This window comes from Diadema setosum, chromosome 16, assembly GCF_964275005.1.
Source record: "Diadema setosum chromosome 16, eeDiaSeto1, whole genome shotgun sequence".
Taxonomy (NCBI): Eukaryota; Metazoa; Echinodermata; class Echinoidea; order Diadematoida; family Diadematidae; genus Diadema; species Diadema setosum.
The window spans coordinates 19,732,794-19,876,972 of NC_092700.1; the positions used below are offsets into that span (position 1 = coordinate 19,732,794).

General features: G+C 38.2%; 4 protein-coding genes across 4 annotated transcripts; 2 read left to right on the forward strand and 2 right to left on the reverse strand.

The window, feature by feature from the left end:
• The first annotated feature begins 7,895 nt into the window (after window positions 1-7,895).
• On the forward strand, window positions 7,896-35,890 carry LOC140239667 (short transient receptor potential channel 7-like). The gene is made up of 12 exons (XM_072319497.1): window positions 7,896-8,216; window positions 10,125-10,302; window positions 11,697-11,917; window positions 20,741-20,956; window positions 21,871-22,035; window positions 23,674-23,935; window positions 24,848-25,087; window positions 25,399-25,654; window positions 26,789-26,999; window positions 27,757-27,945; window positions 28,670-28,790; window positions 35,601-35,890. The coding sequence occupies exons 1-12, from the start codon at window positions 7,896-7,898 to the stop codon at window positions 35,888-35,890; spliced, it is 2,670 nt and encodes an 889-aa protein (XP_072175598.1).
• An 11,376-nt stretch (window positions 35,891-47,266) lies between these two features.
• Window positions 47,267-86,669, forward strand: LOC140239668 (short transient receptor potential channel 7-like). The gene is made up of 13 exons (XM_072319498.1): window positions 47,267-47,633; window positions 48,636-48,833; window positions 49,408-49,565; window positions 57,348-57,596; window positions 60,624-60,791; window positions 62,302-62,548; window positions 63,440-63,679; window positions 80,657-80,912; window positions 82,042-82,255; window positions 82,998-83,169; window positions 84,480-84,550; window positions 85,688-85,763; window positions 86,332-86,669. Exons 1-13 carry the CDS (start codon window positions 47,267-47,269, stop codon window positions 86,667-86,669), a joined length of 2,754 nt encoding a protein of 917 aa, XP_072175599.1.
• Window positions 86,670-88,872: 2,203 nt separating this feature from the next.
• LOC140239669 (putative inorganic phosphate cotransporter) lies at window positions 88,873-116,802 on the reverse strand. The gene is made up of 8 exons (XM_072319499.1): window positions 116,770-116,802; window positions 115,692-115,928; window positions 114,228-114,315; window positions 113,008-113,096; window positions 108,779-108,934; window positions 95,445-95,577; window positions 94,188-94,429; window positions 88,873-91,354 (listed from the first exon to the last, which is right to left on the reverse strand). Exons 1-8 carry the CDS (start codon window positions 116,800-116,802, stop codon window positions 91,208-91,210), a joined length of 1,125 nt encoding a protein of 374 aa, XP_072175600.1. The 3' UTR covers window positions 88,873-91,207.
• Window positions 116,803-126,338: 9,536 nt separating this feature from the next.
• On the reverse strand, window positions 126,339-132,378 carry LOC140239670 (uncharacterized). The gene is made up of 3 exons (XM_072319500.1): window positions 132,345-132,378; window positions 127,514-129,966; window positions 126,339-126,776 (listed from the first exon to the last, which is right to left on the reverse strand). The coding sequence occupies exons 1-3, from the start codon at window positions 132,376-132,378 to the stop codon at window positions 126,339-126,341; spliced, it is 2,925 nt and encodes a 974-aa protein (XP_072175601.1).
• Between the last annotated feature and the right edge of the window lie 11,801 nt (window positions 132,379-144,179).

Here is a 144,179-nt window from a genome sequence, read left to right on the forward strand (position 1 = left end):
ATGACAATAGTTCCGGTCACTACAGTACAGGCATGCTCTGTCTGCATACGCTGAATGTCTACACTCACACACACACACACGTACACACACACACGCACCATGGAGCTACATGGCCCATGCCAAAACCAAAACAATCTCCTCCTCTCGCGGTGCCCCCCCCCCCCCCTCCTGTGGCGCTGTGGCGATGACTGATGCTTAGATTAGGCCAGGGTCAAGAAACAGGTGTTTTATATCTTTGACTTTAAGTCATTGATTGCCAAGATATGCACTGGCATTATTTACTGGGGTGTAGCCTCTTCAAACGAGAGATTTGCGTCATGCAACAGATGAAGAATGTGAGTATGGTAGTTGCGGTATCTAGGTACTGTTTCGATCAAACAAACATTATACAAAATTACAAAATGGTAGCAAATAAACTGTTTCATCTCTTCATATATTATACTGCGATGGTCTGATGTATGTATAGAGAGATTCCATTAGTTGTTACTTTAATTCATTCTGAAACCAGTATAAGGTTACACATACACACATACCTTTAAATACACGTATGTATACATTACATTGTACGTGAGTGTTGGACCCAATACCAGCAAAAAGTAGGCCAAAATGTATTTCTTTCCTTTTTTACATAGTTAAAGAGAGCAGGTTCTAAGTTTTAAAATGATACACTAAAACATTTTTATTTTAAGATTATAAATAGTGGCCTGAACGAGTTACAAGAGAAAAAAAGTTAATGTCGAGCCCATTATGATTATGTATTCAGGATATACTGTTTGTCCGTCTGTCTCTTAGTGGGCTGCCAAACTTTTTGTGCCAAACTTTTTGTGCTGCTTTGTTGCTGTTTTCATTTCATATTTTTTTTGCATCGAGCTTTTGATACAAGAGTGGCCCACACTCTACAAGCATTGTCTTTTTAGTGGGTACCTCCGTTTTTTTTCACACAGTACATATACTGCTATTGACAATTATTTCACTTTCGTTACCTCAGCAACTATTGCAATGTATCGCTACTGTTAGTTTTTTTTTTTCTCTCTCTCTGTACAAATTTACATGCATTGATTCAGTCACTCAAGAAAGTGAGATTTATGTTTACATATTGTGGAAAAACGAATAAATTTGAACTTGAATTTGAACTTGAGAAAGATAGACAGCATAATCAATATAAATGTCAAATTTGTAATTGCTTTAAATTTATACATAATGTGGATATTGCAAAACCTGATGAATTAGTTTTCCTCTTGTTATCTCTCTTACAAGTGCATTCCTGCAAAATACCCCAATAACATCGCTTAGTACGCAGTTTATAGTGTGCATATTAATACATAGATATGAATAAAAAGAAATCTAAAAAAAAAAACATACATCTACGTATGCAGAATGTGTTTGTGTGTATAAAGGTGGAAAAGTAATAAAGTCGTTTGTCTCAAAGAAGGAGGTACTTTGTATAAGTGCAAACCAATGGTTCCTGTTCTTGTGTCCATTAAAATTCTGGAAGTATTCCATGTCAGAATTCCTACACACATTCAGTCCGGGTTGCCCTCTTTATAGGTTCCTGGCATGAGACAACCGTCACGTCACGCAATTAACCATCAAAAGCGTAATCATATACGGAGTTGCTGGCAGTTTTACGTACTGTATTCCACCAATTACCTTGAAACATCATTTGGTATTTCTGTGACATACCTAGGCCAATACATTTTGTGTAACTGACAACCTCGGTGCTACACGGTATACGTATAGATTAATAGGAAGAGCAGACGCCATTATTCCCGAAATGTAAATATACGTCATACTACACGTATTGAGATCTCACGCAACATCAAAGGAGTGAATCGCTGCTGTTTTCGAAAGAAGATTTCATAGAAGATTTCATAACGTAGTTTTGTACCGTACAGAAGAACAGCTTATTACCAAGTCTCGGTGAGTTGATTTTGTGACACAATTTAACGTTAACCTTGGTGATATAGTTCACGAGTGATTTCTTCACTGGTACATGAATGGTTTGGTAACAAATTGTTATGTTAGCCTCGATTATGATAGTCTCAAATGACTTCTCCATCACTATTCATACCTTAGATTGGTTACGAGTTGTCGAAGCTTTGATATGTTTGCTATATTTTGCATTGAAACCAAATTTTAAAGATGTGTCCTAGCTGACATACATGAAAAAATAGAGAAGAAGTTGTCCCCTTGTTATTGCTTGATATCATGGTGTCAAAAAGGCCTGCTGAATATCAAATGCAGTCTCCCTCTTCGAGAGTACATTCATATTTGGTCGCAAGTATCATGTATGCATGTAGACCAGATTTTTATTCGGGTTCTCGCTGAGATGTCGTGAGATTCAGACAAACCGATCATATAAGCTCGGGAAGATAATTACCTGGGGATGAAGTTCATTATTCCGAAGGTTCGTTGATCCGAAATTAGAATATTCTGAAACATACAAGCTTTCTGTACTTAGATTTCAACTTAAATTGTAGCAGGGTTCGTCATTTATTTATTGATTTATTTATATATTTATATATATATATGAAGAGTTTGTTTGCAAAAACCGATAAGTCCATTTTTGAAGATTTTGAAGTATGGGCTCTGTCATAAAGTACAAAATAATACCTTTTAAATGATATATTGGTCACTACATATAAAGGTACATTTTTAAAGTTATGGTCAAAAGAAGCAAAAATTTTCTTTTTATTCTCTTTATTTTTCTCGACCTTTAATCGCAAATATCTCCATTTGGCAAATATGGACTTATCGGTTTTTGCAAACAAACTCTTCATATATTTATCTATTTATCTATTTATATATTTATATATCTATATACTTATATGTTTATATATATATATATATATATATATATATATATATATATATATATCTATACTTTTATTCATATATTTATATATATTTATATATTTATATATTTATATATTTATGGCTTTACACGAATTTCCTTCAATCCGAAATTTAATTGTTAATCCGTAGATGAAAAGAAAGTGCGTACAATCGAAACTTTGAGTAGCGAAACTCATTCCTTCGGAATAACAAACCTCATTATGTTTAGGGGTTAACGAACCTTCCAACGAACTGAATTTATTTTCTTTTTAAGGGACATTGGGACACTTGTAGGTTTTAAACAAACTCTGATAATCAATCAAGGGCTGGAAAATGAAATTCATTAATGCCCCAAATGTGTCTGTGTTTTTATGTGTCTATCATTTTTTGTTTACTTATTCATTTGAACATATTGACACACAATTAAAACAGTGAGCTAACAAAAACCTGTTCAACGCTCGGTAAGATTGCTTAAGTTATGTATTTTAGTAGTCGACCATACACACACACACACACACACACATATATATATATATATATATATATATATATATACATATATATCTTTATAACAAAATAAAAGGCGTGTAAAAAATAGCTAAGCCAATCTAATTCTAAACAGTAAGATGTCAGACTGAGACACAATAACACAGTTCCTTAAGAATTGCCATATTTAGGATGCTTCACTCTGATATACTCTGGTACATAGAAAAGTAAAAAAGTGTACTCATGGTCATGTGTCTGTAATTATATATATATATATATATATATATATATATATATATATATATTATGTAAATAATCATGTGATTCTATCCTGCACTGGAAGCAGATTTTTTTTTAATAGCTTTTATTTCTCATAATCGAAAAAACATAATCCCCGTTAGTTTTGGTCATATTTGAGAAATGTTGTTTTTATTTGTGTTGCTACAATGAAAGTAAAATGTCAAACTTTCTTGAATACTGGAATATCACGTGTCTGAAATTGCATTTATTTTTCATAAAGTTTGGTTGAAACAATATGTAGAAGGCTGAAAGGTGCACCAGGTATTCTTTCTTGGGTATGCATGTGGCTCGGTGCTTGCCAAAACGTCAAAGGGAGTGGGCAGGCTCTTTTTAGGGTCACATACCCAAGAAAGAATCCTAGCATGTTGCGCACCTTTAAGCCTTGTATACCACCCAACCTTCCCTTATGGAACAAACACAGTGTTACTACAGTGTGTTCACATAGTTGACTATGTGTAAACAATGTGTTAACCATGTGGTCACAGTGTTGTCACAGTGTGGTATTTGAGATCACATAGTGTACCACATAGTTGGCATACCGAACACAGAGTGGCACACATATACCACAGTGTGGTATAGTGTTACGACAGTGTGTTCACATAGTTGACTATGTGTAAACAATGTGCTAACCATGTGGTCACAGCGTTGTCACGGTGTGAGATTTGAGACCACATAGTGTACCACATTATTGGCATACTGAACATAGAGTGACACACACATATACCACAGTGTGGTATATATCGAACTATGTGTAAACCCTGTGTTCATAATGCTACCACAGTGTGGTATTTCAGTTTAAGTGTTTTACCACATAATCCCCACATAGATCACATACTGAACACACTGTGAATCATGTTTGACACAGTGTGGTATATTTTGAACTATGTGTAAACTCTATGTTGATAGTATTGTCACACTGTGGGATTTCAGATCATTCATTTACCACATAATCCACACAGACTTGGCATACCGGACACTGTGACTTGTGCTTACCACAGTGTGGTATGTATTGAACTATGTGTAAACCCTGTGCTCGGTGTTGTTACTTTGTGGGTTTCAGATTATTCACCTGCATCATCTCCACATACCTGGCATACTGAACACACAGTGTGATTTATTTATGTGTACTCCTGTGTCCATAATGTTGTTACACAGTGGGATTTTATATCATTGATTTAATACTATACTATAATATCCACATACTAGATGTTAAGGAAGAAACACTACATTTTTTATTTTGAATAACTAAAAAATAATGAAAATTAACTTTCCTCAAATTTACACAGAAGGTAGCCGCTAAATAACGCACAATTTTGTTGTGTACTGTTTCAAAATAGTGCAGGGAACAGCATACAACAAAATTGTATGCCTGTATTAGCTACCTAATGTGTAAATTTGTGGAAAGTTATATTTTCTTGGGTTTTCAGTTATTCACAATCAAAAGCTCAAACTATTTTTTCAAACATCTAGTACTTTGACACACAATGACTCATGTTTACCGCATTGTGGTGTACATTGAACTTTGCTTTAGTATTGTCAGTAGGGGATTTCAGATCTTGTACTACCACATGGCATGTTAATCCTTGTAAAACCAGGCTATTTCTAGTTTTGTTGGGGGGGGGGGGGAAGCATTTTACCAGTTTGGTGAAAGGATTCAAATATTGTAGTTTATTAATAGATGTACATGTATGTATCAAATTAAAAGAATATACCTTATCACTACATGTACTCCCCAGAGATTTTTATCAAGTTTGTAAAGCCACTTTTAACTAGTCTGATTATCCAATAAAGTAATAAACTAATAACTTAAAGCTGGACAATATACAACACCCTTTAAGTACACGGTAGTTTGCAAATGCTATATACTTCAGTTGAAACCTTTCAAATTTCAAATACTGGCATGGAACAACAGATTCATTTAATGTGAGAATATGACCTATACATATCATTTATCCAACCTTCAGATGAATAAATCATGCACTTAGTGTTGTGTTAATACTGTTTACGGATGCATAACATCAAACACTAGAAATGATATAACACTAGGAGTATCTGTAGTTGTGGAAAGAGAACAAAAAGTGACATGTTATAACTTCCCTGTTTCTCTCATAAATCACATGCTTTCCTAAGATTTCACCAGGAGCTATAGCATACAATCTATTGGTCACACGTTTCACTACTCTGATGTGTACAGCATCAGCATGGCTCTTCCTGTCTCTATTCTTTACAAATGGGCCATCATGCTCTACATACTTAATGAGAGCAAAGGCATCGCTATCATCTTCCGAAACCACAAAATCATGTACAAATGTCACTTCATTGCCTGTTACTTGTACATAATAATTTATTCTGGTAGTGTGCCGAGAATATTCAGTAGTATGGATACAAACTGTATTTACAACTGCTTTCTTGTACACTTTAATTACAGAAAAATGTCACAGGATATTCTTGTGTGTTTTTTTTTTTTTTTTTTTGTGACATGCTATACCACATGACTATCACAGGACAATACCACACAGCAGTGCCACACAGTAGTACCAACTGGAATATAAAAAAGCAAAAAACAAAACAAATGCATATTCCAGAATCTCATTAATAGGTGAGTTATGCCGCGAATCATGACAATTGATTTAAGCAGTACTTAACCTGTCCTACAGTATTACCTATCAAGTGGGAGTGCTGAGGTACAAAATGTGATACTTCATGCGGTATTTCTGTGGTATTCCTGTGGTGACACTGTGGTATTCCTGTGGTAACACTGTGGTATTCCTGTGGTATTCCTGTGGTACAGACTTTGCATAGCTCATGAATATTTATAGAAAGCAACCTGAATTCTAAATTCGAAGTATTTGTGATGGGATTTCCTTTGAACTATTGTCTAATAATGTTATGTTATACCAATGTCATAAATTTTGTTATGAAAAGGTAATTTCATATTCAATAACAGTGTTATCTACTCAGTAACCGTGCCTTCATGCTTTACAAATATTGATACACCTGATGACTACATGGTATTTGATATATTTGATGACTATGTGGTGACTACCACATTGTACTGTGGTGGACTATGTGGTGACTGCCACAGTGTGGTAGCCTATGTGGTGAATACCATAGTGTGGAGGACTATGTGGTGATTACCACAGTGTGGTAGCCTATGTGGTGAATACCATAGTGTGGTGGATTATGTGGTGACTACCACAGTGTAATGGACTATGTGGTTATAACCCTGTGGTCATAGTGTGTGACACTGTGGTTTAATTCACAGTGTTTTTAATATGTGTTTTGGACCATGTGGTAATGCTATGTTTCACACTGTGGTAAATACACAGTGTTACCACACGTCCCAAAATCACATATTAAACACATATTAAACACATGTGTTCGACACTGTGTTCCACACTGTGTCGACACTGTGTGCCACACTGTATTGCACACTGTGTTACATAGTGTGGTAAAACTGTGTTCTTTCCATAAGGGTTCTACCGCCACGAAACCTTCCAATATTACATCAATTTTCATCAATAATTATTTTATGTTCATTCTTCAAGACTTCTTTGTTGTAAGATGGCGACAATGACTGTCTGTATATTTCTAAATTCTTCGAAGAACCTAAGAAGCAAAAGTTAAAATATATAGCATGAAACCACTAGCCAAAACAAGACAGACATTTGTCAATTTGATTAATACTTCAATACGGCTAACTAGATTCCTCGACAGCCATTCTGCGAAAATGGTTTGATTTAAAAAACAACAATAATTGTGCCAACGAAACAATCCAGATACATCCTTCAAGAGTGTGACTTGACCTGTTTATGAATTAAAAACAAATAGAAATACAAATACATCTCAATGTTAGAGGAAAGAAAATGTGCATTTGTTAACCTATAAAAGTATAATGTTGTGTTGTCTTAATGTGTATGGGAAAGATGTGTGTGAGGGTGATGTGTGTTTGTGTAAAGCTGTTTGAGATGATGATGATGATGATGATGATGATGATGATGATGTGTGTGTGTGTTTGTTTGTGTATGCGTGTGTGGTTGCTTGTCACCGAAGTGGGAGAAAGTCTGTATCATTGATAAAAACTAGAATAATTTGAAGATACCTATTTCACTAATTGACCATGATACAGATCGACCACATTAGGATATCATGACAATAAAGTGTTAATATTCGTGATTTCCTTCACTTGCCTATTTATCATCCAGAGAGAAGGGGGAAAATACGAGATTCCAAGAAATCTGCCCGGAAGTGGTCTCAAATACTCAGTACTCACAATGCCGATTAAGAAGAGCCTTCTCCGCAACCGGTCCGTGGCTGGCAACGTCACTGACGCGGAGGCCGAGTTTCTTAACGGCGTCAGCATGGGCAACCTCGCCTACACCAGGTCGGCACTCGAAGTCGAGGAAGCGAAGGCCGAGAAATTGCTCCGGGTCACCGACACCAAAGACCGCACGGCCCTTGAGATCGCCACCGAAAACGAGCATCTTGACATCGTTCGCTTCTTCATCGAGGAGCACGATCACATTCTCGAGAAGCACTCCATCAACGAGAGTCTCATGCTAGCAATCACCAAGGGCTACCTCAATATCACGGAGGTAACAAAATATTATGTTAAGCTGACATTTATCACACCCTCAAATTTTAATTGACCATTTAAACTGCATCGCTAGGGGGGGGGGGGAAATCGTCAATAAACTTGTAATCACAAAATTACCATTAATTTACAATTGAAACAATTGATGCAGCATGTTGCCAGGCACTATCAAATAATCTTGAGGAGTATAAACTCAAAGAGTGTTATATAGATTACAAATTCAAAAACTGAAATGTGAACTTTTGAAAGTGCTGAAATGGCTAATGTGAATGTAATGGCCTGAGGGAATAGACGAGGTTCGCAACTACACAAGGCTTCGTGGAAGCATGTAAATTGAAGTCCCGACCTATCTAGTGTTAAAACATAAACAATCGAGCATTCAAGTAAACATGTGCTTCCATCTAGAGCTGTAGCAGTGCAAAATGTGTTGCATATAGTTACTTTAACATCATGTAATCTGTTCTTGGTGAATTGGCAACAAATTTAAGAAGATTCAACAGCTGAAGAGATTAGGGAGCTTAAGATTTGCTGTGCGGACGTTTGAGACGACGCTTGAGCTGGACGTTCTCCTCTCCCCTGCGTCGCGCTGAAAAATAGCTTTCGATTCAATACGCTGGGACGCAACGTATAAAAAATACAATCTCGCCCCCATATGATCGGTGCATGAATTAGCTCTGTACGTCGTGAACTGAGCGGACGTAAAAATAGCCCAGAAAGCGTAGTGAAAAACTCAGACAACGCAAGCTAAAAAAAAAAAAAAAAAAAAAAAAAAATCGACTTGACGCGCGCTTTTGCGCATGCTCAGAATATTTCTTTTTTTTTTCCTCTGAACGTCCCCGTCGCGAAAATCTACAGCTCCCTATTAGCAAACTATGCAAAAGTTTGATCATTTCATCCAAAAGAGTTTATGAATTAAACCACTTCCCTTTGATTTTTTCACATTATTTGTATATGCTATACAATATGCAGTACTGTACAATACCGACGTGCCTTCTGATGAGGTTAGGATAATAACTTCAGAAGCAATCTTTAAACCATGGGTTTCAAATAACGACGGGTCACTGCAGTGAATTACTCTGCCACTGTAATAGAAGAGAAAATATCAAAATCCATAATTAGCTGGACGGATTGCTCTTTTTGTTGTTATAAATGTAAAAATGTGGGGAAAAGTCTAGGTTTGTTTTGAAATTATTTGCGCGTGTTGGTGTCGCGAAGATTCTACAGTATTATTCATACTAAAAAAAAAAAAATCAAAGCTCAGTCGGTAGCGCGTCTGCCTCCGACCCAAGCGGCCCTAGAACCCGAGTCTGGACTGAGCAATGTTGTGTGTAACCATACCGTCCCCTCTAGCAAGAGGCAAAAACACTCTGTCCCTCGGATAGGACATAAAATGGAGGTCCCGCGTGTGAGAGAGTCACAACTCATGCACGTAAAAAGATAACGCTTCTTTCATTTATCGCAAAGAGCAGGGTGTTTAACCCGGTGAAGTGGTACCGCCTCACGTCCAACTGGACCCCTTGGAAGACCAGCTTAGCGTAGATGAATATGGGCTGTCCAGCCATCTTCTCAGATGGAAATAAACAAACAAAAAACGAGACAAAAAAAATGAGGAGTTTCATCGCAAAACGGGAAAAGCGCTAGTCATCTGTAAATATTTTAAGTATGTCCACTATCAAATGAAACCTTTCCACTGATACCCCTACCACCAATTGCATAGAGAGGAATTTTCTGTGAATTATTGACAAAGAACACTCCCATATGTTTTTGTTTTTTTTTTTTTTTGATTTTAGCAGGTTTAATCGCACCAATCTCAAATTGGCAAGAATGGAGTTACAATGTAACTCCTTTAGCCATCAAACTCTTCATAATAATACAAATTACAAAAATCTTGAATATGCATTTAACACAGATCCTCCTTCAGCATTCCGGCTTCGACCATGAGAAAGACCACGTGGCGCAGATGCTCGGCCAACACACCAGCTTCTACGACCGGAATTTCCGGTCGAAGTTTGAGCGTGACGTCACCCCTATCATGATGGCGGCAAGGTGCAACGAGGTGGAGATACTGCGGCTGTTCTTGGATAGAGGTATCGGACCCACGTAGGCCTACTTCTACCGGAAGTATCAAGACATGTAACAGGCCGATCGCTTTGAATCCATCGCGCCGCTGTCTGACCAGTCAAAAGGCCCATTCATTTATATGAAGAGCTCACGATATCACGTATTCTTGGTCACAGTCTCTGCTGGAAAATGTACATGTAGAAATGCATGTTGATTTGTGTTGACTCATGATACCCTCAACATCATTTTTGTGGTGAAATACATCTAGAAAGATGCCACAATTATATTTTCAAATAATTTCTCTTCTATTTTTCTTCAGATTTCTTGGATACGCCCACAAAAAGAAAAACCTTCCAAACCAAGTTCTAGTTGTAACCTCATTTGTTAATCATTGCTATAAAGTACTGATATGATTAACAAAAGACATTGGAATGCATTTTCCCCTCGACTCAGCATAACTTGCATGATTCTTGTGATATCGATGTGACTAACAAAAGATATGGTGACAGAACATGCAAGTTTAAGGTCCTGTTTACCATTGGAGTAGTGATTAAAAGAAATGTTCAAGATATCACATTTGATGTATAATGTGTAGGTCTGTTCTATCACAAAGCATCCTACCATATATAAAATGTTTGCAATAAAGCCTAAAATATAAGGAGATATTAGTATTTTTCTCATTAAACCGTAACTGTAGACGGTTTAATCTGGAAACGTTCTTATCTAGTGTTAACATTTTGTAAATTTAACAATACTTAACATGGATTATACGGATTCAATTTTTCACAGTGGTTGTTTCTATCCCTAACTCACATTTTATAACTATTTTAGAGCGCTAATGCTCTTTGTTTTTCTTCTGCAAATGGTAAATTATGCCTTTAAGCTCCTATGCATTCCAATGTCTTTTGTTTATCACATTAGCACTTTAGAAATGATTGGCAGATGAGGTCACAACCAGAATCTCGGTTTGGAAGGATTTTTGGGCGTATCCAAGTAATCTGAAGAAAAGTAGAAAAAAAAATATCTGAAAATATATGGATTTGTTTCTAAATATTATTTTAACCGTAGAAGTGATGTTCAGGGTATTATGAATCAACACGAACCAACATGCATTTTTATGTAATAAAACCTTTATGGCCCCACAGAATGTGCTTGGTAACATGGCGGCGCGGGGGCTTTGCTTTTGTGTAAGCGTGTATGTGTCAATGAGATATCTTGATAGATCTTGCGGAGATCCATGTATCGCACCCTACTAACTTAACTGCTATCGCGTAAACAGACAGATTGATATGGGCCGCCAAAAGCATTTTCGGAGTGATATTGTGAAGGCTACAGCGTTAGCTAGAGTACAAGGTAGTTCAAGTATAACTTTAGCGTAATCGAATATTGTCTTACATTTTTGTTTCGCTTTATTCGACAGGAGAGGTGATCGTGAAACCGCATCACCCGTATTGCGAGTGCACCTCTTGCCTGAACCGGAAGGAATTCGATCCGCTCATGCACTCACTGACCATCATAAATGCCTACAGGGCGCTGTCCAGTGAGGCCTATATCTGCTTGACCAGCCAGGATCCCATCCTCACGGCATTCCTACTCAGCAAAGAGCTCAATACCCTCTCGCTCACGGAAAAGGAATTTAAGGTCAGTTGTTATTCCTGAAGACGTGCATGTACATGAGTGAAAGCGAGAGTACCAGGTGGACAAACTCACAATGAAACCTGGCTTTGATTGTCTGTTCCTTTACATCCGATACAAAATAACTAACTTAGACCAAGAAGGTTCAAGAGATAGAGCAACAAGGGTTTTATTCCCTTGGATCCCTTCTTTGATGCCGCTATTATATTTGAAGCATGTGTTAAGCTAAAGCTGCCCCACAGATAGGAAGACAATGAATTCATGTTTGGGGGCATAATGACCAGTCACTTCTAAGGAGGTACAGTATATCTTTATAATACAACTGTAGTAGTTACTTTTTGCTGCCCCGCTAAAAGATTAGCGGTACTTACTGCATGGTGCAGATATTTGGATGCGCGATGAAAATTGCGCAATGATAGATGAAAAAGAAACCAAATTTTCCCGGCCTTACATGACTTCTATCTAAACTGGCACATGTATGAATAGATTAAGAACCTACTTGAATACATTATAATTTTGTTGGAAATGTTCGGAGAAACAATAACATCTGCTTTCCAGTAAGGGTATTTTCAGAGCATACATTTTACATTTTACCCATATTTCTGGACGGGATTTATTTTCGTTTCATATACTTTATCAGCAGTTAAGATTTAATTTCATTTAGTAAATAAAAGGGAAGATATATCCGACATTACGATAAATCTCCAAATTGCTCAGAAAGACGCTGATGAAGACGTAACCTCATCCATTGCCGGAGGCTAAAAACAACAACAAGAACAACAACAACAATACACAAACAAACAAACAAACGAACAAACAAACAAACGCCCATGAAAACATAAAATCCTCCCTTGGCGGAGGTAATAACTGTAAAACAACCACGTGATGTAAATGGAATATTATTGCAGTCATATCAAGTGTTTATGGCAATACGGGTTATCTGATCCACGTTGATGTGCACTTAGTTCAAATACTTATTACGAGGTAGTTAAAGGAGACCTCCGGATGGTTTTCATTTTTTTACATTCGAACAACGATAAATTACTTTCACTGAGTAGAGGGTTTCAGATTTTTTAGTGATTTGGATGAGGAATATGAATGTTTTCACTATTATAACAAATTGCAATGAACATGGATGATGACATGGCAGGCTCACCATAAGAATGCATGAGTTAGGGCTCAAGGAAACAGAACAAAAGAAGAAGGTATGCATACATTCTACACAGGTGAACCTGTTAATCAAGCGGTATTGTAATGGAATTACACTGCTACATCGCTTAGATAAGTGAGGCTCCTATGTCATCAACACTGTTCAGTGTAATTTGTTTAAGATTTTTCAGATTATTGGTTTCTCTGTTCAAAGACCACAATGAATTTCACAAATCTGTACATGGAGCTGTCAATAAGCCAGTTCGGAGTTCCACTTTGCGCATGAGCAGAAACAAGGTCATTCGGACCAACAGGCATGTTGGTTTTTAATTTCACTGGGATAAGCATCTGCAATGTAATGATTATTCATGAAATACTTATAAATGCTGCTTGCCAGCGCATCCACCTGGCAGCATCAATAGAAAGAGGTTGTTAATACATTCAGTGCAAAATAATGAAAGATGCTTTCCCAAGTGTTATCTGACGGATCATTCTGGTCATCTGGTCTACGCAACTTCATTCTTTGTTTGAACAGGATCAACGAATTCCATAAATTGTTATGTAAAGCTTACGCATTATGTTGCTCTAAAACGAGTGAAATGCCCCTAATCGACTGAGAAAAAAGAAAGGTCATTCGGACCAATGTGCCCATGAGCTAACTCCGAAGTGGCTTATTTATGTACTACATGATGTGAAATTATGAAAATCGCCTGAAATGCCCCTTTAAGCACAGCGTTCATTTCTTGGACCCCGTTTACAGTGCGAGGCTCGGCCGTCTTCATTTCAGTGTAAACGCGCAAAAGGCCAAATGCGAGGCTAAAATTGGCCACGCTCTGGAGGTGGTCTCGTCGCGGCCGAGCCCGGCCTCTTCTTGGTGAAAACGCAAACTGGGCCAAATGCGCGGCCAATTTTAGTCTGGCTTCCAGACCCTCTGCCCGTACAATTTCGCTATTCACGATATTAACCCCCTCAACGTCGAAAACTAATATAGTTTAAGGTGGTTTTGTCCTGCAAAGGATTTTTCCTTCGGCAAAGGCCTTTCCTTCGGCAAAAGGCCTGGCTCGGCCGAGCCGCGGCCGAGCCAGGCCTTTTCTCAGTGTAAACGCAAACTGGGCCAAATGCGCGGCCAATTTTAGTCTGGCTTCCAAACCCTCTGCCGGTACTATTTCGCTATTCACGATATTAACCCCCCTCAACGTCGAAAGCTTGTATAGTTTAAAGTGGTTTTGTCCTGCAAAGGATTTTTCCTTCGGCAAAGGCCCGTTGCCCGAACGGCGAGTTCGTCGCCACGGAATCCAGTTGGCAAAGGGTCTGAAAACCAGACTATACCAAATTACGTTTATGTTGTCGTGGTGGCGCTCTGCTTGTAAACAAATGCAATTCGGCGGGGCTGGGCCGAGCCGCGGCCGAGCCTCGCACTGTAAACCCAAAACGAGGTCTTAGAGTCGATCTCTTAAGATGTATACCAGAATAGTTTTTAAAAAGAAAAAAAAAAAAAGCTGCATCATATAGCAAGCGCGATACCTGGGTTTAGTCATGGGTGAGAATTTTTTTTAAAGAAATATACACACACACACACACACACACACAAAACATTTTAATGTTCCCTAATAAACAGCTAAGTAAGTGATGAGAAATCCATAAATAGGAAATGCTCCTTTTGAGCAACGGCTTTCATATTAATGCGTTTACGTAATATTGTACACACTGTCACATTCTTCGGCTTTAAAGACACCACAACCCAAATATAAATAATTATAGAGAGCAAAAGAAGCAATTAAAGTAGAACACATCACTAAAAGTATGAGCAAAATCAGAAAATGTAGATTAAACAGTTGTTTAATTCTTCGGTGCTTTCATGGCCATCGCTGGATAAAGATACCACTACACTTCATGACGTCATTACGAATACAACACATACAAAATATAAAGAAAATTCAAAATATTTTCATTCATCTAGAATAATGAAAGAACTCTTGACTTTCTTCCTTTAGAAAACAGAGGATATATCAATGTTAGTAGCTAGCCAATAAAATTTGTACTTTTCATTAAGACATACAATCTTGAGAGAGTTTACTTAATACATTTTCTTTATAATGATGTTGCAGTTGTCTTCTTATACAGCGATGACGCCACCAAAACTTTAAAAAATCACAACTTTTTGATCGATAGTCCTATTCTCCTCAAGCTTTAATTCATGTGTTTGGGTAACATTGCTGCTTTCGCTTTATCAACAATATAATGTTTGGGTTTGGGTTTACTTTAAAATCCCATATAGCAATTGATGTTATTTTGCACTTATTTTCAAAGGTACCTATTCAAATGATTCAGAGAATGTTCATAAAAATAACAATAGGTCTATATCAAAGACAGAATGAAGATCCCGGAAGTTCATATTGTATGCACATACTTTTTAGATCTTGGTTATATCTTCAAGTCTCCCATGCAATTGCAACAACATGATTGATTTTGAAAACATGACAAATATCTTAAAAAGATAGCGTTATTTTAGGCAAATAAACGTGGTTTTGTGTAGAATATCAGCAGAGGGAGAAGAGCTCATGTGTAGTACACGGAGAGGTCAATAGACTTGAAGGAATAGAGTTGTAATGATGAGCACTTTCTGTTTCTTTGTGTCCTCCAAAGTATCACCATAGTACACGTTTGATGATAGCATTGGCACGTTCTCTGTAAGTACAGGAGTGCAGGTACACTCTGACAGATAGTTCAAGTACAAAATTCCTCATTTTGCATTTATTGCCGATGTGATAATTGATATATGGGTAAAAGTGCATTGCACTGTTGATTATATTGCCATGGACAGGTCAGTATACCAGCAACTAAAAGAGAATTAGTTCAGAGGGCTTTCTTATACCCTATTTACCCATTGTGTGCCAGGGTTTATAGGTAGTGTGTATAACGCGAAGGAGTTCTCTGTGTCAGTTGCACTCAAAGCATACAAAGGATTAAACATGTTGGGAATGTAGCTAGGATCCCTACGTAATAGCAAGCAGTTAACTGTTGATGGGAATGCTTACTGGTTATTTGGATAAGGATAGTATATTCTTCGGCATAATGTCATGAAATGTGTCAAAGGGAATTATATCGACTATTCCTATGTGCAGGCCGCATGTCAGGGAAAACTCGAAGTGGCCCTGAAACCCTGCTAGGGATAGCTGGTTTTCTGCTTTTTTTTTTTTTTTTTTTTTTTTTTTTTTTGCTTTGTTTTGTTGTGTGCTGTCAACCAATTATTGTTAAATTCAAAATAATGCATCAGTTGAGAGATGAAACCAAAATTATTGAGAGGCATCGTGTTTCGTGACTTTATGTATCTTTTTCTGCATGTAATAAGGCTGAAACGTATCCTGAAGTGTGTTTTCCCCCTTTTAATAGTGATTCACTTTATCTTTTATTCAGTTTCTGAAAAAGAGTCGAGAGTTTATAATTCGTTTAAGTTTTGCAAGACAACGCTAAAATGCTAGTTGACAAACTTCTTTTGAGGGTATAGGCCTCACATTAGGGAGCTTAGCCCGGTCAGAGGGATTTGGCGTTCTTCTGAGCAAGGGACAAACGTGTGTGAGGGGGGAGGGGGAGGCTGCAGTCCTCCCACCCCTGCACACACACACACACACACACACACACACACACACACACTCTCTCTCTCTCTCTCTCTCTCACTCACTTAACACGCACACACATTCACATCAAAATTCAAGACTTTGGTATGGTTCCGCCTTGACATTCCGCGGGAAGTGAGAAATTGACCCTTAACCTAAACATGAACATGCGCATGAATTTGAATGTTATGGTTGGTCTTTGATAAAGAGATGACATTGACGTTTTAAAGCCTCACAATCGTGGCGAGTGGTTAGTGCGGCACGGAGACGAACGCAACACGCTGCCTCCCCCCATTCTGTATCAAATGTAGTGACACCGAATGAGAATAGCGTCTTCTGGCCTCTCTCCTCCAATCACCGCAGCTCGCGGTCACAATGTTTGTGTATGATGCGTACACACACACACACACACACACGTGTCTCAGTGGCAGCATTGTCCCACACGTTTATGGATAGCACTGCAGTCTGGCATTGCGCAATTGAGTACCTGACTATAAGAACGACCCAAGTCCAAATTTGGCTATCGCGTTTGAAAGCCATTTACGTAGTCATGCAAATACAGATAATCATTCAAGTGACTGTTTTATATTCAAATTTGAATTAATAACACCCCAATAACCGAAAACACTTAAGGGAGTAGGGCATTTTTTTATTAATTTCCATTTTTCCTAAATTTTCTCTAATGGACTTGGGTCGTTCTTATATTCATATATTCAATTGCATGCACAAATTTCGTTCGTTCGGAGGAGTTACGCAGTAACGTACCATTAGGGGGGACGATCGTCCGACTTTAATAGCGACGAGTATACCCAAAACCTTATTTACCACAGATATCATTTTGAAGATAATTTCAGCAGCACAGGTACCCTACCGACATCCCTTAGTTAGCCGTATCATTCATTACTGTACGATCATTTTTTATCTTTCCTTGAATTCCCTGTTTTGCATATTTTAATTGACATCTCAATCAAGATGCTGGTCTTCATTCAGTCAACGCAAAGTTGTCATTCTTCATACATGTAGTACCATCACATTTACTCTTTGTCACGTTTATTTATGAAACATTATCAGGTATTGCCCTTTCATCAACAGACATCTGGGTTCTTTAAAAAAGATCTCAGGTTAAAGAACATGTGTGTAAACAAAGAAATAACAACATGTTAGGATGTGTCATAGAGATTATGATTCAATAAGGTAAATGTTATTATATGAAAAACACAGAGAAAGAAAAGATCAGAATGACAAAAAAAAAGGTGTCCTCACTGTCAAGTAATCGTTTAGTTTGTCGTGTTTGTGATCGGGGGCAACTAGCAATGTAATTATTCGATGTTTGATAGAGAACAGATATTCGACATGACATCATGGTTATACACGATCATGAGTATTGCACAAAATTTTCGTAGAAATCAAGCCTGAGTTTCAAATTTAACCACATTAGGCCAATTAGAAATGACTGTAACATTCAATTAACAAATAGTGAATACAGTGCCCTAGTGTGAAAACACCATGTGAAACGCAGTGTAAACATGCTGTGAACACAGTGCGAAATGTCTTCACACTGTTCATTTTTAGCGTTTTAAACATTGTGAACACAATGTGACTCATTAATATCCAGTGTGAAACAGAACATCTCCGCGGAAGAGCGTTCATGCGGGCTCAGCTCATCCTTTGCCATTGCGCAGCGCACTGCGCAGTTTTACCTTGTCTCTGCAACTCGAGCCGGACCTCCTGTTAAATCCTTCTACCAACTGATCAGTCAGTTTATTGTAGGCCTTTACGCTTTTATTTCGGTGAATACCTTCCAATAAGCTGTGGCATTCAGGCTCTGTCCAGAGATCGAGGAATAATCTTAATTCTTCGTCTCTCCAATTGTTTCCCTTGGTAGACACAGCTGCAGCCATTATATTATCAACTCAATCGGAGAGTAATTACATGTATCATTGTAATAAATAGCTAGATACTACCATAGAATCGGTGTATGGCGTTGATGTAAACAAACTAGTGCAGGTATGGTACCGAAACACACGATTCATAAGACGTACACAAGCGCGCGAACAGAACCTGAAGTAGTCTAGCTTCTGGACTCTTTTTACTCGTAGCGGTGATCGTGTACGCGTCAAGCCGTATGAGGGCGTGACACCCGAGGATTGCGATACGCCGAGAACTGCGATTGGGCGCGCAGTCTCTCAATTATCGCAATCAGAAAGTTTGCGCCCTCTCTTGGTTTATCGCACCAAGGAAAAGGGGACGGAGCCCAGACTAAACCTGAAGCGATTGTGATTCTGCCAGAATCACAATCGCCGAAACCACATGAACACAACCGTGATTTCAATCATGATTCTATGACGTCTTTGTGCGCTGTGCGCATGCGTGTCTCATGGGGTATCCCACAGCTTCTTGTTCTGTTCGCGTGCTTGTGTACGTCTTATGAATCGTGTGTTTCGGTACCATACTTACACTTGTTTGTTTACATCAACGCCATACACCGATTCTAGCTGTTTAATATAATAATACATGTAATTACTCTCCGATTGAGTTGATAATAGTAATGGCTGCAGCGCTGTGTCTATACCAAGGGAAAACAATTAGAGAGACGAAGAATTAAGATTATTCCTCGATCTGTGGGCAGAGCCTGAATGCCACAGTTTATTGGAAAGTACTCTCTAAAAAAAAATCGAGTGAAAATTTTCACTCTAAAAAGAGTGAATACAAAAAAGAGTGAATTTCGAGTGAAATTGGAGTGAATTTTGAGTGAAAATGCTCATTTTCACTCATTTTGGAGTGACGTCAGGGATCACTCGAAGATTTTTTTAGAGAGTATTCACCGAAATAAAAACGTAAAGGCCTTTAATAAACTGACTGATCAGTTGGCATAACGAGGTCTAGTGGCTCGAGTTCCAGAGACATGGTCAAGCTGCGCAGTGCGCTGCGCAATGGCAAAGGATGAGCAGAGCCAGAATCAGCGTTGCGAAAGCCCGCATGAACGCTCTTCCGCTGAGACCGTGATTTGAAACGCCGTTTTGAATCATGATTCATGTTTGTGATTCTTGCTACGAAATTCGCATGAACGCGGCCTATATCAACACTGTATGAAGAGCAACATCGCAATTCGTCCCCTCCCTATTTAATTCGAGCCATGTCATTGCATGTCACATAGCCGACTATGTAAACACATTATGAACACACCGTGAGATATTGTATTCTCTACAGCAGAGAAGTACGTCGTCCCCACTCACATAATAGGGTGCTTTCGATTTTCGCGACGGGGACGTTTAGAGGGAAAAAAGTGTTCTGAGCATGCGCAGAAGCGCGCGTCAAGTCGATCTATTTTTAGCTTGCGTCGTCTGAGTTTTTCACTACGCGTTCTGGGCTATTTTTACGTCCGCACAATTTGGGACGTAGGGAGCTACTTCCTGCACCGATCATTATTATGGGGGCGCCATTTCGTTTGTTTTTAATACGTTGCGTTCCAGCGGGACAAACGGAAGGTTATACAGTTGCGACGTCGCAATCTTATTGGTTACGGCAGGCGACCCACACAAGAAAAATGGGCGAATGATGCCGTTCCCTCATGGTTATCCCCAAGTGACTAGCGAGTCACTAAACTGTATAGGTCAACCAGGAGCATTGTGTCATACTCTTGTTCGTTTGTTTGTTTGTTTGTTTGTTTGTTTGTTTGTTTTTATTTCCGAAACAATAAAATCATATCCAAAATAAACAGTGTTGAACATGACATAACTGAAACATGAATCAAGGTTGAAGTATCAAAACACAATGAAAACAAATTGACATGTGACAATATTGAGAACATGTAACGGTGGATAGCCAATTTCAGATATATCAACATGATAGATCTGAAATGGGCTATGGGATCCAAGATTTACAAACCTGTATAATAACTAACATGTCTTTAATTCATAGCAATCATAATATCTACAATCATATCTCAAAACCATCCCTACAACAACCCCTCCTTCTCCCCCGCCCCCGTACTCATCTTGGATGAACGACCCCTCTATTCAGATAATGATAACATCATGAGAATTGATTCTGCCCATCCCAGAACCAATACCGAGATCTGGAGGAGAAGTGCAAGGAGTTCGCCTCCAACCTGATTGATATGTGTCAGAACACGAGCGAGGTCAAGACAATCCTCCAGCAGGAGGCGACGACGGAGGAAGAGATTGCGAAAGCAAAGCCGAACCCCAGGCTGGACACACGAGGTGACGACAACCAACTCCCAAGGCTTGAGCTGGCCATCAAATATCGACAGAAGCAGGTGCGGCCGTAGGTGGCAGAATTTCATTGAAATGGAACACTTCATCTCATTCTATTTCATTTCCGACAAAATTATGAAAATATATGAGAAACCAATACTAAGAAAAATCTTAAACAAATTACACTGAACAGTGTTGATGACATACAGCCTCACATATTTCAGAAATGTAGCAGTGTAATTCTATTACAATACCGCTTGATTGACAGGTTCACCTGTGTTGAATGTACGCCTACCTTCTTCTTTTGTTATGTTTCTTTGAGCCCCAACTCTTTTTCTCTAATCTTTTATGACATTTGCATATACTCCCCCAAAAAAACAAAACAAAATAAACCAAAACAAAACAAAAACAGTACAATGTAACTTTTGCATATACAAGCGACATTAATGCAGATCATTTTTCTTTTCTTTTTTACAATAGAGCCAAACTTGAAGTTCAAGGACATGCATGCTGTATGAAGGAAAAGATGTCGGAAATATTGTTATTGTGTCTTTGTGTCTTTGCGCAAGTATTCAGTCAGGTTCCAAGATAAAAATATGTAAAACGTATAACACCTGACCAAGGGTGATGCGATATATAAAAAAAGAATGAATTCAAGAGAATAAAATGAAGACAACAATGAATAAAGACTATTTGTCTATATATATTTTTGTCTTCATCTACACTCCGTGATCACATGAAGTAAATGCAAAGAGCTGTTGTTTGTAGTTTTGAAAAAAAAAAATCCATTTCGTATATTAGGGATGAATACTCTTGAAAACTTCCGTGACTTCAACCAATGACACTTTTGCCACTTTCTCTCCGCCTCTCTCCCTCTCTCTATGAGTGTGCCTGTTTGTATATCATATATTCTTTTTTCGATGCCTATACAAAGCCAGCTTGATTTTTGTTCTATAACATTTCTTGTTCCGCACAGTTTGTGGCCCACCCTAACTGCCAGCACCACCTGTCGACCCTGTGGTATAACGGATTCCCCGGGTGGCGCCAAACCAGTAAATTGCGAAGATTTCTCCTCGCTCCACTGATATTGCTGATGCTTCCTTTCTCCGTTATTGGCTACCTCGTCTACCCTTACGGAAGGGTAAGGCCTATCTCGTTGTTCGTTTTGTATCATGCGTAATGTCTTATAAATGCTGTGCATGTACAGTGCATTCCCGTTATGACGAACACGCCTGTAACAAAAAAATCTCGTTACAGGGAATTAAAAATTCAGGTCAAAAGAAATGTATTTATACAATGTATAAGAAAATTATCCCAAGGACTTGTAACAACAAAATTTATATCTTCTCCATGTAGATATGTAGATATATAATAACACATTGTTAATAGAGAAAGAAAGAGACTTATGGTATAAAATGATTATGACATCTTTGCAACTGTTTTATTGTAACCTGGCCTACTCTTTGTGCGTTCATAACATATTTTTCTTTCATAATATTTTCATGAATGTTTAACATCTGACAAAAGGTTAACATGCCACGCACAGGTCGTTTGAATATAACTTTGTGTTTGAAGGTACATTTTGTATTTTTCTGATTATTCTGATAACTGTATTTATGCGATGTGTGTGTCTGCGTGTGTGTGTGTGTGTGTGTGTGTGTGCGCGCGCGCGCGGGTGGCCGTGTGTGTGACTATTATTTGAACATTAATGTATACAAAAAATATATATGGTTTAGCTCCCACTCGTATGGTTAATGAAATAGAAATGGTTTGTGACAGGCATTCTCATAATACTCGTTTAGCTGACTCACTCAATGTGGCCCTACCAAAACCATGCAAATCTTGCATGTTTTAGTTTCTCAGGAGCACACGTATGGAATTCATTACCAGACACCTTACAAAATGCCCGGACTGTTCAGAATTTTAAGCGTATATATAAGCAGTTATATTTTCTGTGATATTTCCTTCTCGTTGTGACCATCTCAGCTGCTGCAGATAATCTTTCCTGTTAATTCTGTTTCAGTACTGAAAATTGTTGATCAGCTTGTTGAAGTTCTTTTGTCTTTTTTGTCACCTCTTTCTGCGAGAGATTGCGAGGGAATATTATCGTGTTTTTATGCTCGTGAATCTTATGATAATTATTCTGTGTGTGTGTGTGTGTGTGTGTGTGTGTGTGAGTGAGTGTGAGTGTGCTAGGTTCAGATTTTTTTTTTTGTCTTTCTCTGCAGTCTTCTTGCTAAACGATTTGCAAAAACCAAATCTGAAAATATGAATTTTATTTTGTTGATTATCAACTATTTATCTGATTTGTTGTTTCAAATACTGCAGCTGATTTGGATTTTTATACTGATGACAATTCATTATACTGTTTTAATTTTTGTTTGTATTTTTATGTTTTATCTCAAGACCTTGATAGAAAACAGCTCATGCTGATCATGCAATCCTGAATAAATATGTTTTAATAAAGTAAAATGACTAAAAATCTTACATACCGCGTCTCACCTAATGCAATATAATTACGCGAAACCAGGCCATTGAAATGGAGAGAAATAACAAACAAACAAAAGGTGTAATTTCAAAATGCGGAAATATACTAGCAGGTACGCCATCAAAGCAAACTTACGCACATTTTGAAAATTTATTACAGCTGACTGCCGGGCATCATAACGAAAACTAATGACTGCACCTTTGACTAATGAGAATCGAGGATTTTTTCAATCGAGATAATTATATACATCACCCACTAAAGTTCATTTTACCTTGTCTTATACCATTTCAGTTCGGCGACTTCATGCGGAGTCCGATCGTGAAGTTCTTCACCCAGTCGTCGATGTACATGTGCTTTCTAGTCCTCATGTTCCTCGAGTCCGTCACCGCTGAAACCTTCAAGGTCGACAAACAGTCCTTGAATGAATTCGTGGAGACCCACTCGAGGTGCGAACCTCTAATGGAGGCTCTCACCGTCGAGGACACAAAGACATCCGTCATCAGGCCGTCAAGTTTGAGCATTATCGAAATATTGCTCTTGATATTTGTCATCGGTAAAGAGTTTGAGGCAACTATGTAGTTTGAATACGGTCATTGCGTGTACATTATTTAAAATTGAAATATTTGGGAAATTCATCTTCTTCGGTTTTTTTGTTGTTGTTGTTGCAATAGTGATAACAAATATAATCTTTTCTAACCGTTTCTCACTGTAAATCTCATAATTTCCATGGAAACCGAAAATTGGTATCAGAGCGAAATACTGATCGAGAGATTTTATCTTTGTACTTGAAAATATCATAATAATGGTTAAAAAGAATAAGAAATTGCTCATTTTTTTGAATTTGCATCTAAACTGCTTTCTGTCATCTTAATGGTGTTTTGGTCAAGATTTCTCATGCTATTGTCTAATTACAGTAAATAAGAAAAATGTTTTAATATATAAAGATATATGATATTATAAGAATATATACGAAGTTTTATGTTGGGTAAAATCGATAATGGATTGATGGCCAGGACGAGTTACCTTAGTCATCAATGAATATCACTGAATCCAGTAGCTGTATATCAACAAAAACACAAGTTAATTATGTTGATCTTTTTAAATCATAATTCATAACCCATACAGAGATCCATGTGTTTGGAATATCTTGTGTATTGAATGTATTATCCGAGCTGAGGCAGGATTAAGTGGACGAAACTCTTCATTTAAATACTTCAATGTTTGATCGGTGTAAAGGTTTTGCACGTTTTAAACTGATAATGAGAAGGTTGCTATCAAATGTTACATTAAAACAAAAGCACACAGTGGTCTGTGTAGATGAAAGCTGTAAGTTTCATTTATTAGTAAATGGATCTTTTCTCGTATGGTTTGAATGCCTGAAATTCTTTTCCCAATCACTTTCCCCTCTCCTTTTCTTTATTCAATTGTCTGTTTTCGGCTTTCTTTGTATGTTTTTGACATGCAGGCATGGCATGGCAAGAGATCAAGCAGATTTGGAGCGAAGGGGGAAAAGACTACCTCAGGTCAATCTGGAACTGGATCGACCTGGCCATGTTGAATCTCCTCATCGGTGCACTCTTACTCATTACCATCTGTTCCATGTACGTCGTGAGAGCCAAAAGCTACTTCAAAAGCAAGGAACAGTGCAATCTCTTGAAAGCGGGAAACCCAATTGCATTAACACACTTGTACTACCTCTCGGGCGGTGAGTATTCATGATTGATAGATTCAAGTCAAGTACCAGTTTATACTGCTGATAGGACAATATAATGGAAAAATTAGGGCAGCCAGCTAGTTTACAGTATTAAAGTATTCTTCTTTCCATGAGGGCATTATTGCATAGTATAGGCGTCGATACGACGTATGTATGGTGGATAAAACATTGTGCCCCTCGATGAAAACACTGGATAGAATTTCAGCACACGGCTTGCCGTTCAAGAGGGCTGCCCTCGATCCATCCACTCAGTACACGTTTTGATCTTTAATTGTCACCTGATCTTTTTTGGCCCCAACCAGATCGGAAAAATTGGCGTAACGACGATCCAATTCTTGTGGCGGAGGCGCTCTTCGCCATGGCGAATGTCCTGAGTTTCTCCCGTCTCTCTTTCATCCTGCCCGTTAGCGAGTTCTTGGGCCCCCTCCAGATCTCCCTAGGCCGGATGATGACAGATATATCGCGGTTCGCTGCCGTGTTCGGCGTCGTGTTCTTAGCCTTCTTCTGCGCCATGTGTAACTTGTACTGGTACTACCCGGACAACAGCAGTTTTGGCACGTGAGTGACTTGACAACATTATCATATACCTCACACTGCTCTGACCCTAAATTTACAACTTCCTTGATTTTTCCAGTACCAGGGGACAGAGCGGGCGGGCGGTGAGGTAACTCAGCCTGTAGCGTACGTGTCTGCCTTGCAAGCGAATGGCTAAGGTTGTGAATTACCATGCCGCTCTAGTATTTAAAGAATAAAAACTTTTTGTTCCTCGTATCGCACAATAGCGAGCTTTACGTCTGCGACGCGAACGCTAAGACAACGCTAATGAGGCAAGAAAAAAATATGGAGATTCGACCAAAGTCTTGAAAGGACAAGACGGTGATGGTCACCACGTTTGGTGAAGGTTTGGACATGCAATGATAAACATGACGTCAATATTGGCAAGACATTGAAGGGAGGTTCGTCAAGGAAATCAAAGTGCATGTATTTGCCAAGAAGCATGTATACTCTTTACAAACTGCCTACAGAGTAATATTGTGGAATAGATTAAACCCTTGGTATGCTTTGAGTTCCAACTGGCACTGAAAATCCTCAAGCGTTGTACACCTTGTCCAAAGTTCCGGACACAGAAGGGTGAATGAAAATCTCATATTTGTATAGGTGTACGCATTCCTGGAAGCTTAACATCTTACCATAAGGAGTTGCATTATTCCTACCAGACATGGGTCTGGATGGTTTATCGTCTGACCTTTACATACCTGGTCACGATGTAGACTTTAGACTTGTTTAGGCAGCTCTAGAAGAAGAAGAAGAAAAAGAAGAAGACGAAGAAAGAGAAGAAGAAGGTACTATAATTTCAAAGGCCACATTCTTCTTGATTACCCACTTACAATTCCCTTCTTTTTTTTTAATAAACGAAAACTTTCAAGCAGTTCTTTCACTCGTTCTCATTGCTAGATAGTGACCTCAATGCATCATCCATCCAATTTTCGTATATCATGATAACAACTAGTTACCTTTTAGCACTTTCATCTTGTTTTCGATGTTATTTCTTCGTAAATAAATTTCATTTCATTACAATTTCATTTTCAATTATATATATATATTTATATAATACATATTTTTTTTTTTTAACGGGAGGGTAGAATGAAAGCATTTTCGACCTTCGTAAATTCTTCCGTGCTTACAATCAAGGTTGGGGAATTCGTTCCGCACGCTGGTGTGGGCACTGTTTGGAATGGGGGACACCTCGGATACGGAGTGCCCGGAAGACCAGCCTAATTGCGGACACGTGTTGACTCAGGTCTTTGGCAACATCCTCTACGCCATCTACCAGGCCGTCATGGTCATCGTCATGCTCAACATGCTCATTGCCATGATGTCGACGTCTTTTGACGAGATAAACGTAAAGTCCGAAGCTTTGTCGATACCATTGCCGATACTGTGAAGGGACAGTGAAGACGTTTTCGGTCCACAATTATGATATACAAATCGTATCCTAGATGTAGTTTGAAGTAGTTGTGACGGTTGCGAGGAAGTACTATTAGTTTCACTAAAATTAGAGGAATTAAAATGAACGCTACCAACTGAAGCAATGAATGTATATAGACGCAACTTGTAGCAGTGATAATTCTTCTTGCTGACATAACTGGGACTCCCAGGTCATGGGTAAAAGTAGTAAAGACAATGTTTGTGTTACAAATAGCAGGATCCAAGTTGAAAGAGAAGAAGCTATAGGGATACAACCGACAGTAACACTAAGTGGTTAACACTGGGGTTATCTAATAATAATGATTTTAGCTAGTATTCCGTCCGCCTTCATACAGATAAACTTTCTGAGTTGAATTGCAAAGCTGGTTAAGCGTCATTTTCAACATTTTAATGTAAGTCCATATATAAGACAGAGCAAGATTACAACCCTTCCAAGACACTTATACATCACTTGTTTCATAACAGGAATATTTCTTAAAGAGTATGGAACATTTTTGAACGTTTATCATCAAAAGTATCTCATACTTTCTTCTATTTTCTTTGTGTTTTAGCGGGGCTAATTGCAAATAATCTCGAATTGACCAGAATGGAGTTAATTCGTTTTGCGTTTTGCGATCAAACTCTTCAAATTGTTAGCATGTTGTTTCTAACTTACGTTTTCCTTAAAACAGAATGACGAAGACGTCGAGTGGAAATTTGCAAGAGCCAAGCTGTGGCTGTCATATTTCGGCAAGGGCGCCACCTTGCCCGCACCGTTCAACATAGTACCGTCATTGAAAACCATCATATACGCCTGCCGCTGGCTGAAAGCGAAGCTGTTCAGAAGGTCCAGCGCACGTCTCATGCACAGGCCTGGCCAAGTTCATGATGATCAGGTAACTGCCCCACTAGGGGAGTTTCTCGCTCGTGTTTCGTAAATATGCTACCATTCATCTAGTTCCCAGAAGGGAATTTTGATGCAGAAATTATATTCCTTTCAGAATTAAAATCGAGACCATTGTAGTTCACTGCCTATATCAGAATAACCATTCAGTCTTCGAAGCGTGAACTAAGCTTAGATTTTAAAATCCAGAAGTCTCCCAGAACGGAAGGAAAAGAAGGATTGAAACAGAAGTGTCGGATTGGAATGCAAATCCTTGTCTTTAAGTAGGTCGTCTTATTCAAAATTCCATTCGTACCGAGTGTTTGACATTGAAATACATGAGTACAAGAAAAAACAAAAACAAAAACCAATGCCAAACTGTCAATAAGCCAGTTCACAGTTAGTCTTTCAACAAACATTGCTAAATACCCCAGGCTTGCTGTCAGGTGGAGGTGCTAGTAAGCACCATTTACAAGGGTTACATGAATAATCATTACATCAAGGATGCTTATCTCAGTGAATTGAAAGACAAACATGCCTGATTGTACAAATAACCTTTTTTCTACTCATGTGCAAAGTGGAACTGTAAACTGGCTTAAATACATCATACCATTCGAAAAGCTCCCTTGACCGATAGCGGGTTTTTATACCTACGATTTGTTATGTAAGTGTCGAGTGTTGTATATTGTATGTTGATTTTTTTTTTTTTCAATTCTTGCCAGCACACTGCACTGAATGCAGCTTTGCGACGAGTGACCAGTCATGAGGATCTCATGAAGGTGGTAGTCAAGAGGTTCCTCTTCCAGCTCCAGAGAACCAAAGATTCCGATGAGGTCGATGAAGGTAAACCTTGTCTTTGCAAGCCCTTTTTGTTCCCTTTGAACGAGATACCACGACACTATTTGGGCCCAAACAACTTCCCATGTAGGTACGACAAATTAGCTATAAGATTGGGCCATTAGTTGCAATGTTCGACATTGTATTACGTGTTTGCATAGTGTTCCACATTGCGTGAACACCGCAGCCGTCTTCCTTTGGCCTTAAGGGACAAGTTCACCTTCATAAACATAAGGATTGAGAGAATGTAGCAATATTAGTAGAACACATCATTGAAAGTTTAAGGAAAATCGGACAATCCGTTCAAAAGTTATGAATTTTTGAAGTTTTTGTGCAGTAACCGCTGGATGAGAAGACTACTGCAGTGTATGAATGACTTAGATGTCACATGCGTACAACAATATAAGGAAAATATAAAGAGAATTTCACAAAATTTCATCTAGTGAAAAAAGTACACATTCCCCTGACTCGCTACCAACATATGTTATGGGTAATACTATTCCCCCTGCCTTTAGAAAGAGGCAAGTCAAGTGCTCTTTTATTATGCGAGAAGAGTGAAAATATGTTGAATTTTCTTTACATTTTCTTTATACCGTTGTACGCATATGACTCACAAGCTGTAGTAGTCTCCTCATCCAGCGGTTCCAACACAAAAATTTTTAAAATTCATAACTTTTGCATCGATTGTCCAATTTTCCTCAAACTTTCACTGATGTGTTCTACTAATATTGTTGCATTCTCTGAATCCTTATGTTTATAAAGGTGAACTTGTCCTGTAAGTGTTACGGTGGCGTCACATTGTCCTGAAATTGACACAGGAGATGGCGTTACGAATATTAGATTGTCAAATTCGTGCGTTTTTCAAGTTCGTCCCGAAGATGGTCAAAAGCCAATCAACAGCCGAAGCAAGTACAATGCCTACAGAATGTCACATGATACCCCCCCCCCCCCGAACTTTACACGAAGTCAACGAAGGTATGAATCTTTATTTACAACGTAAGAAGTTTAAGTGAAGGACACACCATAAAGCCGGCTACTCGATTATTTTGCTATTGGTCACGAAGTTGCTGTCGCTGGAACCTTAGAAACTCCACCGGAGGCCACACTCAAGAAGCCCCCACCAGCTGCCCACGAAAATGACCCAATGTTTATAGGATCAGAGCCGAATTAAACATTTCCTTTATCGTGTGCCCATCTTTGTTCAATCTCGCGACAGTTAAGCGTCTACAGTGAGGTTAGGTGATTGTGGTGTGGAGACCGTTGCACGGAAATCTTAAAAACGCCTCAATAAATGCTGTCCCCACCCCCTTCCCATCCCCAAAGAAAAGAAAAAAAAAAGAAAAAAAAACTTAATTTACCTGCATTTCTGTCATGCACGCTTTTTGAATACTGATCATGCAGGTGTACCTGTAGGACCACCAATGGCAAGTACGTTTGGGTAAAAGTGTTTATTAATAGGAAAACACACGTATGTAGTGCACGTGTTACAAAACAATGGAGGTCTGATCTTTAAGTTTCAAACTTATTTATGGATCTGAGCAAGGCATTCGATACTCTTGATCACAAAATATTATTATATAAGCTACGACATTACGGGGTTCGGGGTATTGCACTTACATGGTTTGAAAACTATTTGTCATGTAGAAAACAATTTGTTTTCTACATATTCAGTATCCTCCAATACATTACCTGTAACATGTGGAGTTCCCCAGGGTTCAATCTTAGGGCCGTTATTGTTTTTAATCTACATTAATGATATTTCAAACGCATCATCTATATTGCAGTATATATTATTTGCTGATGATATAAATGTGTTTTACTCACATACTGACCTAAACCAGGTAGTTGCTACTTTGAACAATGAATTACCGAAATTATCTACATGGTTTAAAAGTAATATACTGGCACTTAATTTAAGCAAAACTAATTTCATTCATTTTAAATGTAATAAAGCTGATCTCCCACAATATGAATTGTTTATTGATGGTGTATCTCTTGAAAGGAAAATATCTAATAAATTTCTCGGTGTGTATATAAATGAAAACCTAAAATGGGATGATCATGTAAAACACATCATTTTGCCTATATCCCGAAACGTTGGCCTGCTAACTAAGCTTCAGTATTTTTTATCAACTCGTATATTGTTTACCCTGTATAATGCCTTAATCTTACCATAAGTATTCGTATTGCAACATTATTTGGGCAACCCACAAATGTAACACAGACCGTATACTTCTTCTACAGAAAAAAAGCAATTCGAGTGTGCAGTCGAGCACGCTCTCGAGATCACACCGACCCATTGTTTTTCCAGCTTAAATCCCTTAAGATAAATGACATAAATTTTCTCCAAAAAGCTGTATTTATGTTTTGTCTCAAGTCAAACCTCTTGCCTCCAATATTCAACAGAATATTTCGGTCAAATTCAGAGATTCACTCTTATCCAACTAGACAATCCACAAATCTATTTAACCCCAAAACCGCACTCGCGCATCATTCTATCAGACACTCCGGCCCTGACACTGGAATTCCCTTCCCATCGAAATTAAAAACATGACCACTATGTATTCATTTAAGAAGGCTGTAAAACTTCACCTCCTTAAGCAGTATTCCCCAGGATAACATTCTGATTCCTTTATTGTATGTACGTGGTACATGATGCATGTATGTGTGCATACATATATCGATGTATTTATCTATCCATAGTATGAATATGAATATATATGTATGTATAGGATAGGTACATCATGTATATTATATGAGCATGTATATGTATGTGTACGATGTGCCTTACCATTACTGCGTACATAAAGTAAGCACGATATATTTCATTCCATATCAGATAACAATATGTATAGGACATGGGCGTAAATCCCGGGGGGGGGGGGATGGGGGGGATATATCCCCCCTGAAATGGAGGAGGGGGGGATGGCCTGTACAATCATCCCCCCTGGATTTTGAGGGGAAAAAAATGGAGGAAGCAGAAATGTGATTGTATCAATTTTGGCATATTGCATGACGTTTGTACGCCGGCCTTCAGACAGGTAACAGAGCTGAACAGTATTCTATCTTGTAGGAAAATGTATAATTTTCTCAAGCGCTCGCTCGCTTCGCTCGCTCGCGAAGAAAGTAACATCGACATACACTGTAAGGTATGGCTCAGGCGTTGACAACGTCAAATAGTATAGGTCTACATGTAAACATGCTATGACGCGAGTAACTGGGGACCATCTGCAAAATATGTACGAAAACATACAAACAAACAATAACAACAACTTTATCGCCATAATTGAATCCCCTCCATTTCCTGAATCATTCCTGAGAAACGACAGTGACTGATGACTTAGTCAGGATACATCTATGGGCATACCAAGGGAAGATCAGGGACGTCGAATCTATGGGGGCAAAGTGGCATTTGCCCCGCCCCCAAGGAAGTGTTTAGACAGACAAATCATTTATCCCCCAAGCAATTCCCGAGATGAGGACAAATCTCGAACTTTCTTAATGGAAAATTGTCCAAATATCTCCGGAACTATGCACCAGATTGTTGTATTGCAATCATGAACATGCAAAAGGTCCGCTATATGGAAGGGATAAACTTTGTACACTTTTGACATAGACGTATATTCCCTAATTAGTTATTATCAAAGAGTGTGCAGCAGATCTTTCACTTAACTAAAGCAACCTAATATGTATAGAGGCGTCGATGGGGGGGGGGATGGTTCTCAAATAAAAGTGGGACAAACAGAAGCGAAAAATATAGCTACAAACAGCAGTTTTTGGAGTGTAAAATGTTAAAATCTTAAAGCTCGCTCGCTCCGCTCGCTCGCATTTAACCGCTATGCCATTCTCCTGATGTTGCTGCCAGTGATTGACAGCAGGTGCACCCGGTGCGCCCCCCTTAATTTCCAAAGCGAAAATACAGCTACAAACGACAGTTTTTAGGACTGGAAAATGTCAAAATTTTCAAGCTCACTCGCTTCGCTCGCTAGCATTTAATCAGTATGCCATTCTCCTGATGTTGCTGCCAGTAATTGCCGGCAGTTGCGCCCGGTGTGCCCCCTTAATTTCCAAAGCGAAAAAAATACAGCCACAAACGGCAGTCTTTGGACTGTAAAATGTCAAAATTTTCAAGCTCGCTCGCTCCGCTCGCTCGCATTTAACCGCTATGCCATTCTCCTGATGTTGCTGCCAGTAATTGCCGGCAGTTGCACTCGGTGTGCCCCCTAAATTTCCAAAGCGAAAAAGTACAGCTACAAACGGCAGTTTTTAGACTGTAAAATGTCAAAATTTTCAAGCTCGCTCGCTCCGCTCGCTCGCATTTAATCGCTATGCCATTCTCCTGATGTTGCTGCCAGTGATTGTGAGCAGGTGCGCCCCCCTTAATTTCCAAAGCGAAAAATATAGCTACAAACGGCAGTTTGGGGACTGTAAAATGTCAAATTTTTGAAGCTCGCTCGCTTCGCTCGCTCGCATTTAATCATTATTCCATTCTCCTGATGTTGCTGCCAGTAATTGCCAGCAGTTTTTGCCCGGTGCGCCCCCTTAATTTCCAAAGCGAAAAATATAGCTACAAACGGCAGTTTTTGGACTGTCAAATGTCAAAATTTTGAAGCTCGCTCGCTCGCATTTAATCATTATGCCATTCTCCTGATGTTGCTGCCAGTAATTGCCAACAGTTTTTGCCCGGTGCACCCCCTTAATTTCCAAAGCGAAAAAATACTAGTACAGCCACAAAGGACATGTGGGACTGTAAAATATCAAAATTTTCAAGCTCACTCGCTTCGTTCGCTCGCATTTAATCGTTATGCCATTCTGATGTTGCTGCCCGATTGCCGGCAGTTGCGCCCGGTGTGCCCCCATAATTTCCAAAGCGAAAAAATACAGCCACAAACGGCAGTCTTTGGACTGTAAAATGTCAAAATTTTCAAGCTCGCTCGCCCCGCTCTCTCGCATATGCCATTCTCCTGATGTTGCTGCCAGTAATTGCCAGCAGTTGCGCCTGATGCGGCCCCCCTTAATTTCCAAAGCGAAAAAGTATAGCTACAAACGGCAGTTTTTAGACTGTAAAATGTTAAAATTTTCATGCTCGCTCGCTCCGCTCGCTCGCATTATTTTAATCGCTATGCCATTCTCCTGATGTTGCTGCCAGTGATTGACAGCAGTTGCGCCTGGTGTGCCCCCCTTCATTTCCAAAGCGAAGAATATAGCTACAAACGGCAGTTTTTGGACTGAAAAATGTCAACATTTTCAACGCAAAGAGATTTCACCGTAGGAGGGGGAAACCCCCCTACCATACCCTCCCCCCTCGCTTGATTCGTTCCCTCACTGGCCATAACCGCTCCTCCTAAGATCAAATCCTGTCTACGCCGATGATAGGCCCCATTATTTAGTAGGCCTTCACAGTGATGTCGCACAGCAAGAGCTGAAATACCACGATTTTGTCATTCAATAATATATTGTGAATATTTCATTTTCTTATTGTTTTTTTAAAGAAAAGAAAACAAAATTTTCACAAGTGGGCACCAGATCGCTGAATTTCAGGTCTGAAAATGCAAAATCTTCCTCGTGTGGGAGAGGGATACCCCCCCCCCCCCCCATACACACCCTTCCCCCGTTCGGTCGTTGCGCTCCCTCTCACAGATATTTCAAAAAAAAAAAATGTTTTCGTACTTTTAAGGTCTGATTTTCCGCCGAAAGTCGTCTGACAAGCAATAAAAAAAGCAACAAGAACAAAAAGTCTTTATGTTGTTGCTGCCACTTTTCTCCCACTTTATATTTCATGCAAAAGAGTGGGGCATCCGATCTCTGTAAAGTGTGTGTGTGGGGGGGGGGGGAGGGGGGCACAAAGCTTCTCCCCCCCCCCCCCCCAAAAAAAAAAAAAAAAAAAAGGCTGCGCCGGTCCGGTTATGGGCTTGTAATCGTGGTGATGGTGACCATCCCCCCCCCCCCCCCACTCCTCAGTATGGATTTACGCCGTTGGTATAGGATACTTTGTATTCACACATTATTATTTTCATAGTGCATATTCGGTCATTACTCCGGCAAAGACAACTGAACGTGTAAACTTTAATATCATTATCATATTGTATTTATCATCATTACTATTATTGTAAAGTAGTTGGAGTGGTACACATACACTCTGTAACTTTCCCTCTTCCCCCTACCCTTCCCTATTTCTCTCTTTCTCTATTCTCTATTCTATCCAGAGTAGGTAAGCATATAGTCTCCATACCGTCAAGCCTCGGCTTATTTTGGAGACCGTTCTGTTTAAGTTCCATAAGCTGTTTGTATTTGTCTTGCATAATTGTACTAAAAACTATGTGTCGATATACTGTTTGTCATAAATGACAGGTACATAATCATACCTGATGTAACGGAATTAAGCAGAAATAAATCAAATCAAATCAAATCAAATCAAAACTAAATGTCATATAGGGGACAGCCGACATTATGGTTCTTAAGATTCGAGCAAAGCGGATAATAGTGAGTTCGGGAATTCGGTCAAGTGATAGGGACCATAAAGATAAAAATGGGATGCTACCATTTTCTTTAATGGCGCAATTAACCCTGAATTCAAGCTGACTATCTTTTGAGTTTAATTGCTGTTAAGAAAGCATCCATCAATCAATAAATCACTGAATTCATAATTACGTAATGAAGTGGTCATCATAATCCTTGCACAGCTGCGTGCAGTCACCAGCCGTCCATTTTGTTGGGAAAAGATAATGAAAATAAATGAAATGAATTGAATTGAATTGAATTGAATAATCTGATAGAGTTAACGCCACAACTAAGCTTGGTGTTCTGGTTCTGCAGGAGAATTGGATGAGATTAAGAACGACATCTCGAGTTTCCGCTTTGACGTGCTGGAAATTCTGGAGAAGTTATCGGACAAGGTGAATAGGAGTGCATCGCCAGCCATCACGAGTGCGACACGACAGCGAGACGACAACGACAACGACAGCGACGACGCGGAGGCGAGTGCCGTCCTCAAGGCTACCGACGAGCTCCGGCAGAAGAGTGACGAACTTTCGTCGCAAATGAAATCGTTTCGGGAGGAATTTTCGAAAATCGTGGAGAAGCTGAATGAGCGGCAGGAGAAATGATTTCAGAACCTTTCATATCATTGTTTGTATATATACAATATATTATAATAAGAATCTGCATCATCGTATGTATCTAAAGGGATTGTACAGTATTGGTGGAGATGAGAATTGGACTTTTAACTTTTTGTGAGATACTAAGAAAACACTTATGATATTGTACAGAGCATACCATTTTAAGAGGAATTCAAAGTTTTTATGACGATGAACATCAGGTTTTGAATGACCGAAACATCCAAAAACAAAGTAAAACAAAGCGATCGTAATAAAGTGTGGGTCCCACACTTTATTAGAATCACTCTTTTTTGGATATCTTAGCCATTTCAAAACCAATTTTCATCAAATAAACGTTGAATTCCTCAAAGAATTACATGCTCTTTCATATTTCATAAGAGGTTTCTCATTATCTCACCAAAAGATGTGAGAAACCTGAAATTAGGTCTCAACCAGAACTGTACGATCCCTTTAAAGGGCATAGCGATATTTAGATTGATCATCATCGATAATCAAAAGACAACACAGAGGAAAACAAACGGTAGGTTGGCTTGAGGTCATAGATGACGAACTCTGAGGGAGAATTTCTTCCGTGTTATCGGATACTAACTGCCTTTAAAATCTGAACGAGGTTTTTCAGCTAATTGAGAAAATAAAGAAGAAGAAATGATTGTATGTTGTATGGATTAAGTTAACTAGATTCTGGTGGTATGTACTGCTTGATTACCATTTAATGGATTTCGATACTGTTTCCCCGTAAGGTGCATGTCTCAGTTTTAACATGTAAATAGTGTTTACTCGTGCCGGGTATATTCCAGCCATCCTTTCCTTCTTCTTTTTTTTTCCGTTTACTTACTCAAGAGGAAGTCAAATGATTATTACTTCATCTCCTGGAGTTCCCCTTCCATCCAATTATTACATGCTGACTTCAACAAGAATGTTTTTACTTTTATTGGTGTAAATAGGTCTACAAACCTGAAATTGTTTGATCAAAAATGTATCTCGTATTCGTTGTCATTTTAGATTTGTTTTGTACTCACCCAACTCTATCCGAGAAAAGAAAAGAAAAATCTTGCCTTCCATGAGGGCATCAACTGCAAAGTGCACCGGTGCGCCTGATTACAACAAGATCCGGAGCAAATTATTTAATATCGTTATGCCATACTTATTCATGGCGTATATTTTTTTTTCGTAGCCTATTTTTCAGGCGATGGAGCTTTAATAAGCAGCCGCCTCATTGGTTTGGAGACTCCTTGGGGACCTGGTGGCGACTCGAGTGTAGCTGGTTGCGAAAATGTCTCCGCAACGTATTCCGGAGACCATCCAGGTCTCCGAGGGTAGCGGGAGAATCGAACAAGGATTTTTTTTTTTTTTTTTGAGACCTTTTCTAGTCTCCAGCTAGTCTCGGAGATGTCTCCGCCACCACTTCGAGGAGACTAATTCGTTATTTTGTTCGCAGCCTCTCCGCAACCTCTCTGCAACCTTGCTGAAACCCGTGGCGATCTACTGGCGACAATGCTCATGGAGACGTCGTTAAAGACGTGACCGCAACTGAGATTTCTTTTCTCGGAAAAGTCCCAGGGACTTCCGCATTAAAGTTATCACCCTGTTTGGAGACGTCTCAGACGTCACCTTGGAGGTCTCCCTGAAGTCGCCATCTTGCTGAAGGCGGAAACCATTTTATGGTCTTTCGAGTGGCAAGAGTCTCCGCTTGTGTTATAAGCCCTTTAGTGGACGCAGAAAACAGAATCCCTCAATTTGTGACGTCAGACGTAATCATAATCTTCAGGGGTCGCCATAGGACGTGATTTTACAAGACCGGAATCTTATTTTCTATATTCTTATTTCCTTGTGCAATAGCTTACGCATCTTGGGTCAAATGATGATATTCAACTTCTGCCTGTGACTCACTTGCCACACTTAACACACTTACAGATCAATAGAGAATGTGGCAACCCGATAGCATCCGATATTGTAATGAGATCGTAATCGTGATTCACGTGATTACATTGTATGATACATATATGAATCGTATTACTCACGGTAGAATAACGAAATCCAGAGTAAACTGGGTTTAATAGTGAAGAAGAACTTTGTCGGATTATATTATGCATATAATATTATATATATATATATATATATATATATATATATATATATAATCATAATTATACATGAAGAGTTTTATCGCCAAAACGAGCGAATTCCATTCTTAAAGTGGAAATATTGGTTAAAGCCACTAAAAAACTAGGAAAATAATAGACAAATACAGGATGTTAAAAGATAACTTCAAGAATATTCCTTGTTATTTCACAAGTTAGGTATTAGTGGAAAGGTTTAATTTTGCTCTACCTGATGATGGACTTGCTTTGAAATGTTTAAAAATGGAACTTAGCTCATTTTGCAATAAAACTCTTCATAAGCTTTAGCCATGATTTCTCATTTTTTTTTTCAGTTGTCTACAAATGAATATCTTTCCAATGTATCTGCTCATAATAACTGCATGATTTTGAAACATTTTGTATACACAATCGGGATCAGACGTTTTAATATGCACAGATATCCTTGATTATGTAATGTAATTATGATCATGGACAGCGAGAAATCAAAGATTTATTTTTTTTTTTAATCTAGAAATGTAGAAATAAACAACATACTTATAACCGGTAAATGCTTTGCTCAAAACGAAGCGTTAATACCCTAGCTCGGATAAGAATATTCTAAAGAAAAAAAAAAAGCATTTCAGTGCATGAGTGTGTGTTTGTGTTTGTGTGTGTGTCTTTTTGTGGCTTCTATTGTTTGTTTGTTGTTTGTGTGTAAGTGTGTTTGATGGTGATGATGATGTGTGTGTGGGTGTGTGTGTGGGTGTGTATATGTGGTGTTGGTACTTTAGTCTGTATATGTGTAAATGGGCTAGGGCGGGTGGTGGGGTGGAGTTTGACTACTGATTTCATTCCTTAGAAGTAATTTTGCATCATGAGTTATTTGAATTTGTTTTCAAAGTGAACGATTAACATAATGGTGATCACATTTGTTTATTGTTTTATTCCAACATGAAATTTCTATGCAATGACATTGCTATAGCCTATTGAATCATACCAAATAAATTTAGTGAAAAAATTTAGTGAAAATGTGTGTGTTTGTTTTTGTGTGTCATCATAGATCTGTGTTTTCAATTCACATCAAGTATGTCAAGGATTCAAATTAACAACAAGTCGATAGAAAATCAAAAAGCATGCACAATAATCCAGTGTACAGAAAAATAGCATTAGCAAATCAAAATACTAATAGAGATACATTTCTTTCTTTCTTCGTTGATGGTTAATCTCGGTGTTGAATCTGTTGCAATAAACCCGTTTGTCAATTTCCTCATTCTGATATATAATTTTCAAAAAAAACAAAACAAAACGTTTATTTCTCAAAAGAGATCATTCACACGTGATCATTATGGTCCGAGCAATTATTTTGACACTTGGATGAAATAAGGACATTTTCGGTTAATTCGAAGGGGGGGGGGGGGTGCTGTCCATGATAATTTAGAAGTTGGTTCAGCAAGTAATGGCTCGGTCACAAATACCATCAAGAACTGCTACGAACGCCGTACGAACGATTTTTAGGCAATTTCGTAAGATCGATCTTCTTAAGAAGGCCGTACGAAACCAACGTTCGTAGACCGTTCGTAGACCGTTCGTAAGTTCGTAGCCTGGTCCACGGTCTTGTCCAAGATATTTTTCAACTTCGTACAAAACCTCTTCGTTTGGCGGCCGTACGAGCTCCAGAATTCGTACGAACAGTGACATTCGTACGAACGCATCGTTCGCACGAACCTTTGCGACCGTAGCTTTACAGGGGAGAAAGAAAATAAAATTATTGAAAAGCTCGGTAATGGAATAATGGAATATAAATTCATAGATAGGACAATTAGTGTTCGATTTCAGGACGGCTTGATATGTGACTGTGACTTAGTCACGAAGGTCATAGGTATAGAGCCGACATGCAGATCATATACCTCCCAACACAACTGTGACGATAACAAGACATTTTCACGATCTCAACTTTCTCATCCGTCATAAATAGTTATGAGTGAAACCCAAACTCTGTTTGAAATCAAAGTATATGTGTGAGCAGTCGGGACGTTTCCTTCTTTTATCCTATCAGAGGGAGAGAGAGAGAGAGAAAGAGACAGACAGACAGACGGAGAGAGAGGAAAAAAAAACACGAAAACATTCTAATGTTCTCAACGACATCAAAGCCTGGTCCACTGCCAACAGACTCCGTCTGAACGAAGACAAGTCTGAACTCATCCATTTCTCATCACAGTTTAGGAGCACAGTTCCTCTACCAGATCTAACTACTCGGGATGGGATTATTAAGGTCTCTGACTGTGTTAGAGACCTTGGCTTTACTTTGGACAAACACTTAACTCTTAAACACCATATCACAAACATTTGTAAGTCTGCATCATGGGGTATTTTCAAAATAGGGAAGATCAGGCGTCTGCTTGATCAATCATCAGCTGAGCGGCTCGTCCATGCCTTTGTCTCCTCCTATCTGGACTACTGCAACTCCCTCCTTGCCGGCCTCCCTCTTTCTCACATATCCCCTCTCCAACGTATCCAAAATTCAGCCGCTAGATTAGTCTCCCTTAGTAGGAGACATGACCATATATCTCCTGTTCTCCGCTCACTACACTGGCTTCCAGTCCATTCCCGTATTACTTTCAAGATCCTACTTCTGACGTACAAAATCACACGTAATCTTGCACCCATATATCTTCAAAACCTAGTCTCTCTCCGCTCCTCCTCTTCTGCCAGACCCCTCCGTTCATCTTCCTCTCTCCAATTACTTCATGGCCCACGTACAAAAACCCGTTATGGTGACCGAGCCTTCTCTTCCATTGCTCCCACTCTTTGGAATAAACTCCCTCTGTATATTCAGAATGCCTCATCTGTCGAATTATTCAAAATTCTTCTTAAAACTCACCTGTTTAATCAGTTGTAATTTTTTTTTTTTTTGGAGGCGCACACAGTTATCAATTATTGTACCATTGTATCACATGTATTTTTCTTTTCTTTTCTTTTCTTTCTTCTTCTTTTGTTACTGTTAACGCTGATTTTGTTAATGTTATTGTGTTTTCTAATCTATTTGTATGAGTAGCAAAGTGCGCTTAGAAACGTCAGTATGAAGCGCCATATAAATGCAATTATTATTATTATTATTATTATTATTCTCATTCGCTCATAATTGTTTAAGTTTTGCCCTTTCATGTGTGCGTATATTAAGCTTTGACTCTTGAGTGTTATTTGAGTAGGAATGTTGAGTGTCTTATGTAGCTATGTCTATGTGTGCCTATGAAAGAGTGTTCTATATTTTGGTTTTACGAGATGTTTTGTGTTCAAAGATAACCACGTGTACATTTCCCCTGTATTTTGTTTTGTTTCGTTTCTTTTATTTTCAACAAGGAGTGACAATGTACAAACATAGCACGAGAGAAGAACAAATCATATTAAAATGAAAATAAGTATTCTCAATACGTTGAAATATCAAATATACACACAATGAATGTAGAAGATTCTAATACATTCAAAATCTGTATCCATCACGGGAAACCAAGGAGATAGTATTATTCAATATAACTGTGATGAAAAAAAAAGATTAAACTCATTCAAGTGCAGAATATTATGTGTGACCGTGCATCACGAAACCAAAACACACACGACCAGATTTTCCGCGTGGACTAAAAAAGGTGATAATGGAAAACCTTGTCAACTCGTAGTTGTTGTTGTTGTTGTTTTTTTCTTAACGAGCAATTCTTCTTATACCAGCATACAGTTGAGTTTCCAGAGTTTGGGATCATAAAACAAATGGGAAATTGACTTTTGCGTTTTCCCCCCTAAAACACTTTGTTTCGGGTTTGCATTAGGCTTTCTCAGATTAACTGACCCGGAGCAGCAGAAATCCTTGAATTACTTTTCTATTTTTAGCTCTAATAACTTTTGGAAGAATGATGCCATTGCGTTAGAATTTAGTATCGGTCATATTATTATATACGTCATATTGTGCACCAGACTTTCGTTGTTTAATAATCATCCATGGGCCATCATAATGGTTTACAGTGAGTTTTACATCATCTCCACGGCTCCTTTCATTGGCAGCGAGCACATGCAGCTGGATGAAAGTACGACCTTGACTAGACTCTAAACTTCGAACCTCTTTTCTAATTACACACTTTTCCAGAGTGTGTATAAATCTTGCCATTATTTAGATGAGTTGAGAAAGTCCATTTCTATTGATTTTATAATTATGTCACTTTGAAGCGTATTATAGAGTCTGTTCTATCAGAATCTGCCCTTAAATAAAAAAAAAAAAAACATGTTTGGCGACTTTTTGAGGTGATTTACGATGCAGAGTCACATATTATGATAATGATACATGCTGTCAAAGCAAATGTATATTTCAAGGATGATGTGTCTGAATTTCCCAATATTTTCAAGACAAAAAAAGTAAACATATTAACCTTATCTTGATCAACTAGGATATAACCTCATTGGCTTGTCATGGCTAGAATATGATCAACTCTTGCTAACGCTTGAAAATCATTTTAAGAGAGAAAAAAGCTATGGGATGTAGTGAATTTCACCTTTTCTTCCATTTCAAGACCTCGTGCTTTTAGAGGGATTGACTTCTTCTGCAGTTCCGCATAAAATGTCGGTATATATAACACGCAAAACATCACATCAGACAGCTTCGAGCTGTTGCTGGTATATATAGGAAGCTTTGTAAGATATTTGCCTCTTTCACATGCAGCGAGCATCGTGTCCTAAACTTTGTTCGTGAAACATGATACCGTACAGTACCTTCATCCGAATATTCGGTTTCATGTCGTAAGTTCGTTTCCCTTTGCTGTATTAACGTTGAAGAGACGAGCGTTCGACTATTATTGGGCACAATAATCCAGGAACCATACAAAGGCTGCCTTATTAGTCGTTCGTAGCGCATTTTTACACAGATTCGACGTTGTTTCCCAAACAGAAGATGCTCTGAAACATTGCCCACTGGAAGGATTATTCTGTGCGTTCATATGGTTACCAGTGAACCTCGTAGTTGGGAATGCTTCGTGAACAGTTGTTCTACTCTGGTACTTACTTACGGATCGAGAAGGCGTGATATCCAGTTTTCAGTCCAAGGTAGGTTTTAATAAGACTATACGACCTTTCGTTGCAATACACGAGTTGTTGTATGTCACTTCTATAGATGTATCGAATTGTCCGAACCCGCCATTGTCTGAAGTAAATGAAGGAAAGTGATGAACGCGAACGAGATCGTTGTTTGTTGTTTTTTTTGTGTGTGTTTTTTCGTTCGCTAGCGTATTGAGTTATAGAGGAACAGAAAACCATTTGAAAAAGGAATTGAAATTGATGAAACGATCAGTTTGAAAGAAACATCCTTCCCTTGTGTCCACTCATGTATGCCTACCTCAAGCAATGATTTAAATTACAGCAGTTTTCGACTTTGGTAGATTTGATTATCCATGCGGTCTGCCATCATGACCATCGATCGAGTTCTGCATAGTTCCTGGAATTTTCTTTTAAATCATTTCTTTTTTGTTTTGTTACTATAAAAAAGAATTCGTCGGAAGAAAAGTTTCGATTTGTACTCATCTCCGGATGCAACGATTCTTTAGGGATTTTCCCGGTCACCTTATAACCTCCGGCAAGGAGGTAATGTTTTTGCTGGTGTTTGTTTGTTTGTCTGTGTGCAGAATAAGTCAACATTTTGTAAACGGATTTGGATGAAACTTACAGATAAGTTTGAGAATGGCACAAGAAACATATGATTAAAATTTTGTGTGATCCGGAAATTTTCAGTGAATTTTTGAAGGACGTTTGGTATTTTGGTAGATAAAGGTCGATGAACTTCAGAGTTCAAGCTGCGCGTATTGGAGGTTTGCATTTGCCCTAAAGTGGTCAAGTTATTCTATAACTATCGATCATACGTTCGAATTGCATACAATCGTTGATTGGATTTACCAAAAAAAAAAAAGAGAAAGATTGCGCTTTTGTGGACTATAACAAAAAGCATTTGATTTACTTGGTCGTAGTTCGTTTTGGATAAAATCACTGAAGCACGGCATTACTGGAAATTCATTGCGTGTAATAATAAAAAGTTATGACATCGCTAAAGCTTGCATTTCATATGGAGGTAACACATGAAAATTTTCTTAAAGCAACGTTGAACGAAGATAAAGTGAAAGTTTGTCCACCAATTTTATTTGTGCTGTACCTGAATGATAATTTTGAATCACTTTTACCACTTGAGAGATACAATGCTTTGCGCTCTCTGTCTTCGTCAATCCACGATTGCCATTATGAGAAAGAAATTGATACCTACAACATATGAATCAATTTACTTTTTGAACGCTCATGATACTTCTGTACTTGCTGAAAGTGCAAATGATTTACATGATGCTCTTAACGCTGATTCTGCATAATTATTGCTAAATGTGTCATCTTACTGTTTAATAATACCGCAAAGACAAACATTTTTTTTTTCTAGAGGAGTAAAACTGAGAAACATTCCAAAGTTTTATTTTGCTAACGAACCTATAAAAGTATGTGACTAAGACGTGTATTTAGGAACGACTTTCAACTGTAACAATAGTTTTAAAAAAGCTTTGAGGAAACAAATAACTCTAGCACAAAGATTTATGTACTCTATGAAAAGCAAAATAGCAAAATAGCATCTGTCTCAGTCTGTCTACCTTTGAATATTCAATGCGATTTAATTAGAGACCAAGTAGCTAGTATTGTTATATGGGTGTGAGATTTGAGGTTTTGAAAACGTTATTCAAATTGAAACGTTTTGTCTAAAGTTGTAAAGAATTGCTGGTCTGAAAGAACTTCCAAATGTATGATTTAAGGTGAGGGTAGGCGTTACAAACTAGAAAAACAAAGCTATAGTTAGTCGGATGTTAATGTTCTGGTATCGTCTCGTAAATGGGTAATTAGTTCAGTTATCAAGCATCATTATAATATAGATAGCTTTGATTTTTTTTTTTCTTTCTTTTTCGAAATGGAAAATTCAGCATGCGTGTATGGGTGGAAAGGACCTGCTATGCGGAGGTCTGCGCTCTCACAGTGCTTTTCTAGCTTGAGTTGATATCCATATTGGTAATGTTTCGGCAGCCCTGAGTAGGCCTTTTGGACTACCTTTAAGCATCATGGATTATATTTTTTCCGATATGAGCCTTCAGTTCAATCCTAACAGTCAAGACGATGTATGAATGGATTGAACGGTGTAGACAGCAGACGTCATTCATTTTCGATTTATCTCAAAACCTCAAATTTGTTACGACTGATGCTAGAGGGGATGGCTAGTAACTGATCAGTGGGAATCAATGGGAATGCTGAGGGATGATTGTTCTAATCCCTGTGTGATTCATTGAAGAGTGCATTTTTATATCTATTGTTGTGTGAAAATCATTTGCTTCAGAATGGTCTCATATTCAAGTAATGTGCAGGTTAAGGCCCCGTTTCTGTAGAGGCATGCTAACCTGGAAACATTAAACTGCACATTACTTGAATATGAAACCATTCTGAAGCAAATAATTTTTACACAACAATAGATACATAATGTACTCTCAAATGAATCCCACAAGGATTGGAACAATCATCCTCCAGCATTCCCACTGATTCCCACTGATCAGTTTCTAGCCTCCCCTTAAAGAACTCGAGAGTATAAAATTACCGAAGTTTTAGCAAAAGTCTGGTTTGAGTAGCAAAAGTTAATGCTGGTAAATTGGCCGTAAGTTAACTAACAATGACATTCCATCTTCACTGGGAGTTGGTTTGACCCGTATCATGTAAACATATGTGGATTAAAGTAAAGTTTATTGATCTTACCACTGTTTTATGAAGACATAAAATTTTGTTTTCCCAGAAGACGGTATAATCATGTAAGTACACAACACACAACCATCAATACTTCTAAATTCACTTGGAGAAAAACAAGATTACGTCATGTGGGAAAGTGGAAAGTAGAAGTAAAGACGTAGTGTCGCCCACACAACTGGGAGTATTACACATGTAACGACACATTCGCTCAAACAAGGAGAATATGTCGATGACATCATCACTTTGATTATCTTGTGCTGTTGTGACGAACATCACGATTTTTGAACAGATTCTGCAGTAAAGTTTTCGTAACATTTTTTTTTTTTAACATTTGAAATGCAAACAAGTGAAACTGACCAGAACAATATATATGATATGAAAAAAAAAATAGGAAAGAAAATGGGTTCAAATTGGGACGTGAACCCGAGACCTCGGGATTGCTAGACCGGTGCTTTTACCGACTGAACTATAAGTATAAATGGAAAACCCGGAGGAATGAAACCAACTTGGATTAAGAGGGAAAAATCCAGTGAAAGCCTATGAGAATCCCGATATCCTTTGCTCATTTTTCATCTTTATCAAATATATAGGTGATTGTTTTCCTTTGTTTTCGTTTATTACGTTCAAAAATCTGTATCGCTTCGATGATCCTTCACATTTATGCCCAAGTTGATTTCTTTCCGTCTGGTTTGTGTCAAGTTTATGTAACTTTTGTCCACGAAAGTAAAGAAAACTAAGGGTTTCAGGGACGGACATCGTATACTGGGCTTTCCATAGTTCAGTCGGCAAACCGGCAATCCGAATGTATCCAGTTCGTATGCCAATAGACTGTCATCCTCTTTGCTAATGTTTTCATTAAAATTTTTATATTTTGTCCGATATTGCTCCGAATTTGAGAATTTCCATTCCATTCTGGTTGTTTGTTGAAACTCTTTTTATTCGACTCAACACGCAGATGGTGTATAGAATAGTCCTGTAGGGCACTACTGCTTTAGGCATTGAACTTAAACAAGGAAGAGTGAGAGGACGTCGGTATATCCATTGAACAAAAACTCATCTCACCAAGTGATGTTTGTGCAAGAAAATATCTATATCAAAAATAGGGATACAGTTGTTGTTCCAAAGGTCCGTCATTCCGTAGGTTTGTTTAATAATCCGAAAATGAATAAGTTTCATTATTCGGAAGATTCGTTAATAAGAACTTGAAGTATGGTTAGTTATTCCAAAGGCTTGTTAATTCGAAAACGGAATGAATATCGTGGGTCTAATTCTGAGAGTTCATTAGGACGGAACTGCTTTAAAATTTCGGATTTAAGAACCGTATATCTTATTCGGATAAATGAACTTTCGAGATGACGGACATCACCTAAACATAGTATTAGTAACATAAAACGCAAGAGTAAACTTACCATTTGCCACCTGCAGGTGAGATAGAATCGAGTAGACGACTAGCAAGTTTACTCACCTCATAAATGAGAAGGACATAGAGACAATGCCGAAAGGGAGGCAGCTCCGGGGACGAACGCTGACCTTCAGCGCAGGTCATGTCCTCCAGGAAGAAGATCTGTCCTTCTTCCAAGCCGTCTCCATGGGCAACCTGCCGAAGGTTCGGGAGACCATGGAGGGGCAGAGCGAGAGCGGGCAGCAGCACCTGATGCAGATGACGGACTTCAAAGACCGCACCGCCCTGGAGATCGCCACGGAGGTCGAGCACGGCGAGATCGTCGAGTATCTGGTCAACAACTATGGCCTCATGATGAACCCGGTGCACGTACACGAGTGTCTGATGGTCGCCATCAGCAAAGGCTACATCCGGATCACAATGGTACTCCTTGACCATCCCCTGATGAATGAAAAAGGTGATTTCTAGATATGCCAGAAAGTAACGTCATAAAGCATTAGTAAAATTAGGGAGCGCCTTTTCATTTTCAAGTACAATTACATTACACGAACACAACATTACCATAACGTCAATAAACATTTCATTCCTGAGCTTCTTACTGCTAGGTGCATCTGCATTAAACAACTGTGAGGTAGTCTAGAAGCGTAACAAATCAAACAATCAGAGTAGTATGGTGTGAGCTGATACATCAGAACTAGCAGCAACGGTCGCGAATGACTATGATGATATATACTTTATCTACACAGGGTTGCCCCTCCAGTTTTTCGGTTGGAGTAATGACGAAATCTGCGGTTAGAATTTGAATTCAGTCCAAAGGAATACGTAACTGTAAACATTGTTCTTCAAAAGTGTATTGCAGTCATGATTATCGGCCGCATTGCATGTAAGGTGCTCCCATCAAAGCAACGCCTGGGTCAAGAGGGCGTCCGTAGGTAAAACTTAACATCCAAGGATGGTCAGGACTCGGAAGATAAGGATCACTAGGACTTCTATGTTGTGAAAGGCTCACGCATTAATCATGATGATGGAGGTGATGATGATGATGATGACGGCAATATCGTAGTTATAATGTTGATAATATTATATAACTAATGATAATGATAATATATAACTAATGGCACAATTATTTGTGATCATAATGATTTTGATAATTATGGCCTTCTCTTTGCAATCTGACCTCATCAGTATTGCCACTGTTCTAACAGGGGGCCTTGGCATTATGATTACCCTAGCATTGCCGAATACAGTGCCCATTTTATATACCTGGGTCGAAAGGGGCATGGTGGGTAGAAACATCTAGGCCGTCTATTCCTTTGACGAGATTTGAACTCGAATCCTCCCTAAAAGATAGAAAGTCAAGAATCGTATATACAGTTTAGTGCCCAAACGCATGTCACAGAAAGTGCCTGTATCAATTATTAATTATTATAATTTAAACAATGTCTTTGTATCATCACAGAGGAGAGAAAGAAGAGGAGTGTTGGCACTCGCTTCGATATAAAGAGCAACTCGAAATTCGACCGTGATGTCACACCCCTCATGCTGGCTGCCCACTGCAACGAGGTGGACATCATCCGCATGCTGCTCAGCCGTGGACACCGCATCGCCGACCCCCATGCCATCCTCTGCAATTGCACAGAATGTACATGTGCAAGAGGTAGCACCTTCACCATCCCCTTCCCACGTAACAGGGATACGCAACCACACACTCATATAAACATGTAGTTAACCTTTAGTCCAAACATGTATTGATATTCTGAAATTGTCAGGGATTTTTTTTTTTTTTTTTTTTTTTTTTTTGCTTCGGAACAGATGTTAATTCTACAGTACCCGATGGTAGAGTCGTTAAAAAAAAAATGAATTGTTACGGAACTCCCTCTATACTTTCTTTATAGTAGTATTGGCAACACATGACGTCATAACCTCTAGTAGTCTCCTCATCCAGCGGCTCCATCACCAAAACCTTAAAAATTCATAACTTTTGCATCGATTGTCTGATTTTCCTCCAACTTTAACTGATGTGTTCTACTAGTGTTGCTGCTTTCACTCAATCCGCATTTCTCTTTGGGTTTAGGTTTCCCTTATCATGTAACAAGTCCGCTGAAAATGCCACTGAAATTAGGCTTACCATAGCAATAATTTCATGTTTGATTCATCTGTTGTCAGAATATTTTGATGACGTAGTTCCCAAGCTGTTTCGTCACCGTTGTTCTTGCTTTCATTTCCGCCAGACACTGACCCTTTGATGCACTCCTTGACCAATCTCCACACGCATCGCGCACTGGCCAGCGAGGCGTACATCTGCCTCACCAGCCCTGACCCGATTCTCACCGCTTTTCTGCTCAGCGACAATCTCACGAGGCTCGCCGCTCGCGAGAAGGAATTCAAGGTAAAAGTCTGCATTATCTCCGCCTACCTAAATGGGTCCATGGGGTAAGGGTCGGCTTTTGTGACGTAATAGAACTCAAAATCCAGGCCTCATCAAAACCAAGCAAATATCTGCCAGTGATGACTTCAAATAGGAAAAGTGCATCCCACCAAGTTTTACTGCTCAAGCATCATGGGTATCGCAATTTCAGACCAGACAATGTATTGTCAATGTTATGTAAATGTCCATGTAGTGGCAGTAAAGCACTGAAATAAAAAAAAAAAAAATATTGTCATCAGTCAAAAAGCGACCAATATGTCCAGTAAGAAAAATTGAGGGACCCGCTGAAAAGACAATGCTCGAAACATGTTCCCCCTGCCCTCTTTGCGCAAATCCACATTAACTCTTTATTGTAATTCATCTTATTCAACAATACACTCGTATATTACTAGAATTTTTGAAACACTAGACATGATTCACGGAGCGAACATTCTTCAGAAATTCTGAAAAAAAAAATCCTGAGTCCACTCCTATTAGATTAAGCACGTGATATTACATATCATTATTTTGGATCAAAATGTCATCCTCTAGTGATTGGTTGAAAGAGCTTCACGTGAAACATTTTCAGCTATCCCTGCGTTCAGACGATCCCCCGCTGCGAGGGGAATCACCCGTTTGCCAGGACATCCCCGGGCAATCCCATCGTGTGGATCGACGCTCGGTGGGACATTCCCCTGTCCCCCGGAAAGCTTGTCGAGCCCGGCAACAAATTCTGGTGGGGGACAGAGCGCGCAGCTCATGCAGCTTTCTCCTAAGTGCGCATGCTCAAAATGCCATTTTGTACGCGCATACGGTGCCTATCCGTGATTTGTCCCCCGTTCAACGGGGGATATCAAGACACGTGTGGACGGTCGATCGTAAAAAAGATACAATCTCTCTACGCGCTTCCCGCGAAGAGGGGGATCGTCTGAACGCCGGGTATGTCAGAATGTTGGCATGTTTGACACTCCATAAAGTGCTATTTGCAACATAACGTCACATCTATGACGACATTTTACAATTAGTATACTGTTTGCAAATTGATGTCACAAAGCGATTCTGAAAATGTGCTCGGATTTGTACCGTCACTCTGTGAAATGTATCAATTTTTAACAAAAGAATTCTGCCATCACAAAGCAATTTTGACATTGCGCGCTGCTTCGTACCGTCACTCTTTGAAATGTAACATTTTCGAACAAAACAATAAACACAAATGTGTTGACACATCATAGAACAGTTAACTGACATCGTTCGCCGCCTAAGGTCAGTGAAGGATCCCTTCACAAAGTCGCATCCGCAATACGACTTATCGTCTCACATCATTTTTTTCCTTTTCCTCTTCTTGTGTTAATTTTTTTTTTTTTTTTGATCCAAAATGTTAAACAGATTTGCTTTGCCTAATTTCTAGTTTCTGGTTAGGCTTCGGTGACTCCAAAAGAACTATTCTCTGTGGGGCGCATTCAACCCCTAAATAGCCACGGTGACTCCAAAAGAACTAAAAAATAAAATATAGTTCTTTTGGAGTCACCTCTTCCCATAGTTTTAACCAGAAGCTCTCAAGACAAAGTGTATTCGTATACTAACACACATTCAACCAGCTAATACTTTCATGAATGAATCAAGGAAAATATTTCTCATTGGGCTTCTGTAGACAGAATATTATATCTTGGCCATCATAATATCTCTGTAACTCGCTATTTGCAATGCGTTAGTGTCCAATTCATACACTTACAATTGTTACACGAAACAGTTGATTTGATGTTGTTATTAAATTTATTTGTCAAAATAAAATCACATTTTTTTAATTGTCTTAACTTTAGTATCCATGGTATGTTCGCTGTGACGCGTTGTCTACACTGTAGTCGCAATATTCTATGTAATTCTTCAAAAGAAAAGGAAGTGCAAGTACAGCCTGGTTTTTATACAAAGTTGTATTTCGAAAAGATTAGAAATAAAATCCCTTTCTTGCCACGTTAAAAACAAGGACGGGATCCGGATATGATATTCCATCACATAATTATGTTTCACGAGTAAATCACTGCGATAGCTCCAATCCCTACCATGAACACGCTCTCAAATTACTCCTTAAAAAAAAAAAAAAATGGGGAACTACCTTCAGGAGTCAATCGGGATGAATTGTAGGTATAGTGCCTTGAATTCGTTGATGACAGTAGAGGATGACGAATTGATTCGAAATACATTAAAAATGCCCAGCATCAATTAGTAATGAGCTGATTAAAGGAAACCAGAACCCTAAGGAAAATGTGGATAAATTGACAACAATATGAAGAAAATATAAGGGGAATTCCACAGAAATTTACTTTTCAATTCAATTTTCAATTCAATTCATGCTTTATTTCATTTTTCGAAAAGAACATAAACATTTCACTTTCTTTGGTAACAGAGAATAAGGTTGCATAGTCAAGACAAAGTAAATTGAGAAAAATAAAATCGAGGAACCTTGGAATAAGAAATACGTTGTAATGAAACTTGACTGAAGTGATAAGGACGACATAATACGTAAGACATCGAAAAATGGAGGGACCCACTAAAAAGACAATGCTTGTAGAATGTGGGCCCCTCAAGTACAGAATGTCAATAGAAATTGAACGGATGCAAAAAGGGGAAGAAAGACTGGGAATAAAGTAAAAAAGAAAAAAGTCTGGAAGCCCTCTAGGAAGATAGAGTATCAAACAGACATACATACTCAGGCGAGTAAACAGAAAACGAAACTGGGACGGCGAAACTAATAAAGGGGGACTCATAGACAAGACAGAACGAGACAAGACAGAACGAGACAAGACTAATATAACAGGAAGACAATACAACGGACAGAAAGACAGAACAGATCCAGTGATCCTCGACAGAATTCATTGAAAAAAAAAATGATGGGATGCGTGAAAAGGATACCATTATATAGAAAAGTATAGAGAAATAGATGCAGAAATAATATAAATGAAATCAAACCTACTCTGTAGGTGTCTCAGGACAAGAGAGACGAGAAAATACGGTAAATCACTTGTAAGCCAAGTTCTTCGAAAAGGAATTGAAATAAGCCAACAGGCTAATTCAATTCTGTGGGATCATAAAATTGCAATAAAAAAAACTTTAATCTTCTTTTAAATGAATATATAGAGGGGGAATCTTTTATATCATTATTCAGGGAATTCCAGTAAGTTGGGCCAGTGTAAATAAGTGTGTTCTTAGCAAACATCGTTCGTAAAAGAGGTAAATGAAATTCATTGGAGCGTCGAGTGGGATACTCATGGAATGATTGATTTCTTTGAAACATAGAAGCAAAAATGGACGGGAGTGAGTCGTTGCTGTACATGTACATAAATTGCCCCAAATTATATAAAAACAAATCTTTAATTTTTAATAGCTTATTGGAGGAAAATAACAAATTTGAGTGGGAGGGTATGGAAGGATAACAGATGATACGGAGAGCTTTCTTTTGTAGAAGGAACACTCTATCCAGTAGATTCTGATGAGTGTTACCCCATACTAAAACACCATAATTAAGATAAGGCAATATCAATGAAGAATATAACATAAGTAATGATTTTTGTGGAATATACGAATTCATTCTATTTATAACGCCTATATTACGCGAGATTGTGTTGGATATATAATCAATATGTAACTTCCAGGAAAGTTTGTCGTCAACAATAATTCCAAGAAATTTAAGATGTGAAACTCTTTCTAACTGAATATCATTCAAAACTATAGCTGTACTCAGAGTATCAACAGTATTACTGGAAATCATGTATTTCGTTTTTTGGGCATTCAAGGATAGTTTGTTGGCTCTTGCCCAATTGCTCACTTTTTGTAATTCAGAATTAACTTTTTGAACAAGAAAATTAGCATCATTGTGGGCAAAAAATACATTAGTATCGTCAGCAAAATGAATGAAAGAAAGTACTTCAGATGCCTGACAAAAATCATTAATATAAGCAATAAATAACAGTGGTCCTAATAAACTTCCCTGCGGAACACCACAATTTACTTCTCTTATCACTGAACAATTATCTTTGATTATAACAAACTGTCTTCTATTTTCCAAATAACTCTTGAACCACTCCAAGGCCTTCCCACGTATTCCGTAATGTGATAACTTGTGGAGTAGAATATCGTGATCAACAGTGTCGAAGGCCTTGGAGAAGTCCAAGAAAATACTAATTAAATGAGAATGATTATCAATTGCGTGAGCCACTTTATCAATAAAATATAAAAGAGCATGAGTTGTATTATGCTTCTCTCGAAAACCGAATTGCGAATTAGTAAAAATATTATGCAACTTCAAAAAACCAATAGTTCTCTTATAAATGAGTTTCTCTAAAACTTTGGACAACGATGATAATAATGAAATTGGACGATAATTACTGACATCAGATTTATCACCCTTCTTAAATAATGGAATTACTTTGGCCAGTTTCATCTTGTCAGGAAACACACCGTTAGAAATTGACAAATTGAATATATGAACAAGTGGATCAACAACTGAAGATATAACACCTTTAAGAATGAAATTATCTATATCATCATACCCAGAACTCCTCTTGTTCTTAAGAGAAGATACAATATCAATAATCTCATGTCTATTAGTTGGAGTAAAATAAACAGAATTGGAATTGCGCTGGCCTAAATATTCAGTAAAATGATGCTCTGACGCAGGAATATTTTGGGCGTAACTTTCACCTATCTTTGAAAAGTAAGAATTGAAAGCATTTGCAATGTGAACAGGGTCACTGATGATTTCATCATTCAACTTAATGTTGTCGAAACCAGATTTTTTACTCGAGACATTCATAGCTTGCTTTAACACATTCCAAGTATTTTTCATATCAAACTTGTATCTTTGCAATTGCTTGAAATAGTATCTTTTCTTCTCAGAACGTAAAATCATAGTTAGAGTATTTTTATATAAAGTGTATTTACGTTTTGATCGCTCATTTTTTTCCAATTTGTATCTATAATACAATCGATTTTTCCTGTTAATCGACCGAAGAATTGATTTTGTAATCCACGGCAACCTAGGTGTCTTTTTATAATCTGGTTTATTTTTTTGTTTCGGAATTACATTATCCAAATGATAATTAAATGTTTCCATGAAATAATCAAAAGACAAATTAATATCATCACTTTCAAAAACTCTTGACCAATCAACAGTTTCGAGAACCGCATCAAGACTAGCTAGCTTTTCAGACGAGACTCTACGACTCAATAAAGGAGATGAAAAAAATTTAACATTATTAACTGAGGTTTTAAGCGCAAAATGAGTCATAATTGGATAATGGTCTGTCATATCTGAAAGAATTATATAAGAATTAATAAGGGGTAGGGTATTACAAAACATATTGTCGATCAGAGTAGCAGAGTGATCAGTGACACGCGTAGGTTTCGAAATAAGCGGAAGAAAAGAAGAGGACAAAAATGTTTGAAGAAACTCGTGTGCGGCAGTATCATTTTCCAACTTGAGTAAGTCAATATTGAAGTCGCCGAGGAAGAAACAATCCTTATTTTTAAAAACTGGGGATTTTATCAAATCTGAAAGGTAAGTTAAAAAATCCTTGATATTGGAGTTTGGAGGTCTGTACATAATGCCGACCACAATATTCCTAATTCCTGGGATGTAAATTTCTAAAAATAATGATTCAACAATATTATCCATTCTGGAAATTTCATCATGAACAATACATTCAAAAGCGTTCGATATGTACAGTGCAACACCTCCACCACTCTTATCGGGCCTGTTATTAGCAAATATATTGTAGCCGTCAATGTTGAAAAAATTTTCAGTGTTGGAGTTTAACCAGGTTTCACTTAAACCAATAACTGAAAATGCCTGATTTGCATCAGTCTCTAAAAATGATTTTAACTCATCAAAATGCTTATTCAAACTCCTGATATTTAAATGCAACAAAGAAAATGTATCTTCAGAAAAACTTTCGTAAATATCTTTACATTGATTCACAGTAATATATTTACACAACATATTTTCAGTTAACTCTCCACCAAAATCATAAGGCAATTCATTTACAGATGAATTTAAGTTTTCAGCGATGGCATTGTCATAAAAAATTGCTCGTGAATTAGAAACTCCACGAACCGGATCTGAATCTAACCTTATGTGCCTAAATAACTCAAAAAAGTCATTATTTGAAAGAGAACTAAACGGTGCATTCGGGAAATTAGCCATTATAAATGTGGAACATATCTATGAAAGTTTGTATTACCGATCGAGCCTCAATGACAGGAACGAGTGCATACTGCGAGAAAATAAGAAACCAACAGAGTGAGGTAGGACACTGGAGAAGCCGAAGAACATGGATTCTGTCAAAATCATAATGAGCAGAGGATCGCTGCGAAGAAGTCGAACAGGGAAGAAAAGAGAGCAGTACAAAGTAGACGAGAAAGTTCAGTAACAACGAAGAGAAACATGAAACACACATAACATGTAACGAGGACAAATTGGTTGTCTCCGAGGGCTTCCGAGACGATAACAATGGAATATATACAACACAGAAATCCGAGCGGACATTAGGAATGACATGCTAATAGTTTTTGACTGGCTCCCGCAATGTAGAGCTGGTGCGCTTTGAGCGCTCGAAAAGGTCCAGTTGTGATGTAGTGGATGGATAAAAAAGAAAAAAGAATCACTATGCTGAAAATGATAACAGGATAGAAAAAATACAACCTGATTGACAGACAGACTAACGAGTACAACATCCTGATATTACAAATAAAATCAGTGTGACACACGAAACGCTTATCAAACAAGGGCATTTGCCCATATTAATTAGATGCATTTAAATATGACATTGCGGGGGCCCACGGAGTTCCTATAATAAACCAGAACACTAACATGAACAGTATCACAAACCAAGGCCGTGTAAAAATAACCACTAAACGCATATGGAAAGCTGTGAGTGATGCGATGTTTTAGCCAATCGGGTTGCAGGGACTCCCATTATGCATAATCAATATACAAGGAACACATATGGAAAGATTTATAAGCATTACAGGGGTCGGTGACTGAGTGAACCAACTTCAAGTCACTGATGTCTTTCAACGTGGGCTCACTAGAATAAATCTATAGCATAATGAAAAAAGCACTTGACTATAACCGCTTTCAGAAAGAAGGGGGGGGGGAATAATTGCTACCTTTAACATATGTCAGTATCAAGTTGATGGAATATGTAATTTTCACGAAAAACTATTTTTTTTTAAATGGAATTCCCTTTATATTTTCTTTATAATTATTTTTGGCAACACATGACGTCATAACCTCTAGTAGTCTCCTCATCCAGCGGTTCGAACACCAAAACCTTAAAAATTCATAACTATTGCATCGATTATCTGATTTTCCTCAAACTTCCACTGATGTGTTCTACTAATGTTGCTGCTTTCACTCAATCCACTTTCTCTTTGGTTTTTGGTTTGTTTTAGGAGGAAATTTAGTGCATGCACTCCCCCTCCCATCCTTTTTTTTTTTTTTTTGGTAAGAAAACAAATAAGCCTACTCCTATTTAAGAAGAAAAAAGACCTGTGAATAATAATTAGATCTCGTCGTCTCTTAATATTCAATTTGACACGACTCTGTCACAAGCAGATAAAGGACAATTAAGTAACGGTCAGCTATACAAAATAATTCATGAACAAAGGTGAAAGCAAGGGCGATTTAAGATTCAACAATCAAATTACGAAAGAAAAACGGAATTTTTTTTTTTTTTTTTGCTGTTTCTGTAAATATTGCCCTTTTAGAATGAATATCGCGAACTCGCCAAGCAGTGCAAAGAGTTTGCGTCAGACCTTCTCGACATGTGCCAGACGACGGATGAGGTAAAGACTATCCTGACCCAAGAGGCCACCACCGCCATCGAAAGTCAAGCGGCAGAGGGTGCCAACACACTCCGTAAACACAAGGCACCGGATAAACCCACGACGGAGGGGAAAGACAAAGATTTCTCCCTCCCACGCCTCGATCTGGCCATCAAATACAAACAAAAGCAGGTATTTCTCATTCTGTTTCATCTCTCCGATTCATATCATTTAGTCGACCTTTTCAATTTTGTTTTGTTTGTTCATTTTCCATCTAAGAAGATGGCTGGATACCCCATATTCAGCTACACTAAGCTGGTCTTCCATGGGGTCCAATTGGGTGTGAGGCAGGACCACTTCACCGGGTTAAACACCCTGCTCTTTGCGATGAATGAATGAATTGATGAATGAATGAATGAATTTGCGATGAAAAAATGAATTAAATGAAAGAAAGAAATGAAAGAGGGAGACAAAGTGAAGAAACTTGCATCTGAAAAAATGAATTTGAATGAATTTGAATATTGAGCTTTCAGCCTAACGCGTTTCAAAAAGAAATCCACTCCAAAATGTGTTCAATTTCGTGAGAAAGAGAAAAAACATTCCTGCAGAACAATGCAAAAATCATAAAAATCTTAAGAAATACGGAACAAATGACATTCTGGAATTTTACGATTTTCCCGAAAACAGTCGTTATGAACATTGAAATCAACAAGTTGATGATGTCATGCTCTCACAATATCTTATTGATTTTATATACGGAAATGACAAAAATCCCATATTTCAGTTGGATGAATATAATACTTGGCTTAAAACCACCCAAACAAAAATGCTACTTTTGATATATTTCTGTATGGGAATGTGTTTAACCTGTATTAACTAAAATTAACTATTTTTCAGAATTTCATAAATAAGAGATGCATGAAAAATTGTGAGGGCATGATATCATCAACTTGATAATTAATTTCAAATATTTGTAAGGACTGGTAAAGAATGTTTTCCGACATGTGAAATTTCAAAGTGGCATTATCTTCCTTATTTCCCATTCGATTTTTGTCATTTTTTGGAACGTCTTCTAGGATTTTTTTTTCTCTTTCATTTCAGTTCATTTCATTTATTTGACAAAATATAAAACAGTATACAAAGCATTACAAAGAAACAAATACATGGACCAAAACACACACAAGATAATATAACACATTATGTACTATAGGTGTTACAAAAAACATTTCCCACATTTGATTCTTAATAGTGCAAAACTATACATCAGATAAAACTGTCATTGATATGAGTAATAGCTGAATTGTGTACAATTTAGTTGGAGGTAATTTGAATTTGAAAGCCTATATAAGTTTCATGAAATCCAATATTTATTTCAATGTTAGGTTCCAGATTTTGATCAAATTTTAACCCTCTGTACAAAACTTGAACTTTACACAGTCAGGAACCAATGATGTGTATGTGAGTGTGTGCTTTCAATGACCCTGAACAATGGACATGGCTACCACCTGTTCAGAGCTCTGCAGCAAGGCACGTGAATGCTTTATTCATGAGGATTGCCCTGAGCACTGCCAGTCTGAATTCATGACACAGGGTGAAATGCATGCAAATGAAAGAAGTAAGCACATGTTTCCATGTGCTTGCATACACCACATTTCAGAATGAATAAAGACTACCTGCAATAGTGGAATTCCTCGTGAATATTTAATAGAGCATTCCAGTCCTGGCAATTGTCCAGGACCATTGTCTGGGTATCAACAACACACTCTTATACACACCAATAACCCCTGTGCAAAGTTAAAGTTTTGTACAGAGGGTTGAAAATATAGCAAAATCTGAAACCTAACTGAAAAATCAATGTTGATTTTAACAAAACTGAATCATGCTTTCATTTTAAAATTACCTCCAACAAATTGTACACTATTCAGCTATTGCTCATATCAATGTTAGTGTTATCTGATATATAGCTTTAAATTATAAAGGATCAAAAGTGGGAAATGTTTTTTGTAACACCCAGTACATAATTCATCAGTTGACAAAAACAAAGATCTACCTTCATTAACTTTTGTTGGCACACACACGCTTACTCACACATACATCCCATTCCTTCCTTTCTTTTGGAAACTACTTCGGGGTGGATTTCCTCTTTCAGACCTTGATAGCATGAAAGTCTTATCATTCTATGATGTTTGAGTGTTTAACACCGGTCTGCAGGAAAAAAAAAATCACATTACATTATTTCTAATGCGGAAAAAAGAGCATGATTTTGAGAACTGTAAAGATGTGTACACACGCACACACACACACACACACACACAAGATGCTGATGGTTATTATATTTATATAATATTGACTGGCCTTGAGGGAGATACCAGAAAATATTCTTTCAGTGCGGGCAATATTTTCTGGTATCTTCGTCAAGGCCAGTCAATATCATGATTATTACCTATCCCCTAGGTAAATTAGGAAAATATATGAATACAGCTATACACTACGATAGATCAAGCCACATTTGACTCACCTGTAGATCATCACTAACATGTCGAATAATTGCAAAATCGTTCACCAATGTACATCATTCAACTACTACTTCCAAAATACATAGTTGTAACAGGCGAACTTCATACACCTGAACGTATTTACACTTTGTTTTTGTTTCTGTTTCAATTTGGAGAGTTGTAATAACTGATGGTCACTGTGCAGTTATTGAGCACAAAAAATGGACTCGTCATTGTTTGACGCGTAGTGCTACTGGTAGTGGTTGACCTTGTATTCTGTGAGTTGATTTATTGGCGTTCTTCTGCGGTGCGTGTGTCCCGGATGTATGAATGTGTCCTCATTTGTGATTGACTGGAATGTTTACGTGTAAAGTGAATGACGAGACCCGGATGATGGGTGATACGCACTAATATCGCCCGCTGACCTCGACGACCGATCAAAATACCAACTACCTCATATAAACTACCTCATAACATAGGTAATAATAATGATTATAATGTTTCATCGTAGAGCTATCTGGAGTATTTTTAAAAAGTCTTTGTTATCGCAATGTTTTGGAGATTCCAACCCAATCCGTTTACTTTGATAACGATAGACAATTGTACAAGACAATCCTACACACTGAAGAATGAAAATCGAAACGTAAGAATAGCGTAGTGCGTACAGACTCAAGAAGATTTAATTAAAAGACACTAACTTTGTGTGTGTGTGTATCTACTTCAGTTCGTCGCTCACCCCCATTGCCAACATCATCTAGCGACCCTTTGGTATAAGGGAACGCCCAGCCTTGCTCGCCAGTGGCATCCGCTCATCAAGTGTTTCATCACTGTCGGCCTCATGGCCATGTTGCCAGTCCTAACCCTCATCTATTGGACGTATCCCTTCGGAAAGGTAAAATGACTTTGTTTAACCCTCTGATTGCTTTGAGCGTTGATTGGCACAGAAAAAAGAAACCATAGCATTGTACACACTGTCCAAAGTCCCTGGCACAGAAACGGTTAATAATTACGATTTGCTGGTGGTGATATGACTATATTTTGCAAGTTAAACCTATAGCCAAGGTTCTAGTCAGTATCAATGTCTGGTTCCATGAACTTGGAGGTAACACTATATTGTTCTCGGTTCCATGGCATTTGCTCATGTGTGTGACAATACTGTCCCCATGAAATATCTACATGCTTATCCAAACATAAATTTAACCACCACCCCCCCCCCCAAAAAAAAAAATAAATAAATAAATTAAAAAAAAAAATCAACCTAATCCTAATCCTAGCACGCACATCAAACTAAACCTAAAACCTTATCACATCCCTTACCTTAGTCCTTTGAGAAAATAAGACCCGAGTAATTGTCGGATGAGCAAATGTCGTGTCACCGTTTGTTGTTGTTGTTGTTGTTGTTGTTGTTGTTTTTCATCTCCTGCCGAAATAAGCTGAAACATTGTATCCGTGGTCCCATCTCCTTGGATCCGAATAACTAACTACCAATTAAGACATTGTTCTTCATATATTAACGAGGACAGGTACTAGTTTGTATAACATCACATAAGAAGACACCTATGTTCCCATAACAGGCATAACAATAATCACGTCCCGGTCAAATCCAAAAGGCTCTAAAGATGAAATTAATACCCAACATTGTTCCTACCCAAATTTGCGGCCAGGCTAGCCAAAAATCACTGTGATGCATAATGTTGGTCCTATTTCCTCAGAAAAGAAAAAAAAAGGGAAAAAAAAAACTACATGATTGTTTTCATCCCTGTGGTCTTGAGGTGAATAACAAATCCTCCTTATCAAAGTGACGACACTGCCCTTTAGCGAGATAATAATCAAATGTATTGCGGTTCAATGATATCCCTTGGTAAGATCTATGATATATCGACCACAGTTATAGTCCTGTCTCTTTGGTACTGCATCCAGTAATACATCACCATACATTACACTGTTGTATCCCTGTTTCCATCTTGAGTCAATTTAAAACTGCACAGTTGCCTTTTCTCTGTGAGAATTCCATCTAACAAAAGAGAACATATCAAAACTAGGTGTTAAACTCATATCAACCCCCACCCCACCCCCCCCCCAAAAAAAAAATGAAAACTCAAATTTCCACTGGTCATGCTGGATATGACGGACTACATTGCTTATTGTTATTTATGAACTGTTAATATTTCTAGTAACATTATACTCAGTAGTTGCTGATATTATGTTAGTGTTTCTTAAATTCATTCTCTGACAATGTTGCTGTAATGTATGTCCCAATGAAAATACTTCAAAAAGACTGCCGAAATACAAATATTGTGGCATACCCATGAGCAAGATGACTGTCAAAACACACGAATGCAATGAACTTCTTTTGCCGAGTATCCACTGTGAATAATTTCTAAGCTGTGAATTCCCTCTAGATTGCGGAGTACATGAGGAGCCCGAGAACGAAGTTCATGACGCATGCGTCGATGTACGTGTGCTTCCTGCTCATCCTCTTCCTCGAATCCGTGATGTCCCAGTACCTCTTGGGACCTTCCATGACCATCGGATGCTGTCCTCTCCTATCCCAAAGGCTGCAAGCACTCGAAGGGTCGCCGGGAAGGTGCCTCGTGAGACAAACTAACCTCTCCTTCTTGCAGTGGATTATGGCGATCTTTGTATTAGGTACGTTGTTGTTCACGAGAGAATAACGGTTGACATTTTCGGTGTAGACATTGGAGCGAAAACGTATCGTAGTGTAGCCAATCACGCCAACGGCCTAATGTTAACGCATTTCCCTATTGAGAAATCAATATGACGGATGAGGTAAACAGCTCTTAGTTGTCACATAGAGTGATCTCCAGGATGTAATACTCTCTCGTTTCCTTTCAACAGACGTACACTGGATTGGTGATGGATTGATGATAAGAGGTTGATTTAAACATGTACAGAGCATGTGGTCGCGTGACACATCTCGTCCAGCTAAAAGACGGGAGCATAGTATGCACCATCATCCGATAGCAGCAACATGGACAAAAGCCTAAACTAAATCAGTAACACAGATGAAATTATGAAATCGAGATGAGAAAAGAATACAAAAATAGGAGAAGGAGGAGAAGAGTAAGAACAAGAGATATATGAAGAGTTTGTTTGCAAAAACCGATAAGTCCATATTTGCCAGATGGAGATATTTGCGATTATAGGTCAAGAAAAATATAGAAAGTAATAAGAAAAATTTTGCTTCTTTTGACCGTAACTTCAAAAATATACCTTTATATGAAGTGACCAATGCATCATTTAAAAGGTATTATTTTGTACTTTATGACAGAGACCGTACTTCAAAATCTTCAAAAATGGACTCATCGGTTTTTGCGAACAAACTCTTCATATGCAGGAAGTGCTAAGAAGTCAAAGTAATAATCGCTGGTATACCAGACCAAACACAAACTAACCGGCATGTAAGAAGTTAACGGGTAATGGAATAATACCGGGAGTTCATTTTCCACCACCATTTATGAGTTTGAATGATCAATTCTCTTGTTTACCCTCACGTCCCCTCGTCTGCGCATATCGTAGGGCTCTTGTGGGGAGAAATCAAGCAGATCTTCCAGGAAGGGTACAGGAACTACCTGAGCTCGGTGTGGAACTGGATTGATATCGCCATGCTGAATCTTCTGATCTCTTCGCTTCTCCTCCGTGGAGCCGTGTCCGCGAAGGTGGTCGCCGCCAGGGCCTACTTCAACACCAACGATGCGTGTGAGACCCTGAAGGGAAACGAAACCCATGCTGTCAATTGCCTCTACTGGCTAAACACTGGTACGTGTCTCCTTTACGTTATCTTGTAACTGTGCAGTTGTATTAATTAGTTTTGATGAAATATACATTTTTTTCCTGAATAAGCAGTTTCGGTTATGTAGTCAGATTCTTTGCATGCATTGTTCGGAAAAGTTACTCTTGAATACCCAGTAGCCTGGGAAAACATGAGTGACCCGATCGATCTGCATTAGCTGCCCACTTGAGTACATAAAAAAAAAACCAACAAAAGGGGCCGCAGATTGAGGGGATTGGACGGCACCCACTTTCCTAACACTTTCCTAACATTGCTAACGCTTTCCTAACACTTTCCTAACACTTTCCTAACATTCCTAACACTTTCCTAACGTTTCCGAACTTATGCCCCTGTGTCAAAACCTTATCTGCGCATGCGGATACGTCCGTCGCCCGTGAATGGCTGCATCACAGTACTGTATTTGCATATGTAAATTACAGTCTTCGTATCATCGTCGCTCTCTCTCGCGCAACCAACACGCGCGAGACTCGAAACCTGGAGCGAACTCTCGACAATCCTGGCCGCCGAGCGCCGCCCGGCGGCGCGGCGGCGGTTCCCGGCGGTGGTGGTGGTGCACGGTGAGGCAGGTGGATCGGTCGAACCTCTGTCTGATGTTTCTTGCGAATGCCAGTTCGAGAAAAGTTACTTCCTTCTAAGGTAAAGGTGAGTAAGAATCTCATAATACTAATTGAACGTGTGTAGGGAAATACCCGGGTGATACATGTGTGAGGAAATGTTGGTGTTGGAGTTACTTTCTCAAGCACGCGTCAACGCTTATTGTCGTGCTTTGCGTATGGTCTACATACAGTGCCAGTGCAGTGGCCAGGTTGTCTCTGCAGTTCTTAATTTATTTCCCAAAGCGGATATTGTAGAATCTAAACCACTCCGTCTTTCATCGAGTTAATCTACTGTGGTTATATTTACTGACACTGAAACATGATTTAGTTTTGTCCTCACTACATTTCGAGGTTGATGACAAAATGTTACTCTAATAGTTAACGTTACTACCTAGGCTCTATATAACCAAAATTCAAAAGTAAATACAACTGTAGAATCTACTTAAAATATTCACAATGTTAGTACGGTATCGGTATACGGTATAGAGGTTCTAACGTTAGATCCACTCGTTGCTTCAATTTTTACGTAACTTAGCATATTGAAAGTTAATTTCATTAAATTCCCCTGCTAAATCTAATTTTCATGAATGTTTCTGCTGCTTGTATACCAGATCTAGAGTAACTGTACATGTATAACTCCACAGTTAAACACAGCTAGATAGGGCACTGCACACTTTACAGTGACTAACCCATGCCATGGGCATGCATTTTCCCTATTCTGTTCCCATAACTGGTTCTGTAGAGTAGTGGCCTACTTTTGTTTTTGTTTTTCAGTTGGCCTTGACAATGTTGTATTGGTTGTTTTACGTGGGCATTATCGCAAAATACAATGTAGGTCCCCACTCCATTCACCTCCAGTCATTTCGTCAAAGCCGGGGACTTCTTTCTTGTGAGTTGTAGACTTTGCACATACAATTGTATATAATTATGAACACACACGCAGAACGAGAGGGGACCGACATCACGATTTGGCCTTTACCTGTCATGTCAGACCAGAAATTTAACAATCTTTGAAAATTTGCTCGTGTAACAGTGGTTTTTAGGGCCTATTAATGTTCTTGGAGCGTCAGACCAGTGCCAGTGCAGTGTTTGCTGCGTTGTGATGTAAATGCAGCGTGTCTATGGCCAAGGCTTTTATGGCATGCTGTCACTGTAAAGGGAATTTTGGAGTAGGTGATGTAAAGCAGATAATGGGTCTACCAATTTTGGGCATGTGGCAGTAACAACAACGAATTGTTAATTGTCACTACTAATTTGACTTAGGTCAGGACAAGGGTGACGAGCTGGCTGATTGCCATTTAGCATTGCGCACAAAGTCACACAGTCTAGCCTCAACCAGTTCTCTATGACCGGTATATGACAAGTAGGGTTACTAATAGGGTCAATCCATGTCAAATCATCCAGTGCTTGTCACCCGACCCCCTCCGATTTCCTTAAAAATCGCACCAAATGTTCCCCAAAGTGTCTGACGGAAAATCCCAAAATATTTTGCCCCAAGGTCAATTGGTTGCTAAGATACAGCCTCACATAGCAACCGGTGCGCATTCCAAAAAATTAGTTAAAAGAAAATTAGGCATTTTTGATTGACTGTTTTAGCTTTGATATTTATGCAAAAGTGTTCATTATCTGGAAATTGAGAGAACTTTATAGTCTTTGCAAGAAAAACTGACTGTGACGCGAAATTGACTTTTCGTTAACGTGCACGAGGTCACCGAAAATGGTGTTAAATGTTAATTTTGACAATTTTAATGCATATTTAGAAGCTAATATCTTCCACATTTCATCACCTTAGGTTCTAAAATATTATGCTGTTGAAGGCTTTGACTTGCTCGGTAATTTTGAAAAAAATCGGCGCATTCATGATCACCGTTTTTACGGAGAGCGCCCTCAAAGTTGACAAAAATGAAAAATGTGCCAAATTCAAGGTCACGGATCACCCTTCGTCCCACCTAGAAATAGCATCAATTTTTGTATATTGATAGACATTTACCTATATTATCTTGGGTTACTAAAGAAATTTTGCTCCCGAAATGTTCAATGGCAAATTTACCCCACCGAAAATGGTCGTAAATGGCCAAATTCCCATGTAATATCACATATTGGGTTTAGAGGACATTTTAAATGTCCACGCTTTCAAGATGAAAAGCACTAGCCCTGTGATATTTGCAGTAGGGATAGTCTGTTATACATATTTTAGTAATATATACCACAAAACACTTTTATTACATAATAATGACCTTGAAATTTAATCCAAAATTTGATAAAAAACAATAAATCGCTCCATTTTCCTCATTGCACTGCATATAAATATGTGTTTTGAAAGACTTTTCACAGAGCAATATTTCAAGAATTATGAAAGCTGACAGCCTACCATATTAAGGTTCTAAAGTATTTGTGCTCTTCTTTCAGATTTTGTGTCAATTTGATCATGAATGTTATACCCTTGACCTTGAAGTACTTCTAAAAATAGCTGTAAATTTGTAAACCACAAAGTACACACACGACAGGTGTTTTATGGCATGGTATACTTGTGATTCTTCCACAAACACAAAAGCTTTTTATAGTGTACATGTTATATACTGGAATTAATCTATACATGCTTGCAAGATATGTTACAATAAATTGCTTTGTTCTGACAATGACCCTCAATTTATGACCTTCAAAATCATAAGAAATTCCTCTCCATAAAGACCTGTATTAAAGTACGTAATAATAATTGATAATTATGGACATTAAAAAATTCTTATTCTAGCCGGTGAAACGCACATTAAAAGGACTGAGAGTCTTCTTTTTCGGGGAATTTGTTTTGTACCTAATGAAAACTTTCAAAATCATTTCAATTCTTATGTATTTTCTTGTTTTTGGAATTTCTTATGTATTTCTTTGTTTTTTATTTTCTGCAGCATAACCATGTTTTTTTTTTTATTGGAAATTGTCACAGCCCACTTTTCTACCATAACTAGAATAGAATTAACCAATCAAATTGATAGATAGTAAAAATGGTCAAGTTTTTATGAGTTTCACCACAAGGCACTGTTTTCCATAGGAAATGCACACAAAATCACAAAATATTACCGTCCCCTTTTTTGATTGAAATTGAGGGTCATTGTCAGAACAGAGTAATTAATTGTAACATATCTTGCAAACACGTATAGATTAATTCCAGTATATAACATTTACATCATAAAAAGCTTCTGTGTTTGTGGAAGAATCACAAGTATATCATGCCATAAAACACCTGTTGTTTGTGTACTGTTGTAGTTAACAAATTTCCAGCTATTTTTAGAAGCACTTCAAGGTCAAAGATATAACGTTCATGATCAAATTGACACTAAATCTGAAAGATGAGCAGAAATAGTTTAGCACCCTAATATGGTAGACTGTCAGCTTTCATAATTCCTGAAATATTGCTCTGTGAAAAGTCTTTCAAAACACATTTACATGCAGTGCAATGAGGAAAATGGAGTGATTTATTGTTTTTTATCAAATTTTGGATTAAATTTCAAGGTCATTATTAAGTAATAAAAGTGTTTTGTGGTATATATTACTAAAATATGTATAACAGACTATCCCTACTGCAAATATCACAGGGCTAGTGCTTTTCATCTTGAAAGCGTGGACATTTAAAATGTCCTCTAAACCCATTATGTGATATTACATGGGAATTTGGCCGTTTACGACCATTTTCGGTGGGGTAAATTTGCCATTGAACATTTCGGGAGCAAAATTTCTTTGGTAACCAAAGATAATATAGGTAAATGTCTATCAATATACAAAAACTGATGCTATTCCTAGGTGGGACGAAGGGTGATCCGTGACCTTGAATTTGGCACATTTTTCATTTTTGTCAACTTTGAGGGCGCTCTCCGTAAAAACGGTGATCATGAATGCGTCCAATTTTTTTCAAAATTACTGAGCAAGTCAAAGCCTTCAACAGCATAATATTTTAGAACCTAAGGTGATGAAATGTGGAAGATATTAGCTTCTAAATATGCATTAAAATTTTCAAAATTAACATTTAACACCATTTTCGGTGACCTCGTGCACGTTAACGAAAAGTCAATTTCGCGTCACAGTCAGTTTTTCTTGCAAAGCCTATAAAGTTCTCTCAATTTCCAGATAATGAACACTTTTGCATAAATATCCAAGCTAAAACAGTCAATCAAAAATGCCTAATTTTCTTTTAACTAATTTTTTGGAATGCGCACCGGTTGCTATGTGAGGCTGTATCTTAGCAACCAATTGACCTTGGGGCAAAATATTTTGGGATTTTCCGTCAGACACTTTGGGGAACATTTGGTGCGATTTTAAAGAAAGTCGGAGGGGGTCGGGTGACAACTTTTCTGAAAATTGGATGATTTGACGTGGATTGACCCAATAGACAATTTATATGTCACCGGAGTCTTATGTTGTAGATTAAGTGCGGTTGATTGATGAATGTTACATTCTGTCCTTTGTCTCATTATAATGACGACAGAGGAGGAGAGCTGGGTCTGGGACCCTAGCTTTAGAAACTATACAGAACAGATTAAGAACAGTAAGTTAAAGGGAAATGTTATCACTAATAACAGAAATGCAGCAGAGAGAAGAACATTGGTGAAGAGAATTATGGTTGAGATGAAACAAGGGAAATGTTAACAGAAATAGGAAGGATGATGAGGTAAAGGAAATTATACAATTAGCCAAGTGGTGATCCCTTACAGTGACAAAATCAAATTGTTGTCACTTCAAATTTGACTTGGGGTCAGGTTGAGGATGGTAAGCTGGCTGATAGTCATCTGTCACACTAAGTCTTACAATCTAGCCTGTACTACATGTAGTTCTCTCTGTATGACAAGTATGTCTACAAGTATGTTTGTCAACAGTTCTTTTCACATACAGTTTGACATCAATGTTCTGTTCTGTGTAAGGTAAACTTCCATTTCAGCATACAGTGTATCTTAAACGGTGATACATTGTACATGTTTCTTCTTCTCTAGTCTTAATTTTTTTGTTTGGTATCTCGTATGTTGTTCTTTGTTTCTCGTCTAGTCCCTCTATCTCATGCCATGAATAGTAATAACAATGATGATGACGGTGATGATAATGATAGCAATAAATTGTTAAAGCTATTATTATTGAATTCATTTAATTGATTGAGGCCAATTTAGGCTATTTATTTAGCAAAATAAAACACAAAAACATACAGTATAATAATAGTGGCGTTTACGACGAGAGCCAGGCAGCCTTGAAAGCATCTAGTGCTTATACAGTAGGATGCCTACACAGGAAAATATTTGGCAACATTACAAATAATTCTGTGTGAAGTCGAGTAGATAAAACAAGACACCATCACATACACTCACACGCACAACACATACACTCACATGCAGTAAGACAGGATAGAAAGTATGTTGTCTAGTCAATCATGGGTAACTGTTAAAAAAAGGAGCACTTCAGTAAGCACTGAAATGTAGAAAGAGTTGTGCTGTATTTCAAAGCAGTACTTTTACACCTTCTCCCCCCCCCCCCCCCCCCTTTATGGAATTCCTGGATCCGCTCCTGAGTAACTCAGGACAGTATAAGTATGCTATTAAAAAGGTCAAACCTTCTACCGTTTTCTCTTCTGTTGTCTACAGACTACTACAGTTCAGCATGCAAAATGACCAGGACTGGGAAGCCGTACAGCTGTTGGGACCATATTATGAGATTGTGTGCAAGAGGACAATATTGGTTTGGTGTAGGCCAATCACCAGGTGGAAAAAAAAAAGTGGAAGGAGGTGAAAAAGAGGATTGACGCCTGCCACCTTCATGGTTCCATCTGAAGAAGCAAGCTGTTGGTGTGTTTGGAGCTGTGCTGGCCTGCAAACATCAATAGGCCCTCCCACAAGGTGAGTTTTTTTTTTTTTTTGGTTTTGTTTTGTTTTGTTACCTCCACCAAGGGAGGAGGTTATGTTTTCGTTCATGGTTTGTGTGTTTGTTAGTTTGTCCGTGTGCAACATAACTCAAAAAGTAGTTAACGGTTTGGATTAAACTTGCAGGAAAGGTTTAGAATGACACAAGTAACAAACGATTAACTTTTGGTAGTGATCCGAGAATTTTGGGGGAATTTATGAAGGATTTTTTATATTTCGGCAGGTAGGGTCAATGAACTTGGGAGTTCAGGCTGCACGTATTTGAGGTTTACATGCGCGCACTAAAGTGCATGGTCTAGTTTCTGCTAGGGCTAGGCTTGCCATGCAGCTGAGGGTTTATGACGGAACAAAGGCTTTTATATTGGGAAATCCGGCGACATTCAGCACACAATGCTATAAGTACATGGGTGGATGGAAGAACAAGATCAGTGGTGGAAATGAGCTGCATGCTTGGCGGAGATCTGCGCTCTCAGTGCTTTTCTAATTTTGTTTTGCTTTGTTTTTGTTTTTGTTTTGTTTTTGTTTTTGTTTTTTGTAAGGGGGGAGGATAACACCCAGAAAGTCCCCTGAGTTGTCAGATTAAATATTTCCATCCTCATGTTTTGCAAAGCATAGCTGTACATGTGATGCAGAGTTCATACAGACTGTTGTAAATGTCCAATACATTATATATTAGGTTCAGAGATTGTTTGCTGGGGAATTTAAAGTGATGCAATATTGGAAAGAAGTGAAGAAAGTCTAATTTCAGCTGCAGCCTCTAGATCATATTATGTATGATGAAAAAGAATAGAAGTCTGTCTGAAATGTCAGTTAAAAAAGTCCAAATAAAACATATATTGAAATTGGTGAAATACTTTGTGCACACTAAACTGTACCAATTTTGAAGTCATTCATCTCAGAAGTCATGCCTTAGACCTAATCTTTTTGTACCAGCAAGTTCTTGTCCAAAATGTGTTATTGCGATTCTACATGATAAACTATTTGTATGTTGAAATTACAATTTGACTTTTGGTATGACTTTCAGCCCAGGACTGTAATAATGTATCAGAGGGATGAGAATGATTGTACCTCGGAGTGGACATGAATTTAGTGTTTGTCTTTGAATGCTATTTTTTTTTTTCAGTTATGAACTAAGCTCCAAATATGCCTTTGAAATGAAATTCTGACCCTCAGCCTACAATTTTAAGCCTCCACCACGAAGTGTCGCCGGAGGCATTATGTTTTCAGGTTGTCTGTCCTTCCGTCCGTCCGTGCGTCCTTCTGTCCGCCATGAATTTTGTAGACAGCGCAAAAAAAAAAAAAAAAAAAAACCTTTGAGGCATCCTAATAAGACTTGGTATGTATATGCATGAGTGAACGAAGTTGTGCCTATTAACATTTAGGTGCTCATGCTCAAGGTCAAAGGTCAAAGGGTCAAGGTCAAATGGCTCCAAAATTTCACTATTTTCCTCTTATCTATGCAATGCCTGAAGGTTTTTCTTTAAACTTGATGCAAGCATGTGATACCAAATAAAGATTCTCCAGAGAGTTTGGAATTATGAGGTCAAAGTTCAAAGGTGAGAGGTCAAGTTAAAATGTTGAAATTTCACCCTTTTTTCTCCATATCTTGGAAATGGTTCACGGCATCTTCATATAATGTAATTACATCTATGCATGTACTTACCAGCAGTGATCATCTAGGGAATGTAGGTATCATGGGTCAAAGGTCAGGGGTCAATGATCAAGGTCAAATCAAAATATCATTTGTTCCCTCATATTTCTGCAATATTTCCAAGATTTTTCTTGAAACTTGATATATTGCCCAATAGAGATTTTCTAGGAAGTTTCTTGCCCAAAGGTCAAGTGAAAGTGCTAAATTTCACTTCTTCTTTTTTTCCATATCTTGAAAGTGACTCAAGATATCATCATGAAACTTAGTACAGATTAATGCATGTTCTACCTGACGGTGATTCTCTCGGGAATTTTAGGGTCTTAGGGTCTAAGGTCCAGGGTCAAAGGCCAAGTAAGAATGCAAAAATTGTAGTATTTAATACATGAATTACACTTTTTCTCCATACTTTGAAAGTTACTAAATGCATAGACTTATAAAAGTGTCAAAAGTCAAGTGAAGATTCTCAAATCCCCACATACAATTGTACCTGCACTCTTAGGCAGTATAGCCATCCATCCAATTAAAGCTAGTTCAAGGAAAGTGAACATTCAACACATTTGTGACAAACCTGTCATTCTAATATTTTGCCAGTTATGTGAAACTGTAATCACACATTGTCAAGATGTTGTACTATAGACCTATTAGGAGAACGATGCATTATGGCAGAGGCATACCAGTCGCCATAGCGACATTTCTAGTTGTTGTTGTTGTTGTTTGTTTGTTTGTTTGGGGAAGTGAATTGTGTGCTACAGTGTTCAGGTTTGTCCCATGGATTCAATTGGAGCTCTTTTCCTGTTAAATAGATATCAAGAAGTCCTTGTAATTTGCGACAAAGAATGAACCATCTGATTACATTAAATCAGCACAATAACAACAGTAACATACATAGCTATCAAAAATATCTTACCCATTTGAAAGATTGTTTCTTATTCTTTCCAGTTATCTAGGTCTAATGGTTACAGCAGTTTGTTATTATCCTTCTTTAAATTTGAATTTTTATGGTCATGACAAGTATGTGGAGGTGTATTACATTGGAATTCACATTTATTTTTCTCACAAACAGCCGACTAAGAAAAGCAGTGAAGGCATTTCACCTGTGACAAGCATCTCATCATCTGCAGCAACAAAGCATCCAGCAACTGAGTCAGTGTCAGCATGTGCTCAGCCTCCATTACCTGCTCAACCTCAACAATCTGCTCGGCTTCAACAACCTGCATCTTCCGAGCAACAGTATTCAAACTAGGCAGCAAGAGAATGTGGCCTTTGTCACTGAAATATCTTAGTCAAAGACTTTGCAGAGCATCATGACTGTACCATGCACAGGTGTCTTGCCAGATATGTGGCAGAATGTGTCGTGTCCAAGTAGAAGAGATGCTTATTCAAGATATTGAACAGCACGCAACAACACAATCTTTGCCAGCTCTTCCAAGACATTCAGCAATGTATGGTTAGTATCATAATTGATGATTGTCTATTGGCTGATGAATTTTGTAAAAAAGTTAAGTGAAACGTATCAAAATTCCAAATTTCTTTCCTCCATCGTAAATGAACATGCTTGAAATGCTTGTAGAATTGTGGGACAATATTGACATATGTGTATTTTCTAACAGCTACACAAATTTACCGTAAAACTTATGGAAGACAATTGATGCATCATTCATTTTGAACTAAGATCACATGCTCATCATACAAGTGATAAACTGAATTATACTTCTAAGAACTATGTGAATTAGTGTTGACCAGATTCTTTGAGTGATGCTGTATTCAAATTCATGAACTTCCTCTGTCGAAATGTTTTATTTGAATAATTATGCAGTACCGGCTGCATGCTATAAGGATTAGGACCACCACTTGCTGTCTGGCGTAAGCTCTGTAGTCTAGTGGAGATGATGCCTGTCAGAAGATCAGGAGGTCGTTGGTTCAAATCCTGCTTGAGTACATTATGCCCATGATTTCTATTGTTTTGGCTGCTGGCAAAACACTGATCAGTTCAGACCTAGTGCTTATTTACGTCGGTGTAGGGCCATTTGTCTGTCAGTTGCAATGGAAGCATCTTGACGGAAGAATTTCATTAATTTGAATAATTTAGCAGTATCCGCTGCATGCCATAAGGATCAGAACCACCACTTGCTGTCAGGCGAAAGCTTGGTGGTCTAGTGGAGATGACGCCTGTCCGAAGATCAGAAGGTCATAGATTCAAATCCTGCTTGAGTACATATGCCCATAATGTCTTTTTGTCATGGCTACTACTAAAAGACACTGATTAGTTCAGTGCTTATTGAAATCAGTGTAGAGCAATATGTCAATCAATTGCAATGATGCTGAATTGTAATGTTGATAAGCAATGATTTCCCAGACATGGCTTTGTATGAATAAGTCTTAGAATAGTGAACAAAATAGATTGTACAATGTATTTTTTTTTTATACTTGTCAGCTGTGCATGATACACATGAGATATTGAAATATGTGTATGTGAAAATATTCTGCATTGTTTGTTTTGTCATGCAGGAAAGACACGGCCCCCTGCCACAGTATCCCAGCCCCCTGCGGAAGAATCTGTACCCACTGATGAAGAATCTGTGCCCCCTGCTGAAGAATCTGTACCTCCTGCTGAAGATTTATTTTGACACCGCAATTTTTTAAACTTGTGTTTGTATTTGTTAATACTATATAAAAAGTTCAGATAAAAAGTTGCCCCTTTAGCATTCATTCAAAAGTTAGAGCTTAAAATCTGATACGCACACACACACACACAAAAGAAAAAATTGTTGTATATGTAACTAGCATAATGAACATAATTTAGAGAAAACAACCATGTTTTTGGAAAAAATACCTCTTTATTCTTGGAGATTATGCGATAGGGAACATGCCTGGCAATTTTCGCCGCGATAGTTTGATCGATGGCCAAGATCTTAAGGAGGAGCCCAAACAACCCTCTCCCCCATTTTCCCCATTGTCGGGCGATTGGAGGTCAAGATCTGAGGAGGGGGACAAATAAGTTCCAACCCCACACTTGGATTAGGAAGGGTTAAATGTGAGTTGTGTATCACAGAATATTTGCATTATATATCTTATTATATGACAGTGACATGTTGTCATGATACCCTCATCATAAAAGATTTTGGGTTGTCTGTTCAAACTTGTTTTAGCACACTTGCATGAACTAGCAGTAATCTTTCATGATTAATATTATTAACCTGGGAAAATGAAACCTTGAGAAAGTTGACAATGGCTCTTGATATCTTTAAAGGTACTAAACTTTTTTTTTATAATTTCAAGCAATAATATTCATTACCAGCAAAGTCATGGGTTTTTCCATCAGGACAACATCATGCCAACTCAAAAACACTGTACATGGTCTAGTGTGTGAAAAGGTCACATAATTTCACTCAGAATGTAAGGACTGATATATCCTTAACACTTTAATTTGGTTGGGTTATTTTTCTGTAATGTATGTTTGCAGATGTCTTCAAGAGAGCAGAGCTCTCCCAGCCCCCCCCCCCTTGCAATTCAGTACATACAAAACTGTAAAGTTGGGTGTTTTTGTTTTTGTTTAAAAAAAAAACCAACAATTTATGCTAATGTATGCATAATGTCACAATTTGCTGAAAAATCACTTTAAAAACTGCACAAAAAGGCATATTTTTGGTAAATTTGGTGGATGAAAAAAATGTAATCATTTTTTCTTTTATGATGCCTCCTCCACAAATTGTAACCAGAGACATTATTTTGGGGTTGTCCATCCCTCCTTCCATCAGTCAGTAATCAGTTTTGTGGACAGCATAACTTAAAGGGAACCCAACCCAAAGAGCGATGTGGATTGAGTGATAGCAGCAACATTAGTAGAACACATCAGTGAAAGTTTTAGGAAAACTGGACAAGTGATGGAAAAGTTTTGAATTTTTAAAGTTTTGGTGTTGGAACCGCTGGATAAGGAGGCTAGAGGTTATGACGTATTTGTGGACAACAATTCAAAAAATATTAAAGAAATTCCACCAAAATTAACTTTTCTAGCATGATGAAAGAGCACATGACTAACTGCTTTCAGAAAAACAAGGGAATACTCAATTTACTCAGTCCACAATTCTCTTTGAGGTTGGTTCCCTGTAAGAACCATTTTAGGTATCCAAATGAAACTTGGCATAAACAGTGAGTATGAGAGAAGGAAGTTGCGCCTCTCAACTTTTGGTTGCACATGTTCAAGGTCAATGGCCATGGTCAATTTTTAAAAATTTGTCTGTATACATATTACCTGATAAAGTTGCATTGGTAAAATTCTGGCCTATGGGATCAGAGGTCAAAGGTCAAATGAAAATGCTAAAATTCTATTTTTCCCATATCTCAGAAATGGCTCATGGTATCATCATGATATTTAGTGGATATGCATGTACTGCCTGACAGTTATTCTTTGGGATTTGGGCGACATTGAGTGAAAGGTCAAGGCTGAAAGGTCAGGTTCAGAGGCTAAAATTCCATTTTATTTGATTACTCTTTTTCTCCATTCCCTGGAGATGAATAACAAGTCTAGGCACAAGAATACACATACCTCACTGCCCAATGATTCGTAAAGAAAGATTTTTGCCATGGGGTCAAAGGTCAAGAGAAAACGTTCAAATGTCACATTATGAACTTATTATGAAACTTTTTAAAGGGGGTGGCTAGTAACTGATCAGTGGGAATCAGTGAGAATGCTAGGGGGATGATTGTTCCAATCCTGGTGGGATTGATTTTAGAGTATTTCATATATGTGTGAAAATGATTTGCTTCAGAATGGTCTCATATTCAAGTAATGTGCTGTTCAGTGTTTCCAGGTTAGCATGACTGTGCAGTGAAGGGGTGATCGTTAACGATCACCCCGTCACTGCACAGTCATGCTAACCTGGAAACATTACTTTAATATGAGACCATTCTGGAGCAAATGATTTTCACACAATAGATCTATATAATGTACTCTAAAATGAATCCCACAAGGCTTGGAACAATTATCCCCAGCATTCCCACTGATTAGTTACTAGCCATCCCCTTTAAGACATATATGTGTCAGTTTCCAGAATGTTTTATGATTGTATCATAAAATTGTTTAGGCTACCAATACTTTGTACCTGTAGTTGCATACTTGTCAGTTGCCTCAGGAAACATGTACAGCATATACAGCTGTATTGCCAGTGTAGGCCTGCCAAATAACAATGTATATTATATTGAATGATTCTGATGACTTATTATGTTTATTGGTAGAGGAATGATAAGGGGGGGGGGGGGGGGCTCATCCCCTGGCCTAGATTTGGTTCATCTCGTGGCATTATTTCATCTGCTCAGTAAAGTAGGGGACATTTTGTGAACATTATGAACTTATTATGAACATTATTAAGACATATTATATAACATAAATGTCAGAATGTTAAGAAGGGGAGGGGGGGGGGGGGGACTCCTCCCCTGGCCTAGTTTTGGTTTGTCTTGTTGCATTATTTCATGTGCTCAGTAAAGTAAGGGACCTTTTATGAACATTATGAACATTATTAAGACATATATGTGTCAGTTTCCAGAATGTTTTATGATTATATCATGAAATTGTTTAGGCTACCAATACTTTGTACATGTGGCTGCATACTTGCCAGTTGCCTCTAGGATATATGTCCTGCATATACAGCTGTATTGCCAGTGTACCAAATAACAATGCATAATATTATATTGAATGATTTTGGTGACTTATGTTAATTGATAGAGGCATTACATACTTGCCCAGCTCATTTAGGAAACACTTCCAGTTAAATATGTATGTGATATTTGCCGCAGGAAATAAGTGACTTTCTGTGACAGCATAATGTAGTGAAAACATGGTGTACTTGACAGTTGCGTCTGGAAACACTCCAGGTATTCATTGTCTGTGTGCAAAATGCCATGTAACATCTTGATGAATCTTGCCAAATTCATTTTAATGAAGATCATAGTTTTGAATAAAGAGAATATAAACCTTTTGGTTCAGATCATGTTAAATGAAGGTTGAATTTGTTTTCCTCTCTTTCATTTTCATTTTATGTGTTTTACGAGTAAGTTCATGTGTATAATTTATGTTCATTGTAAATTTTTGGTCTCTCCCATACATCAAAAACGAGGCACAGACATCACTTTTCTGTCAATGGTGACATCAACAATTTGATGTACTCTTTCCATGAAATCTTTGAAGGTTTTTGCGGCGGTAAAACATTGGATGGTAGAAGGCTTAAAGGTGCACCGCATATATTTTCAAGATTATGTGTTTGGCCCTGAAAAGGGCCTTCCCAGCCCGGATAAGACCTTTTCTAGAAAGAAGTGTTGCACCTTTAAGTCTTATACCACCCAATCTTCCTCCAATTTTCCACAACTTTGAGCTATTACCATCAATCCTCACACAACAGCTACATACTTAAACATGCCAGTCAAGTTCAAATATGAGTGATGTCTAACTAGGTCAAAGGTCAAAGTGAATGTGTCAATGAACTAGCCCTGATAAGCACTATACTCATAATATTGATGTATACTCTGTAACTTTCTACAGATCTTAGGCTTAGCTCTGACTACCAAACTCATCACAGGTGCATGACCTAAAGATACCAATCAAGTTCAAAATGTGGTTGTAAAAGTCAAACAAGTTCAAATGTCAGATGGTTGAAAAATTTTTCCTCATAGGCACAGTACTCACAGTATTGAAGATACATTGGTTGCCAGTAAGGCAGATGATTGCATTTAAGATTATGTTATTTATAAAGTACTGCATGGTCAAGCACCTGGTTGTCTGTCAGAATTAATATGAATAAAATCATATTCATATTCACATAATTTACGAAGTACACAGAAGTTGTAAGTTGTTTCTAAAGCAACCTCACTTAAAACAAAAGTAACTTTTGGGTATTGTGCCTTTAGCTGTGCTGCTCCATAACTTTGGAATGAATTACCTGAGAAAATGAGGAAGGCCCCATCACTTGCTGTCTTCAAATCTTTGTTGAAGACTTACCCTTTTCAGAAGCATTTGATTAATTTGTTATTTATTTTTTTGTGTGTGTCTAATCAGTAGCAATGTCAGGAGCTCTGTTACATCACAGCACAGTAGAGTATATTTACATAGTAGCTGCGCTATACAGATTTGTCTAATCATTATTATTATTATCATTATTGTTATTATTGAGGTGTACTCATCAATATTTTTTTTTTTTCAGATTAGAGCAGTGACCACCAAACTCACAAATTAGGTAGGCTAAATAAATAAAAAATGCCAATCAAGTTGTATATGAGTGAAGTCCAACAAATTCAGAGGTCAAATTAATGGAATTAATGGTCACTGAACTTTACTTAATAAGCGCTTGAAACAATAAAAGGACACATTGTGGTGTACTCTCAATAACTTTCCACATTGAGAGCTATGATAGCCACACATTAACACCGCATGCATATCACCTGAAGATTTTGCTCAAGTTTGAATATTGGTAAATATTCTAGGAACTAGGTCAAAGGTCAGATGGTCAATGAACTTTCTCTGATTTAGTGTCATATATTGTTCACTCTCAATAACGAATTTCCACAACTTCGAGCTATGTCCGCAAAACTCAAACATGGGTACATCTGCTAAAGATATATGCCTGTCAAGTACTTGGTTAAATTGAACAATGTACATGTAAAAGGTCAGAAGTAAAACTCTAGAACTAATACACTTAAAAAAAAAAAAACAACATTTTAATGACAGAGTGTAATATTTATGTGGGCGAGGACGATACATGGCTTGGTGTTTGTCTGAATTGTCATGAGTTACGTGTGTGTAGATGTTCATTTGTTATCTACAAAAACTTGTTTTTTGCGTGGAAGATGCAGTAATATAAGGTTAAGATTTAAAAGCTTTGAAGTAGGATCCTGAAATATGTTGCCATTTTTTCTCACTCTAGGGTGCAAGTCTAGTCAGTATTTGTAAGTATCAAGTTGACCTGACTATTATAAAGGTCAAAGGTCCCAAAATTGAATGATTATATACAGAAAACCAAGTATTTTTCAGTATATTTTGTAGAAATCCGTGTTTTTTTTTCTCCCCCTCCCTTCCCCCTTCTTCCCCTCTTTTCCCCTTCCTTTTTCCTTCTTTTTCCCCCTCCAAGCAGTCCATTATGCCCTGGTTCGCGGCGTGAGTAGCGCGTGTTAGTCAACTCACGTGACGTTGAATAGTGCATTGAAGCTCATGCTCATCGGTAACGGTCGGCTCGAGTCGAGATTCTTCCGCTGGGTGTGTGTATACTTTGATAGACAGAGATAGTGATAAATCTGTACACAATTCCTTCCTGGGATTCTTGATTGTATCCGAACCGGACCAGCCTTCCCGCTCCAAGCCATCGGGTCTTTTTTACGATCACGGAGCTTTACGGAGTGTTGCCGTACTTGGCAACAACTTAGTTAATGCCTTCACGAGGAACTTAATTTGACGAAGCCGGTGAATGAAATGGTTCTCTACTATGCTGTATTAAATAACTTACAATATTCATCAATTGTAATAAATTATAGAAACGTTCCATTTTCAAAGCAGCATGTTTTTAACAATCCACAATTTCATTTCTGGCAATATCAGTACATGTCATGGAATATCATAACGTAACATTATATTGTGCATATCTTTTAGCCTTATTTTGTATATTGCGTATGATGCGCAATTCCACATATGAAAAAGAAACAATGGTATGAAGACGAGTGTGCGACTATTTCGCCTTGTTTTATCTTATTCGTTTAATGGACATCAAATTATTTGCTAAACAATAAATCTTTTTTTTTTTTTGCCTTCGTCTCCCAAAGATCGTAACGACTGGAACGACTACGACCCACAGCTGATCGCCGAGTCGCTCTTCGCGATGGCAAACATCCTCAGCTTTTCCCGCATCACCTACATCCTTCCGGTCAACCAGTTCCTGGGCCCGCTCCAGATCTCCCTCATGAGGATGATTGGTCAGATCATGCGCTTCGGAGCCGTCTTCATTGTTGTGTTTCTGGCCTTCTTCTGCGCGCTGACCAACCTCTACTGGAACTACCCGGACGACACCAAGTTCGGCAGGTCTGCCACTTTGGTCCTTTCTTAAGCCCGCCGCACACTATACGATCCGACCGGTCATACGACCTTAAGACTGGAAGTGTGACGTCACAGTCTTGCCAGTTTCCAGTCATACGACTGGGTCTTAGCGCCAGTCGTAGAGATTTGACATGTTGAATTTCTACGACCGGCCGTGGGTTTTCAGCCAATCAAGATACAGTAAAATACAGTAAAACTGCGTGCGCTTTAAAGATGTACTGAAGACAGAACAGTCGCAAGCCTACTCGTAAGGTCAGATCGTATAGTGTGCGTTGGCAGGTCTTGCGACTGGGTCTTATGGTCTTAAGGTCGTATAGTCGAAGTCGTATAGTGTGCGGCAGGCTTTAGGCGTCTTAGAGACCCTCATAGCACTGCATAGTGTGGGGATATCATGGGGTGGGAAAACTGGCTCGGTTCGGATATATTTGAGATGCCCTCTACCTATGTGTGCAACTTTACCACTGATCTCCGAGTATATTGCACACACAACCGAAGGATCTCGACTGGAGTAGAGTGTTACCGATGGCGTTCGACTCTGGACAGTCGACATCTTTCGGCTGCGTGTGTTCTGCTGTAAAGCTGCACAAAGTTCTTCATTTATCCGAGTCGTTGGCCATCCTGGCCAGTCTTTTCATGCTACCACGCTACCAGGTTTTTAACTCATCAAGTCCTGGCAGAATTTGCTCATGAAAGTATCATTTTGTAATCATTGAAATAAATTTCAATGCAAACCTTGTATTGGTAAAGGATTAGACAGAACTGGTTACATTCATTTCATCTAAGCAAAATCCGAATTTAATGTGCGGATTTTAAGAGAAACAGAAATGTTCATTTAATAAAATGCCTCGCGAATTTTAGAATTATTCATTAGTCTAAGATAAAACGGGATCTTTAAAATTCTACAACGGATATGACAGTTTTATGTGAACAGCAAAAGGCCCAAATGAAAAAAAAAAAAAAAAAAACACGTTTACTGTTACCTTTCGAGACACTTACAATAGTAACAATTATGATGATAAAGATACAAGACCAAAACGCAATAACGTGATGTCAAGGATCTGATAGGACTCCACTCAGTCATTATGCATTCAGTCCGATTGTTTCTCGTTGCTAGGGCCGACCGCACCTTGACGACCCTGCTGTGGGCTCTCTTCGGGCTCGCCGAGCAGGACGACGTCAAGTGCAGCTCGGGGACGACGGAGTGCAGCGGACACACGACCACCGAGATCGTCGGCACCGCTCTCTACATCATGTACCACCTCATCATGGCACTTGTGATGTTGAATATGCTGATCGCGATGATGACAACTTCCTTCCAAGAGATATACGTGAGTTATACAAACCCATGCTGCTATAAATTATACGATTTTCAATTGATACCACCCTTACAATTGTAAGTTCGTCTTGATTTAACAATTATGTCGCTTTGTAAGCAAACAGAAAATCAGAAGTAAATCAGCGGGAATTTTTTTTAATAATCGAACTCATATAAAAAATATGATAATTTCATGTAAAAGTTTACAGCGTAAAACTAAAAAAAGAAAATCATGTGCAATTCGATATTTGTTTTGCACGCAAAATTTCACTAATTTTCATTTTTCTCAAATATTTTGATATTCTTATATCGGTAGAAAATATGTTTATTGGCAGAAGATGCCCGCTGGAAAGGATATGTGTGCAGAAACATAAATATTACTCTGTAGGCCTATATACATACCAAGAACCGGTCTGAATTCTTGTGTACAATCCGAATAGAGAGCTCCTCAGTACAATGTACCTGCATCACACAGATTTGCCAATATGCCTTACTCTCTAAACTTTTACAGTTCATGACTTTTTGTGTGCGTCCATTTTCCCCACAATTTTCACTTATAAATACTTATTTCAGTGTTCTGCTGTCATGCAAGGCTACACAGTTTCAGGATTGTTTTTCCTTTACAGTCGTACCTCCAATAATTCAAAGCCATATCAGACTACATTTCTTCATAGGTCAATCCCCTGACAGTATAATGATAGCATGAGAGTTTGATGCGTTGAATTAAACGGACATACGTGCCTACCAATTTACAGGACGATCAAGATGTCGAGTGGAAGTTTGCTCGCTCCAAACTTTGGATGGTGTATTTCGAACGCGGAGCCACACTCCCGCCGCCTTTCAATATCATTCCCAGTCCCAAATCAGTGGTGCACTTAATCAAATTTGTGAAGAAACAGTTCTGCCGCTCGATTAGAAGATCATCGATGGAGCTGAGACTAGAGGTAAGACGACTGTCTTGAGGCACAGCTATAATAAGCCAGTTTACAGTTAGCAATGAGTCTGCAATGACCTCTGAAAACACAGACTTTTCAAAGCAAGGATTGATCTTCTAGAAGAGCCGTGAAAACAGCCTAGCGGAGAAATGGCAATTAACATTCAAGCGCTGCATTAGTGTCTTCTGGTTCTTTAGTTGAAAAGATACACTAACATCTGTCATCTCTGTAAATGCCGAAATGGCCCTATTAATTATTATATATAGTCGAATTCCGTTGTAACGAATTCCTCGGGACCGGCAGTTTTCTATTGTTATATCGAAATTTCGTTATATCCGAACAAATAAATAATAAAAAATGAAGACTTGATAATGTTGTGGCCTGAATTTTTACTTCGTTGTATTGCACCGGAATTTCGTTGTAACCGTGTTCATTATAATGGGTCGAGTGCACTGTATGAATATTGAATTGAAAGACCGTTTTCTTGAAGACCTATCCAGGATTTCTGATACCTCAGTTTATATACAAGTCATTTTGATGGAATGGTCTGCAATGGCCTTTATCTGCACCTGCTCAGATTTTAAATGTAAACTTGCTTATTTATATGCCAACACCCTCCCCCCCCCCCCCGCACACGCACACACACTCACTTTGAACAGACGTTTAACCGTAATGTATTACAATTTATTGTACAAATTACGAATGAAGCAAAGTCAACAGTAACTCGAGAGTTAAGAAAGGCGGTGAAATTGGTCTTTCACCAATAAATAATGACCAACTTCATATCATATCTAACGGACGAAGATAAGCATATTTTACATTATGTAGCATATCACGAGCGCACTTCATTATGTTCTGGTAGTTATAGATGATATAATGGTTAGACAAATTATGGTAATTCATGTATACATAAATATATTCTTACATTAGGAGCAAGAGCTCCTGATAAGCGTAAACAATAGAGAACTAATGCATATTATGATAATGATGTGTTTTAAGTCTCAGAGTGAATGATGCTATAGCTGATGTTTTCTACAAATTAGGGTCAGCACATGTAAATGCTCAATCTTATGTTGGTTTTTTTCTTTTTTCATGTTTTGATGTGTAGAAGAAGCTTATATCGTGACTATGTTTGTAAGATTTGTACAGTAATCCCTCATGAGTAGATAATGAATTAAAAGTCACTGAGCAAACGTCTGATGATATTCTGAAAAGTGTGCTGCTAAAGAAGGCTGATTACATTTCGATTGCATACTACGATAGATCTTTCTCTGTGAAGATATCATTTCCAATGTTGTATATTCAATTTATCACAGGGAACAGGGAACCTAAATCGACGGGCTGGTATGCGAAAACAAGTAGCGTCTCATGAGGTAAAAATTATTACTCCAAACTTCCACACCCTCTTTCTTTATTCTCTTCATCTTATACTCCTCCTTCTACATCATCGTCATCATCATCTTCTTCTTCTTCTACTTCTTCTTGTTCTTCTTCTTCATCACCTTCATAATCTTCTTCTTCCTCAGTGCGATTTGATTCAATTCAGCTGCTAATTATTTCCTCCATAAAAAGGGTAAAACACTATGCAAAGCATGCCTTTCACAAATCTTATTGTTTGAACAGTTAAGAAATGAGTACAGCGAGTACAAGATGAATTATGAATTGAACCTACATATAAATGTTGCTTTTAGTATATATATATATATATATATATATATATGACAAGAGAACAATGCATACTTTGCAACATAGAAAAAAAAAAGTACATCATGATCTGATGATGACGTTCGTTAAAAAGCAGAGGACCTGTTAAACATGTGGATCACTCAAAATCTCTAAATTCATTCTGATATTTTCTGTGAAGGTACTAGCTTTTAACTCCTGTCGACGATATACTTTCATTACTATATCCTACTATTGCTGCAGCTGGTACTAATGATCTCTTTTTACAATTCGATGTACAAGCCATACTACAGTATTATAAAGATTAAATTCTATATTAAAAATTTTATTGTCTCGAAGCTCTCATTGTGTAATTTGTACTGACTGGTATAGTATCAATATTTAGTGTCATCTTTATTTCATTTTGCATGTCATGTCCTTTTTTCCGTGAATGATGGAAACAAATGAAATGAAATGAAGTGAAATGAAATAATATTGAAAATAATGATAATAATAATGATGATAATAATAATAATAATAACAATAATAATAGAATGATAATGTCTTCTTTATCCAGTTCAGCCTCTTCAGTGTTGCCAATGCTCTACCAGAGGGCCCTGCCATTATCCACTGTAATTTCCCTAGCTTTCTATAGGTACCTATTTATACACATGTGTCTAGAGGGACATGGTGAGAAAAAACATCTTGTCCAAGGACGTAAGCACTGGGCGGGAATCGAACTCGGGTCCTCCGATTGGGAGTCGGGAGTCTTATCCATTATGCCTCCATAAAATACGCATATTATGTAATGCACTTATTATGTTCCTTTTTTCCCACAATCCCGACAGAGTCTAATGAAGAAGGTGATCAAACGTTACCTCTTCAAACTACAGAACGACAAGGAGGGAGAGGATGGTGGTGAAGGTACGGATGAGAGAACAACAACAACAACAACAACAAAAATACGAACTCGTTTAACACTCAATCTCATGAAGATTAACTTTGGTCAAATTTCTCTGTTTGCTTCTTATTGTTTTTTTAACGAAGCAAATTTTTATTTTCGTGTTGCTAACTAATGTCATTTTTTTTTTTGCTATTGTTACTTTTTTTCTTTTTTGCATGTGTGGCGATACATTTTTGTTCGAGCCTGTTGAATTTGTTTATTTGTTGTTCGGCTGTGTTGTATTTGTTTGTTTTTAACAATGATAATAACATAATAACTAGTGCTTAATACTGACATTTCTAAGCGCATCAATACGGAAAAATTCAGGTCATATACAGCATTATGTATACATATAATATGACAACAACAACAACAACAACAAAAATTACGATTGATTATGAATAGATAAGTTTTCAGCAATGATTCAAACTTATCAACACTTTCAGTATTTCGAATACAAGTAGTCTTTCCCTCTTGTGGTCATTGTTACGCTGTGGAAAGGGGTTGCAAAAAGAAAATGACGAGTCCGTCTTGTTGTTTAACGTATAGGAGAAATTGAAGAACTGAAGAACGACATTTCGAGCTTCAGATGCGAGGTGATGGAACGCCTCAAACAGGTGGCACCGGGTGCCTTCTCCGATGGATCCCTCTCGGCCAATCGCCTGCAGACTTTCCCCAGTGTTTTCGCCAGCACCGAGTCACTCGCGGGCCCCAAGGCACAGCGACAAATGAGCGAAGTCAACGCGCGGTTGGACGTACTGGAGAGGAACGTCCAGCAGATCACGGACTCCTTCGCCGAGTTCTTCGTGCACGCCAACCAGCTCCTGCGCGCCAAATCAGACGCGGGCTCGGGGGATAGCCTGCAACAGACGTGTAACACGCAATGAATTTGCGCTACAGGATCAGAATAGCAAAGGACTCTAGTGCTATACTGAAGTAACCTACATCGGAAATCGGTATTTTCTGGGAGTTTTTTGTTTTTCTTCCGAGAAAACCGAAGAACATCAGAACCTGTGTCAAATCTTCTTGTGAAGTGTGTATACATCCCTGACAGAGAAGTGTATCACTAGGCAGGATGTTGCCTTTCAGAAAACCGTTGTGAGATGAAAGTGTGACTAGTGCAGCTTTTCTGATGAATAATTATCAAGTTTATTCAAATCTAATGATGAATCTCTCCTTGTAAAATCACGTCTTTAAAAACAAGAAATGTTGTATGGAATCTAACCTCTTTTCATCACTTTTTCCAAGCCATATGACTGAATATCTGATATATGTATAAAGGTGTATTTATCACATGTCTTTAAGATTTATTTATAATTCATGACACGCTTCTTCGAAAAAGAATTAACTATTTTCGGTTTTAAAATGTTCAGGAATCGTGTTAACTTCTTTTTTACTTTCATCTTGAGTCATATGAAATTCAATTTGTTTGATTTACTGTGAATATCATTTAAAAGCATTATCATAATGTGTTCATGTCCGGCAAATCAAACAAAATCACCAATTTCAACAAAATAGGAAATCAAATGCCATATCTGCGACTTCTTCGAAATGTGTCTTGTTTGTTGAAGACACCAAAAAAACTATGAAACAGAGCAGAATCGTCGTTTTTTTTTTTTGTTTTGTTTTTTCTTCACAGGATGAATTAATATTACTTCAAACACACTGTACAGCCCTGTTCTGACATTCAGAGGCTTTCAGGATGTTTCCGTGATCGATGTCGTTGTATAGATTGCAACATGAATAGTATTTCAAATACGTGCACCCCAAATCGAAATTTTCATTCCTAATGTGAATACATTATCTGTGGCATTTTTTTTTTTGTCCTGTTTTATCGTAGCTGGTTTGTGCTACAGCTGCTCTCTTTTAGTTTTTAGATGGAGGGGGGTGTCGTTATATCGGTTCATTTCACAAACAAATTTCATTTCACAAAACAAAGAGTTTATTCTGTGCGTATCAAAGAAGCTAATCTTACATGACATCGGAAGATCCAACAAATTCTACACGTAATGAATCCAACCTGCCAAATATCTGGTTATGTTTCTTGCTTAATGTGCAATTACATCAGTAAGCAAGACAACTTAGTTGGTTACGTGATACAAAATTATGCTTCGATCGAACCGAGACGCATTGCATGTATAGTTGTGCTTTTTACCGGTATACGTCGAGCTGTTATACATTCTTTTTGTTTGTTTGTTTGTTTGTTTGTTTGTTTGTTTGTTTGTTTGTTTGTTTGTTTATTTCCATCTGAGAAGATGGCTGGATAGCCCATATTCAGCTACACTAAGCTGGTCTTCCATGGGGTCCAGTTGGATGTGAGGTAGGACCACTTCACCGGGTTAAACACCCTGCTCTTTGCGATGAATGAATGAAGCGGATCTTTTACGTGTGCATGAGTTGTGACTCTCTCATACAAGGGACCTCCATTTTATGTCCTATCTCAGGGACAGAGTGTTTTGCCTCTTGCTAGAGGGGACGGTATGGTTACACACAACATTGCTCAGTCCAGACTCGGGTTCGAACCCGGGCCTTTAGGATCGTGGGGCAGACGCGCTGCCGACTGAGCCAACTCACGCCCTATTTGTATAGAGTACTATCACATGAATATGAAGAATATGATCGCATAAGGAGTTAAGTCCATTCTTGTTGATTTTAGATATTTGAGATTAAAGCAGCAAACACACATGCACATACACACACACACACACACACACGCACACACACACACAAAGCAGTTAAGAGAAAAAAAAATACATGCTATCTTTAATCGTAACTTAAAGAATATTCCTTGTTATGTGACAAGTAAGGTATGACCACGGAGGTGGGAAGAGAATGGTATGACTGAGGAAGTTTTATTTCGTCCTAACTAATGATGGGCGTAATTAAAGATGTAAGAAAAAAAAATGACGCTTGACCCGTTTTGATATCAATCTCTATATCTCGAGATTGTCATTGGTCGAGGGGCGTTGAGTTGATCTACTGTCAACCTTTCCTAAGTTGTACCATAAACTCATTCTCACTTGCATATTATCTGAAACTTTGACGTACACAAATAGAGGATTACTGCAGTACGCATCAGCGAGTGAATAATGCCATTATTTTCAAGTGTGCAGGATAGCCACGTTTTATTTCATTTCATATATTTCATTTATGAAGTTATTTCTGCAAATTACATCCGTTACATACATCTTCAGATCAAACCGTAGTAACAAGAGTAGCAATAGTAATCAACATATCATGTATACAGAGTAAACAGTAGATAAATATCGAAGTTACAGGAAATACATTAATCATTCGTCTATGCCATATTATGCCATATACCATATTCATATTTATATTTTGAATTCATGGTTCATATTTATATTTGGAATTAATGTGTGGGGATGTACAAAAAAAGCAGAACACTGATACTTTGGGGTATAAAGGTTCAAAGAAAATAGTCCTCGCACGCAAATCTGCGCAGACGCAAATGCACACACACACACACACACACCATGCACACCACGCACACATGTACACCACTAGACAGGCGTGCAGGCACACATAGACACACAACAACAACAACAACAAGAACAACAACAATAGCAAAATGGCAGAAAGAGAAGAGCGTTATCATTAATATATCTGTGATGTTATCATTGCTGTTATAACCAACAATTTGTTATCAATCGAGAACGGCTCTATAGTAATTGCCTTCACAATCACTTCTGTCAGTTATAGTATAACATGAAAGATATGTGTGCAAGGATTTGGTTTGGTTTGGTTTGGTTTGGTTTATTTCTGCATTTTCTTTCTCCAAATACAATAACAAATGAAAACAAAGTGATACAGATTATGCAAAAAAAAAAAAGAGGAGAGTTTAACATACAAATCAATACAAGAAATGTCATTTTCATAACCTGATTCAGTCTGTAATGACATATAAATCAAAATATACTAAGGCATACTGTATCTATGAACAAAGGACAAATCAATACAGGGGACCGTCATCGTAAGCAGAGCTTGACGTGGATGAGGCCCTATCTATGAATCAGGACTTCTTCTGTCACAGGACATCCGTGAGATGTCGATGCCACCTTGTACACTTAAGTGAAGCTTTCATAATCTTATTATGGGAAAGATTCTCCAGAGAACGGATAGTCTGAGCTTAAACGGTTGCCTTGATATAGCTAAAAGCAATGATTGCTAGAAATATGTAGTACTGTCAGCTCCGTAGTGTAAATGCTCCTTGACACGTCATATCTCTACCACATGTTTACACACACACACACAAAACGGCTGAAAGGAAAGCACGAATATCCAAAATGAGTGTACTATCATTTCATGCTTTCACTTTCTTCATGTAAATAAACAGTTGTTAATAAACAAGTTCAGCCTCATTAAGTCGTACCTGTCTATCACGATTGCCAATACGTTCAAGGTTACTACGGGCCAGTTTATTTCTGTCTCATCTTGTGTAGGTAGCAGCACAACATGTAATGAGTAAACGACAGTCGCTTACAGCATTTAGTTAAGTACAACTGCGGTTGTACTTATAGAAACACACATGACGTCACAATGCTGTTTGCACAAGAATACGCACATCATTAAAAGTATTAATTGACGTGATAAATTAACAGATAAAAGCATGTTTATGTAATGATCATTTGCACCCCTATTAAATACAAGTATTGTGCAATTCAAGATATGAAATTTGCTAAGGATATTGTAAAATAAATTTAGAAGAGATAGTATTATTCCTCTTAATTATCAGATTATGTGCTTATTTAGAATATAGCAAAATATAGATCACTCCAATTATTTATGAGCTGTTTAAACTACGGTTCTATTAGCATACCATGAATAGATGCATAAAAAAGGATTTTCCCCGTTCGGTGTAAGTAATAATATGTATATATGACTGTCAGTGAGAAATAAATAAAAAGATAAAAAGGTCAGAGATAAACATGTGCCCAAATAAAAGTATAACATGGAACAAGTACGATGTTTGCCCTGATACTTGTGTAAAATGTCCAATGACCTTCTACATCTGGCCCACTTTGCCTGTGACAAGTAATAAGTATAATATTTGGACTGATATTTATATCAAATAATGACATTTTACCTTTGACTCATTTCGCTTCTGACATGTAACAAGTACAATAGATTTGGACCGATATTCACAAATGTCCAATGACTTTGTACCTTTGACCCATTTTGCCTCTGACAAGTAACAGGTACAACGTGTATAATATTAGGACTATTATTTTTATCAAGTGAAGACATTTTACTTTTAACCTATTTCGCCTCTGACATGTAACAAGTACAATATTTGAACTGACATTCATACCAAAATACAAAGTCTAATGACTTTTTACCTTTGACCTTTTTTGCCTCTGACTTATTTTTCCCCTCTCGCCGTTCACTCAACGTACCCCAAGATAGATTAAGTTTCCCCACAGGTCCGGCGGGTCTTTGGGTCTTTAGCCCACTCCTCCTCCTCCCCGCTCCCGATTAAGCAGTAGACCACGGCTCCGAAGATATTCAAAGCAGCTGAAATCCAAAATACCTTTTGCCAGCCCTCGATATCGGCCTAGAGAAAATTAGAAGGCAAGTAAACATTTGAGTGGTCGATGATCTCTAAAAAAAAAAAAAAAAAAAAAAAAAAAAAAAAAAAGACGAAAACGTACATGAACTGAAATGGACAGAAAATTAAAATGAAATGAAATGATATTAATTCATAATTCATAATTCATAATCCACATTGTGGGCAATGTGAACATGCAGCATATTGTGATATTTTTGCATATCATTATAAATGCGGAGAAGCAACGCTTGGTGAAAATAATGTAGACCCCCAACAGACTAGAGACAAATACAAAAAGTTAAGTTTTTACAATTTCGAAAGAAAGCAGAACTTACATTTTGAAAGTTATAGCTGTAGCTGCGAAATGTCTCAAGTTTGTTTGTGTTTTTTTTTTTAGAAATATAATCAAAATCCACCTTTAACTAAAGAATAATACAGTATGCATTCATGCTGGTAGCGTCAATCAAAACTCAATTTACTGAAATTGAATTTATTTCTCATCTTTCACAACAGCAAATACTATACATGTCACTGGACAAACAATATAAAATCATCATGATACAATACCGACATTGAAAGTAGCTACAAAAGTAAATATAATGACATTGTGAGCAAATACATGAAAAAGTGCGAATTCTAAAGATAAAAGCCGGAACCAAAGCTTAAAGATCGAACACGAATTAGGAGTGTGAAAAATTACGGAACAAACTAAAATCAATAATCATAATTAAACCTACTGGCTGAATCCTGGAGTGAAGCGGGTCTTTAGATTGTATTATAGAGAACAATTTTAAAGTATGAATTATACGTAAGCATAAGATAATGTTTGCCGATATCAGAAAAATATATATAATTTATATATAAATATATATATATATATAATATACACTTTAAATTCTTTAGATTGAAAATCAATCTTCAAGATGGTGGTGGGGGACCAATCCAACAGTAGATTGAGAAAAAGATTGACTTCTAAATCTATTAGATTGAGATTTTCAGTCTTATTTTTGATTAGTCCCTCATTTAAATCTAAAGCATTTAGAGAGTATAAACTTATATATGAAATGACATAGCTCCTATTGTATGGTTGATATGCATTATTATGCATAATTTTAAACGTTGTAGAATCGATGAAAACTCTTCTTTTGTCGTTTTCTTGTTTAGATTTCTGACAGTCTAAAACTGCATTACGAGCTTCTTCATGATTAATACCTGCGAGAATTTGATGTATGTATACATGCATGCTGGATTAAAATCATGATACTCCTGAAATTGTAAAAGCCAGAACCGTATTTTCCTGAAGTAAAGTTTTTAACAAACATTGTAATCTCTTTAAAATCGCACATATGATCATGCAAATGTTCCTTCTGTGCTCCATTATATCATTTACGTTTTCCGTCTTTGATAAGCAGTGTTGTCTCAAATGATTCAAAGATATCAATTCCACTTGTCCACAGATGCGGATGTTTTCAGACTTCTCTATAATTCATGCTATGCCACGCAGGAGTCATTTCCATCTTGTTTTTCTAGTATGCAGCCGGTACTGGGCCCCCATTTCAGTAAAAAAAAAAAAAAAAAAAAAATTGATATGATAGCAGCTCTTGCTGGAATAATAATTGTCATGACGATTGTCTGTCAACAAATTTGAACTAAACTGAACTGAACTGTCATGTTCACGACAACAATCCAGCTTCCTGATTGGCTGTTGCTATGGGAAGTTGCCATTCCAGCAAGAGTTGCTATTCTAACATCCTTCACGAATTGGGGGCCTAGATGTATTCGATAATGAAAGTTGTTCTAACTGCGAAATGATTATGAATACTTTGAAGTGAGCAAGTTTCAGCCAGCTTTCTCTATTCTAGTGGCGTAACATTTAGACTTTAGTAACACGTTAACCCGTTCCATGATAAATTCTGAAATTCCCACAGCTTTATCACATACGACACCTGGGTTCCCGTATGGAACGGGTTAAGATATGAATAGGGGAGCTCAAAAGAAAAGAATAATACAAAATATATGAATAGGGGAAATCAACAGAAAAGAATAATACAAAAGAATCAATACAAAACTTCACAATTGCACACACGGATTGATTCACGTGTTAAGGCAACAAAAAGACCTTAGTGATAAAACTTGGTTGATATATCTTCTTTTTTTTTTAGCAGGAAAAATTTTAAATGGCTAAATCATTTTAGACTATTCTGTTACATTTTTATTGGCTGGATTTTCTTTCAGAAAGTTATGAAGGTTTACAATAGTTGTGTGTATATAATGCCTTACTTTGTTTGCCTTACTTTGTGTAATTGTACTGTAAATTGTGACTAGTATAGCACTGTGATCTGAAAATCTTGTACTTTGTGTTTTTCCGGCTATTGTGAAAAGAAAACTTAACTCATGTATCCATGTAGTTTGAAACTGTGAGGTGTACTTTTTTTTCCATAGAGGTCTTGTTTGTATAGAAGCTAACCCAGTCACTTGATACATTGGGATATGAATAGTTTTATCGCAAAACGAGCCAACTCCATTCTTGTTAAGTTGAGAAATTTGTGATCAAAACTGCTAAAAACAAAGAAAACGATAAGAAAATACAGGATATTTGTAATCATAACTTCTAGAATACTCCTTGTTATGTTACAAGTGAGGTATTACCGGAAAGGTTTAAGTTTGCTCTATCTGCTGATGGACTTACTTTGAAATGTTTAAAAATGGCTCTTAGCTCATTTTGCGATAGAACTCTTCATATGGCAACCACATATGAGTTTGCATTTGCGCTTTGTTCAAAGGAGTATTTGTTTGTATGTTTGGTTGTTTGTTTGCTTGTTTGTTTGTTTGTTTTCACCTGGTTTGTTGTGAAAACACTGATGACGAGCGGAACTGTGAAGCCGGCTATCCCGGTCGCCGTGTTGACCACTCCTACCAAACTTCCCGCCAGCCTGGGCGCAATGTCCAACAGGTTGACGAAATAACCGCTCGTGCAGATACCGTTGAATCCCACAGCGCATGTGACCAGAAGTATGGAGAGGCCTCCATTGCAGTCGACGAAAACCAGGGCGATGAAAGCAAGGGCGGACAATATCAATCCTGGATATATTTTGTTTAATGTTTAAAAGAAGAGTGGAAAAGTAATTTAAAAACACCACAGCCCACAAAATGAAGGGAACAGTGCGATAAACATTGACGAGGACTTCAGAGAACATTGATAGAGAACATTAATATGGCACGTAAATGACATAGCTCTAAGAATTGGGTTATACTGTTCCGATTTCAGTGAAATATGAAACGTTTACTTCAATTCTGTCCGAGATGACACAAAGGATGCATGTACATGTGCGCTATAGAGGTCTTGTTCACTTTATCATATTTTTACACATTTCTCATTGGTTGTCACGTTTCCCTTACTCAAACCTGCGTTTACGCGAGTATGCAGAACTTGAATAGTTATGTAAAGCATACTATATTTCACATTTTTATAGCTCTTGCGATTAAAAAAAAAAATACAAAAATCCCACGAATTCCCCTTTAACACTTTCACGGATCTCGTCACGGATCATCCCGGATCGTCTTTCCGAGAACACCCTTGTTCTTGTCCTTCCGGTATTGCCGTGTAAACACCGAGGAAGCATCCGGCGGTTATCCTTGGCGTACCGGTTTATCAGTGGGGGGAAATAGCTCAAGTTGTCATCCCAGAGCTCGTAAATGAAAAACGATCCATACTTTTCCTTGAAGGTATTACGTACCTCCGTGTCGCTTACAAATACATTTGGGACACTCCGTTACTACGCCGGGATATCGATATGGGCATCACTTTCTTCAGGTTTTGAAAGTGCGTGCATTTTGCCAATACAACGAATGATTTATTCAAAATAATTATTCTTGCGTGCAGTAAGTTCTTATTGCAACTGGTTAGCAAATTGCCCTTGTCGAAGTAAATAGGCCTACACACCGATTATTCAGTATTTTCTTAAACAATAGCCATGATAAGAAAAAAAATCATGTTCATATTGTGCTCGGGTATACGTTCTAGAACTAGGCAATCAAATGAGATCTAAATCAAATCAATGTCAATCAAAGGTGGTAGAATGACGCGTGCTCCTACCAAGACCTGTCATGAGTTTGCGAGTTGCAGTGATGGAGAGCAGTCGGCGAGCAATCAACTGGTTTCCTATGAAACCTGATGCAATCAGCGACAACCCCTCAACAACGTAGGGAATGGCGAGGAGGTAACCTATCTGTAAATGATAAAAACGAAGAGAATTCATAACTCAGAAACTAATAATAGTACTATGATTTCGACATGAAAACAAAAAAAAAGATAAAATAAAAAGATAAAAATAAATGATGTATAACATCATTTTCTCGACATGTTTTATCATTTTGGATGGGTATCGTTGTGTTGCGTACATTTTAACTCTGGAAGGAATTGAAAGTACAATACAAACACAGATGATTACCCATTCTACATTCTTACAGTGATAACATGATTGTGATAATTGTACAGTGTTAAAGGTGCATAGTCCCCGGTAGTGTAGAGGGCGCTGTTGATGATACTGCCGATCACCGTTAGCAGTCAGTCCGCAGCACCCGATAATTCGCTCGTATTTATTCAACTCGTATGCAAGCCCGCTTTATGCTTGCATACGTAATGAGCTGCGTAAGGGGATTTTGTCCTTGGGCTTTCGGCTACAAAAATACACCTTATGTTCACAAATTTGGTATCAAATTCAAGGAAAATATGTAAACCATCGTCACATGTTACTCAAATTATTGTAAATGAAAAATATCATAGCGTAATTTGAGCTTGAAAAATGATGAAAAAAGTAATTCGTGCAGTACACTTTCAAGACGTCAAAAAAATACCAAATTCACCTTGCGTCTCAATGAAAATGCTTTATTTGGTAGTCCATCTCCTAATCTTTGTATCCATGTAAATATCTTGACAATTTGTTGCTTAATCCGGTCAGGAACCAGTAAAATATACATCGATGTCAGTGCTGATCAGCTTGAAACCGTGCAATCTCAAGAGTAAGCTCTCTCATTGGACAGCGCCTGCACTCAGCGCTTGCATTACGTCATTACGCTGCTACATAACGGTTTCATGCCACTTGCGGTTTCTTGGCACGCGTGTAGTTCAAGCGCTGAACGCACGCACTGTCCAATGAGAGAGCTCTTTCGCACCACTGTACAAATTGTGCGGAGCATACTTCTGGCTTAGGAGTGAATTTTACAGACATTTCAAAACGGAAAAACTAGTATAAATCATGCTTGCGTCTCCTTGACTCCAATATATGATGAGTATCTAAGTTTCCTCTCTACGAAAAAGCCAAAATCAGAAACAACAGTTTCTTAATCCGGTCAGGAACCAAAAAAGAACTTTAGATGACAAAATCTTCCGTGAAAAGCAGGTAAAATTTACGCAAATTCAACTGATTATATAGTCATGATAAGATCCGATGTTATAGGCAAATTTAGTATCAAAATAAAGATCAAAGTCTGGAAAACAATTTACCGTGACTTGTAGCCATGACGAATGTATGTTCAAGTCGCTACACTGTGAAAACCATAGCCCTATCAAAGTCTCGCAAAATCTCGCACGACGAGACACCTTTCGAACGCAAAGATCGTCAACGAGAGTGCTGAATAAATCTTGCCGGATCGGCTCATTAGCATACGTGCTGCGGACTGACTGTAGCGTTGATACGAATATTGCCGAAGTTCTTACTGCTGTCATCAAGAGTAAAGCGCGTAGGTGTTGCTAAGTAACGTTGCCTTTGTTGTCTTCTGTGCGCATCACGCAGTCTGTAGTAATGCCAGGGTGCGTGCATATGTGTTTCTTATTATGACATCACAAAAGAAGTTTGCTAAAGCTGTCATAGTAGGCTTGCTAAGGGCGAAAAAAGAGGCGATCGCTACATTTTATAGTACAAATGTCCTATTTGGCCCACATGTTCCTCGGTACAATTGGAATTTTTTTCATCTAAGGAGACAATCTGTATCTATGCAAATAAGCCTTAATTTGCATAATTTATGTAAAAATACGTATAAAAAATATTTTAAAAAATAAAAGTGCATCCAGCAGAAATACCTTATTTGGTAGAAGTATTTTACAGAGTATGTGGAAACAATTCCTGCAAAAATTGGTTTCATACCTATGTAAATACACATAAAAATTTGCATAATTATGCGAGTTATGCATATTGATTGGTAAACAATGAAAACCCCCTTAAATCTCATGCTAGATAGATATAACCCGTTAGAAACATTCTATGAAACAAAATGAGAAAAGAATTTGAATAACTGACCCATAGGAAAGGATTTTCTACCGATTATGCTATAATCAAATCTGTCGACAATATTATTGATGCGCTTATTAAAAAGGAGCACATAATTGGAGTTTTTATGGATCTTAGTAAGGCATTTGACACTATTGATCATGACATTTTACTTGAAAAATTACATAATTATGGCGTGAGAGGGATTATTTTGTCGTGGTTCAGAAGTTATCTAAGTCATCGCAAACAATATGTTGCAGTGCCATTTAAATCCAGTCACTCATTATATTCTAACGTGTCATGTGGTGTCCCTCAGGGATCTATCCTCGGGCCCCTATTTTTTTTTGATTTATATTAATGATATTATCAATTCCTCTCCTCGTTTGAACTTCATCTTATTTGCAGACGACACCAACGTTTTCTATTTCCACAAGGATATTGCAACACTGGTTGATACACTAAATATGGAATTAAGCAACATATCGAAATGGTTTAGAAGTAACAAGCTTTCATTGAATATTGATAAGACTTGTTTTATACATTTTCATACTCTTCAAATCCCAAACCACCCTTCCTAAAAGTATTTCTATTGATGATACAAACATTGATGAGAAACATTCAACTAAGTTTCTAGGAGTGAACCTAGATAGTAATCTAACTTGGAATACTCATGTCCAGAATATTACAACAGCAATATCCAAAGCAACCGGTGTTTTAAGGAGAATAAAGTATTTGATTAATGATCAAACTTTAATAATGCTATATAACACTTTATTTTTACCATATGTAATGTACTGCAGTATCGTATGGGGCAACTGTAGCAAAACTAAATTGAACACAATCTTTATTCTCCAGAAAAAGGCTCTTCGTATATGCACACACTCGAATTTCTTGGCTCACACTGATCCCATATTTCATCGCCTAAAAACTCTAAAGGCCCATGATATACATTTATATCTAACTGCCATATTTATGTATAAACACACTCGAAATTTATTACCATTTTTCATAATGCTTTAGAAACCAATGACCATATTCACTCATACCCAGACATCACGGTCCGGATACATGGAACACTCTTCCTTAGGAGTTGAAACAGTGTGCAGGTGTGCCTCCTTGTTTTCATTCAAAGCAAACTTAAAGAAGCACATTTTATTACAGTATACTTCAAATACGAACTAAAAACAAAAAATTTATATGACTAATGTTGGTCTCCCGATAGCAACATCGCATATCGTTCCCTCTTCCAGCAAACCAATTCTACTATTCTGAATTCCAGCCTATCTGCCCTTGTGCACTTTCAAGCACTTGCACGCACATTCACCACCATCACACATCACAGTTTATTTTCCCCTGCTATCTTCGCAGCAGAATTTGTACTGTTACGAATCTGGTACGTCCCTAACTCTTCCTCGAGCCGGCCATCTTTTCAAGCTATGCTTACAATGGCGGCCCTCTGCATAATCGCTTCTTAACTACAATTGTTGTTGTAATCCCCGCTGCAAAGACATACATACAGTATATCAACGGCGTAAATCGGTACTGAGGAGTGGGGGGGGGGGGGGGGGATGGTCACCATCACCACGATTACAAGCCCATAACCGGACCGGCGCAGCCTGGGGGGGGGGGGGAGCTTGGTGCCCCCCCCCCCCCCCACACACACGCACACTTTACAGGAATCGGATGTCCCACTCTTTTGCATGAAAATAATGTAAAGTGAGAGGAAAGTGGTAGCAAAAATATGAAGACTTTTTGTTCTTGTTGTTGCTTTTTTTTTTTTTGCTTGTCAGATGACTTGAGGGGGAAAATCAGACCTTAAAAGTATGAAGACATTTTTTGTTTTTGAAATATCTGTGAGAGAGAGCGGAGCGACCGGGTTAACGGGGGGAGGGTGTGTATGGGGGGGGGGGGGTGTCCCTCTCCCACACGAGGAAGATTTTGCATTGTTAGACCTGAAATTCAGCGATCTGGTGCACACTTTTGGTGAAATTTTTGTTTGTTTTTTCTTTAAAAAAAAAACAATAGAAAAGGAAATATTCACAATATATTATTGAATGACTAAATCGTGGTATTTCAGGTCTTGCTCCGCCTGTGGGACATCATTGCGAAGGCCTACTAAATAGTGGGGCCTATCACCGGCGTAGACAGGATTGGGGGAGCGGTTATGAGATCGTGAGGGAGCGAAGCAAGCGAGGGGGGGGGGGGGAGGGTATGGTAGGGGGGTTTCTCCCTCCCACGGTGAAATCTTTTTACATTGAAAATTTTGACATTTTACAGTCCAAAAACTGCCGTTTGTAGCTATATTCTTCGCTTTGGAAATTAAGGGGGGGGGGAGGCACACCGTGCGCAACTGCTGTCAATCACTGGCCGCAACATCAGGAGAATGGCATAGCGATTAAATGCGAGCGAGTGGAGCGAGCGAGCTTGAAAATTTTGACATAGGCCCTAATGCTTTTACATGCTAAAAACTGCCGTTTGTAGCTATACTTCTTCGCTTAATTGGAAATCAAGGGGGGCCGCACCGGGCGCAACTGTTGTCAATCACTGGCAACAACATCAGGAGAATGGTATAGCGATTAAATGCGAGCGAGCGAAGCGAGTGAGCTTGAAAATCTTGACATTTTACAGTCCAAAAACTGCCGTTTGTGGCTGTATTTTTTTGCTTTGGAAATTAAGGGGGGCGCACCAGGTGCAACTGCTGGCAATTACTGGCAGCAACATCAGGAGAAAAATTTTGACATAGGCCCTAATGCTTTTACATGCTAAAAACTGCCGTTTGTAGCTATACTTCTTCGCTTAATTGGAAATCAAGGGGGGCCGCACCGGGCGCAACTGTTGTCAATCACTGGCAACAACATCAGGAGAATGGTATAGCGATTAAATGCGAGCGAGCGAAGCGAGTGAGCTTGAAAATCTTGACATTTTACAGTCCAAAAACTGCCGTTTGTGGCTGTATTTTTTTGCTTTGGAAATTAAGGGGGGCGCACCGGGTGCAACTGCTGGCAATTACTGGCAGCAACATCAGGAGAATGGCATAATGCAGGGAGGTGGCAGAAATTGTTTCCACCTCCCTGCATAATGCGAGCGAGTGAAGCGAGCGAGCTTGAAAATTTTGACATTTTACAGTCCCAAAACTGCCGCTTTTGGCTGTATTTCTTCGCTTTGGAAATTAAGGGGGGCGCACCGGGCGCAACTACTGGCAGTTACTGGCAGCAACATCAGGGGAATGGCATAACGATTGAATACGAGCGAGCGAAGCGAGTGAGCTTGAAAATTTTGACTTTTTACAGTCCCAAAACTGTCGTTTGTAGCTATATTTTTCGCTTTGGAAATTAAGGGGGGGGCGCACCGGGCACAACTGCTGGCAATTACTGGCAGCAACATCAGGAGAATGGCATAATGATTAAATGCGAGCGAGCGAAGCGAGCGAGCTTCAAAATGTTGACATTTTACAGTCCCAAAACTGCCGTTTGTAGCTATATTTTTCGCTTTGGAAATTAAGGGGGGCGCATCGGGCGAAAACTGCTGGCAATTACTAGCTGCAACATCAGGAGAATGACATAATGATTAAATGCGAGCGAGCGAAGCGAGCGAGCTTCAAAATTTTGACATTTTACAGTCCCAAAACTGCCGTTTGTAGCTATATTTTTCGCTTTGGAAATTAAGGGGGGGGGGGGGACACACCGGGCGCAACTGTCGGCAATTACTGGCAGTAACATCAGGAGAATGGCATAACGATTAAATGCGAGCGAGCGAAGCGAGTGAGCTTGAAAATTGTGATATTAATTTTACAGTCCCAAAAACTGTCCTTTGTGGCTGTATTTTTTCGCTTTGGAAATTAATGGGGGCGCACCGGGCGAAAATTGCCGGCAGTTACTGGCAGCAACATCAGGAGAATGGCATACTGATTAAATGCGAGCGAGCGAAGCGAGTGAGCTTGAAAATTTTGACATTTTACAGTCCCCCAAACTGTCGTTTGTGGCTGTATTTTTTCGCTTTGGAAATTAAGGAGGCGCACCGGGCGAAAACTACTGGCAATTACTGGCAGCAACATCAGGAGAATGGCATAATGATTAAATGCGAGCGAGCGAAGCGAGCGAGCTTCAAAATGTTGACATTTTACAGTCCCAAAACTGCCGTTTGTAGCTATATTTTTCGCTTTGGAAATTAAGGGGGGCGCATCGGGCGAAAACTGCTGGCAATTACTAGCTGCAACATCAGGAGAATGACATAATGATTAAATGCGAGCGAGCGAAGCGAGCGAGCTTCAAAATTTTGACATTTTACAGTCCCAAAACTGCCGTTTGTAGCTATATTTTTCGCTTTGGAAATTAAGGGGCCGGGGCGCATCGGGCGCAACTGCTGCCATTCACTGGCAGCAGCATCAGGAGAATGGCATAGCGATTAAATGCGAGCGAGCGGAGCGAGCGAGCTTTAAAATTTTGACATTTTACACTCCAAACACTGCCGTTTGTAGCTATATTTTTCGCTTTTGTTTGTCCCACTTTTATGGGGGAACCATCCCCCCCCCCCCCATCGACGCCTCTGCATATGAGGGTGCTTTTGTTAAGTGAAAGATCTGCTGCACACTCTTTGATAAATTAGGGGAATATAACGTCAATCTCAAAAGTGTACAAAGTCTATCGAAAGGGATCCTGTATAGCGGAGCTTTTGCATGTTTATGATTGCAATACAACGATCTGGTGCGTAGTTCTGGCGATATTTGGACAATTTTCCATTAAGAAAGTTCGAGATTTGTCCTCATCTCGGGAATTGCTTGGGGGATAAATGATTTGTCAGCCTAAACACTTCCGTAGGGGCGGGGCAAATGCCCCTTTGCCCCCCCCCCCCCCCCCCCCGAGATAGATTCGACGCCCCTGATCTTCCCTGGGTATGCTCATAGGTGTATCCTGATTGAGTCACCAGTCACTGTCGTTTCTCAGGAATGATTAAGGAAATGGAGGGTGTTCAATTATGGCAATATAGTTTTTGTTATTTTGTTTGTTTACATATAGGCCTATACTATTTGACGTTGTCAACGTCTGAGCCATACCTTACAGTGTATGTCGATGTTACTTTCTTCGCGAGCGAGCGAAGCGAGCGAGCGCTTGAGAAAATTATGTATACATTTTCCTACAAGATAGAATACTGTTCAGCTCTGTTACCTGTCTGAAGGCCGGCGTACAAACGTCATGCAATATGCCACAATTGATACAATCACATTCCTGCTTCCTCCATTTTTTTTACTCAAAATTCAGGGGGGGGGGGGATGATTGTACAGGCCATCCCCCCCTCCTCCATTTCAGGGGGGATATATCCCCCCATCCCCCCGGGATTTACGCCCATGCAGTATATTATATCATTAATTTCCATTTATATCTGTGTTTATGCAAGTCAAACGACCCTGTTTTGAATTTACTTTGTATATTTCCCCCATGTTCATGATTATATACCTTTGATTTGCTGATTGATTTTATGATTTGCAGAAAATAAAGTATCTATTAAACAAACAATCATTACCAGGTAATTTACATAATTACTAAAGAAAGTAAAGTAAAAATATTATTTTTAAAGTTTTTCTTACAGTCTAAGAACTGCATTTTATGATAAAAACTTCCAAAGATGTATGCATATCCTTCAGTCAAAAGGAAATGGTTTGTAATATCAAAACACTATTTCTCTATGCAAATACCACCAAATTAGCATATTGTGCATAATAAATTGTTAATACCCGAATGTACCAGAAGTCAATGGTCAAGGTCGACTTAAGAAAAGGTATCAGTTTACTCGATAACTCAAGACTGGATTACGCAAATTTCACCAAACTTGGTCCAAGGATGATGTATATGATAGGGGAAATTAATTAAGCAGTTTCTCAGTAAAATCGGCAAGAGGTCAAAGGTCAAAAATTTCAAGGTCAATGGTCGGAATTTCATTATTTCCCCCATATCTATGCAATGCCTGAAGGTATTTTCTTGAAACGTAGCGACTGCATTATAATGTACTACCAAAATAAGATTCTCCAGAGAATTTCAGGTCAGGAGGTCAAAGGTCAAAGGTCAGGTGAAAACATTAGAATTTCACCTTTTCCTCCGTATCTCGCAAATGGTTCAAGGTATCTTCATGGAACTTGGTACTGACAAGGATTTTCTACGGAATTTAGGGGTCATTTGTCAAAGGTCAGGGGTCAAAGATCACAGTCAATTAGGCCCTCAACATTTTTCTATTTCCCTCATGTTTCTACAATGCTTGTAGGATTTTTTCATGAAACTTAGTATATACATGTATTACCTAATGGAGATTCTCTGGGAAATTTCCTGCCAAAAAGGTCAAAGCTCTCATGAAAGTGCTATATTTCAATTTTTCTTCCATATCTTGAATGTGAATCAAGGTATCATGAAACTTAGTACATATTTGTGAATGCTCTACCTGACAGTGATTCCCTTGTTGATTATCGAAAAAAAATTAAGCCCTCCCCTCTCAAGTGTTTTTGTTTCCTCTTGATAAGTAGGAAAGGACATGGAATTCAGTGACATGGTATAGTCATCACCGTCATTGCATTTAATGTATGGATCGCATGAAAGTTTATTTTGATGCACACAGTGTCATGTATGACCTTTGACATTCTTACCCTTTACATTTTTACCTGTGTATTTTTTTTTATTTTTACCTCTGACATCTTTACACAAAACCAGTTAACATAATTATTTTTGGAAAAAGCTTCAAGATCATGTAGGTCATGATCATCTATACAGGTATTAGCTGGTATGTGGTGAAATATAACATTCTTTGGACCGCCAGGGACTTACATTATCCCAACGGAACAACAATCACAACCATGCAGGGAGAATATGACATTAACGATCCTCGCAAACAGTAGCATGTGACGATCTGTTGACAAATCATATCCTAGTAATTGAAAGGCCACCCAGTATACTCTTTTATGACTATGAACATAATTACTTATTATTTCTGCTTTCATTTATTGTTGAAATTGACTGATTTTAGGTCAGAGACTAAGATTATTTGACTTAAAGTATAACATCTCATAACTTGTTCACATGACAATTTTTGCATAGATTATTGCCTTATCACAATGTTATTGTGTATAAATTTCCTAGCATAGTTTCCATGCCATAGGAGCTCATAGTATACTGAGGGGATTTTTTTTTTTTTCAGTAACAGACTTTGTTTCTAACTCAGGCTTGTAAGTTCTTAATGTGTGCAGATACCCTTGCACCCACATAGTTTGCACAAATTTATATCAGTTTGATGTAAAAAGCCTCTTATTCGTTTGGTTGCCTACAAAATACGATGAAAATCAGAATTCACGCTTTCACTATGGTACATGTAGGTGTTTTTTTTTTCTTTTGTGTGTAATGATTTTCTAACCATAACCTCACTTGTGTACTGTTTGCAAGGAAAAGAAAATCCTTTTGTAAGCAATATTGTTCCGATTTGCACATATCAGTGCTGTTCCTATGTAGGCCCTACTGTTATATTTGCATACACAAAATCATATTTGAAGATAGTCACTATCGATTGCTATTTTTCCCACCCTGCAAAGCATTTATGCAATGAGGGAAAATTGATAGTAAATATGATTTTAAATATCAATATGTTTCGACATTTCACGTCTTCTATACTTATTTACATAATTTATGCATAAAATGCCTAAGTTGATTAACTGGTATGGAAACAATTTACGCAACTGAAGAGTGTTGTTGCGGGAATATTGTCTTATTCTATTAGCTTTTTGGATATTAAAATCAAAGCGATTTAAGACATGGTCACATGATTGCTTTTTGTTTGTTCTGATTATCTATGTATAGTATTGATATGCATATTATGCAAATAACAGGTTGTTTGCATAGAGACAGTTTGTCTCTTTAGATGAATCATTTGCTTTTGACCCAAGGAACATCCATCTCAGGTCCAAACTTATTTTGAACCTGAGATGGATGTTCCAGTGCTTAATAGATTAGAAATTCTTTCAAAAGTGCAGATTTTTGCACAATAACTTGCATAATTATGCACATCTTATGTTGATTTACATAGGTATGAAATCAATTTTTGCAGGAATGGTTTCCATTTACTCAAAAGAATTCTTCTACCAAATAAGGTATTTCTGCTGGATGCACATATATTTTTTCATATATTTTTTTTTCATTTTCATAGATACAGAGTGTCTCTTTAGATGAAAATTTTTCTATTGCCCTAGGGAACGAACATCTGTGCCAAGTAGGATATTTGTGCTAAAAAATGCAGCGTTTTCCCCTTAGCAAGTCTACTATCATCCCCTCAGGTGAATCATGAGCCGAACTGTGATCGGACCACTGGCTACAGTGGATCGGACTTCTTCGGACTCGGGGGAAAGTGGGCCACAGCGTAAGCGCTAAAGAGGAGTCGATAGCGTAGGTCTCTATAGGAAACTTGCGCCGTGCGCCCGCGTACGCATTTGACTAAACCACCGGGACCATGTACCTTTAAAAACGTAAATATAATCGAAGCAATCTTTAGTGGTGTGTTTCGAGTAAATACTTGACGGTGGTTTCACCAATCGCGTAGGCATCATTAATTTTGCAAAAGCAATTATTGTGATATCTTTAAAGTCCTGAACAATGTGCATTTGATCACACGACTGCCATAGCCAGTGGCGTATCTAGGGAAAACGGCGCCCGGGGCAAGCACGAAAATTGCGTCCCTAATTTCTGAAAAAGTGTTCAACCCCAACACCATCCCGGTAGGGACTTTAAACAAAGTTTACATGATGCTTTTTCAAGCACTTAAAAGGGATCTTTTGAGGGTGATTTAAATGTAATGAATTTTGATAGATTTTGGCGAGCGAGCGCAGCGAGCGAGCCGAAAATTTTTCATTTCAGCTTGCAAAACATGGAATTCTTGTCAAATCTTACCAAATCTTACAATTCTAATCAAGATAATACCGGTAGTGATGGCCTTATAGATACGATTTATACCAAAAAACTGAGGACTTTAAAAAATACTCTAAATTAGTGAGCTGAAATTTGTATATGTCCTCGTCATCATCACGTATTGTTCTTATCTTTTTTTATATAAATTTTGGCGAGCGAGCGCAGCGAGCGAGCCGAAAATTTTTGTATTTCAGCTTACAAAACATGGAATTCTTGTCATTTTTTGCTTATTAAATCTCACAATTTTAGTGACGACCTTATAGATAACGATTTATACCAACAAACTGAGGACTTGAAAAAAATACTCTAAATTAGTACGAGCGAGTGAGCCGAAATTGTTTATTTCTGCGTCATCATTACGCTTTTTTCTTATCTTTCTTGATTTTTTTTTGCGCCCCCCTCCGCCGTATGTTCGAAACCGTTGGCGTCCTCTTTTGATCCAATCAGCGATCGCTTCAAGAACTGCTTAACAGAACGAATGAAATTGCAGTCGCTGCTCCGTGTAACATTTTTCCTGCTAAATATAAAACGACATGAGTGAACACAATAGACATTATCATTTTGTCCGAGTCATCGTCACGTTTTGTTCTTATCTTCTTCTCTTTTTTGTATACAAATTTTGGCGAGCGAGCGCAGCGAGCGAGCCGAAATTTTTTGTATTTCAGCTTACAAATCATGAAACTCTTGTCATTTTTTGCTTTATTAAATCTTACAATTCTAATCAAGATATAGTGACAGCCTTATAGATAACGATTTATACCAACAAACTGAGGACTTGAAAAAATACTCTAAATTAGTACGAGCGAGTGAGCAGAAATTTGTATATTTCCGCGTCATCATTACGTTTTGTTGTTATCTTGTTTGATTCGGGGTTTTTTTGCGCCCCCCCCCCCGTATGTTCGAAACCGTTGGCGCCTTCTTTTGATCCAATTGGCGATCGCTTCAGAACGAAAGAAATTGCAGCCGCTGCTCCGTGAAACATTTTGCCTGCTAAATATAAAATGACATGTGTGAACACAATAGACACTGTCATTTTGTCATCATCACGTTTTGTTCTTACCTTTGGTCTTACCTTCTCTTTCATATAAATTTTGGCGAGCGAGCGCAGCGAGCGAGCCGAAAATCTTTGTATTTCAGCTCACAGAACATGGAATTTTTGTGTGAACACAATAAACATTGTCATTTTGTCCGCGTCATCATGTTTTGTTTTTATCTTGTTTGATTTGGTTTTCGGCCCCCCCCCCCTCCACCACTCTCCCTCCCCCCTTCCAGGCGAGTTTTTTTTTTTCCTTCTTCTTCTTCTCCTTTTCTTTTTTTCTTCTTCTTCTTCGTTTTTTCCCCCTTTTTTTTTCTTCTTTTTTTTCTTCTTTTTTTTTCTTTTTTTTTCTTTTTTCTTTTTTTTTTGCGCCCCCAAGGAGTGGCGCCCGGGGCACGTGCCCCCTTCTGCCCCCCCCCCCTAGATACGCCACTGGCCATAGCTGTAATCTTTAATTTGTTCTTTTGCAGCAATCCTGTTTGATTTCCGTTTTTCAACCTTTTCTAGGCAACTTTTCGCTCTCTGGATATCCGTATTGCGTACTCACTTTGTTTTGCTACGTGCATAATTATGTGATAGTATAAAAATTATGTAAACATCATGCCAAGTGCAGTGTATGGATTACATCCTGCTCGTGTCATTATCGTCATTTCTGAAGATTCAAAGCCGTGGTTTAAATCATCATTTCACGTGTGAGTTTGATGTGCATAACATTCACAGAGAAGCACGACAAGTCGTATTCCCAAAAATGTCAACACTTAATGCGATATTGCACTGTATTCTCAAAAAATATTTTAATTGAAGACATAATTATAAAAACACTTTGTGACATTATGTATAATCATTTCCAAAAATCTTCAAACTTTGATTTCATTGAACCGAACAGTGATGTCGAGTTTGATTTGACTGCACAGAATTTCCAAGAATTTGTCGTCACCTTGTAAAGATCTTTGATAATCACCTTGTGGTAATAAAAAAACAAAACAAGCGGGAATATTGGGTATGATTACATTATATGTTTTCACCTCTATGACGTGTCATTTCTAATGAAATGTTTTGATGGTTTTATATCGTATGACATCAACAAGACGATGTGATTTTACACAAAAATCCACAATTCATTCATATTGAAACAAAATGGGCAATAACAGTGGCTTTGACATCTTCAAATGCGTACTTGAGCGCCACTAACCTCTTCAATGTCGTAACCATGCACGTGCTTCAAGAAGAGTGGAAAATTCGTGAACACCATCAGGACAGAGAAGCTCCCAACCAGCGTGCATATCAGCACAGCCCATACAGGTTTGGAAAGCAGGACAGCCTTGACGGGAATTGTCACTGAAGATGACTGCAAGGTTTAAAACAAAATAGATAAATCGGCAAACTTAACAAAAGGAAAACATGCACGCCCTGAATAATAAAAATGATTTCGTAATTTTTCGTGGAAACCCAATATTCCGGGCTGCTTGTAGCTCAATGAGTGAGCCAAGAAATCGAAAATAGGGGGGGGGGGGTTGCGAATTCAGGGGCAACATTATATTAGGAGATTCATATTATCACGGACATGTACGCTGTATCCAGACAGTTTAGAATTCAAGATGAATTGACTTGAACAAACCATTACGTGGTCTTTGCCTTGAAATAGAAGACATATCGCGACTTCAAAGACAGCCCATATTTATATCATAAATCATTTATATCATAAATTATTCACCTGATAACTCCTGCCGTAACCACAAAATGAATAGTTCAATGATGCTGCTAAAGCATTTTTGATCAACGCCCTCACCATTCCTTACTATAAGTATTCTCCGTATTGTGTGCGACGAAAATCCAGTGCCAGTCAACGAGATTTCAGTTCAGTTCAGTAAGTTTTATTTCTCCACTTGTATAGAAAAAAAAAAATAAGTTTGCAATATCAAACACATTCACAAAAAAATCATGGACATACCTATATTAAGGAAGAGATCTCAGTACATAATCATGGAAATGATACATATTTCATGACGACACATCTTTAAGTATACAAATCACTTCACTTGGACAACGGCCTCTAACGGGGCGGATCCAGGAATTCCGTAAAGGGGGGGGGGGCGCAAACAATATCTCTGGTCCTACTTCCGGGTTTCATCTCTTCCCCCCCCCCCCCCCCCCCCCCCCCCCAATCTGGATCCGCCACTGCTCTAAGCATTATGGCTTGGAACAATTCTTTTTTTTTTTTTTTTTTTTTTTTTTTTTTTTTTTTTTTTTTTTTTTTACTGAAGAACAACGAGAATAAGGTACAAGAATATGAGGGTACCCGAATAGAAAAAGTACACAGAAAAGAAGAGAAGAAAAGAAAATCGATAGTATACTGATTGATATAATAAAGAATATTCTTTTCAGACAAAGATTAACGTGAAGGAGGTTATTCATTATTCACACAAGAATGGGAAATGGGACTTTTCTTCAAAAATAGATTTTTGAAGACAGACAGACAACGATGAAGAGAGTGCTTAAAACTCATACTTTATTTCTAACAACTGCATTCGATTCGATATGGTGTAGCTCGTTGTTTGATATGCTGGATGACTCTGAGGTGTGTTGTAGATAAGCAATAACCAGAGCAACGACCAAGCTACACCAAAGCCACCTAAATACATAAAAAGAATGAACAAGGATGTCAGTGGAGAGTAAGGAAATAGATGTACCTTCATAATATGAAAAAAGCAACGAACAACATGTAAATATCGAATCAGGGTGTTATGATACAACACCATTTTTATAACCGATGCAAATAAAACATAAACTACTAGTAATACACGCATCTTTAACAAACCTGGGTAAAATAAAAGCCAAACGAAATTTGAATTGAAAACTCACACCAATATTTCGTGATATCAATGCTCGAGTGATGACATTAATAATGTCAATATGATGATTACATGATTGTGCTCACTGAAATAACGTGCTATACTCGTCTGATTTTAACGCACGAGTTACCATGCCCGCAAACTGTTCAGGGACTGAGACTGATATACATGTATAGTATAAGATGAGTTTCACAAAATCGGAATTGATGCTTGAATAATTACTGAAACGATGAGGGATTTCGTATAATCATTTTGCAGCATTTTACTTCAAAATTGACATAAAGTAATGCGAATCGGAATATAACTTGCTTGCTTATTTCCTACAAACATGACAAATAGATGCAGAAGGTTGCACAGCTAGATGGAGCTACTCATACACATACACATTCATGACATTCAAACTTACCAACACATATATCATACTTATGTATACATAGTATATGGCTGGTATATCACATATAGGAATTTTTGATTCATGTCTTCCATTTTCCGACTCTTTTCCCGTGTATTTTCAATGGAAGCCGGAATGTTAAAACCATAGAACTATATCGTATTCACATTATCACTCCCCTGTCAAAATTGCTATTAGAGCAACTGCTATATAGTGTGCAGCATGTTGGTTACTTGTTCTCATTTTATATGTGAGAAGAATCTTCTGTACCCCCGAGTATTGATAGTCATTTTCTAACGTTTTAAGTTTGGTCTTTATTGTACCCGTGCTCCTCATCCTGTTCTCCACACTAGGCTTTTGTTGGCACCTACACTCAACAAGCTTTGCTTTTTAGTAGGTTCCATCGTATTTCTCTTTAGCATTCTTTTACTTTGATTGAAAATGACACATCGACCGCTATGTACTATGTTGTATTTCTCTTTGTATGGGATATATCCAAGCTGGACATTTTGTATTATTATGTTTGTTATATTTTATGTATTTTCCATCGAGAAATACGAAAATAAAATTGAAATTGAAATTGAAATATGTAATATATATATGTATGTATGTATGAATATATATATATATATATATATTCAGTTACATCTGGGTGTTGAACATTATACTTTTTTTATAACATTATCACATTATGGTATCCGAGGAAAGGCCTTCAGGAGTTACCTTTCTAACCGTAAGCAATTTGTTTATGTTAATGGACATACATCAGTTACGCAAAATGTCAGTTGTGGAGTGCCTCAAGGAAGTTTGCTTGGACCTCTTTTATTTATCTTTTACATTAACGACCTGCAGAATTCATCAAGTATTCTTTCTTTTCTGTTATTTGCTGATGATTCTAATATTTTTGTCACATTCTGATCCTAATTCGTTAATTGATGTTTTAAATGTTGAATTGGATAAATCACTTCAATGGATAAGAGCAAATAAATTGTCAATAAATATTAAAAAAAAAAACTATATGTATGATTTTTAGTAACTCGTTGGAAAATGTACCAAGGAATGTCTATCTGAATGACACAGTTATTGAAGAAGTTTCTTCAATCAAATTTTTAGGTTTGATTATTGACCGTAAACTCACTTGAAATTTACATATTGATTCCATAAGCCGTATTATTTCAAGAAATATGGGTGTTATAAATAAAGTTAAATGTTGTTTACCCAAAAACGTTCTTTTAATGTTATATTCATCTCTGATTTTACCTTATTTGAATTATGGTATACTCGCCTGGGGAAACACACATTCTTCTCATTTGGAAAGACTACTTTTGTTACAGAAAAAAAGCTCTTCGTATTATTTGCAATGAACCGTGGAGAAGTCACACTGACGTGTTATTTCATGAAAACAAAATCTTAAAGGTAAAGGATTTGTATTTTCTACACCTAGGACAATTCATGTACAAACTTACCAATAATTCTCTCCCATTTGTGTTTGAGTCCATGTTCACTAAAAATAGATCTGTTCCTTTCTTTTTTATTCGTTATATTTATTCTTTTCTATTATCTATTCCTTTCCTACATTATGTACATATACCTCGGTGATCCACCGCACCATGTACCTCGCGTGTGCTGGTATAGACCCTTCATCTCTTCTCCTTTCTCGTCTTTTTCCTGTCCTCTTGTCTCTTGCTGTTTCTTCTTTCAAAATAATTTCCTCTTTTCCTCTTTTTCCTTCACTGTGTTTTGTTTCTCTCTCTCTATCTTTCTCTTTACAAGAGAGGTTGCTTGTGTTTGTTCGTCTGTTTGTTTGTTTGTTTGTATAGGTCTGTATGTGTCGTGCACCTTTTATATTATGTCTAGCTAATTGCTTTTTGATGTTATTTAGTTTTTTTGTCCACGAGGAGACTGCAAATACAAGCTTAGCTTTTTAGCATGTCTCCTCCATTTCCTGCAACTTTAGTTTTAATTCAATTTTCATTTGCTTTTGTGATGCGTAGTATTGTTAACTTCACGTATTTTTCTTTGTTACTACATTGTATTAATGTTGTGTTATTTTGTGTATGAAAATGTTGTTGGAAATGAAATAAAAGAAATGAAATGAAATGAAATGAAATGAAACATTGTCAATGATTTGGATCACCTCAAAGCAAGAAGCTTGTCAGTGTCATACTCACCAAATACATAGAACGTAGATGGCCAGCCTCCTAAAAAGCTGGAACCGGCTAGGAATCCAGACGCTATGGTGCCGACGAATGCCCCAAATTTAAATCCTTTATTTAAGATGTTAAAAAAAGTACAAAAACAAAGCCGGTTATTAGTAAGAACCCACGTAAAGGGAGCATAATAATGAAGACCTGAAACAGTTATCCCTGCCAGAAAGAACTCAGTGTCCAAAGTGCGAACCACAATGTGAAACACAGTGTGAACACATCGTGAACACAGTGTGAAATCTCTTCACACTGTTATAATTCGAGCGTTTTATCATCGTGAATCATCAATTCACAGCGTGAAACAGAACATTACCATGTGAGCTCTCTGTGGAAAACCTCACCACGGCGTGAAATCATCTTCACACTATCAAATTCGTTTTCACATAACCAAATTCGTTTTCACATAACCAAATTCATTTTCACATAACCTACTGCGTGAACACACCGTGAACACATTGTGGGACGCTGTGTTCTTTCCAGCGAATACAGAAACAGCATATTGTCATAATTCTAGTAAATACATCTATAAATAGAGGGAAAAAACGAAAGTTATGTAATCCATAAGATTTTAGGATTTATACTTACAAACTAGCTGACTAGTAAGCTTCAGCCAGTCGGGAGCAAAACACATGATAGGAAATACGATCCGTACAAGTTATCCCTTTGTTAAGGAATCTTTTGACACAGCGGATTAACGACATAGGTATAAAGTGTCATAAAGGAATAATTGTCCCAAGACAAGGAGAATAGGGCACGAATGTCAAATGTTCTCCTCCCACAAGTAAACAAGATGATCATAAAGACTACTCGTGAAAATGAAAACCAGACTCAGCAAATTGTTCATAATAAAGATGAACACGGATGAACTCTGAACTCCATGTGACACAATACGAACTGAGGAATGAGCATATAAAGTCCCTTTTTCAGTTTCATAAAGTCTTACTGAACATGATTTATACACATTAGGCTTCTTTGTGTAAGCTGAGTCACCATACGTGCAATACAATAAACTTTAATGTTACAAATATTGGGAGATCGTAATGTTGTTGATAAGGGAAACGCGTAAGGGTAATAATTTCGCATATCTTACATGATTACGCTTATGAAGCATTACGTGATAATGCATGAACGTAAAACATAATGATTTATTGCAAATCTTGGCAATTATTTACAAAAAGAGAAGAGTTTTACCTGACAGCACAGTTGAGTAGAACCAGGAATGTTCACATTCTGGAACCCAGCAGGCAATCAGAGATCCAGCAGCGGGATTAATACCTCCCTACACACAAAACGAAAACGAAAATTAAGCAAATAAACAATCAAACAAATGATAAAAAAAAAGAGAGGAGAAGAAGATTACGACACCACCCTTCGAAAACGAACGGAAACAAAAACACATCGAATGTGAACGTTATATTTTGCCATTTCATATGCACTCGATATGCTCTTTGTTTAGGGGCATTTACAAAATAATGATAATAACTGCTTTGTTTTCAGTGAGTAAGAAAAAAACCGCGATTTGATAAAATTTGTAATAGCCATAGTCGTTAAACGCCCTCATACTACTCGACAGAAGACGGAAATTGAAGGGGAGTTTAGGGTCTCAAGTGGAAGAGAGAGTTGAGGTTCAGAAATAGTGTTCATAGCCTTTTTTTTATTCAGTACAAAATGTTCCTATGTGTGCATGTGCCTTTCCTTATGCCTTAACCGGGTGATGCTCGTTGTTCCGAAAGTTCATTAATCTGAAAATGAAATAAGTTTTTATAAAATGGGCTTTAGAATCTCTGCAATCTGATCGGTCAATTGTCATGCATTGATTTTTCACTGATCCACACTGAGCCATGCGTCCGGTAAAATCCGAAAGCATGGCTCAAGCCATATAGTGTAGTAGGTGTACCGGACACAATGATGGGGGGAAAATTGGTTGCATTTCATAAATTTTGAGGGCCCATTTTAGAACACAAATGATGCACAGGCCTATTTCGTGAATCGGTGAGAATTGGATGCTCTCGTTTAACTTAAGAACGGTCTAAAACCCACTCGCTACGCTCGTGGGTTTGAACAGTTCCAAAGTTAAACTCGCGCAACCAATTCTCACCGATCCGCTCTGTCCTCTGCATCTTTTGTATAATGTTCCGAGGTTTGATATTCCGAAACGCACAATTTTCTATGCCTAGAGACTCATAATCCGAAAATGAAAAAGGGTTCATCAGTCCGAACATTTCTAGCGCTATTCCAAAAGTTCGCTATTCCGAAGGTTAGTGATTCCGAAAATTAAAGGAGGTCCGTTATCCCTAAAACCCCATTTACACTTTCGCGGAACGCTTCATGGATCACCACGGACCGTAATCCGTGGTGTTTCGGGTGCAACATCACATTTTCACATCTTCTCAGTCCTCTCAGTGTGGGATACGGAGTCTAAACGGACAAACAAAGTAGCAGCGATCGAGCACCACGCCGGAAACGCACACGGAGCTAACATGGACATCAAGAAAGGGCACGGAGGTAAATTCGACATTCACATCTAGCTTGAAGAGTAATATCGTTATAATAAGAACAAGGGAATGTCCGGAAATAAAGACAGAATATATATCTATTTACGTCTGTACATGAACTAACGGTTTTAAGAGATCATTCGTTTTGATATGATCTCACCTCTGTGACGCCACACAAAATCCGAACAGTCATCAACACCATCGGTCCGCTTCGGGCAGCCACAGGACCCAGTGTATTCAATACACCCGAGAGCAGCAACGAAGCTACGAAGACCCGAGAGCCGCCGATCTTGTCCGTCAGCCATCCCATGGGAATCTGGCACACACCGTAGCCGTAGAAGAAGCCGGACAAAATTAGTTCCTGCTCGTGCGTGGACCACAGGAACTCTCCTCCTGGCTGTGTGACAGGTGACAATACAGTGCATTCCCGTTATAACGAACATCGGTTTAACGCAATTCCGGTTGAAGTAAAAATTCAGGCCGCAATATCATCCGCTATATTCTTTTTTTTTTATTGTGCGTTTGTTCGGTTGTTTCGATGTAACGAAAGGAAACCACCTGTCTCGAGCACTTCGTGGTAACGGGAGTCCACTGTATGGCCCGAATTCACGAAGGTGGTACAAATGAAACCATGGTTTAAACCATGGACAAAAACCATGGAGCGCCAAGTGTCGCATGGAATATTTCGTTACGAAATCAGTCCTTTCGTCGATGAAATGATTATTTTGTAACGAAATGACAACATTTTGTAACTAAATGAACAGTTCGTCCACGAAATTATAATTTCGTTAACGAAACGGTCATTTTGTCGACGAAATGACCAATTTCGTAACGAATTATTCCGTGCGACACTTGGCACTCCATGGTTTTTGTCCATGGTTTAAACCATTTTTTCATTTGTATCACCTTCGTGAATTCGGGCCCAAGAGTCTATCCTGAATCTCCTATATGTTGAAGAGTGTGGCTTATGGCACATTATGGAAACAAAATCATTTTCCGATACCCATTTTGACAATTGTCCAAGGTATCATGATTATTTGCCTGACAAATGGGTGTGTGTGTGTGTGTGTGACAAGAATGTGTGTCCGTGTGTGTGTGTGTCAGAAAACTTTGATTCAAAAAGAGTGAAAGTATGACCCATAGCGAGTGATTGCGTGAAATTTTTCTCAAGGGCTCCACCAATTTCCAATAATAGAAGTTCGACAATGGATCATGAGGTTACTAGGTATTAGACTCACCTCGTCGTCATGGTTAGAAGCTGTTTCATTCATCGCGCGGCAAAACGACCCGCTTTCATTCCAGGCGCTATCTGTGTTTTCCGTGAAAGTTACATTTGTCATTGCCGGCATGGTAATACTGACGTTGATACGCGAGATAGACGTAATGGCCATGCCCACGAAAAGCATGACGAGGAGTATGTATCGTTTTTGGACGTAGCAGCGACCTGGCCAAGAAATGAGAAATTGGCTTAGCATGATACTAGTCACAAACAGAAACAAGAAGTGAGTCCAGAAGAAAAAAAAAACGCGTTTGCGAAATGTTTTTAATTTGATGGATTCCCAGGGGAAAACATCTCTCTTAACCTGAGATCTTATTAAGAGTGAATTGATACGGGCATTGCCTCTTTGTTAGAAAAACAAATCTTGATTTACAAGTTTTGTTTCTTTTTTTTAATCTTTGTCTTTACTTCTCAATGAAGATTCCTAAGACCAGTGATGACACAATTCCACAAGTGAGTCCTGGGTCAGGTAACATGATCACCACTAAACACCAGTGCAAACAGTTTTGATGACAACCCTGTCGCATTATTTTTGAAATCACAACGAGATGTACGTATGTCTTTCACTTTACCTTCATCCCTTTTGTCTCCTGCCTTCCCTTTACGAAGAAGAGCAGTGGTTTCACTGGCTTGAAAATTGTCGACTTCATCACAGCTGCTTTCAAGGGAAGATGTCCGCGAAGAGATCTTGAAGCCAATGGCGACAGTGCCATTCCCTTCCTCACTGACTTCCTGCGATACCATTACCTTCAAGAATCCAAGTCTTCCGATTTCGAAAGGATGGCTTTACCTCACTCTGAAGCTCTGGACTTGAAACGCATAAGCCGAGTTGAAAACAGAGTGATTCGCGAAAGTTTAACCATTAGTGAAAAGGCACAATTTTCCTGTAATGTGGAGATCATATTTGCCAAAGTAATTAATTCGCTTTCCCTTTCCATTGCTACTTTCTGATACCTCTGTATATTCACCCCATCCTCCGCTAGCACATCACTGTAAACGTATGTATAGGTAAACGAAGAAGCATGCTTGTAGGGATCTATCTGGGGGATTTCGGAGGACCGTCTCTTGCAGCAGAACATTATAAATAATTTTCTGGTGCGATATTAAGACCGTGTTCATTTTATTATCTTCATGATGAGAAAAGTCACATAGAAAACTTACCCGATTATGGGAAGCGTTACACACCACCTGTGCCTCTCAGTTAGCGATAGTCTTGGGGGTAGGCTTACTGTCACACTTTCTTGGTTTAAAGGAAGCGATGTGGTTGCCTGCCAAGACATTAATCAGGGAAATGTTTTTTTTTTTTCTGCTGTTGTTGTAAGATTATATACATTGTCTCTCTGAAAACAACAACAAAACAGCCGTACATGGTTGACCAATGGTACTTTATCCCTTGAAGAAACAAGTTCAAATTCAAATTCATTTCGTTTTTTTCCAAGGTAAAATAATATATAAACATGAATATCACTTTCTTCAGTGACCTTCTTCAGTGACAAAAAGAATGCATGTAAAATAAGATAAGCAAATCTATCCGTTGCTGATATTCTTTAAACAACAAGAAGAAGGAAAAATAAGAAAAGGAAAGAACTACAGCACTTGAATGCTTGTACGGTTATGCCAACACCCCATTAATATAGTTGGGGATCTGACAGGCGGAGATGGAGGTCTAGTTTGTCCCCTACGCTTGCCGTTGTCCCTTTTGTACACAAGTTTCAGCGGTTAGCGATCGGATTTCGAATTTGCAAACCTGGCGAACTTAAATGAAAGGAAGATGTGGAACACAGCATCCAAACATATTTACTTTAAATAAAGTCAAGAAATCAACATTCATTCAACGGTATAACAGTTACCATAATATACTCGAAAATGAACTGCCGATTGAAACTGGAATCGATTCCTTTTAACAGTATAGAGCACAACCCTAGGCTTAGATTCCAAAAATCCGCGAGTGAGCTTGCTTCAAGAATCCCGGCCGGTCTCTTAAATGCTGTTATCTTCAAAAATGTATTTGGTTTTATTGGTTAATGAACCAAAGGGGTAACCTCGCTCGTGTCGCAAATAACGTATTCTGAAAGTAAGTTCATGTAGTGGAATTTGACCACCAATGCACGTAGCAAGAGAATAATAAAGTGGAATAAAATGAGCAAACAATCATGTTGTAAACAAGAAACCTAGTGCAATATTTTATTACGAAATAATTTGCTTTATTTGGACCGAGCTTCCCATACAACGTCAGGAGAGGGACGCACCATTTAGCTAAGTAAGCATTATTCCTACACAATAAATATGGAAATTGAAAATGTCTTTTTCGTGATTTCGCAAAGCATTCTTTTGCCGTTCATTCATATAACATTCCACGTTATGACCAAACCAATTCTTTTCTTTGAAACATTCTTTATTAAAGCAGAATCCACAAAAGGATTCCCTACTGTGCATCTAACAGCTGTTCCATTTTATCTGTGCTGTTATAATTATTACAGTGCGCTCCCATTATAACGAACACCGTTATAATAAAAATTCAGGCCGCAATATTATCCGTTTTATGTCTTTGTATTGTTTATTTGTTCGGTTATAACGAAATTTCGATATAACGAAAGAAAACTGCATGTCCCGAGGACTTCGTTATAACGGGAGTTCACTATTATTGTGAACAAAACTCTCCTGACAAACTGACTACAGCGAATAAGGGTGAACAGTGAAAAAATTGCTGTATCATTAGAACGACGAAGAAGCTATTCTTATTTCCGCAGCTATATTTACATTTCCTTCTGTCCACAATTCATATCTTATTGACAAGCTGCACAGGTAGCAGGGATGCGGCCTTTGGAATGGAGGTTAAGAGTTTAGGGCACTTTTACTGCCTGATGTTTGGCAATACTGGTGATACCTGGCTTTAATCTTCAAAGAACGTGTGATAAAAGTTGATCAGGCGAACAAACATGACGTATTTCGTGTCACCTGCCGGTAATAATTATATGTCAAAGTTCCTGTTTAAAAAAATCCTCTGATCTGTTTGAATCTTTCTCTAACTCTTTAATATCTAGGAGACACGTCTCTTTATAGAGTTGAAAGAAAGATACTATTCAGAAGGGTGAAGGTTCAGATGTGAGTTTCTTCAGTTTGTCTCTCTCTACAAATCAAATTTGTTAAGATCGCAACTGCTGATCTGCAAATTAACAAACATGTCGGAAAAAAGGAACCAGTGGGACTCGAACCTGTCATCTACTACTTTCCGGGCAGCGACATTACCACCAGGCTGTCCCTGGTTGCCGGCAGTGACACGATGAACATGGAACAAATACCCAAGCTCAGAAATTCCGACATTGTTTTGTTAAGCATTCCAAGGCGGACAAGGCATAGGATAAATGAAAGAAAGATATTATTCAGAAGGGTGAAATTTGTAAGTGTTCTTATTTTTGAAGTGGAACTGAATGAATGAATCAATGAATCAATCAATGAATGAATCAATCAATGAATAATTCTGGATCCGTTAATCCGAAAATGAATTGTTTCTTATTCCGAAGGTTCGTTTTTTCGCAAAAAAAACCCAAACAAAATAAAACAAAACAAAACAAACAAACAAACAAAAGTGTATAAACCATAGAACGTGTTCATAGTGTCTATCTCTAAGGCACAAACAAACCTCTCTTTTATTTTAGGAATTATGAATCTTCGAAATAACGAACCTTCGGAATAACGAACAGCATAATAAGCAATAATTCCTCTAGACTCTGTTACTCATCATGGACGGCTTTCTACTTCAGTTGAAACACAGTCTCCCGTAAGTGTAATGTTCACCACTACTAGCTCCTGTTTATACTGTCAAACACACACACACACGTACACACACACACTTGTACACATTATACACACACCCTAAAAGAATATATATCTACTAGTTAAGCTAATGAAACATTTCAGATTCTTTGTGTGTGTGTGTGTCAACTTGGATTAAAGTCCATTGATATAGTAATGATATCATTCTTCTCGTGCCTCATAACGTCTTTAATTTCCACATGAATACAGTGTAGTTTATTTTCGATCACGATGCATCACTTCGTTGGTGAAAATCTTTCTATAGTCATAATGGTTATTCAGTTTGTATAGTGTACATACACTAAATTCTCAATAAACTATACGCAAAAGAAAAGAAAAGTGCGCTTGTATAAAGGTCTCCGTACACCGAACACAGTAACGACATTACGGTCAGGTTTATATAATTACATAATAATATGATATATATGCACTATGGCGCGCCGAAAGGAACCATACCTGGTTCTTTTTAAGAAAATCACCCCAAATTTTACTCATCTGTCAAAATCAACAGCAACGAAATCACCAGTTGAAGATTTATTTTGTTAGAACTTATTGGTGGGGAAGTGATATTGTAACAGAACCATGCAGACATGGTTCCCTTTGGCTCACCATCGAACCATTCCCCTTACCGTGCTCGGTGTGAGGAGGCCTTAAAGGGACATTCCAGACGATTTTCATAATTTCACATCATGTAGTACATAAATCGACAACTCCATGTAAATTGATTTGTGGAATTCATTGTGGTTCTTGTGCAGAGAAATAATACTTTGAAAAACCTTAAACTGAACAAGGATGATGACATAGGAGGTTCACATATTTCAGAAATGTAGCAGTGTAATTCCATTACAATACCGCTTGCTTGCGAGTTCACCTGTGTATAATCTATGCATGCCTTCTTCTTTTGTTCTGCTTCCATGAGCCCCAACTCATGCATTCTTATGGTGACTCTGCCATGTCATCATCCTTGTTCACTGCAATATGTTCTAAATTTTGAAAATATTCTTATTCTTCATCCCAATCATCACAAAATCTGAAACTCTGTCCTCAGTATAACTAATTTATAGTTGTTCAACTGTAAAAATCTGAAAATCATCTGGAGGTCTCCTTTAAGTTGTAGTTAGGAATTCGTCAAAAAAAAAAAGTTGCACTTGAATTATGATGAGCAATTCACAAAGCGCAGTACTTCCTATCAGGAAAACATTACGGGCGTTTACACAAGATGTTCAACCCTTTCTGTGCCAGGGACATTTGACGGCGTGTACAAAGAGTTCAAGGAAGTGCCTCAATTGATTACCCCCATCTAATCTGTATGTGTCTAGAATTCCTGGCATTTCTAACCAATTTATTTACATCTCAGTTGCGTAGATCCGAAAATTTGAAGACTGCTTCTTGCAACAGGTAGGGAATAGCACAAAGGATTGTATTTCGTTTTGTTTCACTTTTATGCACGCATGGATGCACAACTACATTTGATGTGCTTTGTCTGAAATGTATTCTTTATAGGTGCCATTAATCGGAATGGAATCTGATAATTGTGCCAAGGGGTATATGCAATGAATCCCTACGTGGATTCATTGGTTTATAGTAACCTCGTCTACAGCCACTATGTCTATTTTCCAATTGGTCTACTGGCATATCGTCTATTACCGATTAGTCTAATACCCATTTGGTCTACAACTCGTTTTGTCCAGTACCCATATTGTCTAATAGTCACTTTGCCCACTACCCGTATTGTCTAATACCCAACTCGTCTAAGGAGCATTTCGTCTACAAAACAATTGATCTAATAGCCAAATCGTCTACACTCACAATGTCTATTTGCCATGTCGTCCAATATCTATTTTGTCTACTACTAGTTAGTCTACTCCCACCTCATCTACAAGTCATTCAGTCTACATTCACTTTGTCTAGTTATCATATCGTCCAACCCTTAGTTTGTCCATACCCAATATGGTCTATACCCATCTGGTCTACTCCCAACTCGTCTACTCCCAACTGGTCTACTACCAACTGGTCTACTCCCAATTGGTCTACTCCCAATTGGTCTACTCCCAATTGGTCTACTCCCAATTGGTCTACTCCCAATTGGTCTACTCCCAATTGGTCTACTCCTAACTGGTCTACTACCAACTGGTCTACTCCCAACTGGTGTACTCCCAACTTGTCTACTCCCAATTGGTCTACTCCCAATTGGTCTACTCCCAACTCCAACCCTAAATAAGCATTTATATGTCCAAACTTCAACACTCCATCCATTCAACTTTGATACACAATCATAAGAATGGTAAAAATGAAAAGGAACACTTTATAAGTACATTATCAGTATTTTTTTATTGTCTGGCACGTACTGATGTATGTAAACGGTTAAATGCACCAAAAAAGGTTGAAACATATACACAAAAATATGATTCATGCCAATGTATAGCTACTACTAAGATGAATAATTTACTTGCCTGCAATGTACTCAATACACGTTTCACGAGGAATATTAGACTATTCTAATTGTTACGATGTGGGCGTGTAGTTGGATGGATTATTATTCTTATGATTGTGTATCAAAGTTGAATGGATGGAGTGTTAAAGTTTGGACATATATATGCTTATTTAGGGTTCCTCGCGAAACGTGTATTGAGTACATTGCAGGCAAGTAAATTATTCATCTTAGTAAGTAGCTATATATTGGCATGAATCATATTTTTGTGTATATGTTTCAACCTTTTTTGTGCATTTAACCGTTTACATACATCAGTATGTGGCACACAGAATAAAGAATACTGATAATGTACTTCTAATGTGTTCCTTTTCATTTTTACCATACTTATGATTGTGTATCAAAGTTGAATGGATGGAGTGTTGAAGTTTGGACATATAAATGCTGCATGATTTCTTCTGATATAAATTACACATCCAACACAAAAATAACACAGCAAGTTTTTCACACTGTGACATTATCTTTTTTTCCTAAAAAATTGTCATAATTAGAACATAAAACCAAATGGGGCACCAAGAGTGTTCAACCTATTTAATTGGGAAAAAAGAAAATGGATGAAGTAAACTTAAATAACAAAAAAAAATATATATATATATATATAACTAGTAGTAGACCAGTTGGGAGTAGACTAGTTGGCAGTAGATATGGGTTGGCAGTAGACGAGTTGGGTGTAGACCAATTGGGAGTAGACGAGTTGGGAGTAGACGAGTTGGCAGTAGACAAGTTGGGTGTAGACTAGTTGGGAGTAGACGAGTTGGGAGTAGACCACTTGGGTGTAGACGAGTTGGGAGTAGACCAATTGGGAGTAGACGAGTTGGGAGTAGACCAATTGGGTGTAGACCAATTGGGAGTAGACGAGTTGGGAGTAGACCAGTTGGCAGTAGCCTAGTTGGCAGTAGACTGACTGGTTATTAGACTAATTGACTATTAGACAATGAGTTGTAGACCAATTGGGTATTAGACAAAATGAGCTGTAGACTATTCTATTCATAGACCTTATGATTACTAGACGAAATGGTCAATAGACATAATGGGTGTTAGACGAAATGTGACTTAGACAAATTGGACATTAGATAAAATGGCTAGTAGACGAAATGACAATTAGACTAATTGGCATATAGACAAAATGGTTGGTAGACGAGTTGGTAGTAGACGAAGTGGGTTTAGACGAGATGGCATTAGACTAGGTGGATAGTGGACAGGGTGGGTGTAGACGAGGTGCCAATTTACCGATTCATTGATATATCTAACTAACTAACATCCTTGATCTGCAGTTGTCAATCATGAATTACAATCTTTGTGATAATAGCATACAAGTCAAATCCCTTGAAAATTGCATCATTGCACGAACGTTGCACTTCATTCGCTCATTTCAAAGATCATATTGACATCCGTTATTGAGCGTTCTCTGTAACACAAAATTGATGTTTATGATATTGTAGCCGGATGAAATGAAGATTTTCGATTTGCTACCAGTCCAGAAAATGTCATCTTTTTAGTGCTTCATTGCAATTTACATTGTTGTTATTTCCAGCATCTTCATTATCAATATCATTTACATTATCAACTGCTTTTAGAGACAAAGGAAAGTATATCTGCTACAATCTCTACTCTTACTATTGCATCCTTTTCAGTCGCTATGCTAAACAGGGCCAAATTGAACGTTCCTTTTTCTTTCTATTTTCGTGGACAGAGTCAAACGTAGCAAGGTTTAAGTAATGTATGTATCATTGTCATAGTATTGATAGTTTACCAAATTGTGTGTGATGTTGTATACACGAAGAAAGGAGATACACATATAGCACAACATTCGTTTTGTATAGGTCTACCATGTGCCTCCGTTGCTCGGGTGTTGAGAAGTTAACCAAACAACTATCATGCCTTTTTTTTTCTTCAAACGGAAAATCAAAGGTTATCAAAGCTCCTTCACAGTCCACATGTGCTTATACTTTGATGATGATGATGATGAAACAGCATTTGTATAGCGCCATTTATCTGTAGAAACATTCAAAGGCGCCCAGCTCCCAAAAAGTGTCACACATCAATCACAAAGTGATGTGTACATGGAAAACGATCAACTTTTTTTTTTTTTAATAGTGCTAGTTCTAGTGATGTGTACATGGAAAACGATCAACCTTTTTTTTTTTAATAGTGCTAGTGCATTACAGGTGCATTCTCAATGCTAAAGTTGGACCATTGCAAAGTTTGCTGAAAGCTATAAATGCTATTCTTAACAACAACAAAAGAAGATGTTCCACATACCGGTAGAATTCTCTAAGACCATATACCAATTTAGTATTTTTTCATGAGCAAGTGTTTCACTGAAAGCAAAAAAAAAAAAAAAAAAAAAAAAAAAAAAAGAGGGGAAAAATAAAGTGCCAAATGCTCCGGCATTATGACCTTTTCCTTTGTGAGAAAACAGACAAGTCAATACGGAAATTGCTTGTCTTGAAACTTTTATGACAAAAAGTTTCAGCAAATTACAACTACTGTAGGTGTGCACTACTAGGTGCAGAAGTTGTATTTTGTTGTTGTTTCGTTATTTCTTGTAGATATCTTATTTACAGTGCAAGTCATTCCTTACTACTTGTGTGCCAATGAGTCAAAATATGCACGAATTTCAAACACATACTAATGGACAGAAGCTAGAGTGGCACAGAGTTTGTTAAAATCCTCTAAGTATTGCCACTATTAAATAGCGGTAGCAGATGTCGTTATTGGCAATTTTCTTTTCAGTCATGTCTTCTAGAGAAGCAGTTCGGTTCAATAGTGAACCAGTCTGAGTCTACAAACATTGCTACTCTTAGATGGGTGAGAAGAGTCGTTCTCGATGTATGAGGATTAATTCTGCACTATGTTACTCATTTAAACTTTCTGCATTAATCTGTCTCAGCAAGTTCATCAATAACAATAATTGGTGTGACTTGATACAAAGTTGATTTTGAATTATCTCACGCCTGCCTCATCTTCCTGTTGAATTGTCCCTCTGCTATTCAATGACGTGTGCGTGTGATTTCATTTTCAGAAAATATTCTAATTTTTGTAGCGCATAGCTCGGTCTGTTTTGTAGTTTTCTTCACATCATAAAGGCCTGCTGACTGAATCTTCGTTTCTTACCCCTTTGACTGGGCACAGTTTGATGTATTATCAAGTCTCAAATGTATCAATTTTAAATAAGTGAATCGAGCGTTGCATTGTTGCTGCTGTAGTTAATTTTCAACTCAGAAGTGCACCATTTTCCCCACTCTCCCCTTCACACTCCCCGACATGGGATTCTCGCCCACGAGGATGGGGGCTGCTGTGTCGTTTGATTTTACGCTGGTGTTTCTCGCATTCTCGGATTTGTCGTTTTCCCCCCGCATCTCGTCCCCGTTGGAGAGGCCAGCGCTGTCGACGATGGTGCAAGTTAAAACAGCGTTGGACCTGGTAGCCATCTCCTCCCCCAGCTCAGACGAGGACTTTTTGACCGAGGAGCCGCCGAGTTTATCCCTGCTTCCACTCGTCCACAGCCGCCAGACGCGGGCGTTGCATATGAAGGAGAGAAAGATATAAGCGCCTTGGAGCGAGTTCAGAATGATGAATATGTACCATGCAACCTCGTGCTGGACGATTACGGCGGCGAAACCCACAAACCAAGTGAAGCCCATTAAAGAGGATATCTATAGAGGGTAGAGAGGCAATTGCAAAGGAATGAATGAGTGTTTATTGAGAATGGTTTTAATGATAATAAAATTATTAACAACAATGATTAACAATAATATTCTAATACGCGTAAGACATACTGTTCACGTCTCTCTGCGCTTTACTAATAGTGGTTGCAATGCCTCTTAAGCAACATCGAACAGTGAAGGTAGTCCAAAGGTATGTTAAAACTTTACATACGTCTGTAATTATATATTAATTACTCATATTGTTTAATTCAATACTTTCGAATGATTTATGCATGTGTTATGCTAAGCCTCGGCCAAGCTTCATTGCGGTTAGATTTTCTTTTTTTCTTTACTTTTTGTTACAAAGATTCACAATATCAGAACTCTGTCATTGTTATTGCTCTCAGTGACGGTTGTGCTCGTTTGAAAGCGTGAGCATTAGTTAACGTTACTTCTTGCACAGTAGTGCTCTATGACTTTCTAATTTTCGATACAAATTTCCACTTGCTATTTTACGTTCTTTAGTGATATATTTCATTTCATTTATTACGTTTCCACGCAAATCATACAGTGTTGTGCTTACAACATCCATTTATGACAATGTAAAGTAACACATGAATTACAAGCTACAAGTTCAGTATATACAAATAGCATTTACATGCAACAAAATCAATTGAAATCATTCTCCAGTACATAACATTTGTGCTGTTGTACAAACAAAAATAACGAATCCATTGACAACTCACCTTAAAATAGATAAGTAGCTCCTTCTTGTTTTCCTCAAAGGTGCTCTTTTGAAAGTTGTGAAAAAGAACCCTTCTGGAGTACCGTTTGGTCTTGTATATGCTGATAACGGTCTGCGTGAAGAGAACGGCGTTGAGCAAGAGCGTTATGGCTATAGGCAGTCCAAACGACAGCAACATAGGAAAGAAGTCGGAAATCCAGCAAATGCCGTCCTTGGCGTAGATGGCGCTGCCATTCTTCAGGCTTTGGATCACCAAACAGGGAAGCACCACCAGCAGTGGGGTTCCGAGTGAGTGACCGGCATAGAAGAGGTAAAGCTTGGGGTCGTTCTCGGCAGACCGAGTGATTGTGTCGGAGCCGAAAGTGCGATTGAGGTCGTAGGCTAAAGTGAACGACAGGGCAAAGGCGACCAGCCAAACGTAGTGGGTTAAGGCTGCAACCGTTACGCACAAACCTCGGTTTTCATCGGCCAATCCTGCAAGAAGAAGTAGCAGCTGACCCGTGAAAATGGCCACGCATAGGCTCATGATTAATTTACTGGACACGCTGAAGCGCATCACTCTGAATCGAGCGTACGTTAAAACCGTGAGAAACAGACTCACAAGAGATATGGCACAACCTACGGTGCTAACAACTGACTGACCCAGGGCAAACCCAAAGATTTTGGTTGTAAGTGTCTTGTTGATGAATCCATCGCTTTCGAAGAGAGAGCAGACAAGAATTATGCCGTTAGTCAAGATCTTGTATTGCTCTTGAAGAACAGTTCGACCGGTGGGGGCGTGAATTATGCTCGTTGACGCGTTACTGAATCTGAACAGTGAGATATTCATTTGGAGAAAGGGGCAAAGAAGTAGCTTGTCGTCACATACAAAGACATGGCCGATTCGCTCATTGTCTGCATCGTAAGTTATTCTTCCCACACCTTCGTGGTGTGAGTACCATCGATGTGTATCTTCCACGTAGTACTCTGTTCGTCCTTGTTCATCTCTGCGAGTAGCGCTTAATGGAAATACGTCCAAGGGGATGGCACACTCTTCCTCGTATTTTGTCATGCAGGAGAGATACATCTCGACATGAGCTACAGAGCATGTGATAAAAGGTGATGCCTTAGAAGAATTGCCAACCATAAATTGGTCAAGAGCATCTCTCGTTTCCCGGGTGGCGACAATTCTCGATGCGTTCACCAACAAGCTATACGAACAGTTAGAGTCCATTTCCGAGGCTGACAGAATTCTTGTCAATTCCACCGGTAAGCTATTTTGGCGCAGACATTCCAGAATCAGGGCAAACCTTGCACGACACGTCGGCAAGCCATCTGGATGAAACCGGAGTACCCACTCCTGCGTATTCCCGGGGCAGTCATCCACAACCTCTGCCTCTCTTATGCATTGGTTTCCTTGGAGAATGTAGCCCTCTGCGCATGATAATGGTACGCAAAGCCCAAGGTCTGAGTTAAAGGCATGCCCTTCTTGGCAGGAAGTAAACACCTGCTCTTGATGGTCTTGGCTTATAACAATCCTCGTCGATCCTGTGAAATCAATAATGGTCGACAGAGGAAGCACACCGATTCCGCTCAAGTCGATTTCTTTGATAGCTTGCTGCCTTATCAAGAGCGCCAAACCGCTGGTACAAGTAAGACGGTAATCATCCAATCTAGAACATTGTACGCAGAGTTCATTATGATACACATCCCCGTCAGCGAGTCCCCCGTCGTACAGGCGAATGTGTGCCGTCACGGTGTCGCAAATGGCTTGACTCGCGGTCTCTCCTTGCGAGCACTGGGTCACGGTTGTTTCGGTGCAAGACCGAACCAACTTTGTGCTAACGGAGGATGGAGGGCTCCAAAGGACATTGCTGAACGAGAAGAGGGCGATGAATAGTTTGTTCATTAGAGGGAGATCATCCGGGATCTCTACGTGATCGCTTTCTTCAACCGACAGCTGCCAGTACTCCATTGGCCCCGTCTCACCGTTACACATCGCGCAGTACACATTTTTATACCCAATCCCAGAACTTGGGGACGTTACTGGAATAAAGAGTCGCATGAATTCTTCATTTGATGTTGAATAGAAGGGATGATTGGCGCCCTGGTCGCATTCAACAGAAGCATTGGCGCAGTGCGACACTACCAAATACCCTGCCTTCATAAGAGGACTGGCATGCGAGAACGTGTTACATTTGTACATTTCAGGTGGCTTCCCAATTTCGTCGGCGACATCGATCAGAAGGGACGCACTTTCATAGAGTTCGCTTTGAGATACGTTTCCGCTCCATCCCTGCGGCTCGCCGATGCACATGTCGGCGTAGTCAACGCAGCAGTCGTCAAAGACTACACAGAACTTATCGCAGTAACAGGCCACGTGGTCGATAACTGGTCCATCAACGCATGGTGGGTCCCTGGTGCTGCACAGGTGAGATGCATTGCATATGGATACACTGGCGTCGCCAAAGTCCACTGCAGAGATTTGAAGCGATTGTAAGAATAAACCGTTAGGTCCAGCATTTTGGTCTGGAATTAGAATGATTTTAAATCAAATCTTACGGAATCCTTGAGTGCAAGAATAAAACAAAAACAGAAACAACACAAAACAAGTTATACCATTTTTCGTATCAAAAAATTACAGTTCTGTAAAGTGCAGCTAAACTATGCATATTATATATACATATGGAAACATTATTCATGAAATTCAGAGATGTTAGGTCACAGATAAGGCAAATTTATATCGTGGGATGAAGACCCAATCAGCGACTGAAACTCGCTTGTATGACATTCCTGAAGCGAAAAGGTGCTGCGGCTAAAGCAGGATAGTCGCGCTTTATCAAAAAAAAAAAAAAAAAAAAAAAAACCGATTGTACAAAACCGCCATAAAGCTTTTGATGAATGTATTAAGCCTGCAGCATTCAAAATGGTGACTTGAAATGGATTTGAAGGACCGGAAATATTTTGGAAGAAGTGAGATGTATTCTACGATTAGATATGAAAAATGAACCACAGACTCACATTTTGAAAAGTAAGTGCATTCAAAACATGATTTCCGATTGGGTGAAATGCCATCACGAAACATTCATGGTTTTCCTATTCGTCCAGTGCAATCTTCTAATATCTTTCAGAGTGTATAGATCCTGTGTTCTGCATTGGACGTGATTTACTAGCAGTTCAAAATTTACTGTAATAGACCACGTTCTGTAATCATGCACACATTTAAAGTACTAAATATCATATTTAAAACATGAGATGGCACCCAATCAATGTATACTGCTATTGATCTCGGAGTAAAAATGTACTTCAAGTTTTCATAGAAATAGTACAAGAATTTTAACATTTAATTGTCAAAATAGATCACTGCGTGCTGTACTAAAAGTCCAAGCTAGGTTCCCTACCGAATTATTATACACAGCACTACCCATTGATAAGCTGGATAAGAGACAAAATAAACATACTATACATATTACGTATAAAATTGCACACAAGCTTTGTCCCAAATATTTGTTAGATATGTTTTAATTCAAAGTTTTCTGCTATAACGTAAGGAATTCATCGCTAAATTCTGTGTTACCTTTGATTAAGACTAAGTCTTGTTTCAAACATAAAAGTTTGACATATTCTGGATCAATATATTGGAATAAGTTACCCTTGGAACTGAAACAAAAACCAACGTTTGTAAGCTTTAAAAATGCATTTAACCGAAACTGTTAACAGACAACTTTTCTCAGTTTTTTTTTTCGCTTTGCATGCGCTTCTCTCTCGTTATCTCCTCTCTCTCTCTCTCCCTCTCTCTCTCTCTTTCTGTGTGTGTGTGTGTGTGTCTCTCTCTCCTTAACTCTCCTTTGTTTTCGTCTCTTTCATTTTAAACTATGGCAATAGTTTAAAATCAAAGGTTGTTTATCACTATCATCCTTCAAATGCAAATTAAGACAGTATTTATTGAATAATTACGCTACATCAGCTCACTGAAATTCTGTTTTGTGCTGTCCATGACTATCCCGCTATACTGTACTCCAGGGTTGTTGTCATGTTAAACCAGACTTTAAGAGCCCAGCTGTTTGCGCCCTCAAATTCTATCACTGTGTTATGTATATTTTTTCCTTCTTTAAAGATAGCTGGGACGAGGAAACAGCTGGTATTTCACATTCTCATTGCACTGCAACTGGTTATTGAATGTCTTTTTTTTTCTGGATTTGCAGGTGCATGTGTTCCCTTCTTAATACACGCAATGTACACATTTCTAATACTGTCTAAACGGTATCATTGCTATTGTATATTAAGTCATATTGTATTGCCAGAACGACAATGGTTCATCCGCTTACAGCATGTGGCTTTTCTGACCCCTAACCTGCACTAGAGAAGAATTTGTTATATAACTGTATAATTGTACTTTTTTATTTTGTTTTTCTCTTATGTTCCGATCATTGTTGTACCCGTGCTCCCCTTCTCAATCTTAAACTCGTTTTTAACTGGGACCTGCGCTCAACAAGCTCGCTTTTAAGTAGGTTCCTTCATATTTCTTTAGCATTCATTCACAGATTCCAAACTTAACAGATCGACCACTATTATGTTTTATATATTTGCTATATTCTATGTATGTCATGTATTTCATTTAATTTTGTTATATTTGATGTAATTTTTCATCGAGAAATATGAAAATAAATTGAAATTGAAATTGAATTGAATTGAAACTATGGCAATGTACTTGTATAGTAATTGTACATTATTATCTTTGATTGATCATGTTTGTTTCTGTCGAAATGTGTGTGCCGGACTGAAGTATGTTGTCGTGCTTAAATAAATGAATGAAATGAAATGAAAATTCATGTAAAAATTAGTCAACTCACGAGTCCAGCCGCTTTCCAGGCCTAGTGAAGACATGGTCGTGGATTCTTGCCCCGCCGAGAGCTTTGGAGTCCATAAGAAGCTCAACAATGCCAGAAGCAACGCACCCCCTGGCCCATGTGGCATGATGAAAGCGAACTCTGCCGAAGCGAATGAACGCGGGAGAAAGGAGAGTAATCGCAAGATGGCGCCACGATATGGTGAAACAACGCATGAATCGGATTTCGTAGGTGCTTGGGTAAAATCGGTCTCGAAGCTTCAAGTTAAAATTTATGTGACCAAAAAAAAAAATGGTTTAAAAGGTGGAGCTTTAGATTTTGGTCTTTTACATATTATGTCAAATGTATCTAGAATGATTATTGAAATGCACATCAGCAAGTACACAGAAATGACGAGGTAATTTGTCTCAAACAAAGTAAGCTTTTCTCTAGATTATTTAAAATGAGGAAGCAAGAAGTCGTTAGAGTATCGGTGCAAGCATACTATCTGAATTCGCAAATGGATGGCTTCAGGAGACAATTTGTTGAGGTGTTCCGACAAGAAGAGAGTCTGACAGCCTTCTCCAGAAACGTTTTCTTATCTGACAGGTAAAGGTAGGGAGAAACTTCGACACGATACTATTTAGCGCATATAGCCTGTCAATGAAATTATACATGAGGCGGAGGTACGAGGTTATGACATTATCATAGTTTTAAGACACATGCAAACGCGACTACGATTAAAGAAGAAAAGAATGCACGGACTGTGAGGCCAACTGGGATTATGAAAATCTCTCAGATAGTCCAGCTAAAAACCCACTGCCTTGTGGCGTGTTGATGAATGAATAATCAAAATAAAAACAAAAGGTTGTGCTGCATACAAATTGAATAGAATATGTAAATCAAGAATAGAGAATAGCAAGATAACCAGCTAGGATTAGGTTGAGTCCGTGGTAGTGCTGGGCTCGCTCTCTCTCTCTCTCTATCTTTCTCGGTGTCTGTCTCTTTAACACTTTCTGTGCCAGTGAGTCAGATGAGCACAAAGTTCACACACAAGCCTATGGGCAAGAAATTGATGTGGCGAGCAGAGGGTTAAACGACCTCTTCCCTGTCACCAACATCCTGTCTTCTCTCGTCTCCATAGACTATCCCCTGCGAGGACAATGTGGTCTTTTTATTTGTGTGTGTTTTTGTGTGTTTGTTTGTTTGTTTGTTTTTTGTTTCAGCACTGAACATTCTGGACAATTTTTTTTATTATTAATCCCGGTGAACAGAGATAACGTTGAAGAGAAGGTTGCACACATAATACTATGATGATATGATAAAGATATTTCATTACAGGAAGGGAAATATGGCTGACATTTAATAATAAACTTGAATTTCCAAGACTACGTTCAATATTACTCTATGCAAACAGACAACAGACTGGGGGTTCTTAAACCACTTTGAAATTGTATCGGTGATGGTTAGTTAGCTATCTCCGGGACGTAAATGGCACAAGCACAATATTCCTCTCCTTTTTCTTTGATGAAAATGGCCATGTGCCTACTAGAAGCGACAGCCTTCATAGATTCCCGCCATTATTGATACAGCATTTGCCCCTTTCGGCAGTAAGAGCAACAAAATAGCTTTCGGTTTGCGAACGAAAAACCAAATTAATGGGATGCTAAAGGCAGAGCATCTATTAACGTTAAGAGAAATGACGGTGTTTTTATTTAGTCAACTTACTGCACACCTAGATTGCTTTTTGATTAAGTCAACTCGACAAACAGCTCTCCTGTGTTATCGTATGTAAATGAACCGTTTTAGAGCGTGGGTATAAAATTTCCCTCTCGAACGAATTTCCTCTTTCTAGCAAATGGATCCCTTACGCTGCGTGTTGTGATCAGAGAGAGATAGAGAGAGACGAGAGCAACCGATATCAAATTTCTTGGAGGTTTTTAATGACCTACATATATTCACAATATCATAATTGATTACGATGGAGGATTAATGTATTTTCAAACTATCGTCTCGCAGTTATCAATCTGCGTTAATATGCGTTTCGCAATCTGAACTGGAAAGGACAACCGAGATCAATCTAAGTCAAGTGGTTAACAGAATCTTGAGGACTACGAAAGGAAGGTAAGGTCACATGTACAGTAGGTACATGTAAGGGTAGATGGAGAGACATTTTGTTTTCTAGGTCGATCGCATACGTTTGCAGCTGATATCACTGATATGATAATGAATTTACTCGTACACGTACCCGTACGTTTTTATACAGCATATTGAAAGATTACATCTGCATTGTAAATGAGATACATAAAGTCAATGTATGGCAAGCGTTTGGGGCTTTTGTTTAATGAAGTGATTGTGTTCATAAAGTTGTCCATTAATCTTTGCTGTGCCAAGTAACATTCCATATCGAAAAGAGATTTGTATGTTCCTCTGTATTATGTAAAAAAAGTATATATACAGTGTATACTATCATAAAGACCTAGTTTGATCGCATAAAAGGGGGTTCAATGCCATTTTCAATGCCAATTTGCCATTCAATGCCACAGAAAGAATGGAGTTAACACGTTTGAGATCAAACACTTCATAAGAAATATGTCGTGGGGCAGATGTAAATAGTGAACATTTTCTCACTGGATTGCATTGAAAAACTGAAAAAATTGAAAACTCGTCCTCCTCTCCAAATCTTCCACCAGAGAGGAAATCATGTCTGCGATGTTTGTGACGTCAGGCGTACGTATCATCCTACTGAGCGTCCTGCTGGCGTCATGTCCGCCTGTATGGGGCGGGGAAACCGAGCCCACAACCTCTGGCGGTAAGTCTCGATGAAAAGCGCTCGGATGCAAGCCACTGTTTACAATTTGCAGATGAAACAAAAAGCCAGCGTTAGTGCTTCAAAATAGTTTTAAATTGTGAATTAAGGATAGAAATAACCAATGTGAAAATGTTAATCAGTGTACTCGATATTTAGTATTGATAAGTGTACAAAATGTGAATGATAATTTTATCAAAATTGTTTCTAGACTAAACCGTCTGCAGTATGGTTTATTGAGAAAAATAGTGATATCTCCCTGTATATAGGTTGTATTGCGAAATTGTAATATGGTAGGATATTTTGTGATATGCGTGACCTACACATATGCATCAAATATGATAACTCGAACTTTTTTTATTATTCTGTTGAATAACTGCTCCCAGTGATAAACAATGATTTTAAAGTAGAATTGTACTCTATGGCCAATATAATTCTAGCTGATTCACACAAACAGAACAATGACAGTAAACAGATGAATAGAGTTTAGTTGTTTGTTTGTTTTTTTGAAACTTTTGCATCTTTCCAAGAAATGGCGAAACTAGTCAAAATGGTCAAGAAAATGAGATTAGGGAATGAGGTCACCGGCCAGTCTTTTTTTTTTCGTTATCACTGTTCACGAATCTACTAAATAGATCGATTTTCCTTTGAAATTGAAAAACTCTAAGTCTTGATAGCAAATCATTAAAACACTGCAATAAGTTTACGTGGACTAGTAATTACTCTTTGCGTTTCGCTAATTTATGTTAAATTACTGTTGTAGCTGCATGAATCTTAAAAAAATAAACTGAATCCTTCATCATCTCAAAATGTGCTGTGATTTTAACGTAAAATCAGACCAACCTACATGGTATAATGTTTTATCAAATTTGGACAAAAATTGGCCTTCCGTAAAAACGAAAACGAGGGAAACCACAAGAGCCATAAATCACTTAATCTAGATTCGATTTTGATGACAGTTTAAGGGACAAATTCAACCAAATGTAGGTAGACTGAGCGAATGCATACAGGACACACGGGTGAAAGTTTGAGAAAGATTGGACAATCCGTTTAAAAGTTATGAATTTCTATAAAGCTTCAGGGCAGCCATCGCTGGATGAAAAGGATGCGACAGTTTGTGACGTCACTGCAGCACTACTATGCAAAGAAAATATAAACAGAATTCAACATATTTTCATATTTTTACTGAAATGAAAGAGTTCTTGACTCACCTCTTTCCAAGCGCGCCGGAACACTTCTGTTTGTTTGTTTGTTTGTTTGTTTGTTTGTTTGTTTTTTGTTTTTGTTTTTTTTTTTGGGGGGGGGGCAAAATCTCGACGGGGGCACATTATGTGACGATGTGAGATCCTCGGCGCGGGAGCGAAGCAAGCGAGCGGGGGGGGGGTTGTGGAAAGGGGGATACCCCCCTCCCCCCACTGTAGGGAGCTTTTGTAAAACAGAGTACAAAAGTCGCGTTTATAGACCATTTAAAAGCAAATTTCTAAGGAATTAAACATAGTGAAAAATAATAAGTGCGAAGGTCTATGATTATTACATACGGGAGTACATAATAATGTGATGGTGTGAGATCCTCGGCGAGGGAGCGAAGCGACCGAGCGGGGGGAGGGTGTGGGAGGGGGATATCCCCTCCCACGGTAGGGACTTCTTGTAAAAACAGAGTATAAAAGTCGCGTTTATAGACCATTTAAAAGCAAATTTCTAGGGAATTAACATATTGAAAAAAAAAAATCAGTTGGAAGGACTATGATCATAACATACGGGAGTACATAATAATGTGACGGTGTGAGATCCTCGGCGAGGGAGCGAAGCGACCGAGCGGGGGGGAGGGTGTGGGAGGGGGATATCCCCTCCCACGGTAGGGACTTCTTGTAAAAACAGAGTATAAAAGTCGCGTTTATAGACCATTTAAAAGCAAATTTCTAAGGAATTAAACATAGTGAAAAATAATAAGTGCGAAGGTCTATGATTATTACATACGGGAGTACATAATAATGTGATGGTGTGAGATCCTCGGCGAGGGAGCGAAGCGACCGAGCGGGGGGAGGGTGTGGGAGGGGGATATCCCCTCCTACGGTAGGGACTTCTTTTCAAAACAGAGTATAAAAGTCGCGTTTATAGAGCATTTAAAAGCAAATTTCTAGGGAATTAACATATTGAAAAATATCAGTTGAAAGGACTATGATTATAACATACGGGAGTACATAATAATGTGATGGTGTGAGATCCTCGGGGAGGGAGCGAGTTTTGTAAAAACAGAGTATAAAAGTTGCTTTTTTTAGAGCATGTCAAATTAAATTTCTGAGGAATTAAACATAGTAAAATAAATCACTGCGAAGGACTATGATAATAACTTATGAAAACTTTTCATTTTACTATAAGTACGGGCAGAACGAGCGAGCCACTTTCACTTTGCCATTTATCTGAAATGTACTCATTAAAAGCTTAAACGTGATTGCATCGTTCAAACAAACAAAAAATATTCTTATACTGCTAGAAAGTAAAGAAGAAAATGAAAAATGTAAGGTTTACTAAAGGTATGTTTCAGCGGGCACACTCGAGGACACGAGGCTACCATCTATACTAAATTTACTCATAAGTTACTATTAGTGTATAGATACAATAGTGAATGTTGTTAGTGTATTATAATTTTCGCCCCGTTAGGGGCGAAAATTTTGCATTTTCAGTTATGAAATGACAACATTTAGGCAAGAAATGTGCCTTTATTTTGGTCTTTAAATAAGTGATCAATTATTTGTTACAGGGGGCACTTGGGGGGGGGGGGCAAAAACTCGTGCCACCCCTGCGCCCCCCCCCCCCCCCCCCCGCTTCCGTCGCCCTTGCCTCTTTCGGTATGAGGGGGAAACATTATTACCTTTAACAGGCAACAGGTGTCAGTAACAAGTCACGGGAATATGCATTAAAGAAATAAGAAATTCTCTTTATATCGTTGTACACACGTGTCATCACAAACCCTAGTGGTCTTCTCATCCAGCAATGGCTGCGCAGAAACTTTGAAGGTACACAACTTTTAGCTGTGTTTAGGCGAGCATGTCCTTTAAAACTATTTGACCGACATTGACTTGTCGAAAATTGCGCTTTTATAGCTCACCAAAAAAATAAATAAATAAAAAACAACAAGAACACAAAGAAAGAGAGAGAGAGAGAGAGAGAGAGAGAGAGGGAATCCCATTCAAATTAGTGTATTCTATTCTAAGACCGAATTTCCCCCAATACAGGAATGACCCAATTGAGACTTATTGATGGAGAGGGGTCACCACGAGAGGGCGTGGTAGAGCTAATGTTGCCTGATCTCTCTGAGGAGTGGTCGATGGTGTGCGGTGACCATGATTCTTGGGACCCCCGTGATGGCAATGTCATTTGCAGACAACTCGGATTCGAGGGCGTTCTAGAAATCGGGACAAGGCAGGTTCAATCCGAAATAGGTAAGATCAAACTAATCTTGTAAGGCGACTGAAAGATGCAGCACATTTCCATTCTCCGTTTTAATCTCCAAGAATAAAGACAGTTTATTACAGCAAGTGATTTCAAAGTATCGAACAGTTAAATGGTTTGTTTGTTTGTTTGTTTGTTTGTTTGTTTGTTTGTTTGTTTGTTTGTTTGTTTGTTTGTTCATTACCATCTGAGAAGATGGCTGGATAGCCCATATTCAGCTATGCTAAGCTGGTCTTCCATAGGGTCCAATTGGATGTGAGGTGGGACCACTTCACCGGGTTAAACACCCTGCAGCTCTTTGAGATGAATGAATGAAGCGGGATCTTTTACGTGCATGAGCTGTGACTCTCTCATACACGGGACCTCCATTTTATGTCCTATCCGAGGGACAGAGTATTTTACCTCTTGCTAGAGGGGACGGTATGTTTACACACAACATTGCTCAGTCCATACTCGGGGTCGAACCCGGGTCCTTAGGATCGTGAGGCAGACGCGCTACCGACTGAGCCAACGGCACGGCCGCCCTAAGGAGGCTTAAGGAGGAGCCCCCGTTTGGAAACGAAGATGCAGCGAAACAGAAGACTCATAATTTATAACCAATGATTGCAATGCTGCATTTCATATTACCAAGGTAATAAAGGTCTGTGACATCTCCTATTAGGTATCGAATGCGCCAGTATCAAAATTCAAATGTGTCTGTTTCCTTGTTTGTATAAAATTCTAGAATGCACTTAAAACCAAAACGACAGAATGATCTCTTTAGTTTTCTGTGCGTGAGAACTGCTATTACATAAAAAAAAGAATGCATTACTGAACAAGTGCCCAGATGACGAGTCCTTCGTTGTTGTTGTTTTGATTTAGTTTCTTATTCATAAATTGCTAAACGGGATTAACTGACTTCGCAATATATGTCAAAATGCGAGAAGTGGCGAGTTCTTCATGTACAAGTAAGTGGTCTGTACGTTGCTTCACCCAGCCGTTACCTGGCAACAGGGTCAATGCACCTGCAATAGTGTTGTATTTGTACAGTGTATTATTGTACAGTGAACGAGGAGTCTTTCTATTTCTTTCTCTCCTGTTCTTTCTCACCATCTTTATTGCTATCCCCTTCCTCTTCGTTTTCCTTTCTTAGCATCACCTGTGCACATGACCGTGTATGTTTTGTTGTGTGAAATAGTTTGTTCTTGTTGTAGTTAAGTAAGTCGATAGTTGGTTAAAACTCAAACGGTTTATTTATTTCTTTGCACACGAGGTCCCAATCAAGCTCGGTTTACTGGGGATCCTCCTGTATGGTACCTTGACTTTTTTTTTCTTTTATTATGTCTCCGTTCTCTGTCACAATGATTTGCTTACCTTTCATGTGCAAAATCAGCCATGAATTATTATGAACCATGTGTATATTTTTGAAAGTGGTTATAGTTAATTATTGGTAACATACAGAAACAGTAAAATGACATGAAATGAATGAAATTGAAATGAAATGTAAGTTATTTTAGGCCACTCAACAGTAAATTTCATGTTGTTAGTGCGTGATAAAGTAGTCCGTCATTTTGTCCACTCGAGTGCTTCCTCTGTTGTTGTTGTTGTGGTGGTAGTGGTGGTGGTGGTGGCGGCCCGGTGGTAGTTTCTCCCCCCCCCCCCCCCGCCCCAGGTAGGCTGCTGCATGTAACACCAACTCCGTGTTTAGTTTTATTTCTCAAGACTCAAGTCTTCATCTAGACTTCTGCTTTATGAAATCTTTACACAAGACAGTTATTTATTGGGAAATATCAAAAGTTGTTTGTATTGCGTGCGTTTAGGAACTTTTAAGAAAAATATTTCCATTCCTACAAATCAATCACACATTTTGGAAATTAGATACCTATACAAATTCTATAGGTTGGGCATTGGTCTGCGGGGGGTGGGGTTGGGGGAGGGGTATCCACATAATCGCTGGTGTAAAATGTAAGCGCAGAGTACGGACAGTGCTTTTCTACAATGTGACTATATGTTCGTCAAGAAAATCCTTTCGGAACAATACCTTTGTTTCCCATTTACTGATTATGAGTCTCTGCTACATATACTATGTTGCCGTCATACAAAGGGACATTGGTCAATAACTTTTACTCGCAGGAACACGATGTGAATTATGTTATTTGTAGGTGTGTCCTGGTTTATTGGTTAAGGCTATAGTAATCGTCTTCCGCAAGATCTCGCGTTTTTCTGTATCTTTTTTTTTTATCGCTTTATTTCCTTCTCCCTCTCTCTGTGTCTCTCTATTTCTGTCTGTCTGTCTGTCTGTCTGTCTCGCTCTTTCTCTTCCTCTCTCTCTCTCTCTCTCTCTCCCTCTCTGTCTTTTTCTATCACTTCTTTTCTGTACTTCCCATTCGTTCTTTATCCATTTGTACTTCGTATTTACTCTTTAACCAAAGCAATGTCGGTAAGATGCCTGTGAAGAATGTTTGGTTTATGTATAGTCTTTCATTTTCTGTGTTTGTCTCACATGAAACTTCTCTCAAAATGTCATGAATCAGATTGTATGTACTAGCATTGCTGCCTGACTGCAATGCATGTTCGGAGTATAATAGTAGTCTTGCAACGAATAAAATAATTAAAAAAAAGAAACTTCAGCTGAACAATGACCTGTAGACTTTCTTTCCTGAAAGACAAAGATACTCCTTGCCCGTTGTTCAGCGTAGCCACAACAATAGATTTTCTGACTTATGCCATAGTACGGGGACAAGACAGCAGTTTGCATGAACAATAAAAAAAAAAGGATAGATATATATATACATATATACACCACATAAACAAGGTTATTTCATGCAAACAGAGTTTTAGACAAAGGCCATAACTCGTGGGTTGTGCATAATACGTGACTCTAGAAGGTGAACTGACGTAAGTAAATAGCATGATAATCAAAGGGAAGGGAATCTAAACGACCCGATTTTCAAACTGAATGACAAGCTTATGAAAGTGCTCGCAAAACCTTGCATTATTTCTTTGGATGATTTCTTTTCTTTTTGTGTCATTGATATTGTGCAAAGACCATTACCTTTTTCTATCCTCAAGCAGAAATCGTCTTTCATTTTTCTTCAGGTACAAATATTCATATCTTTTCATCAGATAGAGGAAAACGTTCGTTCATTACCCCATTGCCACATGCTACCCCCGCATTTAAGATTTTTAAAGCGAGAATCAAAATGAGATGTTTAGTCATTTTACTTCTTTGCTTATTCCTCACAATGTCGTTATATGTTTGCTTCAATCTACCCGATGGCTATCTGTCAAGAATTAGCTTTCCCTTAAATACTTCCTTCAATACAGCCTGACACAAAGGTCAAAATGATAAGTATATTTCGGTGTCAGCAGTAAATGAGACAAACAGCTCGGGAATTACGCAAATACATTGTCCATAATTTGCATATGAAAGGACACAGCAGATCAAGACAGACATGTCCCTACATCCAATCTCCACCCACATAATTCCACCTAAGGCTAACATCTCTCTCTCCCTCTCTCTCTCTCTCTCTCTCTCTCACTATCTCTCTCTCTCTCTCTCTCTCTCTCTCAGTTCCGAGTCTTTTCCTCTTCTCAACAGCCTATATTTTTTTTTTAATCTCGTTCTAGTCTAAAATTATTTTTCTCACTCATAATGTAGTAAGATTATCTTGTTCTTTCCTGCCCCCATACATAACACAATGTTATTTCTCTTCAGAATATAAAGTGTGTTATAAGTATGGAAAGTCAAGAAAGATAATCATGACTCATGAATGCATTCGGCACATAATATTCAGACAAAAAGCGTCATGTATGTTACTTCTTTTTTTTCAGTTTATGGATTTATGATCGTTATTCGGATCGTGTGCGAACTCAAGAGGATTATTGGCGTCATTTCATTTCACTTCATTTCATTTCATTTCATTTATTTCATGTCCAAGAAGGTGTTTACACGGCATGATGTCTATTCTGTTGATACACAATTTTACAAAAACAAAGAGGCTCTTGATAAGGGAAATTATAAGGGAAATTGATAGTGTAATGAAATGGTACAGTCATATTCACTGTGGATTTTGTAGTATGAAAGAAAATGTGTGGGAAACGGAGGAGACTACTGGAAAGCATGACTTGTAATTTGCAGGCTTTCATTAGGGAGGTGGGAAGAGATCTCTTCCCACCTCCCTGCTTTCATGAACAATATGAAATATTGTTCATGAAAGTAGGGAAGTGTGATTAAATTTTAATCGCACTTTGTACTGAATAAATGAAATTGAGGCAAATTGCCTGAAAATAAGAAAACAAGAAAAGACATATTCTTGAGGTGGTTTTGTTTGTTTACTTATATTGTACCATGTAAATCCTTTACTTGAAGGCACAAAAGTTGCATCTTGCCTTGGGCCAAATAAGATGTAAACCTATGAAATAACCTTCATTTAAAATTCCTTTGTTTCAGACGGTATTAACAACAGCGTCAAGATTTTCTGTGTGGGTAACGAAAACAGTATCGATGACTGCGAGATTCGGAAATTATACAACGGAACGGACGAGCCATGTCAACGTGATTATGTGGCATATGTGATATGCAGCTTGGGTAAGTTGTACGATAATTCATCATGAAAAATTCCATGCGTGGGAGGAGACTTATGTTGTTTCTCTGTATTATTCAAATCTGAACGGAACTCAACAGCATTACTTTGCGCAGGACCAGGTATCTTTCTAGAGCAAACTGAACAAGACTTTATCTGGTAAATATAAATATGCATTCGCCTTGAATTCGTCACAGTGTGATATACAAACAACGCTAAGTATCCGTTAACATGTGTTGTTGATCTCAACGTTAGAAAGCTTAGGTAAGACCGCTAGCTCGTTTAGAATATGTATATATAACTATGTATGTATATATATATATATATATATATATATATATATATATATATATATATATATATATATATATATATATATATATATATAGATATATATATATATATATATATATATATATATATATTTGTTTATACAATTACCTGAGGACTACCGCTAACAAATGGCAGTAAAATTTGTTTTCAAATTATCAGTTTTATCAATTACTGTGAATTTGAAAAAAAAAAAATATGAAAATTCCGCTTTGCTCCAGACTATTGGTGCTTGGAAACGCACCAAACTTCATTTTACCCACAAGCCCATTAGTTAACATGTTCCATCTTGCCCCTTCCACTTTGCCCCAACCATGTATAATTTTCCCAACATGCATCACTGTGTCGTCGGCCAATATTTGCTAACCCTGATATCACGATTTATGGAAGCTTAAATTACTTTGTGTTACTTTATATGGAAATAAAATCATTTTGAACTGAATAGAATTGGAATGAAATCAATGCATCGTTGTTACCATGGTTTTCGAGATACTGTTTTTAGATAAGCATGATAATTTGGCATAAAATATGTAGTCATCAATTTTTGGTTTTGAGGTATGCAAAACAGATATTTTCCCTAAAGACACACATACAATTATTCATTTACACAGCTCTGATATCAAAAGATGGAGCATCCCTAGAAGGATCTTGGTGCATGAGCTTTAGATTCAAGACTGAATATATATAGATTTAATGGGGGTG

What these genes read in the sequence shown, in the direction of transcription:
- LOC140239667 (XM_072319497.1), top strand. Translation starts at nt 7,896, where the DNA reads ATGCCGATTAAGAAGAGCCTTCTCCGCAACCGGTCCGTGGCTGGCAAC. An exon ending in TCAAATATCGACAGAAGCAG is followed by an intron (nt 20,957 to 21,870) that starts GTGCGGCCGTAG and finishes TGTTCCGCACAG; the next exon opens with TTTGTGGCCCACCCTAACTG. An exon ending in GCTCTTGATATTTGTCATCG is followed by an intron (nt 23,936 to 24,847) that starts GTAAAGAGTTTG and finishes TTTGACATGCAG; the next exon opens with GCATGGCATGGCAAGAGATC.
- LOC140239668 (XM_072319498.1), top strand. Translation starts at nt 47,267, where the DNA reads ATGCCGAAAGGGAGGCAGCTCCGGGGACGAACGCTGACCTTCAGCGCA. An exon ending in CTCGCGAGAAGGAATTCAAG is followed by an intron (nt 49,566 to 57,347) that starts GTAAAAGTCTGC and finishes TTGCCCTTTTAG; the next exon opens with AATGAATATCGCGAACTCGC. An exon ending in GGGAGAGGATGGTGGTGAAG is followed by an intron (nt 85,764 to 86,331) that starts GTACGGATGAGA and finishes TTTAACGTATAG; the next exon opens with GAGAAATTGAAGAACTGAAG.
- LOC140239669 (XM_072319499.1), bottom strand. Translation starts at nt 116,802, where the DNA reads ATGAATGAAACAGCTTCTAACCATGACGACGAG. An exon ending in CTACTCAACTGTGCTGTCAG is followed by an intron (nt 113,097 to 114,227) that starts GTAAAACTCTTC and finishes TCTTAAATAAAG; the next exon opens with GATTTAAATTTGGGGCATTC. An exon ending in GTGTTTTCACAACAAACCAG is followed by an intron (nt 91,355 to 94,187) that starts GTGAAAACAAAC and finishes AATTTTCTCTAG; the next exon opens with GCCGATATCGAGGGCTGGCA.
- LOC140239670 (XM_072319500.1), bottom strand. Translation starts at nt 132,378, where the DNA reads ATGTCTTCACTAGGCCTGGAAAGCGGCTGGACTC. An exon ending in CCTGGAAAGCGGCTGGACTC is followed by an intron (nt 129,967 to 132,344) that starts GTGAGTTGACTA and finishes AAATCTCTGCAG; the next exon opens with TGGACTTTGGCGACGCCAGT. An exon ending in AGCTACTTATCTATTTTAAG is followed by an intron (nt 126,777 to 127,513) that starts GTGAGTTGTCAA and finishes TACCCTCTATAG; the next exon opens with ATATCCTCTTTAATGGGCTT.